The sequence below is a fragment of the Medicago truncatula genome, chromosome 4, assembly GCF_003473485.1.
Source record: "Medicago truncatula cultivar Jemalong A17 chromosome 4, MtrunA17r5.0-ANR, whole genome shotgun sequence".
In the NCBI taxonomy this organism is placed as follows: Eukaryota; Viridiplantae; Streptophyta; class Magnoliopsida; order Fabales; family Fabaceae; genus Medicago; species Medicago truncatula.
In genome coordinates, this window is record NC_053045.1 from 43,912,763 (window position 1) to 44,024,853 (window position 112,091).

General features: G+C 32.8%; 7 protein-coding genes and 2 long non-coding RNA genes across 20 annotated transcripts; 6 read left to right on the forward strand and 3 right to left on the reverse strand.

The window, feature by feature from the left end:
- Positions 1–4,925: 4,925 nt before the first annotated feature.
- LOC11423826 (calmodulin-binding protein 60 D) lies at positions 4,926–11,059 on the forward strand. Of its 2 annotated transcripts, XM_024781465.2 has the most exons (9): positions 4,926–5,315; positions 5,416–5,491; positions 6,138–6,196; positions 6,572–7,065; positions 7,143–7,303; positions 7,406–7,609; positions 8,160–8,394; positions 8,895–9,485; positions 10,543–11,059. In XM_024781465.2, the coding sequence occupies exons 1-8, from the start codon at positions 5,206–5,208 to the stop codon at positions 9,443–9,445; spliced, it is 1,890 nt and encodes a 629-aa protein (XP_024637233.1). In that variant the 5' UTR covers positions 4,926–5,205; the 3' UTR covers positions 9,446–9,485; positions 10,543–11,059. The 2 variants fall into 2 exon arrangements, with proteins under 2 accessions (XP_024637233.1, XP_003608224.1); XM_003608176.4 differs by lacking the exon at positions 10,543–11,059 and having other exon boundaries at positions 8,895–9,958.
- Positions 11,060–11,167: 108 nt separating this feature from the next.
- On the reverse strand, positions 11,168–23,120 carry LOC11421313 (anaphase-promoting complex subunit 4). Its single transcript, XM_003608179.4, has 19 exons — positions 22,839–23,120; positions 22,629–22,740; positions 21,935–22,026; positions 21,014–21,097; positions 20,498–20,737; positions 19,586–19,666; positions 18,077–18,228; positions 17,728–17,888; positions 17,249–17,349; positions 17,079–17,153; positions 16,267–16,446; positions 15,519–15,601; positions 15,341–15,439; positions 13,986–14,090; positions 13,351–13,492; positions 13,001–13,228; positions 12,744–12,896; positions 11,939–12,020; positions 11,168–11,471 (listed from the first exon to the last, which is right to left on the reverse strand). The coding sequence occupies exons 1-19, from the start codon at positions 22,905–22,907 to the stop codon at positions 11,377–11,379; spliced, it is 2,334 nt and encodes a 777-aa protein (XP_003608227.2). The 5' UTR covers positions 22,908–23,120; the 3' UTR covers positions 11,168–11,376.
- A 10,141-nt stretch (positions 23,121–33,261) lies between these two features.
- On the forward strand, positions 33,262–33,885 carry LOC11418783 (uncharacterized). Its single transcript, XR_003011334.2, has 2 exons — positions 33,262–33,448; positions 33,575–33,885. It is a non-coding gene; the product is annotated as an uncharacterized lncRNA (long non-coding RNA).
- Positions 33,886–39,529: 5,644 nt separating this feature from the next.
- On the forward strand, positions 39,530–72,766 carry LOC11421860 (bifunctional riboflavin kinase/FMN phosphatase). Of its 6 annotated transcripts, XM_039833283.1 has the most exons (11): positions 39,530–39,689; positions 39,800–39,904; positions 68,337–68,598; positions 69,714–69,844; positions 69,952–70,021; positions 70,127–70,192; positions 71,474–71,628; positions 71,729–71,824; positions 72,064–72,215; positions 72,299–72,382; positions 72,470–72,766. In XM_039833283.1, the coding sequence occupies exons 3-11, from the start codon at positions 68,345–68,347 to the stop codon at positions 72,596–72,598; spliced, it is 1,137 nt and encodes a 378-aa protein (XP_039689217.1). In that variant the 5' UTR covers positions 39,530–39,689; positions 39,800–39,904; positions 68,337–68,344; the 3' UTR covers positions 72,599–72,766. The 6 variants fall into 6 exon arrangements, with proteins under 6 accessions (XP_039689217.1, XP_039689218.1, XP_003608232.3 ...); XM_039833284.1 differs by lacking the exon at positions 39,800–39,904 and having other exon boundaries at positions 39,546–39,689; XM_003608184.4 differs by lacking the exons at positions 39,530–39,689; positions 39,800–39,904 and adding an exon at positions 66,895–67,249.
- Positions 41,432–44,932, reverse strand: LOC112421163 (uncharacterized). Of its 5 annotated transcripts, none has more exons than XR_005645770.1 (5): positions 44,798–44,932; positions 44,051–44,167; positions 43,281–43,315; positions 42,466–42,528; positions 41,432–42,356 (listed from the first exon to the last, which is right to left on the reverse strand). It is a non-coding gene; the product is annotated as an uncharacterized lncRNA (long non-coding RNA). The 5 variants fall into 5 exon arrangements; XR_005645768.1 differs by having other exon boundaries at positions 41,432–41,872; positions 42,030–42,528; XR_003011283.2 differs by having other exon boundaries at positions 41,432–42,528; positions 44,120–44,167.
- Positions 72,767–75,009: 2,243 nt separating the features above from the next.
- Positions 75,010–85,010, forward strand: LOC11425373 (telomerase Cajal body protein 1). Of its 2 annotated transcripts, none has more exons than XM_024782559.2 (13): positions 75,010–75,366; positions 75,468–75,514; positions 76,571–76,651; positions 76,747–76,820; positions 77,173–77,255; positions 81,567–81,673; positions 81,767–81,924; positions 82,006–82,053; positions 82,252–82,304; positions 82,761–82,845; positions 82,947–83,013; positions 83,906–84,016; positions 84,250–85,010. In XM_024782559.2, exons 1-13 carry the CDS (start codon positions 75,125–75,127, stop codon positions 84,357–84,359), a joined length of 1,266 nt encoding a protein of 421 aa, XP_024638327.1. In that variant the 5' UTR covers positions 75,010–75,124; the 3' UTR covers positions 84,360–85,010. The 2 variants fall into 2 exon arrangements, with proteins under 2 accessions (XP_024638327.1, XP_003608233.2); XM_003608185.4 differs by having other exon boundaries at positions 75,011–75,366; positions 81,782–81,924.
- A 5,760-nt stretch (positions 85,011–90,770) lies between these two features.
- LOC11430498 (F-box protein At1g61340) lies at positions 90,771–92,088 on the forward strand. Its single transcript, XM_003608187.4, has 3 exons — positions 90,771–91,205; positions 91,311–91,385; positions 91,540–92,088. The coding sequence occupies exons 1-3, from the start codon at positions 90,993–90,995 to the stop codon at positions 91,735–91,737; spliced, it is 486 nt and encodes a 161-aa protein (XP_003608235.1). The 5' UTR covers positions 90,771–90,992; the 3' UTR covers positions 91,738–92,088.
- Positions 92,089–94,345: 2,257 nt separating this feature from the next.
- LOC11428489 (glutamic acid-rich protein) lies at positions 94,346–97,835 on the reverse strand. Its single transcript, XM_039832774.1, has 4 exons — positions 97,736–97,835; positions 97,485–97,635; positions 94,687–94,807; positions 94,346–94,594 (listed from the first exon to the last, which is right to left on the reverse strand). The coding sequence occupies exons 1-4, from the start codon at positions 97,833–97,835 to the stop codon at positions 94,346–94,348; spliced, it is 621 nt and encodes a 206-aa protein (XP_039688708.1).
- Positions 97,836–106,636: 8,801 nt separating this feature from the next.
- Positions 106,637–108,265, forward strand: LOC11429520 (berberine bridge enzyme-like 10). The gene has a single exon (XM_003608190.3). The coding sequence runs from the start codon at positions 106,637–106,639 to the stop codon at positions 108,263–108,265; it is 1,629 nt and encodes a 542-aa protein (XP_003608238.1).
- Positions 108,266–112,091: the final 3,826 nt, after the last annotated feature.

Sequence of the window (112,091 nt, forward strand, 5' to 3'; positions counted from 1 at the left end):
AATTATGTGTCAATGCTTTGTTTTACAACATTTTAGAGAACTGCTAATATTGTTTTCTGTCCAATTTAGAGTGACTGACTAATATTTTCTGAAATTTATTCTGAAAAATGCAGACAGGTAGAGATAAAGAAGACACAACAACTATTATAGGGATGAATATAGTTTCCAGTATAGCACATTTGTGTATTAATGCTGAATAGATTATACATGTCATTGTAATATTTTGTACAGACAAATTGATCTCCGAAATCAATTTGAATCTCTAACTCCTTTCTTTCTCAATTATTTTCTTCTTTTTGTTCTTTTCAGATTATACATTTTGGATTATATAATTCGAACACATATTCAACGTATTCAGTTTATATAGTCTGAACTGTGTCAATATAATGACCATCAGTGTCGTTAAAAACTGATATGATGAGAGTTTGACACATTTTTTATCATAAAAATTGAAATGTTCAGTTTGTATTCATATTCTATGTGTCAAAAAGGTTACGAAAAAGGATTATAGAGCGATTTAATAACAAGGTATTTGGTTTTTAAGTTTTGAGAGGTTTAAGATTATATATTTTGAAATTTTATATAAACACTTCAGGTTTTTTTTTAGAGAAGAAAAAAAAACTTCGGTTTTGAGTCCAAACGAGGTTAAATTGGAAAAAATTAAGGGCCCAAAGAAGCAAATAGGTGCAAAAAGAAATTTTCAAATATCTAATACCACTTGGGCTTTTCTATTATATTGAGTCTATCTTAAGTCATTCGAGCCCAAAAACTTAATCTTCTTCAACCTCGGTGACCTAGGTTCAATACTTTGACTCACAACTCGACAGCGACAGGGAGAGCGACATCAGCGAGGTATTTTACATTCTCCAACTCAATTTCATTTTTCTATTTTTTCTCGTAAATCATTATCCTGCTTCATAATTCAATGTACTTTTTAGGTTTATTTCCCCAATCGTCTCCGCTTGAAATATGGCATTATAATTGCTCATTGCTACTTTCTCCGTAATAATACATTACATGATATAACTCCACTTTTCTTTCCTTTGTAAGCTTAACGGCCAGAAAAGATGAAGAAAAGAAGTCAATGTGAGAATGTAAATGAGGAAAACGACGGAAATGAAGACAGGCTAAGTGACTTACTGGAAGGAGTTCTCCTTCACATTTTGTCATTGTTCGATACAAAACAGGCCGTTCAAAGTTGTATTTTGTCCACAAGATGGAGACATCTCTGGAAACGTATTCCAAGTTCCAACTCTTAAGTTGTATGCTTCCAGCTTTTCCACTCGTAAGCAATTTGCCATATTCGTGTATAAGATTTTGACTCTTCGTGATACCTCAATTGCACTGCAAGCTATTGATATTAACCGTCATGGTAATATTCCAATTCTTAAGGTAACATTCCTCACATGCATTTTCATAAGATTGATTTTGCAGTAATAACTGACATTGTTACTTTCTCTGCCTTTAGGACAATAAATCATCCAATGAAGATAAGGTGGGGAAGCACCAACCTATCACCGACTCTCCACTTCTAGATAATGGGCAGTGAAGAGTTCTCATATTTCCTACAAGTTACAATGTCTTCTTTGCGAGCCTTTCTTTTAAGATATTAGATAAGTGACTGAAAAAAATCAATTTTCATGACTTTACTACATGTTTGATTTGCCAAGCATTTGGTCTATCGCATGATCTCTTCATTTGAGGTCCATGAGATTCATCTAGCTGATAGTCTCCAATTTTGAAGCCATATTGTGATATAATTAATTAGCGACCATCTCAGAGTATGTCTTGGATACTTAAACGCGTGCTCGTCATAGTATGAACGTATGAACATGTGTCTTTTGTTTTCTGTTAGCTTTCATGAATCCTTTAGTTTCTACCGGATCTTGTGCATCGACGAATTTTAATATTTGCTAAAAATTTGTTTTCTGATTCTGACAATTTAAGGTTTTTGCATTGATATAAGTTTGTTTTTGGCTTTAATATATAACTTTAACAGGGATGAATTTAGGAAGAAAAAATGATTCCCTCATTCCAGACCTAATCCCTGTATTTTCTACTTCGGAGTATTCTTGGAGCATTCTGAGAATTTCCCCCTTGGAAGCTCCATAGGATCTTTCATTTGTGTTTACATACATGAACAATGTTTAAGAAGGGTAAAAAATGATAATCCATTCTGATTCTAACAATGGAATACTTTATTTAATTTCATCGGAAATTCTCCAAACAATGGTATATAAGATTTCTTCTCCTCTCCATCCTACTTTGCTCATTTTAAATTATGAGGTTAAAGGTCGTATACTGAAACAATTTTACACTAACAAACAATTTTTTTTTTTGCTGACAAATACACTAACAAACAATTAAAATACACAAATTTGCCACAATATATTAATATTTTCTAGATAATTCAACTAAATTTAAATTAAGAAGGAAAAAAAGAACAAATTGTGACATGGTACTCATTCTTTGGTCATATTCATTGTCCAATATCAACACTATATTTTCTGAAATTTATTCTGAAAAATGCAGACAGGTAGAAATAAAGAAGACACAACAACTATCATAGGGATGAATATCGTTTCTAGTATAGCACATGCATGTATTAAAGCTGAAATAAAGTGATATTGATTTCTTTTTGAAAAGAGGGAAAACTGTATCTGACTATAGAAAATTCAGAAGTTAATTTTAAAACTCAGCGATAATGTTTTTTTTAATTAATTTAGATATTACTGATTTTCAAAAACACTATTTTAAACTTGTAGCCGGACACGCGAAACGGATGTATGTGAGTTTAAAATATGATATTGGTAATTGCGAGAGCAAACGCGATATTGGTAATTGCGAGAGCAAACGCGACCTTTAAATCAAATTTCTACTAAAAATAACTTTTCAAGCACAAATTGATTATCTTTCAAAGGAAGTTTTGAAGTTGTAAGGTTACACACGAAAGCGGTCGAATAGATTACAAAGTTAAAATTTGGAGTCGTATATGCGAAAGCAGGCGACCTCTTTAATTTAATCTTTTTTTTCGTGCAAAAATATTTTCCTATTATAATAATAAAATATAACTTAACATATATTCACGGTCAATGCGAATTATATTCTGGTCTCTCGTCCTCAAAAGTAATTAAAAACAACTTATGTTCCCAATTTTGCAACCAAATTAATTAGCATCGCCTTAGATAAACACTGTGGCAATAGATAACGGTACTTGACATTGATCTTTTGTGAAATTCGATATCTTTTATACTAAAACCAATATTTTCGTGCACTTGTGGACCTATCACATATGTAAAGAAAAAATTACACTCTCGATGTATATAAATTAAATCCAACACAAAATTTGGCCCGTTTCTAAAATTTTGTTGGTCTAAAATAAACATGCAATTTCGCCCTAACAAGTATAAAAAAAATTGAATTCTCAAAGTGTAAAAATAATTTGCTTGAAGATAATAATTTTTTATTTCTTTAAGAAATAATCACATAAAAATATCAAACTTCATAAAAAAAAAAACTTTGAATTTTTTTATTTAATATACAAATGTTCATACAAGATCATTTGCATCAACATCGAACACCTCTCTTTAAAATTTAAGTATATTTTTTTTTTATTTTGAACTTAATAAACCCCTAATTTTTTACTTATTTTAAGACTCAAATTTTAGACTTATTTTTTAAAGGCTACGACGGCCGTACTCTTCGTCGTGTCTGATATCTAACTCTCGACAAAATACACACTCTAACAAAATTACAGACAATGCTATCCTTTTTTTAATTTAGTTTGATGTACTATCATGTAACCCTTAAAACCTCAATGAGATAGCGTGTAATTAAATTTACGAACGCTTTTTGTAACCAAAGAAAATTAAGAACGCGTTTTAAGAAAGAAAAAAAAACTCTCTAGAAAAAACATGGCATGAATAATGGTCTTACTTACTATGTTTTTTTTTTTTTGTTTTTAGGGGAGAATGGTCTTATACTCGTATGAAACCTTTTGGTTTAGTAGTTTATTGGCTTAAGCTTACACATTAAAATGTGAAGAAATAAGATGTTTGAGGTTTGAACTGCAATCCCTGCATAAATTATACAATATCCCTACCAATTGAGTTAAACTCACGGGAACATAATTGTATAGAACAAAACAAGTATTTATACTTATTTAAAATTAAATAAAAATACTACCCAAAAAAGGTAAAAGAAGAAAAACAAAAAATCAGTAACATTTGAAATGTGTGCAAACATCGAGTGATTAAGTTAAAATGATTACTAACCTTAACTTAAAGATAATTATTAATAACTCTTGAGTTTGAGTCAGAAACAATTCTTAATTAAACTTTGTTTATTTTCTGACGAAATTTTAAATTACTACAAATATTAATACACAACATTCAATCATGTATCTCACTCTTTATTAATTAGCACACTTTCTTAAACCCTCACTCATTTAAACATTGGAGTATGTACAATATACTGCCTCAAATGGGGAATGACTCACATCAGACTGCAATTGACGATAAAGAGTCCAGCCTTTCTACACAACGAATATCAATCCAACGAACCATCTTCTTATATCTAAAAGAATCATTGCATAATAACATTTTTTGACACAATATATTCTAAACACTTAAGTTTTACTATTAAAATCCTTTTAACCAAGTACTATAAAAGAAACATAATGATATATTTTTTGACTTTGTCAAAAAAAGATATAATTGTTTTTAAATTTTTTTTTTAACAATATTAACATAGAGCAGTCTTTCAAAAAACAGCGTTGGTTGGTACATTTAAACGTGGGACCTGACTTAGGGAATCAAACCACGTGGTACAATGATAAAACTTTGGATAAAGAAAGAAAGATCCTAAATCCAACGATAAATATGTTTCGGTTTACTTTATGGGTGTGACAAAAAAGCGCGTTAGTCTTTGTTTGGGACCATAACAGAAAATTCAGTGACGCTTCTCCGAAACTTCCTCGATTCCGTATTATTTTCACCTTTTCCTTTTGCTCCTTCTACCTTTTCCTTCTATTTTCGTCACATCCTGTTTGGCTGCTTACAAAACCAACCAACAATCACACCAACTCAACTGTACTACATTTTTTCGCTTTTCATTACTATTATTTTTCAGTCAAATTTATAACTTAAAACCTACACACAACATTTTTGCTAGCTTTTGGAACCAAACAAACAAGGAATTAGCAGAATGCACGGAAGGTACGTTGATCATCATGTAGCTAGGGCGGAGAAGAGAAGTTTGGATTCCACTTCTGCTGAAGATGGTCAGCCTGATCGGAAACGACCTGCTTTGGCTAGGTTAATACCTATTAACTTTTGGTTAATTAATAATGTTAAGCATTTTGTTTGTCTTAAACTTGTTTATTGAATGCTTTTATTTTTATATATTTTTTTGCAGTGTGATTGTTGAAGCCTTGAAGGTGGATAGTATGCAGAAACTGTGTTCATCACTGGAGCCTATTCTACGCAGAGTTGTAAGAAAATTCACTTCATTGTGGTATTAATTCCTAATATCATAATTTATCTGTTTATTTTATTTTTGTTTAATTCATTTGTTCCACACTTTTATTGTTTTAATTGTGTTTGTTTCAGTTTTTTAAAAAATTCATTTTATTAAAAAAGCTATTTTTAACTTCAAAATGAAAAGCTATTTCTAGCAGCTTTTCATAAATATACTTTTTTTAAGACGAACTGAGCTTCAAATCTTAAAAAACTGATTTTTTATGATAGTAAACAAACGCACCCTTACTTTAAGCCTTAAGGTATCACTTGCATCTGCTTCTCACCCAAATGGCTCCTAAAACAACATCCTCTGGCTGATTGTCTGATTGCTAATTTTTTTTGTCTTTTAGCCTGGTAGGTCTTGGCTTGAACTGAGTGAGACTTAGATATATAATTGAATAGGAATTTAGTGACCACACATTCAAACAAAAAATGCTAAGGTTTTTTCCCCATGAGAGGCTTTCTGGAGTAAGTAGTCCTGTAGAGTCTGTGTCTCAGAGTGCTGTCAAATGTAAATTTATGAAGCATCTCTGTAATTGAAGTGAATCTATTTTACTTGGCATCATAGTGTTTTGCCATGTGTCATATTTCTTACTTTTCTTGCTTGCTGCATAACAGGTTAGTGAAGAAGTGGAGCGTGCTTTGGCAAAACTAGGTCCCACCAAGCTTAATGGGAGGTATAAACTTTGTTCCCTTAGCATGTTTAGTTATACAGGGGTGTCAAAATGAGTCAGGGTCGATAGGTTTGTCTTGCTGGCTTAGTCGGCAAAAAATTTGGGTTGGAATTAAAAGTCCAGGCCTAATCTTAATTTTGGCACAGCCTATTCCAAATTAAAAATGGGAAATTATCCACACCTCCCAACATTACTTTGGCTTGGCGCAATATCTCATCAGTCAACTTCTGTGAATTTGGACTGAAATGTGACAGTGCAATCTATTTTATTTGGTGATTGGGGTGTTCATTTCAGCTTATATTATCACAATTGTTTGTACTAGTTGTAGTAGTAGTAGTATCTAGACTTAGTTTTTCTAATACTCTAATTAAAATTCAGGTCTTCTCCAAAACGCATAGAAGGCCCTGATGACAATAATTTACAATTGCACTTCAAGACCAGACTATCCCTTCCCCTTTTTACTGGCGGGAAAGTAGAGGGTGAGCAAGGGGCAGCCATACATATTGTTTTGGTTGATGCAAACACAGGCCATATTGTCACGTCAGGCCCAGAGTCATGTGCCAAACTAGATGTATTTGTTCTTGAGGGGGATTTCAATAATGAGGACGATGAAAATTGGAGTGAAGAAGAGTTTGAGAGTCATATTGTGAAAGAACGTGAAGGAAAAAGGCCTCTTCTGTCTGGCGATCTGCAAGTCATATTAAAGGATGGTGTAGGAACACTGGGGGAGATCTCATTTACTGACAACTCTAGTTGGATAAGGAGTAGGAAGTTCAGATTGGGGCTGAAAGTTTCCTCAGGTTTTTGTGATGGAATGCGTATTCGTGAAGCCAAATCAGAAGCTTTCACTGTTAAGGATCATCGTGGAGAACGTAAGTTAATAACTTGTCTACATTTGTTATATCTTTCTATGAGACTTGTTTAACGAAATTTCCTTTGGACTATATAGTATACAAGAAACACTACCCACCGGCCTTGCATGATGAGGTTTGGAGACTGGAGAAGATTGGTAAGGATGGTTCCTTTCACAAAAGGCTAAATAAAGCAGGAGTATTTAATGTTGAAGACTTCCTAAGACTTGTTATCAGAGACCCTCAGAGATTGCGTAATGTAAGAATCTAAATTCTTACTCATTTAGGTTATTAATGTCGACTCTTCCCTCACATAGGAGGTGAGATGTTTGATCATAGGTTAACTATCTTTCTTATGCAGATTCTTGGGAGCGGCATGTCAAATAAGATGTGGGATATCCTTGTTGAGCATGCGAAGACTTGTGTTCTCAGTGGAAAACTTTATGTATATTATCCGGAGGATGCAAGAAACGTGGGTGTTGTTTTCAATCACATTTATGAATTGAGTGGCTTAATTGCCAACGACCAGTATCACACAGCTGATTCTCTCTCTGAGAGTCAAAAGGTAAGTGAACATGCTTAGAAAATTTTATATTTAGGCTTTAATTCGGATCATACTGGTGTCTTTCTTTCATAGCATGATTAACCTGACTTCTGAGACCATATGATGAAAGTTGGGTTCTGCTTTGAGATCTGGTTGTTGTTACAAGCACTTCATGATAATGAAACTGAAAGATATAAACATAATTGGCTTCACTATTTTGATACAACAATGTTCAGTGCTTGGCTACAATTATTTTGCCTAGTTTTATTTTTGGACTCTCTTGTGGTATGGAAGTGCTAATTAGCTAATTATTTTTACACTCCTAACCTGGCACAGGGTTTTATAGTTAACGTTTTATTTCTGGATCATTTGTGCATAGATAAGATAGGCAGTTGACTTGATACAAACTTATATAAATACAACTTATAATATGTGCTATGAAGAAATGGTGGGTAATCAATGGAAATTTAAAAAAAAAAATGAAAAAAAATAAAACTGTTAAAAGCCACAGTGAAATAAAAAGATGATATATATGTATATTTTTAAATAAAGCCAATGGTTTCTATTGTAGGTTTATGTAGACACGTTGGTGAAGAAAGCATATGATAATTGGATGCACGTTATTGAATATGATGGGAAGTCTCTGCTAAATTACAATCAGGATAAAAATTTGGAACCTGCTCATCCTCAGGCTCTCATGGGTTCCCATGAGTATTCAAACTTAATACAGCAGACTTCTATCCATAGTTTGCCACATCCGGTAAATACAGGCCAACCTTCAATGGATACAGGAGCAACAGTTGGAGGTATATATTTCCCTGTAAAACATTTTTGTATTAGCAACAAAAGTAAAAAGGTTCTTCAGTTGTTTTGGATTGCATTATTATCTACTGTTTTACTTCTGTTTTCCCCACCACTTTTCCTCCGATTTGTTCAATACACTCAGCACCAATAAAAGTTTTATTCAAAGTTCGATTTCACTAAAAGTGGACAGATTCTACCCCTGCCCCAGTTTACCTTGTTGTCATTAAAACTACTAAAGTTGGCAAATGGTATTTGGAACACTGGGCATAGTTTATTATGCATTCAATCAGTTTTTTATGTATCACATGATGAAATGTCAGCAGAAGAGAATAACTCACATGTTGAAATGTCAGCAGAAGTGAATAACAGTGTTACCGGGCAAATAGTGACCTGCTCGAAATCCATGTCAAACCATAGACTGTTTCAGTCAATAGATTTTTGCCTTTCAAAAATGGTGAGCTCACGAGACTTTTTCAATTGCTGATTACGTATATGTCTGCAGGTTATCATGATGGCACAACTACCAGCTTCTCCATGCAATCACAGAATACTAATCTTAATTCTTCTATCCAATTTGATGATAACGCATTTTCACTACAAAGCCAGCTGATGAGTGTTCCCCACCAAGCTCAACTTCAAAGAAGTGAAAATGGAATGATGCTTGGTATGCCACAAACAGTCACACACGGGTTCCAGACTGCCAGCATTTCGAATTCTACTTACAGAGTTGAAGATTTCTTCCCAGAGGAAGAAATACGTATTAGAAGTCATGAGATGCTAGAAAATGAAGATATGCAGCAGTTGCTCCGTATGTTTAACATGGGTAGCCATGCACATGCTTCTTTCAATGCCCACGAAGATGGGTACCCTAATCCATCTGCATACATGCCTGCAAATAACATGAGCTACAATTTTGACGACGAGCCAAAAAGTTCCTCAGGCAAAGCTGTTGTGGGCTGGCTCAAGCTTAAGGCAGCTTTGAGATGGGGTATTTTTGTTAGGAAGAAGGCTGCTGACAGACGGGCTCAACTCATTGAATTAGATGACTCTTAAAGATCCTAGAGGAATTGCTAATCTGTTATGATCTGTAACGGTAATTTTTCTGGTTATAGCATCCAAGGCTAATTTCTCAACATTAAGTGTTTCCATCTTGCTCAAACTTCGTAGCACGACTTTGAGCAAGGGCGTGAAACCTGGATTGGTTTATTTGGTGCTAGTGTAGCTTAAAAATTCCACTGTGCCGTAATTCTTAATCAGTTGTGCAGAGAGACCTGCCGGTGCAAGAATATGTTTTAAAGGCTTGAAATTGAAAGATCACATGTTTTGGACCGAAGGCAATTGTTGCTTGAAGTTGGCAAGGTCCTAAAGCGTGAAATCTCAGGAAACTGAGTTGAAATTTTAACTACTTTTGCTAGGTTGTATTTAATTCCGTTTTAAACTGACGTTAATTGCTTGATTGAATAGGTTAGATTTTCAACTAGATTTGTCTCTTGTACAGCTGCCGTGTGGCATAATATTTATGTTTTCAATTTGAATTGGTGTGGTGACTGCTTGATCTGCTGTTTACTGTTTTTGTGCTTTGTCTTTATACGAATTACGTCTCCACACGAGTCACACGATATTTTTCAGTTGGCTGAGACGTAGTCGGGTGAGACATATAATATTTTGTTAAGTAATTAGTGTTGATAGAGAAATAAGAAGAAAAAAATTAATGATAAAGATAACATAAACGAAACATTTGAATAGTTGTTATTAAATATTACTAAAACATTGATATTATGATTATTTCGATGGTTTATATTTTGGTGTGATTCCCATTTTAATCAATACAAAAACATTGATCTCCCAATTTATTTTCAAAATTCATGAGTAAAGGTTAGTGGATTTTCCACGAGCTTAATTTATACTAAGATTGAACAACTCAATACTAATCTTAGTTTCCCGTATACCTAAATTAGTGACAACTTGTTCCATTACGTACATCTAAATTAATGACAACTTGTTCCATATGCATCAAATGTACCTAAAGTTCAATATATTATTAGGGAACTTACTAACTTATGAAATCTTATGAAGTTCCCCAAATTCTTTGATAACTTGGTTTTGAGTACTACCACATCTACAATGAACCGTCTCTATTGCAATTGTAGGTTGAAAGATCAAGGAATACTTGGACTATCAAAGAACAGGAAATTTGAGGAGTAAGCAGTTCACTAAGCGAGTCATGGCAAATCAAGTCAGCGAATGGAAGGGAAAAGGGGTAAGCATCACCACTAAGCATTCCATGGCAAATCAAGTCAGCAAATGAAAGGAAAACAGGGCACGCTTATTCGTTAAACAAGCTATAAGTGAAGTCAAAGCGAAGCTATTATGAGAAAAGTTTATTTATTGGGAGAAAAGATTACTCCGTTTTTTGTCCATAACTCAAGAGAACCAGTTTGTTTATTTATGGTTATAAAAAGAAAATGAGTTTCCATACCAGTCTCCCAAATTATCCAATATCAGCCAAAATGCCCTCGCTGATTTTCTGCCTAACAGCTCTGTGGTGCAGATGTGTAAGTTAAGTGACATTGTAGTTTGTCTATGTGGATGCCACAGTAAAAATATATTTGAAACCGAATGGCTATATATTTTTAAGGATTTAGGAGGAAATTTGGGTGGTGCAATTTCTGTATTTGGGGTGACAATAAAATGTATTTATGCCTATATTTATTGTCGTAAATCTTTTTATTATGTTCTTTTTTTACTTGTAATAAATATTAGCCACACAAAATATTTCTCTGCATGTAATTCACCCGTGCATGGGTGAACATTATAGTTCAATTGTACGCTAATAAAGAATATGGACATGCTACAACGATATTTCAATAACTAAGGAAAATGGCAACTGATTATCCAACAGTATACCATTCCTTCTTCCAAAAAAATAAATAAATTACAAAACTAAATGCTACTAGCAAATAAAAAAGAAATCCGGAAGAGAATCATTCTGCATCCGATACCTCGTCTTCATCTTCCTCCAAAATATAGACCAGGGCACGCTTTCTAGCAGCAAATACACAGGCCACGCCTCTTGAAGCTGTTAGCAAGACATAAGTAACAATTGAGAAAGAGTTAACCAGCTGAATGGCTTATACTCAACTATACTGATACCAGCGTCAATTACAATTCTAATATGCGAAAACTTATTTATCTCCAAGTATTGACAAATTTAACGAAAATCTAGCTTTGTCCCTGAATTTTATTAACTTTTTCTTAAGCATTCTGAAATTGGACTAAGAGTTCTTGTATTCACTATGCATTGTATCCGCAATATGTATGTGTAGCACTAAGCTGAACCAAAAATAATGACTAACTTATGATATTAGTTCATAAACCAATACATTGCATTTAACAAAATTTGTGTGCAGATATTCTGTGGTTTAAGTATGATTACAATTAACAAGGTATAAATTCTTCATTCATTTGTAATTCCTGCGGAACATCAGCTAGGCAGATTGTTCTCATTAAATTTTTATGCATTTAAGCCAGAAAGAGAGTACTTACCACTAACTGCCAAAGGAGCAATTACACAATGTGGGATGGTACGAGTTTTCTCATCCCCTATATGCAGGCAAGCAGCAGAATCCTATGTAAACATAATTACAAAAATATATGAATAATGGAATACGTAATGGAAAAACATAAGTACTGACATTAGCACAACGTAGTTTCAAGCGGGAAAGGAAAAGGAATACTTTTTCAAAATAATCAAATGCAGTTCCTAAAATACCAATCAATCTGTTTGGTGAAATTCTATTATCATAGTGAAATATTTGAAAAATTGTATTATGCCAATCAATTCTATCACTAATTCCTCTCAGCAGACTAAATAGTGCAGTCTGCTAGGATGCCTATTATAAATTGATGAGCCGCATCTTACCTTACAAGGCTGCGGTTATCATTTACTATTTGACACTATCAAAGCAAATAAGGTGGTAAACAAGGTTGATGATGTGTTGTAATGAAAAGAATTATTTATGGGTCATAACAGTTTAAACTTACAGGACGCACAGACTCATGAAAGCCACAATTTAGGAAAATAATTACATGAGAAAGGGTCAAAATATTAGTTTCTCATTCACTTTTGCGGTTTCATTCTTTCCATTTGACCTTTCGATGAATAAAAGAATTATACAGAAGAGAAGTGTTGTTTTTCTTCTGGAACAATAGAGGTCTAAAGGGTGCTCAGTGCTTAAGCATAAGATATATTTTGAGTTTATAATTTTAACTTGATAATTTATGAGGAGCTAGCAACGTATATTCGGAATACGCCATAAACAATAAAAACAACGGACTTAGCATCACTTACCTTCAGTTCTTGTAACCTCCAGACATCTATATATGCAGATCTTGATATAGAGACATATGGGAGATCACTTGCTTGCAGAATTATCATGCAGCCATCTCCAGCACTTTCTGAAGTATTAGTAGCTTTGTTTAGTAGCAAAACAATTTGACTATCCTGTATCCAACAACACATTTTAAGAATAACAAATATCGAAACTGTGTCGGGTTGAAAATTGGGAGTAGAAATGTTTGGAATATTTATAACTTCCAAGATTTTACCTTGTACAATGACAGATCGATACATTGATAATCAACAGGAACACGTAATAGCACAGCTTCCAAAGAACTGTACCCCTTCTTTAGAGAGTCTGCGTCATGCATAAATCCTCTGACTATGCATATGCATTTTTCAATATCTGAGAAAGACTCGTCAGGTACTTGAAAAGATATGTAATCAATAACTTGATGTTGACCGGTGTAATGTGAGGAAGAAGCTCTGGAGGAATCCTACAGAAAGAATATAAAAATACAACACTTTTATAGAATTTGAACACACTGACATCAAACTCAAATAAGAATATAAATAATATATTAAAAATTAGCAAAAGTGATCATTCTGTGGTAAGTACCTCATAATATGATATTGAGGTACTAATTCTCGTCATTGATGACGCATTTGGCAAAGATGGAAGGGGAAACAGCGGTAATAAATCCTCGCAAAGTATCTTTCTAGAGATTGTCGTAAAAGGCATTTGAAAGGCCTCTTTAAAGCTGAAGCACAGTAAAGTCATAAGAAAAATATGGAAAAATAAAAAGATATAACTAGAACAATTTGAAAAAAGATATCTTTGGGATTCAGATGACCTGACTCTTGTCATCTTTTCTTCTGAGCGATAATTGGCAGATGTTTTAGGAAAATCAATTTCTAAACAGGAAAATAAACTTGTTTCATGGGTACTATTTTAAGATGGTATGCTTTCAAGCTCAGCATCTAAACAGGTAGGTTATAACATTATCTTCGCCAACCCTTTCCAGGCAAAAGAACTAAGAATAATTTTGTTTTCCTTTTCACTACGGAATAAGCCTTTCTAGACAGAATGAGAACATATAGTTTTGTCCATGAAATTTTCTCAAGATTCTTTGTAAATGATTCATAATAATTTATGTATTATCATCATTAACTTGGTTGATGAGCGCAATTAAAGGAAAAAACTAACAGCTAAAGCCTTATCTAACTAGAGAGGATGAAAGGAAACGGATATACCTCAACTCCAACTGTTGAAATTCTTTAGCCAAAGTTCTCCGGAGATATTCAGTGTCAGAAAATCCCCCGAACTGAACTAATTCTTTAATTCTTTCCGCTGTCTCCCTGTAGATTTCGACACAATCAAGTTTAAAATTAGAATAAAGTCAACAATCATACTACCAGAAACCTACTGGTGAAAAACACATCAATATATTTTTCAAGACCATCTACGCGACACTCCATCACTTACTGAAAATAGTCTCACGGTATACATCCTTCATGCGTTTGTTATTTTATACTTGGGAATGTGTATTTTAATTTTGTAAAAATTTGGGAGGATTTACAGGTTGGGAATCGTCCTTTTTATATTCTATACCCACTTTATGTCACAATCCTATTAGCCACTTCAATTCTCTCCAGAATATTATCATCTCCTGGAATTCCCGTTTTCCTTGAAATCCTGCTGATTGAGAATCGTCAAAACTAGACCCAACTATTGGTTGGCCAAACTTTGTGCATCATTCTTCTTCTACAGATAAAATGATTTGGATTTTAAACTCCTCCGTTTTCTTGTAAATACTAAACTTAGTTAATTGCTTATTCTCCAAAATCAGGAAAATACTTTTCCTGGTAATGCCCTCAGGAAGTTCAATGAATGCCTTGTTGTGCTGTTACCATGAGAATAAGTAAGTGGTCAAAGATTCAAGCAGAGGAATCAGCCTGTTGCACATGCAAAAGATAAGGATGCGTACAGTAGATCCACAACCCTAGAACCAGCTCCGGTGAGAGATTTATGGCACTGGGTGGCCTTTTTTACCCTTTGGAAGTTCAAGTCCTCGCCGGAGTGAAACTTTTCATTTGTGTAATAGAACTTCAAAGGATTGATATAAATAATCCCAATCAAGTTTTCAAAGCATCCAAAGCTTTCCCCTAATATTTGAATTATGAAATTTATTTATATTTACATTTTTCAGCAGCTAGATTCTCATGGCATAGACTGTCTTTGGTAATTCTGAGGAACGTCAACTGTCTAGAGAATGTAAGCATTTTCTATAACGTCATTTGTGATGTTCTGGGAATAGTAACAATAGGAAAGTCCTTTGGTGGTGGCCAGAATCTGAACATGAATTATTGCTTCTAACTATGGAATAAGGTAGTTTTTTAAGCTAATTTACAGTGCTCGGTGATGCCACTCAATTCATGTCTCATTTCCTAGAGTTATGTGTTAAGTGTCAATAACATCCTAATCTCTATAATAGTTGCACAGGCTATGGTTGAGCCAACACCACAACAAAGATATGACAAGAAAGTACAGTTCAAATTAACAACAAATTTGGATAAATCATCAACTGGGATTAGACAAAAAAACTTACAAATCAATTTCAACATCATAATCTGTTTCTGATATTTCTAGCAGTTGCTTAACAGGATCTTGTTCATACAGAAACTTCAGAAATATAATAACAAGTTCACTGCCAAAACCAAAAGTAAAATAAGAAAAATAGCATAACATCTTTTACAATCAAAACAATAAGGAATGGCTTGACAAACCTGTTATATGGTAAAAGCTGGTCGCTTGGTTCTGACATGAGTAATTTGATACACTTTAATAGCCAGTTGAAGAAATTTGAATACTGGTTGAGGATACGTGAGAAAGCAAACAAACAAAAATAAAATTATCAGACAGAACAGGCTTTTACAAATATGGAGACGTTGATATATTTTGAAATTATTTTGTTAAGAAATGATGCCAGAACATGTGTTCTTACAGTAAAGAGATAGTGCAAACTTTTCAAGACAAAAAGTTTTGTGGTTTCACCAGATACCCAAAGAGGCACTTGAAAGTTAAACATGTCTTGGTAAGTTTAGGAATCTTCAGGAAATTTTGGAAAGATATGAAACTCAAATTTAGATATGATGGCTAACCCAATGTTTAAGATGGTATCAGAGTTTATAAAAGATTCGTTGGACCATCTGCTATCAGGTTTCCGCTATGGGTTGAGTTAGGCCCAAACCAAAGTTTGAGAAAAACGTTGATATTTGATCGCATCTACCCTCTCTCTTGTCCATAATTTTTCTTGTGTTTTCTCCAAATTTCTCATCTTGATTATTTTTTTATTAGTCAATTACTATATTTTGGTTGCTGAACTATTTACATAACTTATATTTTATTTCAATTTCATAAGAATATATAGCTGAAAACAATTAAGAAATCGAGACTATGATAAATCTTATTAGTAACGAGCATACATTGGAAATAATAAAGTTAAACCTTGTAAGATCCATTTCAAAGGCACACCTGCTGCAAGACAGATGAAAGAACCCTCATAAATCTTTCAACTTGTACAAGTAGCATACCAGCCTTTTCTGTTGCATTGCTAATGAGTGGTTCATCCAAGCCAATGCCGTGATATCGTGCACGCCATCTTGAAAGCCCTCTTAATTCTCCCATTCTGAACCCAATAACTTCTACAGCAGGCTGACAAATTATTTAGAGTTTAATAAATAAGAGAGGAGTTTGTACAAATAGTTTGCATAAAAAGCAAATGAAGTTCTACTACCATGTCAAGAATGGAAGAACTGATCATCCTGAACTTTAATAAATTATTACACGAATGTATTAGATCTGTTAACAATTTATTCAATACACCCCCATGTGTCCTTTGATTTATTATCTCATGTTTGTACATTCCATCGACATTGTTAATAAAGGAGGCAAATATAAGAAAAAAATTATGTTGAGGCTTCTTTATGACCATGAAGCTGGAATTTAGCTTTCAAATTACAGTTTCAATTCCACTTCTTCTGCATTATATTGAGCAAAACAGCACCGAACCATTATGCTAGGTGCAGATCAGCAGACTTGCCCATCAGCCTACTTTATTAAGACAAGGCCTAAGTGAGACAGGGACCTAGCTCAAACCCTCTAATGTGGTTTAGAAAAAAAGTCAGAAAAAATAGACCTTGACACGGTCTGTGTTGGTCTTGTCAAAATCCTATGATATTCTGCAACAAGAAGTTATACTTTAAAAGTATATGATTTCAAACAGTAACACACATTTTACTCCTATTTAGTAAATATTGTGCACATGGCACCGTGCAATCTTGTACCTGGAGGTGCTCCAAGACAATACGTTGAAGTTCTTTGCCAGCACCGCATAGAACCTTCGAAATGCGCTTAACACCCTGTGAAGTAATAAAATTGTTGAATGAGAACTATATTCATAAGCTATTCGTGAATAAACAAACACAAGAGAAGCTAGATAAAGCTTTCTGTATACCACTTCACCAAGAGTGCTAACAAGAAATTGATGAACTGGTGGACTGGTCCTTGCACCACCCAAAAGGCCCAGAAACTCCTCTTGGGGAGAGGAATCAAGTCCTAGTAATAAATGATAGAAACAAATTAATTGAAGCATATGATAGCATGGTATAAAAAGCATGCAGACTTCTCTGGTATGACTACGAATACTTCCAGTGTATTAGAGTCATCAGGCATGTCTCTCAGATATCTGGATCATTAGTTCTGTTATGTTAGTTAATTTATTTAAGTTATCTATATTTCTAGAATAATCTGACTATTATATAAATATCTGGATCATCCGACTATAATATGAATAGCATGTATTAAATTGTTTGATTCAGTTAATACATAATCACATCTTCAGAATTTTGCAAATTCTCTCTTCAATTTCTCTCTTTTCTCAAATTCATTAGGATAAAACAAAAACAAAAATATCAATGAAGTTTTTTAAGTTACCGTGATCCGTAATCAGAGTAGACAAAGAGTTGAACTTTTCCTTGAATGTATGCATGGCATCAGACCACTGCCTAGACATGACTGATAATGATGCCCGAACAACCTCAGTCAAATCCTCGATGTTAGAAGCTTGCTGAGCTACCTGATGGAGCTCGTTTTTCCTGTACATAGATAGAGGGAACCAAATTGTAGAAATAAGAGGCAGAAGAAATGTCCATTATAAAGCATGATCAATCTATTTTCATTTGCATTGTCTCACAGGCATAAGGTTTTATATTTTGCAAAGAAATTAAAATGATGTGTCTTGTAAGAATACAATAGATCATCCCATTTCTCAAAGAATGATTACCTATTCCAAAATATAGCTGTGTTCAGGGCTAAGCAATGCAAGCCATTTGCATTATGCCCAGCCATGTGAATAACGCCCAGGTCATCAACAACTTCAACAAGGTCTCCTGAGCACATGACTATCAAACGACAAAGATCTTTTGATAAAGCAACCTAGTGACATGTGAAAGTATCAGTTTCAACAGATAAATTATTAGGGCATTGACATGTATGTTCATTCATCTATCAGCTAAAGCTTTCGAAAGAATTGATTTATAGCATGTTATGAGATGTTATATTATATGAGCAAGTGGTCTACAGTTGATATTTGTCACCCCCATTATTCTAATGAAATGTTCAGTTACAGCATAAGGTAAATGTGACAATGTATTTGCCACGCTTCAAGCCCAAAAGGTTCTTGCATGATGGGGCGTGTCACAAAGGTGATTAAAAGACATGTGCTTCACCCAATAGCTTAAGTTTTTATGTTAGTTCATGGCAGGTTAGAAACATGCTTGAGTGTAATTAAAGATGCAAGGTCTGAAAAGTGTACTCCAGGAGGATCAAATTGTAATTCAGAAATTGAAGTCAATTAGAACATGGGACAGCTGGTTTTATTGTGTGATATTGAGGAGCACTGGTTGTAAAGTCAGTCACAAATTGTAACAGCTGATATTAGAGGGCACTGTTTGCTAGTTAAATGCAAGGCTTTGGAATGTTGGAGAGGCAAGAAGCAAAGAAACAGAGTTGTCTGTTGTGATTGTAAAGGTAGTCCCCTTGTAAAGAGGAAGTTTCCTGGTTACTTTCACTAGGTAAGAGTATTTTCTCTTAAGTTTTCTATCTCTTCACTGAATTCCTATCATGACAGTTTTTAACTAACCTATGCAATTTGTCGTTTCAACTTTTTTTTATTCAATCATTCATATGTGCACCAAACAATATGAATTGAACTTGGAATCTCACTTCCATCCATCACCTTTTACCACTAAAAAAATTGTGTGGGTAGCGTTATGACAGAAATCGAAAGCCATTAAAAATTAAGAAAAAGAGAAAACTGTACGGAAAGAGACGTAAAGAGAGAAACCTCCAACGGGTTCTGGAACATGTGTAGTTAGTAATCTCATTCAGATTCCTAACTAAATTTAATGATTCTAGCTGCCTGTCATCTAGGCTGATAACATGGCAAGCTAAATTACATTACATAGCACAATAACAGTACAACAGATACTTCACCATTGAACTGAGTATTGTATTACCATAAACATTGGGTCCAATAGTTCATTAATCTTTTGGCAGAATTTTGAACAGAGTGGAATAGAATTTGTCATCCTTAAGGTAGTTCATTCTGCTGCTTTCTGTTTGCTCCTTTTCTTATATTTTCTATGTTGAAAATACTAATTCATAAGCTAATAAATCCTACTAGTTAATTTCAAACATCAAACTACTATTGTGTTTTTCTACTTTGGTCCCCAACTAAGGGGAAGGGGATCCTCAAATGAAGTTCGGTACTCGAAATAAAAAGAGAATCTACCTTGTGTATACAAGCATTCAAAAGTCTTTTGCTGCTTTTAGCGCCATCACTAGAAGTAGGAAAAGTGAGGTTGTGTATGTTCTGAAACACCAGCCAGCATAAGAATATTTTAATATTAAGTGAAAAGGAAATTAAGAAGCACATTAAACAAAAAGAAAATAAAGGAAATAAAGAAACAAATAAGGCCAATTTCATTATCATGTTCAGTGTTGATTATTTTACAAGCATTTGTAAGCAAAAAAGTTTCGCAGAACAATATCAATAATATCTATGAAATCTGTCAAGAGAGATATGTTTTTATTTTTACTTAATTAGGAAAATATTCTTTGTTAATTACATAGTAGCTTATACTATAGCCAAAGTAAAACACTATAGTTGTCGTTTACTGGTCGTGATTGTTAGTAAGTCAGAGTAATGTATCATACTTATATAGAATCCAAAAAATATGACTTCTATGGTCACCCCCTGCTTTTATATGTCTCATTTTTAGTCCAAACCCTAAAATTTCAACATGTTATCAGAAAGTGAAAACTAATGTAAGCTCACAGACCAATAAGGAAAAATATATGAGCAGGAAGGGTACGTTAAGGTTTAGATCTACAATAAATCAACGGCACCACAATAGTTACCCCATTTACTGCAGCAAACTATTTAAGAGAGTATCTTTAGTTACTATAGTTAGCCCACCAATCAAACATTAATTTTGGCTGCAAACTTAACCTCAATTAAATCTTAAACATATGTTGAAATACTATTCAGTTGGTCTACAGACTAAAATCAAATTGTTCAGAAGGAAAAAAAGTTATGTATCAACTATCAACTGATACAAAACCGAAGGTTAGGATGGTATTCCCACATCACACCTCAGCAATTTATTCATGAAAAATGCTACCCTCTATTACAATGACTTACAGTTTTCCCTATAGGGAAGATGCCAAATATACTAAAACATATATTCCCATCTTTGTCTCCGCTACATAAGACGTTAAATCGTTGGTGAGAAGAATTTGACAGTTCCTCAAATGAATCGTCACCATCATCCATGAAGCCATTATCCCCAGATACCAATCCAGGCATTCGAGGAATTTTTGGAGCAGGAGGAAAGAAACGGGAGGTTCTATCTTCATACTTTGAGGTGTGGTAATGGTCATCCTGTAAGGAAGGAAGGAAAGATCAGAATACTAGAAAGAAAACAACCATGTGCAGTGCATCCATAACACACCCCGTTCACATAAGAAGAATTTGATATCCATGGTCTAACACTTACTTAAGCATCATGTGTCATTTGGATTTTCCAAAATCAAAGCATATATTAAGATTGAAATCTTATTTTCGTAGATTGTAAGTATCTCTAAGACATTCCACTAAATCAAATTCTACCAATCAAACTAATTATGAAAAATAGAAACTGGGTGGGAAGAAGCATACAGTAATTAGGTGGCTGTCCTCCTCCCAATTGAGACATATGATGGCAGCACAGTGTGATTTTAAGCTTCTTAACAACTTCCCGTTCTGCCATATAAGAAATATCAGGAATTAGGTATGTCACAAGAAATCAAAGAAAAATCAACCATAAACCCTATCCACAAACTTGACCAAAAGAAAAAGCAACATTCAAAAGGAACAGTTCCATGTTTTCTATCAGGTAAATACGTTTCTAAGAGTCTAAGACTCTATCTAATCTTCCTAAGAAAATCTGGCAGCGCCTAGTGCTATGGAGTTCTTCCTATTGCGGGGTCCAAGGTCATCGGACCCGTTGCAGATTAATTGTAATTAATAAGCAAACTTGCATTGCATTTCCAAGAGACTGATTCCATGACTCAAACATGTGACCTCCCAGTCACACGGCAACAATTCAAACACTTGCATCAAGGCTCCCCTTAGATTGAAAAGCAAATTTGTTTCAAGTAACATTGTTGGACTTTGACTGATATTCCTTCCTAAGGTTGAAAAATATCACAAGGCTTATTTGTTACTTGTTAGGCTGGCAAATTTCAAATATCTTCTCATCATTGTAAAAACAACTGAACAAGTAGAATCTTTGGTGCACAGTTATGGCTAGTATCAAATTCCAATAATGTCATAATAGTAAAAGTACTGGTACACAACAATACAAAATCATATTTGAGACCAGACATGAGTTAACTTTGCTTGTTTACTCTGATGTTGTACCTTAGAACTAACAATCAGTATATGATCTCTTAAAAGCTCGAAAAACACTTGTTTCCCTTTAAATTTCTCAGGCACAGTATGAAATATATTTATAACACATAATTCAGACAACAAAAATGTTTATCAAGAACAAACGATTAGAAATATTCAATCTAGAAAAATAAAACTACTACCCACTTCAACATCATATAGTGACAGCGTTCCATCATCAAGCCCAACAGCAATTGCCTTACCATCAGGACGCCAACACAAGGACGTTACACATTTTCCTACATTAAAAGAGGCATCCATTCAACACTCGAGCACACAAATTAAGCAATATATATATCATTACTTCAAAATCCAAATGAAAAACCAGAACAATAAGGTGTTTATTGTTTCAAAGCAGTTCCAAATTCCAGCCATTTGATTTCACATAACATTAAAACATCGTACACTCAAATATAAACAATTTTTCTATCAAATTAAATAAATGAATAAAATAAATAATAAATAAATTGAAAGATTGTGTACGTTTGCTTCCACTATAGGCCGCGCCAAAATTGATTCTAGAGTTGTAGAATTGATTTTGACATATGAGGATGATTTCTAGTATAATTGATTTTACCTTCAGAACTGATTCTAACTTGAAGCTCGGATTGGTAGTTTTAGACTTCAAACTTAATTTTCACACTCAAATTATTGTTCAACTCATTTTTATAGATATGTATCCAAACATAAACAACTTTACGCTCAACTCACTTTAAACTAAAATCAATTGTATTAGTAAATAAAAAAAAATAACTAAAATCAGTTATACAAAATCAATTCATTCAAAATAGAGAGAGAGAGAGAGAGAGAGAGAGAGAGAGAGAGAGAGAGAGAGAGAGACCTGGAGTAATGGTCCACAAGCGTTGCCAATTGAAACGATGAAGCAAGATCTTAGAGTCATCAGAAACCATAGCAAGCAAATCCTTCTCAGGATTCCACTCCGCGATTTTCACCTGTTATACAAAATTCATTCACAAACAAACGGTAAAAACGACATGTTGAATCAAATCTAACAGTAAGACAGATTGAAACGCAAAATGCAGAAGAATACCTGAGAAGCAAGGGGTTTATCGAATTGAAGCTGAAATGGAAGCACTCGACATGCCTCATCCATTTCCATATTGAAAGCTAGAAAACACTGAGCTTGTACAGAAAATTGAAAATGGCGTGGGTGAAGCAAAACCCTAAGAACAGTGAAAGTGAAGAAGATGAGAATTAAGAATTGCGAAATGGATAGAGAAAAGAGTGAAACGAGGAGAGACTAGAGAGGAAGTGAATATTCACGTTTGAATGATAGGGAGGGAGGGAGGGAAATCAAAGTATGTGAATTTGAAGCTATAATTTGCGTTTCTAGTGTGTAGATTTTCGAAGAAAATTGATTTAAAAAAATTTAAAATTTAATATTAGTGAGTTTAAAATAGAGTGAACCATCAATTTAGTCTCTGGATTTTTATGGGTCGGTCAAATTCGTCCCTCAATTGTGCAAAATATCAATTTAATCCCTGAATTTATCAGACGTCCATCAAAAAGGTCCCTCCGTCCAAGTGCTCCGTTAGCCATGCTGACATGTCGCCATGCATGTTGTGTTGTCTTGTACACGTGGCAAGAAGGAAGCCACGTGTTCAAGGACTAATTTGATTGAATTGGAAAAAGATCACTTTTCACTTTTCAATTTATTGTTTTCCTGCTTTTTCCATTTTGCCCCTGCATTACATATTCCTCCTTCTTCACATTTCAGTCAGAAACATCAAAAACATATTTGACTCTTCTCCTTCCCGCTAAAACTTTCTCCAGTCTCACCCCTCCAAAATCATCATCATCTCCGCCGATTCTGACGTTTTTGAAGTTCCCGTGTTCGATTGTGATCAAAGGTAATGCCTTTCCTTTTGTTTATCAAGATTTTGTCTTCGTTTTGACCCTATTTTTGTCTGTTTTTTGGTTTTAAGTTTTGATCATTTTGTTTATTTTGTTTCTGTGATCGTTGATGCTTGCATTGTTCTTTATTTGTGTTTGTTGCGTTTTTTGAGACAGTTGGTTTGATTATGTTATGATTTTAGGGACTAATTTGATTGAATTTTCAATTTCAGAGTGTTGCACCAAGGAGGTATGGCTTTAGAGGATCGGTTCCTTCAGCTGATAGGCCTAAGCATACACCAACGAGGGCTCCTACACCAGCTCATCCAACACCTGTTGGCATGATTAGGGTTCCATATCCAACCTATGGTCCACCCGGTTCGACTCAACCTACTAAATTTATGGAGTTTATACCAACTCCCGGATTTCCAAAGAAGTGATGTTTCTTGGAGTTTAATAGATGTTTTGAATTTGTAATATTTAGGCTTATTTGAATTATGCCCCATAGTTGGGTTTCTTTTTGCTTAACTTGTCGTTTAAGACTTATGACTTGTTAATGCCCCAAATTGGGTTGCTTTTGCTTATGTAATTTCTCTGACTTATGACTTATTACCTATGACTTTTGCCTATGCAATATTTTAGTTTCAATTTGTGTGTTCTGTAATTTCAAGGATCAATATGATATATGATTAAAATATTCAGGGACTTATTTGATGGTTTTTAATATGACGTAGGGATGTATTTGAAGGTTACATTTATGAATCATCTTCGACCTCTTTTCATAACTATTAAACTTGCAGCTTGAAGATGAAGCTCGACTTTCTTAACAGTTTTTTCCCATATTCCCACCCCCCATCATTTCAGATTCAATTTCAATAGTTTTGCTTCAAGAAATTTTGTGGATTTTGGCTTTCAGATTCAATACGAAAAATTTAGGGTTTCAAGTTTTTTAAATTGGGGAAGAACTGGAACTGGACCACTTATTATTGGAGGAAATTTAGGTTATATTAGAATGTAGATTGCAGATTGTGTAATTAGGGTTCCAATTTTATACAATTGGGGAAGACAGAGCCGTTGGGGAAGAAAATAGCTCTTTGAGAAGAAACCAAATTTTTTTTTGCAAATCAATCAAGTTAGTCCTTTGAAATGTTTGTTATTATCGGCCAAATTAGTCCCTGCCTACGTGGCGTATGACATGTAAGAGGTTAACGACCACGTCAGCCCCGTTAATGCTCCGTTTGAACAGAAGGACTAAATTGATTGACAATTAACAAATTCAGGGATTAAATTGATATTTCTTATAATTGAGGAACGAATTTGGCCGACCCGTGAAAATTCAGGGACAAAGTTGATGATTCACTCGTTTAAAATAAATAAAAAATTAGGGAGAAGGACGAATTATTTTTTGATGAAGGGTGATTTTTTTTTTTGAAGGATAAAGTGTGAAATTTTATTAATCAAGTTTTCTTAGTAATATTAATCAAGTTTTATAAGAGTCCTTGTGAGTTTAGCTCAGTTGATATGGACAATGCATAATACTCCATCCATCACAGTTTAATTGAGTCATTTTCTGATTTCGCACAGATTAAGAAAAGTGTATAAATGAAAGCGAACGAAAAATAATTTTGAGTGTCTTTATCAAGTATTGGTACATTCTTCTTTATCATAAATGTAAAGTAAAATATATTGAATTGAGAGTGGTGAAAGTAGTATTAATTAGAGTTATAAAGGGAAAAATAATAATTAATATTGTATCGAAAAGTGAAATGACTCAATTATTTTGGATTTTTTTTTTGTTGAAAATGACTCCGTTATTATGGGACGGAGGGAGTATATGCAAAAGTCCACGATTCAAAACTCAAACACCGTAAAAAAAATAAAAATCAAGTCTTATAAGAGTCATTTTACAATGGTATCTAAAGAACTTGAAAACTCAGTAAATCGAGAGTTGAAGTATGAAATGTATTTTGATTTCAAAAACTCCAATTTTTAGTGTTTTGATAAAATATTCGCGCAACAGGGCCTCTGTTGTGCTATTAATTTGATGTAGATTAAAACGTAAGTCTCCAATTTTCGCAATTTCAGGAATTATGAAAGACAATGTGAGGGGATTATGTGAAGGACGAGCCCTTAAAACTCATTTAATTTAATAATATAATTTAAAAAATATGTAAGTAAATTTTATTGGTGAGTTCATCATGTCCATTATTTTCTTTGTCTCACAATTATGTCTTTTAACATTTTTTTTTTAAATAATTGTCAATTTACAATATCAATATAGCATTTATTATTCTTTTTCACTATTATATCTTTATTTATTGAATTCATCCAACTTAACTACTCCATCAACTACAATTAATAATGATATTTTAATAAATGTTACTAATTTTACTGTTAAAATCAACATAAATAATAATTTTTTTAATAATCGTACAAAAACATTAAACTATAATTGAGAGAGAGAGAGAGAGAGTATAATACGACTTATATTATTTTGAAATGTAATCGCAAACAACAAACACCATATAGTGCATCGAGGAGCAACCAATGCAAAAAAAATATTCAATTAATATATGTTGCCACTTGAGGATTAAAGTATATTAGCCGACTTTCTTCTTAAAATCCAATGCCATACCTCGGTACCAAATTGTCTCCATGCTTTATTCTTCCTATATATTATAAGTTCTTCATATTTACTAGTAGTATAAACAGTAAGATTAAGGTACCCCCAACCAATAACATTAATGACGAATAATTGAAAGGAAGTTGGAAGAGGAAGAATGACCAAGTCTAGTAGTAGCAGTTTTGCTCTGGTTTTATCATTTCTTCTCATTACGATGTTTAGTACAGCACCAACCGGTAAGCATGCAAATAACTTCTTTTTTTAAATCAACAATATATAGAAAGATATTAGGGTTTGTTTGTTTCAAGTTTACCAAATTTATTCTTAAGAATAACATTCCTTGGAATATAAAGATGGGAATTTTATTCCAAGGAATTTAGGAAAAATATGTTTGGTTAGCTTTATAATATTCCTAGGAACCATAAAAATAGGGATTATAATAGGTAAACTATTTATGAATTTATTCCCATCTCCATGGGAACTTTATTCCCACCCTTTTCCTTGGGAAATTTTTTCTATTCCCAGGAACATTTTATACCAAGGAATAAATTTTAGTAAACTTGTAACAAACATAGGCATATACATTTCTATCATTTTATTCCCGAGAATCAACAATTATAACTTGAAACAAACACACCCTTAGAGTTAGAGAGTTATGTTTGTCTTTCCAAACCTTAAATAATTTGATTCGTTTGTGAAAATGTCACTAACTTGATCATTATAACTACACTTTGTAACATAATCTTAATTGAAATTCTAGCTTATTTCAACTGCCTATACAAGAAACAAGATAAGAGAAATTACTTATAAGTTATATTATATGGGTTTTTCTATCATGTGCAAATTTGCACATGTTAAGAAGTTTAAAGTAGTAACTTTAACTTGTGTTTTTTATATTAAATATGTAGCTTTTAATCAATAATTGTTGGTTTTCAATAAAAAGTTACTACTTTTAGTTACCTTAACATGTACAATATTGCATATGTTAGATAAACTCATACTATATAACTAACTAAATGCTAGATAGCTTACACACTAATAGATATATATATATATATATATATATATATATATATATATATATATATATATATATATGGGCATATCGGGAGTATATCATATGAGAATGCTATTCTTATATGAGAATGATGAGAACAATTAATAGCCTTTAGATTTAAATGTATGGTTCAGATTAGAAGCTCTAATTGAATTACACATATGTCTTTTGCACACTCTATCCATCAGTTTTGTTAAATAGACATAATCATTCACGGTTGTTTCATCTTCTCCAACCCACCATTTTTTTTTCCACTCACTTCTCCAAAGCACCTTCATCAGATTGTTAATAAGTTTCTTAACATCAATTACCCCCTTTTTAATTTTCAAATTCGTTTTATCTGTATTCATTTTTCCAATCCAAAAAGAAAAGAAAGAATTTAAACTTCTAAAATTGGGTTGAAATCGTAAGAATCTCCATGTGAATCTATCAATTGGTAAACTTTGATTTCTAAACACTACTATTTCCCTTTGATGAGAGTATAATTCAAACACCATAAATTTCCCAGACGCTGTTTATGATTTCTAACAGTTGAAAAGAAAGTAAAATTAAAATAAAAAATCAGATCTCATGACTCCAATGTTTTTGATGGCAAGGATTATTCAGAAAGGTTTGAAAGTCTGAAAAAGTTATGCAGATGACGGTTGGATGGGAGAAGAAGAGAAGGGGAATGGTTCACAAGATTGGATAGAGTGTGGAGAGAAACATGTTATTTAAAATAAAACTTTTAATCTGAACCATACATTTAAATCTAAAGGCTATTAATTGTTCTCATCATTCTCATATAAGAATAACATTCTCATATGATATGCCCAGAGGGTGTTTCAAATAAGAGGAGTATCTATTGTGAGAGGTGAGAGGACTCTTTAATAGCCATTAAATTAAATTGTGTGGCTCAGATTAAAAGCTCCATTTTAAATTAATTACACATGATTTTCTTCCTTTCTTTTCGCGTCTCCAATTCTTCATCTTTTCAGTTACCCCTTCCTCCTTCTCTAATTAATTCAGATGCAATTCAGAGAAACAATTCTGATGCAATTCAAATTTGCAAGTACTTTTTCCTCCATAAACCAACTCTACTTGCTCTCTTTCTACAATTTTTTAGGTATATCGAACTCTTCTCCAATTCATATCTCTGCCTTGTTTATCCCTAATTTTGTTGGTGCCGTATTTCTCAAAATTAATTCAAAAGGTCATACAACGAATCCTACAATTATGTTCTTTTTAATCTAGAAACAAGAGATTTTCTAATTTATTAATTGTATATCGTTTGAAATTAGTAGAAACAAAATCCTCACATTACCATGGATGCATCATTTGAGCACAGAATCAATCACCGCCAACTGTGCATGAAATTAAAATTAGCACAACCCAATAAAACCTAACATATGAATCTAGAAGGCCATTGAAAAGATTTATTTTCATTAAACCGATTGAAGAAAAACTGTAAAAGGTTGAGCGATGGAGTTGAAGAGAAGAAAATTGAATTGGGTATAAGTTATACCAAATTATATTTTTTTCATTTATTATACGTATAACAAATTAAATCTAAAAGACCATTGTTACTGAGCAATGGAGTACGAGAGAGAGAATACATGAGAGAACTGATAGATAAGGAGGAAGAAGAAGGGGTAGTAAAGATGAATCTTGTGTAATTAATTTTAGATGGAACTTTTAATCTGAGCCACATAATTTAATCTAATGGCTATTAATGAGTCCTCTCACCTCTCACAATAAGATACTTCTCTCACTTGATACACCCCATATATATATATATATATATATATATATATATATATGCCGGGAAGTGATAATTGTTTAGAATAAATATGCATAGTTTGTAATTGCTCTTTTTTTGTGAGTTTGTAATTGTTGTCTATTGATTGATTAGGAGGAGTATAATAGTTTGAAAAAAGGTGTTGATTATAGATGTTTGCCTAAAAAATTATAAATGCTATATAGCTATGGATTCCATCATGCAACTTACATTTTTTATGTATGAAAAATGATAGTTAATTAGCCAATAAACCAATATCTTATATTTTATATAAACTCTGCAGCTGGATTTCCAATATGCAGCACAATTCATGGTGTGCAAGTAGGGGAAACTTGTTTTAGCATTATTCAAAAGTTTGCAATAGAACAGCCTCTGTTCTTGAGGTTAAATCCCAATATCAACTGTTCCGGCATCTTTGTGGGTCAATGGGTGTGTGTGAATGGCAGGTAATTTGTGAGATGTGCCAACAATCTAACAAAAATACAAATTCTAATGAAAAATTGTACAATTGAGAAAAATCCAAATTTTCTCCACAATTAATCACAAATTAAAGTGACAAGTACAGTGTAAGAAAGTAATGAAATAAATAAATGTTTTTTTCTTACAACAAATTAATAAATGGTTAATAGCTTTTACATCCATGTAATATTAGTTCAATCTGATGTAGGTCTCCACACACACACAAAAAAATTTGTCCTCACAATTTACATATCTCTACTTTTAATGATACGTAATTTTTAAAAGTGATATAAGTGATTTTGTCTTGCTTATATCTTGATAGCGGAGGTTTATAAACCTTTTAATTTACGAAGGTTTCAAAACCCCTTTATATTGTTGTGTCAACTGAAGATTTCCTCGGTTAACGGTTGTGGTATAAGAAAATTTGTTTAATAATTTATAGTAGTTGTAAAATATGTAAGTCATTTTTTTAAAAAGTTTTCACCCTAATTTTTAGTCAAACTTCGTCATTTCAACATTGTGTCTAATACTTATTACAACTTTAATTAAATTTATATATTATAGTTTATTTTAGTGGTTTACTCGAACTTTTTTTGGCTCCGCCGCTAAATGATGTCCATTCCAAGTTGACAATATACTCATCATTAAATCCTCAATAGACTTCAATGTTGAACATCTCCTTGGATTAGTTCCCACCAACACACCAAAATAAAAAACAAAAACAAAAAGTGGTGGAATGAACGCTTCAACACAAAAAAAATTATAAGTCACATCCAAAAAAAAAATAGTAAAGATCTACTTCATTTGTCAAAATAAATGAAGTATGCAATTTGGAGAGAGATAAATACAAAAAATAAATATTGGGTCATGTCATTAAGTGGGTTCTACCACTAAATGAGACCCATCATCATTAATTATTTTATAGTTTTTTAAAAAATTTATTTGTGTTTCTATCTTTCTAACTAAAAAAGTAAAGAAAATTATAAATGGAAAGGATGCTACTCCCAAAAATATATCTTCAAGATTGGTGTCATGAAGCTTGCTCTTGGAAGTTCAAAACTTCGCAACACCGTTTTGAAGCTTCATGAGTTATCCTAGTTTTTTTTTTTTGAAATTCAAACATTTTCATTAGATAGTTATCATACTTTATCCAACAAACAAAGAAAATTGTTGTATATACATGTTGTTTGGCTGAAAAACACATGTAAAAGACGAAAATACTCCTCGATAGTTAAGTGTCGAGAAAAAATAAAATCAACTGCAGTTAACTAGCGAGAAAAGCCTGCTGAGAAAATCTTTTTCTTTCTTTTTGAGGGTACCTGCCGAGAAAATCTTAAATTACACAAATCACAAAAACGTTTCAGTTTTTTTAATTAATGGTAAAATTAATTCAAAGATTGAATTGAAGATATAATTGGTTTAGGGTGGACTTTGGAGCATTTGCCTTTTTTGAAATTACTAATTTATTACTATTAAATCTTAGTTTTCTTTTTAAGGATTCTATTAATTCTTAGTTATTACTCGTTTTTTTAACAATTAGTTATTATAATTAGAAATTTGGGCTACTATTGACATAAATCATATCTTTTTCTTTTAATAATAATGATCGAGTGGTGATACATGTACCCCATGTGGCAATACATCTCTTACACTCAAACAAAATTCTGATATGTGGCAAGGAAAAGGGAGAGGAGATGAAAGAGAAAGTATGGTTGTGAGATAAATTTATCAAAATGTCCCTAATATATGGGGTGTATGATTAAAGGGTATTCATGTAACATTTTCCATAATGATTGGAAAAAATTAAAATCAATAAATATTAATAATGAAAATTTAAAGTTTTTGCAAAAAAAAAAAAAAAAAAAATCAGGGTTGATGTTTCCTCGACAGTTAACTACAGTCGGTTTATAAATTCCTCGACAGTTAACTGCCAAATGGCATTTTGGTCTTTTACATGTGTTTTTCAACCTTCTCATCAACAATTTTCACAAACAAATGTATCATCTACAAATTAAAATATTCAAATTGAGTCAACTCATTAATTCGATAAATTTTCTTCCAAAAAAAAAAAACTCGATAACTTGAATATCTACCAATCTCAACCGTCTTGCGCGCTAGCCCCTCTAATCCTTGAGTTGATATCAAAACTAGAAAATGAGATAATGAATCTGCTACCGCAATCTTTACCAACTTGAAAATCCTTGTAAGAATGTCATTAACCAACATTGACATGGAACTATTAAATATGCAGGCCTTCGTCCAACTAATCCATCTATTTGAAAATCCCACCCTCCAAATCATAATTTTCCAAAACCCTCATTTTACTATGTCACAAGCCTTCTCAAAATCGACATTTAGTAACATGCATTTATGATTCCTACGCTTTGCCAAATTGATAACTCTACTATCTTAGAAAATAAGAGTTATTTAATCTTCCCAGCTAAGTGCCGAAATGCAACATCTACTGCAGCACTAGACAAGTTGAGAAAATCCTAAGAAAACTAAGTGCTCCAAGGTCTTGTGGCTTGTGCAATGTTATAACATATGTGACCACCGTTATTATGTGTGGGTGTCAAAAGATGTATGTCATAAATGGACTGCCGCTATAGCCGAGATGAGCTAACCCTGGAAGAATTGATATAAGGACACTGCGCTAATGAACAAATTGCGTGGTCCCTTTGTTGTACCTGTACTTATTGCCTAGGAGGAAGAATATTTCTTATTCATTGGTCCCTTTTTGTCTTTATAGGATCATTATACGGTTGACCCATCTTTGTAAAACTTTTATTTCATTTATTTTCATCTTTATATTTTGGGAAATGGGAGCTGAAGGAAGGTGTTGTGTCACCTCCAGAAAAACTAGGTTGATTTTATTTCACCCCCTTCAATTGTAATGGATTTGTATCTTTGTTCCTTGTGTATGATTTCTGTCATGCTCGCTGCGAGCCAAAACACTTATGTTAAGTGACGTGTATGGATGTTTAGCATTTTCAGCCCTTGTATGTTTATGTTAAATGTTTATTCTAAAAACTGATCAACTTAGTTTAAACACCAGTTCATTAATAGACACATTAACCAACCTAGGTACTTAGGCATAACGCTTAGAGCCATATGGTGAATGAAATATAATAGAATCAATGAGTTTAGATATAACAGAATCTTAATATCCTTCTATTTATCAACACAACTGACAAAAGGTTCTCTTATACAAAAGATTCTCCATTTGGATTGACCTACCGATGTTAGATTGAGACATTAAATTGTGCTCTTCTCAAGGTCTCACGTTTGATTCCCACTTATGCTAATTTTGATGGGCTAAGTGACTAAGTTCATACAAATCTATATGCTCCGGTTAGTTGGGATGGACTCCTCGGATTAATTGTCTTTATACCGGATACCAAATTTAAAAAAAATATAGATACAAAAAGGTTCTCATAGTTGATTTCTTGTGCAATATATAGTCACAAGATATAGTACAAAGAGAGGAATGGAGAAGCATCATCGTATATGACATGACACATTGATATAGCATTAAGATAAGATGCGAGATGCGGCTACCAGTAAACATCATATAATATCATAATATAGTATCCAATCTAATGCCAAAAATGTGTCCAATATATGCTGCCCTTGAGCCGGCATTCTTCTTAAATCCAACGCCATAGTATCTCAAAAAACTAGTTTCTATAGTCATATTGGGTTCCTAGCTTCTATATAAACTGAAGTCTAAAAGTCTGAAAAACACAACTTACAACATTAAAACCATAATTAATTAAAAGGGTTTGGAAGAATTGAGAAGAATGGCCAAGTTTACTAAAATCAGCTTTGCTCTAATTTTTGCACTCATTCTCATTATGATGTTTATCGCTGAAAGTCGACCAACACCTACAGGTAATGCATGCTTTGAAAGAAAAAAATTAGGCTTTTGAATTGCATGGCCAAATGACTATAAATATATAATTAAATTTTATAATAGTAAATCACTATCTAACTCTAACATAAATTTTGTCGTTGCAGTCCCAAGATGTGACACAATTCATGCTGTGGCAGAAGCTGAAACTTGCTCCAGCATCTTTCAGAAGTTCAACCTACTTGAAGCACACTTCCTTGAGATCAATCCTAACATTAACTGCGTTGGCATATTTGTGGGCCAATGGGTGTGTGTTGAGGGTGAAGTGAATTGAGTTGTACCTGCTATCAAACTTAATTAGATATAAGTCTAATGGAATATATGTGCAATAAGGAGAGAAACCAACCTTTCTCCATACTTATCTATATGATATGTAATATGTTCTAATGAATGAATGTGAATGAAATTACGTACTCCACTTATCTTTGCTGATTGCAGTCGATTATGATTGTCCAAATCCCCTGTGTCATGGGTCGTAATCCCCTCTGTTTTCAATCTTATTGTCAATAGTTGAAAATCATCACTTTAAGTCGTTGGGATCACACTTTATTCATCTGGATCGTAATATTCGGAACCCTTACATTATGGTGAAAATTTCAATATATAGACTTAATTTTGCATTGTGCATGCGCGCCACATGTGCCACCTAAGTTGGCTTGGCATGTTTTGAACTATCAGTACGCGAACACATACACATGTATCACACACAAACTTCACACCTGAGGCGCGTGTGTCTCAAGCTTCTTCACTTGATGACTTCACTCTTTATGAAAAAATAACATTTCACATCTGAATGAGACTTGAGATAGAATTTCCTCAAGTTGTTTGGACTTCATCTCTTCACTTTGACTGGTCTTTATACCTCTGTAACATCCACAAGATATTTCATGATCAGATCAACCCACTAGTATGTTCCAAAAAGACTATGACATCTTATATGGTTGTGTGGTTAGGGAGATACAAGACATACAATGACTTAATTCAAAACCATACAGACTCTTTCACAAACTATTAGTAACTCACTAGAATACATAGGCTACATGCTAGTGTTTGGTAAAAATAGCGGATAGCTGATAGCTTTTAGCTGGTAAGCTAGCTGATAGTTTTTAGCTGATAAGCTAACTGAAGTGTTTGATAAAAATAGCGGTTCAACTAGCTGATAAATGTAAAATGACATAAAGGGTATTCTTAATTCATAATAAAAATTATATCATTAATTTAAGTATTTGTAATTTTGTAAACTAATTTTTCTTTAAAAAAATACTTTAAATTTATTAATTTAATATATCCTATGTATTATAAATTAAATTAAATTTTATTCACTAAAATTTTATCTTATATTTATTATCATTTAAGTGTTTCCACTTAGAAAATAACATTTACCTCAAAAATAAAAAAAAGGTAGCACTAATAGAGTAATACTAATAACAGAGAATAAAGAAAATAACACTTACCTCAAAAAAAAAAAAAAGTAACACTAATAGAATAATGGTATTTTGTTTCGTAAAAAAAAAACGAAGGTATATATTTTTTCAAAAAAAAAAAAAAAAGGACAGCTGATATATATACAAAAATTGGAATAAAGGGATAGTAGTCTTTATTACGTAGCTTATTATAAAAATTATAATGGATAAAAATACAATTTAAATGAAATAATAAGGGTAAAATTGGAAGAAAAAGTGAGAAGCTATAAGCTATAAACTCAAACGCTACTTGGAATAGCTTCTGAAAAACAGCTTATAAGCTATAAGCTCATGGTGAAAAAGTGTTACCAAACAGAGTTTTTTTTGTCAAACGAGCTTATAAGCTATAAGCTAAAAGCTCTTTTTTGGGGTTTCCCAAAGAGACCCTATAAAGACTTTTTAAAACATGAAAATACATGTTATGACAATGAGTCATAAAAATCCGTAATACCATTCTATTTATCAATAACATGGCGTCCCCGTGAGCATAGCTCAGTTGGCAGGGACAATGCATTGTTATATGCAGGGGCCGGGGTTCGAACCCCGAACACCCCACTTATTCACCTTATAAGGTGAATTCTAGCCACTAAGCTACCTCTGACAAAAAAAAAAAAACATGGCTGACAAGCATATGAAATTTTGTTCTACACTTAGACGTTGCAGCATCTCCAAACATCACTTGGTAACTTAAGCATATTAAAGGAGACATAATCAGATTTCAACATAGCACTTATTGAACTTGTTTTAATTTTGTTTTCTCTTATCGCATGAATCCCATTGTTACCATGTTCTTCTCACTAATTTAAATGTTTGATTTTGTTCTTCTCACTATTTTACTGTGAAAATTTGTCCACCGTTCTCAATTATGCATATCGTATTGAAGTATTTGTTATAATAATTAATATACAAAGGGTTATCATAGTCGATTCTTGTGCAATAGAGTCACAAGATATACAAGAATGATTGAATGAAGAAGCATTAGGGCATTCAAAAAAATAATAAAAATATGAATTATCGTATGTGACAAGACATATTGATATAGTAATATTTAGGCTTAAATATGTATTTGATCCTTGTAATTAGGGATCGTTTAAAAATTGGTCCCTGTATTCGCTAATCATTGCAAACTAGCCTTGCAATCATTAATCATTTAAAATTTAGTCCTTTGACCAACTTAATCACTACCACGTCACTAATTTGATGACGTGGCAATCACTGCCAAACATGAAATTCCAATTTTGCCCTTAAGAAGAGGACAAAATATTGAAGAAAGAATTGAAAAATCAGGGGTAAAATTGGAATTTCATGTGGCGTGGCAGTGATTAAGTGGGGAGAGGGACGAAATTTTAAATGATTAAACAATGCAGGGGTAAATTTCCAGGATTAACGATTACAGGGACCAATTTTTAAACGACCCCCTAATTACAAGGATCAAATACATATTTAAGCCTAATATTTATAAGATGCGTGTTGCGGCTAACATTAAACACCATATAAATTCATAATATATAATCTAATCTAATGAACAAAAATATATTCAATACATTATGTATATGCTGCTTAGAGACGGCATTTCTTAAAATCCAACGCCATATGATATTGAAAACTTTAGAGTCTATAGTCGTATTAGGTTCATAGATCCTATATAAACTGAAGCCCGAAAGTCTAAAAAACACAACTCACAACATTAGAACCATAATTAGTTAAAAAGGTTTGGAACAAGAAGAATGGCTAAGTCAACTAACATCTACTTTGCTCTAATTTTTTCACTTATTCTCGTTATGATGTTTATTGTTGAAAGTCGACCAACACCAACAGGTAAATCTAAGTTGAAATTCAAAACAAGCTAGAGATAATGCATATTTTTATTTTTATTTAAAAAAAAAAAAAAAAGGGCTTTGAATGGCCAAATGATGACTATAAATAATAGTAAACCCTATCTAACTTTAATTTAAATTTTGCAGTTGCAGTCCCAACATGTGACACAATTCATGCTGTGGCAGAAGCTGAAACTTGCTCCAGCATCGTTCAAAAGTTCAACCTACTTGAAGCACACTTCCTTGAGATCAATCCTAACATTAACTGCGTTGGCATCTTTGTGGGCCAATGGGTATGTGTTGAAGGTGAAGTGAATTGAGTTTACTCGCTATCAAAGTTAACTAGATACAAGTCTAATCGAAATAAATGTTCAATAAGGAGAAACCAACCTTTCTCCATGCTTGATATCATTGTTATATATCTATCAGATAGTGATATGTAAACTCTTGTTCTAATGAATGAATTGTAATGAGATTACGCCGCTCTGTTAGTTAAGTGTATTATGCATTGCCAATTTACCATGCATTTGACTTTGTTGAGTATCACTCATATATATAAGACACTAAAGAATGCAAGCCAAGCTACGAGCGCTAATATTGTGAACTGAATCGTAGAAGTAGTATTATATATATTGTTTGTAACATTGAAACTTTAATTTCATCGCATCTATAGTTACTCTATAGTTGCAGAGGCATGCATCGTTAATGACCGAACTGCGTTAACAAAGATCGATCGTGTCCATTATCTTTTATTTTTGTGTTCGTTTAATCTTCTGTTATTAGTTATTGTTCTAATAAAGTTCTTTGCAACTCATACTAAAAACCGTGTTCGAGCACTTCACTATGAATATATTTAGCCATAAATGGAAGTTTACATCCGATTCTTAATGATATTGTTTACACTAAAAAGAATTATGATGCTATACGAACTGAATTTGGGTCCAATTGTATATATTCCCCTAATCCAAAGAAGGTTATACTAGTGTATGTTAATTGAATATGAGATAGTTAAATCTTTGTCCACAAAGATCCATGAAGGTCGGAAGTGTGTTAGAATGAGTCAAAGTTTTGTAGAACTTGACAGATTGACATACCCGTGTTTCTTGTTTATAGCGCCACTAACCGGTGACTATTTGCACCGAGGCACGTTAGTAGGAGAAGATGCCCATGTGGATAAAGGACGCGTGGCATGTTATGATATACTTTCAAGAGGAGGACCACAATGTTGCTTGATCAACGACCAAAGAGAGAGCTAGTGATGTTGACAATGAAGCTCACGTGACCTGAACGATCAAGCTGAGTTAAGCAGGTGGAGTTCACGTGACCTAAACGATCAAGTTAAGCTGTACATGTTGAATAGTCAATGTATAAAAGGGTCCACGTGGTATGGTCCTCCATAACAGTCCAAATATATTTTTGTAATTCATTAATGCATTTATAATAATTAAACAAGCTGAAGTAAAAGTTGAAGTCCAACAACTTTACACTCATATGTTAATCTATTTCATTTTAATTTTGTTAAACACTCACAATCAGATATCGACTATTTTTTCTTTATTTTCTGTTCTCCAATCCTCCGGTCCTCCTCATTTTGCACATCATAACAAGTAGAAGTAATAAATCCCAATAGTTCACAACATAGTCAACGACGATTGTGGCCTTCTCCACCGTTGATGAAGTTGAATTATCTATTTATTTATTGAATTATTCTAATCACACTCAATATAATTCTAGTTACACATGTAAATGACAAAAATACCCTTAAAATAAAATTTAATTCCCAATTTCACCCAAAATCTTTGGGTCCGGGTCCACTCAATCCGGCTATTCTCTCAATACTCTCAACAATAAAATCCAAACATTGTATTAATCTACGGATGAAAAACTGATAGAACAAATTATTAAAACAAAACATGTTTCACATAATAGAACACAAGTGCACAAATCGCACGAAATCGTTGTCGCCGAAATTGTAGTGAACCGTTCTTTAGTTGTTTTTTATTGATTTCTTAAGAGTTATTGTGTCTGCAAATCCAAATTGTAATGCCACAAAGCAATTTCTCTTTCAACCGAATAGGCACAAGGCACCGACTATATTCTTGCGATATCACTAATTATTTGTAGGAATATACAATCATTTGAATTAAGAGGCCAAAAACATCACCCTCGACATGTAATTTAACGTTATAGCAAGAAAATAAATAAAAAATTGAGAACAAAGGGACTGGTTGTGGGCAAAAGTTATGGTGCATAAGTTATTTCCTTATGCACCGTGCATAAACACATCACAACCATCAGATTTCTTTTATTTTGAACAAAAATAGTTTTGGCTCACTTTAGGGGTGTAGGAAGCAATTATGTTGAGATTTATACACGGTGCATAAGGCATAACCACTCCCCTGGTCGTGTAGCAAAAACTTCCGGTAAAAACAACAACGAAAGTCAAAGTAAACTAATAACACTTTTTTTAAAATATTTTAAGTCTTTTGTTTCTCAACCACCGGATCAATCCAAGGGCCGTGAATCAGGGGCGGTTCTAAGGCCCGGCGACCCTGGGCACTCGTCGGGCTTCGGGCCAAATTTTTTGCAATTTTTTGTGTAAATCCCTATGAATTTCTTATATAAACCCCTATAAATTGGGCAATTTCTTTACATTTTTTATTATTTGCTTGCAATTTTTTATGTATGTCATATAAATGTGTTGCAAATTTTTTTTGCCCGGGCTTTAGAATATTCCTGCTCCGCCAATGCCGTGAATAGTGCAGGAGAGATTGAAGGAGAGAGCACAGCAGGAGAGGATCCGCTCGCAAAATCTTTGGAATCCTTCTCTCTTCTTCCAACCGAAACCCTTTCCTTCATTGTTATCTCTTCTTCCAAAAACAGTTCTCTCCGCATTTAACAGCAAGTTTGCAAGATTTCAAAGCAATTTTGAAACAAGCAAGGTTAGAAAATTGGGTTCTTGATTCATGATTTTGATTGTTTCTGTGTTTTGTACCATTAATGTGTGTTTCTGCCTTTTCCAATTTCTACATCGTTGGTTTTGTGAGTGCAGAGGCAAGCTTGAACTAATTTGACGTCAATTAAGAATTCAACATTTCAGATTATATTGAAGAGTTTTTAGAAAATTTATAAAGGAAAGGGCAATTTTGGTATCAAGGTAAAATTTTAAGTTAATTCTTACTCTTGTGTTTTTATACTAGTATTATTATTGAATTTGATTATTTCAAATGCAATTCAGACAACACATAAAGGTAAAAAAAATACCATAATTCAAGTTAATCTAATTGCCTAATCGTAGGATCAAATATATGGTGACTAATTCATGCCATCGCAAACGACATACACAAAAATATACAACAAAATCTTTACGCAAAATAAACGCATCCAAGTCGAAACATAACCGTAACAATATAGCAAAATAACACGCACGTTTGTTAAAATTTACAACCAAAACATGTCATCAAAGACAACAGACACCACCAAAATCAGTAATCTTACATACCCACCACAAGATGCCTAAACATAACAATAAGCACCATCAAAAAAAGGCGGGGTTTAGCATGGGAAAGAAAAGTTGTTTCCTACGGTGGGAAAGTTTTTTTAGACGGTTAGATTAAAGAAGAACACAAATTTTATGATGGTATGTCCAGACCATATCATCCATCAACATTCTCTCTCTTCCATTCCCCCCACTCATGCACTCAACCACCACCACCACACTATTCATCTTTCCTCTCAATCTTAGTTTTCAACACACAGAAGAACACAAATTCACTACTGAGTTGGAAAAACTGAGGTGTATTTAATCAAGAGACCATTTTTTTTTATCATTTCTATTATGTAAATTCGTCATCAGGTTCGACTTTGTCTTCCCCAATCATACCGGAAGTGATCGGAAACTCTCCCACGGTTGTCTGCCATGGCTCTCCGACGAAGGTTGTTTAAGGAAACTTTTTTCAAATCTGAGTTTTTTTTTTTTTTTACAAACAGACAGAGATGGAAAGGGAGGAGAGAGAGCAAAAGGTGGGGATGGTGGTTCCTTGATCTACTTATTTATTTGAAGAAAAAATTGCAGATCTTTTTTTTAACTGGATGTTAGTAAATAAGTAAGTAATTAGTTTGAATAAGTCTTATTTTAGGAACAATTGGGAGAGGAAAAATACTTGGTGTGAATTTGTGTTGTTTCTATGACTGTGAGCAGTGAAGAAAATGGGATTCATCCTTCCGTGATAGTGGATGTGGGTGAAATTCAATCTCATGAGGTTGAAGACTGTAAAAAAGATATGGTATGTGTGGTCTATGATTAAATCAGTGTTCCACTTTAATCTAACTGTTCAAAAAAACTTTCCCATGGTGGTAAACAACTTTCATTTCCCATGCTAAACTCCACCTCAAAAAAATGAGTCATAAAAAAAGACCAATCATACAAAAATTCAAAAACAGTCTAATCATTATATCACCTAAAGGTGCTAAAGGTACAAAAATAGCATTACAATCAACCCAAGTTCAAATAAATTTCACATAAAGGAACTAAAGTCATATCCTATGTATTCAATCTTTTATCATTACATCACCTCATAGTCAATTCAACACAATCTAATAAACAATGTTTATAAAAACTAAATTGAGTTCTTGACATCAGATTTAAAATATTCGTAGGACATGGCTTTATTGATGGAAAAAATACCTAAAAAAACTACTATAAAAAGTTGAAAGGAGTTGGAATAACCTTTACAAAGTTGAGGTCAAACTAAATGACAAAGCCAAAACATGTAGACCAAAAAATCATGTAGAATTAAATACCTAACAAACTACATCAATATATAAAGAAAGGTCAAGAAAAATTATGACCATTAAAATTCATGTCAAAGAAAGGTCAAGAGAAAAAAAAAAAACTTGTAGTCATTAGGCACTATAAAATCATACAATAAAACGAAACACTTATTTAGTCCCAAATTGACCCTTTAGTTAGCACCAATAAAAAAAATTCTTTAGGTTTCAGATTCTTCAAGTCCCTCTGGTGAGGCTTTGTTCTCCACTTCATGTGAATGGCATTATTTGAAGGATTTGAGGATGAAGATAACACTTTTATAGAACTCACATTGCATATTTGTCAACCTTTGCACTGCAAATGAAACCAAACAACATAAACAAATGTGTAATTTTAAACTCCCTTCTCACACTTACTGCGAAAGAAATAAGTATTATCGGTTAGAAATGAAATCAAATGTGGAAGGCAAAAGTGAATGAAAAAAGAAAAACATAGTAGAGCTTGATTCAACCTCATGTGCGAGACTGATATCAACTGAGAAAGGAAAAAAATTAGTGAAGTCCAGCATAAAAGTATTCCTTTGAAAACAGACAAAAATTAATGCTAAGAAAACTTTCAGATGTTGGAAGCAAAGAAATCCGTGGAACACCCATATATAATTTTTTTGCCTCAAAATATCCATCCTTATTCTTGTCTCACCCCTGTCAAAATAACAAATAGAGACGAAAGAGGTGAAAGATAGCCCCTCACGAAACAACATATTATTTATTATAAATTAGTAGTAATAGCACGAATGGTATAGAACTGCAAACCGCTTGCAAATGGCAATGGGGAAAAACTGAGAAAAAGATCAGAAGAGAGAATGTTGTATCAGTTTTGGCATGACGATGAAGATGTGAAAAAGACTAACTGAAAAAAGAAAAGATAAAGGAATCAAGATGTCGTACCAAAAACTAAGCGATTTGGAGAATCTGTATCCTTTGCTGTAATAAAATGATGATAGTTTCTAACTGCAAAAATGAAGAGGGTGATAGAAATTTGATGAATATCTTTGAAAATGTGAAAAGCAAAATTGAATAGGTGAAACAATTAACCAAGAAAAGAACAATAACAATAAAATTAAGAAATAAAGCTAACATTGGCAAAATTAAAAGTTCGTTTTAGGGGAGAAACTGTTAACTACATATTTAATCTTAAAGTTAATCATTAATTGTTTTAGTATGAAACATAGCGAAATAAGTATGTTGGATTGCCTCAAAAAGTTGCAGCCAGAATTTTCTAAACCATTCCTTTGTGAAACTCATTAGTATCCCTCATTGCAAAGGCAACTACATTTTTTTTTATAGTAATGGAAATATTGTTGTGATATATAGTGAATAATGTTCATGAGGAATAATGCTAGGATTGGTGTTTTGATCTACTTTTCTAATAATCGCTCAGCTGAAATGCATAAAAAACAAACACATGATCCCTTCATAGAAGTATTAGGTCAAGCCAAAGTAAAAGTTTCTTTGACTGATGTTAAGCTTTAAAACCTTGTATCATTTTCTGACTATCATTATTCTTTATGACATCCTCTAAAAAAATTATTCTTTATGATAGGCCTTGTAATGTAACTCTAAAATTTGTAAAAGTGAAACCGTAACAATTGGAAAAACAGAGAGAAAATAGGATTGAGAAGTCCAAAAGAATGCTTTGAACAAAAAAGGAAAACAATCGCGACAACAACCATGAAAGATAATGGTTATTAAGAAAAACAAACCTGATGTGGACAAATAGACATGGAATGAAGCACCTCTGCAACAAAAATAGGCCAAATAGAAAGAACATGTGAGTTAATTATACACAAAAAACAGAAAAAACAAAAAAAAAAAGTAAAAACAGAAACAATAAATCATACTCCCTCCATTCCTTTTCTTTTGATGTTTTAGAACTTCAACTATATTCCCTTTTGAGTATATCATAATAAATGAAGGGAGAAATTTCGGCAAGAACTTTATTTTTTTCCCTTTTCAAAATACTCTGTTAAATCCACACACATGACATGGTTTCTTAGTAAAATAAAGGGAAAAACAGCAACAAAATATATCCACATCTGATTCATCAAATTCTAAATTGCCAATTTCACTACATCTGTTTATCTAAAGAGAACTTGGACCAATCCAAATACCAATCTTGTCTTTATGGACCATTTTGACATTTTACGACCATCTTGCAATCAAAATAAATCTTAATTTTATTCCACTTCATCAGACATAGTACCTCAACACAACATCACTAATTCCATTATACATCTAAATCTCTCCCTCACATACTTAAGTGAATCTTTACCACTCAACATCACCAAATATTTAAAAAATTTGCTAGTGCCTGCATTTATATTATTAAAAGGGCATGCAAATTAAATATAATCCCCAATATAAGATAGTATACCTTATAATATGATTTGAAGCAATAAAAAAACAGAAGCATTAAAAAAACAGCATCAACATTAAAAACTGAGAAGACAAACCACAACTACATAACACTCACCATCAATTGAAAAATTGACATCTTACATCCACCTATAAAATAATAGCATGTCTCAAATTCGTATGTTACCTTCAAATTTGTTGATTTGCTAATAGGAAACCAAATACAACATCTGAACTGCAAATAGAAGAGGATTTAATCAGGTCATAACAAAAGAAAAGGGAAAAAAATAAATAGGAATAATGAATCATTAAAAAATATTGTAATTAAGTGGAGATGTTTGTGTTTTAAGAAGATGAGGGAGAAAAAAGAAGGTATTGTTGGAGAAGATAAGGGGAAAGGAAAAGAAAAACATAAACCCTTAAATTAAAACAAACTGGAAAGTCTATAGACACAACTTTTAAAAACAAAAAAGCAGGTATATTCAAGGTCATAATCACATCCACCCAATGACCAAAAACAAAATCTTGAAGAAAATGTTCCAAATTACAACACCAAATGACCAAACCATAAATCCAAATTCATATCTCATAAACTAACAATTTTTACATGAGCTCGATTCAAATTAATATGGCCAGAAACTAAAAAAGAAACAAAAACCATAAGAGTAAGAAGCCATAAAATTGAAATCAACCAGAAACAAAAACCATAGAATAATAAGTCCTAATCTGGCAAATCTATTGGCATGAATGATAACCCATTTAATGAATTCCCAAAACCAAATAATAGCGAATTAACAACCACATAACATTTAGGATGGAAGCAAATGAAAATCAAAATGTTGTAAGGAATGAAATAAAAACTCACTTATGTGGATTTGGAGATTACACAAAATGAGGAATCTACAAAAACGAATAAGATACAACATTAGCCACTCAAAAACAAAGCTTTGATTGCTACAATTTGAAGGTGAAAAACACAAGAAGGGGGGGTTGAATTGTGTTTTCTTTTTCTCTTAAAAAATGATTCTTCTTCTGATAAAACTTCAGAAGCAGTTTGATTGCTTCTGATGAAATGATCAGAGTCAGATTGCAGCGGAAAAGAACAGAGCAGAGAAAAGAAAGACAAAGACACAGGCAGTTATCCTGGTTCCTTCCACAACACGGAAGTAGTCCAGTCCCCCTTGCACTTCCAAGGAGATTTCACTATAATCACAAGATTACAACTGCTCAATACTTTCAAAGTATGAGACTTCACAAAACAATGCTCAAGCACACACGCAAGAGTCTTCCAATGCTCAAGCACTAAGCAAGAGACTTCTAATGCTCAAGCACGCAGGCAAGAGACTTCTAATCAAACAAAAATACAGAGAATTGAGTTTGAATTGAACACTTGATATACAATCAGTGGTGTTCACAATACAATACAGAAAAGACTCTAGACTTTGAATTTCTAAGATGTATCAAATCAGTGCAGAAATTCAGTGTGCTTTTTAGAATCAAATTGACAGAGTTTTGGCGCTTTTAAACTTATGTATCTCTCTCTAAAATCTTCAAGTCTTCATTCCTTTATATAGAGGTGTGAAAGAGACGTTGAGATAATCAGCACGTCTAAAGAGTCGTTTGAAATCCTTTGATTATCCACCAGTGATCCTTTGCCTGATTTGGGTGTAGTCCTTTGAAGAATAAACTTCAAATTCATTCCCATCTTGAGTGTACAAATTCTGCAGGCATGGCTGTTGTTTTGTCTTGTAGCGTAGACAGAAAACAGAGTAGTGGAGGTAGTGGTTGTACACTTGTACTTTGTCAACTCTATTAATGAGAGACAAGTGCTCAGTGCTATCCATATATCCGTTGATACCTCCCTTTCAATTCTTCGTTCTTCTTTGATAAGACTGAATTGAGAATCAGCTACTTTGAATCTTCAGTTTGATTAAAAGATCAAATGTAGCTTCTGGTGAAGATATTGCTTCTGATGAAAACTTTTGCTTCTGATGACTTTCTGCTTCTGATGACGTCATCTCTTCAGGAGCAGTTTAGCTTCAGGAGCAGTTTTCTTCAGATGCTCAGAATTTCTTTTTCTTTCCATTGTTCTTCCAAGACCTATTGAAATAACTTGAGTAGCCTTTGGTCCTGTACACTTGAACAATTATTAGTAATAACCAATTGACAATTTTTAATACCTTGTTATCATCAAAACTCAATAAGGTTCATTGTGAAACACATTTTGTTCCAACAATCTCCCCCTTTTTGATGATGACAAACAATAGTATTTAAAATGTTCAATTGTTGTTGATCTAATTAATAAGTTGACTACTGGGACAGAGGTTTGTAAGCTCCCCCTGAGTCTAATAGATCTTTAAGGTGAGGTTTGTAAGCTCCCCCTAAGTTCTATTCTTATTAATTAAATTTCAATAAAATACTTATAAAATCAAATCAGAAGTATTTAAAAGAAATTTAGAAGAGGTTATAGTAGGACTCAGTGCCTTAACAAATACTATACATTTACTCCCCCTTTTGTCATCAACAAAAAGAATAGAAACAAAAGAAAGAGTATCAGAGCAAGCAGCATTAAACAGTAAATATCATCAGAGTTAAAGCTTGTAAAACATATTGAAGGTGAAAAAGCACAAGATCCAGAAACAATGATAATATATATAAAGAAGATTAAGATACAAGGACACAGCTACGAAGAACAAAAGTAAAAAACAAGCTAGAGTTGGGTGTGCAACTAAGGTTGGGCTTGCTTATACAATTGTTCTAAGAGATACTTGATCTGATCATCCTTCTTCTGAAGTAGCTCATCCTTTTCCCTCATTCTTCGTTTATATCCAGCCTGAATTCTAGCAGCCCTAGTGATGTACTCTTCTTCTGGATAGAAAGGAGTGATGTCCAGCAGAGGCACAAAATTCAGCTCTTTCTCCTTAGCTGCTTCATGCATATCATCCAAAAGCTTCTTCAGCATAGCAGAGTGAGATGACACACATTTAGTTCTAAGCTGATCCAACAGCTCATCAAAGCTCTTCTGTAGATCCATCCACTGATCATAATAGTGAATAGGAGGTGCAGGAACTGTTCTGCGAAGAATCAGTGCCTGAATCTCATCACTAAGTCTGATCAGTTGTTCCTCTATATACTCAGACTCCAGGATATGGTCAGGGATGGGTGAAGGTTCAGTTTGAGTTGTATTTGATGTGGAAGGTTGGTCAGAGGTTAAGTCTATTATAGTGGGTGAATCTGGTTGTTGTTGTTGTTCTGTTGTTTGGTCAGAAGTTGTTTGGTCAGGAGCAACTTGTTCAGAAGCAGTTTGCTCCTGAACAGTTTGCTCAGGGATGGTTTGGATTTCTGTTTGGGTTTCCAAGACAGTCTTTTCAGAAACTGTCTTAGAGGCCTTAGTGGGTGTTGGTTGCATTTCACCACCTAGATGTTTTTCTAAGTTGTGAAGGGTTGAGGATTCTTGGTGTTGGGGGGTTTCTGAAGTAGTTGCATCTGAAGCTACTTCAGAGGCTTTTTGTGGAGATTGGTTATTTGGTGAGTTTGTTTGGGTAGGTTCAGGTTGTTGTATACTAACAGGTTCTGGAGTATCTGGATATAGTGGATGAGTAGTAGGCAAATTGAATTTCTCACAAAGTTTTATCCTATTTTTTGAAAATTCTATTTGAGTACTCTCATAGTCAAGTGTTCCATACTCTGTTAGTTTGGTAGGTTTGGTTTTTAGAAGCTTGTTTATATGTTGGCTAAGGGGTTGGTCATCTGATTCTGTGGATGATGAAGAGGGTGAAGAGGGTAGAGATAGAGACTGAGTATTAGTTGGAGCTTTAGATGGATTACCTGAGGACTGAGCTTCTGGATGAATTGCTTCTGGAGCTGTTGAAACTGGATCTGATGAAGTTGCTCCTGAAGCTTGCTTATTCTTCAAGGCTTGAGAAAGCAGAGTTGCTCCATACTGAACTGTTTCTAACTCAGACGCTAAAGCAGCAATGTCAGGAGTAGGCACATACCCTGCAGCCTTGAGACGCTCATCCCTTTCTTTCTCAAACACTTCCTTCAACCTTTTCTTTTCTGCTATCTTGGATGCAGAAACCTCTCTAGCGTACTGCCTCATTTCTTCAGTCATTTCAAAACTGGGCATGACTATGGGCTCAGAAGTTGCAGTCCTTTTTGCCTTCTTGGGGCTTGAGTCTTCATCCCAGTTCTCTTCCAGTTCTTTCAACATTTCTTCCCTTCTTCCTTCAGCTGTCTTCAGATTTCTTGTTAAATTAGACCTCTTCCTTTGGATGGTCTGAAGAGCAGCTTCTCTTTTATTTTTGGGACTTGAAGGCTTTTCAGAAGCAGCTTGATCAGAAGCAGCTTGTTCAGAACCAGCTTGTTCAGAAGCAGGCTGTTCTGTTGTTTCTTGAGTACTCCTTGTCCTTTTTCTGATAAGAGGGACATCATCCAAATCCTCCACTTCCTCAAGAATGGTGGACATAGCAGATTTTTCCTTCTTAGCTTTCTTATGCTTCTGAGCACCCACCTCAGTAGCATCTTCAGCAAGGTATTCTTCCTTGGTGATCTGCTTCTTTTTAGATTTTCTGCCTTTGGCCACAGGCAGATCACTACCATACATTTCTTCTGGGATATCTTTCAGGCTGATTTTCTTGTTGTAGCTCTTGTAGTAGTCCAAGATGTAGGCCCTCTGCACATCCAGGGGATCTTTCTTGCAGATAGGGATGTGATGAGTGACTAGATCAGATATGACATCAGATTCATGCATATCTGTATCTAGTTTCTTGCAAGTTGAAATCAGCCTCATCTTGACTAGAGTTGCCCCATTGATTATTTTTCCTGTGACTGCTCCCAGCTTCTGATTATCATAAATACCCACGTCTTTCAGGGCACTTAGGAGTCCTCCTTCTTGAAAGATTATGGAGAGCAGCCTTCCATAGGGAACAAACTTCCTGTTCTCCATCTGGCTCTTCTTGAGTTCCTTGATCATGTATTTAAACATATACTTGGGAACATTCATTGTTGTTTCCTGAGAGATGGTGTGATGCAGAAAGACTTTGTGACCAAGTGAAGGTTGATCATTTCCTCCACCTTTGGGAAAAATGTTTTCATTTTGGATCTTCAGCAGCATTTTCTTTTCCATGCTTAAGGTGCTGTAAGGCTTAGCATCCTTTGATCCGTAGATAGTGTTGTTTACTATCTCCTTCCATGGGCTTGTTCTGGGGTTAGGAATCTCTTCTCCATCGTATGTCCCAGAAGCATCCCTTCTCATGGCTTGAGCAATCACATGCTCATTGATTGTTACAGGAATCCCCATGACGTTTGATCTAATCTCAGTCCCAGTGAAGGCGAGTAGACCCATTTCTTCTCTGGTTTTTCCCTCCAAAGTAGGATCAACCAGAATCATCTGAGCTTCTTCCTGTTTAGCAGCAACTTTGTCAAACACTGAAGCTCTTACCCAGAATTGTCTGACAAACACTTCATAAGTAGGACCGTTGAGAAGACTGAAGTAACTCATCAGCTTCTGCTTTTTGTAGAATCTTACCAAGTCGCATCCATGATGAGTTAGAGAAGTGAAATCCACTGGATTTTCCGCTTGAATGATTAGATCCCATTCCTCAATCGACATAGTTCTTCCTTTGATTTCATAAGCAGGAGTATCTATATCCATATTCGATGAAGAACCACCGGCAGAACTTGAAGATGCCATTGATTTTAAGTAGAATTAGGGTTCTAAGGTGTTTTGAGAGGTTGAGAGAATGTGCTTACTTACACAGAGGGTTGAGAAGAAATTAGAAAGTGTTTGTTGTGAAGTGAGAAGTGTGTGAAATGACTTAGTGTTTTTTATTAAAACGTTTGTAATTCAGAAGGGACAAACAAACACAGCATTAATGACAAATTGGGGGCGCGTGTAAGTATGTTAAAAAGCGAATAAAACATCATTGCCCTTTTTGTTATACTCCAATACAAATAGACCACGTCAGAGACTCTTCAGAAAACTACTTTTTGGGTAATGGGACAGCTGTTTACATAAAGTAACTACCAACGTTCCCACTAACCAAGCTATTCAGAAGCAAAGAATAACACTTCTGAAGTTTTAGTGCTGACGTCATCTTCAGAAGCACATTTTCCTCAGAACCTCAGTTAAGAGCTTCTGATGAACCAAAATGCTCCTGAATAAACTTCAGAACCAAACTTCTTATTCAGAGGCAAGCAATTTTTCAATCAGACACAAAATGCATGTTCAAATTTTTCTTAATAAAATCAAATCTTTCAACAGACAAAGGTTTTGTAAATATATCAGCCCATTGATGTTCAGTATCAATGAATTGTATATCTAAAATTCCTTTTTGAACATAGTCTCTGATAAAATGGTGTTTGATTTCAATATGCTTGGCTCTTGAATGTAGAATTGGATTCTTTGACAAACAAATAGCAGCAGTATTATCACAATAAATGGGAATACTGTTAGCATTGATCTGATAGTCTTCCAACTGATGTTTCATCCAAAGTAGTTGTGTGCAACAACTTGCAGCTGAAATGTACTCTGCTTCTGCTGTAGACATAGCAATAGTTGCTTGTCTTTTGCTTGCCCAGGATATCAGATTCTCTCCCAGGAATTGACAATTTCCACTGGTTGATTTTCTTTCAATCCTATCACCAGCATAATCAGCATCACAGAATCCAATCAACTTATAATCTAGGGATTTCCTATACAGGAGTCCAAGATTAGTTGTTCCTTTCAGATACCTGAAGATTCTCTTAACTGCAGTTAAATGAGATTCTCTAGGATCTGATTGAAATCTTGCACACAAGCATACACTGAATAAAATATCAGGTCTAGATGCAGTGAGGTATAACAGAGAACCAATCATACCTCTGTATAGCTTCTGGTCTACTACTGTTCCAGTATCTTCTTTGCTTAAGGTGCAGGTTGGATGCATTGGAGTGTTCATCACTTTACAATCTTCTAGCTTGAACTTCTTCAGAAGCTCCTTTGTATATTTTGTTTGATGAACATATACTCCTTCTTTACTTTGGTTGATTTGAATTCCCAGAAAGAATTTCAATTCTCCCATCATACTCATTTCAAATTCATCCTGCATTAACTTAGAAAATTCTTTGCAAAGAGATGCATTAGTAGAACCAAATATTATATCATCAACATATATTTGCACAATCAAAATATCTTTCTTAAGAGTCCTTCTGAAGAGTGTTGTGTCAACTTGTCCTCTTTCAAAATCATTTTTAATTAAGAAATTACTTAGTCTATCATACCAAGCTCTGGGAGCTTGTTTCAAGCCATATAGTGATTTCTTAAGTTTATAAACATGGTCAGGATGCTTAAGATCCTCAAACCCAGGAGGTTGTTTAACATACACTTCTTCTTCAATGACACCATTAAGAAAAGCACTTTTGACATCCATTTGATATAATATTATGCCATGATTAATTGCGTAGGATAGAAGTAACCTGATTGCTTCCAATCTTGCAACTGGAGCAAATGTTTCAGTGTAATCAATGCCTTCTTGTTGACTGTAGCCTTGAGCAACAAGTCTGGCTTTGTTTCTGGTTACTTCTCCTTGTTCATTCAGCTTGTTTCTGAATACCCATTTTGTTCCAATAATGTTCTTCTGAGAAGGTTTGGGTACCAGATCCCACACATCATTCCTTTGGAATTGATTTAGCTCTTCTTGCATAGCTAATATCCATCCATCATCTGAGAGAGCTTCTTCAACAGTTTTAGGCTCAATTATTGAAAGCAGTCCTATTAAAGACTCTTCTTGTCTAAAATGTGATCTTGTTCTTCTAGGACTATCTTTGCTTCCAATGATTAACTCCTCAGGATGTGAAGATTTGTGCTTGAATTTAGGTTGAATAACCTGCTGAGTGTTATCTTGAAAGTCCTCAGAAGCACTTTCATTCTGTACTTTTGGGCTAGGTTCTGCTTCTGAATTAGACTCAGCTTCTGGAGTGATTTCAGCTTCTGGACAAGATTCAACTTCTGTATACTTTTCAGAATCAGAAGGTTGATCAGATTCTGATGCATCTTCAGAATCAGTTGTACCTGCATTACTTTCACTTTGCTCTGAAGTTTTACTTCCAGGCTCTCTATCATCAAATTTTACATGCATAGATTCTTCAACACATTGTGTTTCTGAATTATACACTCTGTATGCCTTTGACCTTTCAGAGTAACCTAAAAAGATTCCTCTTTGAGCCTTGGCATCAAATTTCTTCAGATAGTCTTTAGTGTTTAAGATGTAACAAGTACATCCAAACTGATGAAAGTAAGAGATATTGGGTCTTCTTCCTTTAAAGAGTTCATATGCTGTTTTCTCCAACATAGGTCTGATATAGATCCTATTTTGAATATAACATGAAGTATTGACTGCTTCTGCCCAAAAATGTTTAGCTAAGTTGTTTTCATGGATCATGGTTCTGGCCATTTCTTGTAAGGTTCTGTTCTTTCTTTCTACAACCCCATTTTGTTGTGGAGTTCTAGGAGAAGAAAACTCATGGAGAATCCCATGTTTTTCACAAAAAAGTTCAAATGGCTCATTTTCAAATTCTCCACCATGATCACTTCTGACTTTCAAAATTTTCAATTCTTTTTCAGATTGTATTTGAGTGCAGAAGCTGCTAAACACTTCACATGCATAGTCTTTACTTTTAATGAATTTTACCCAAGTCCATCTGCTGTAATCATCAACAATGACTAATCCGTATTTACTTCCATATAAAGATGCAGTGTTAACTGGACCAAAAAGATCAATATGGAGTAATTCTAAGGGTCTGGAGGTTGATACAATGTCTTTAGATTTGAAAGAACTTTTCACAATTTTCCCTTTCTGACATGCACCACAAAGTGCATCTGAATGATAATCAATGTTAGGCAATCCTTTGACCAGTTGTAACTTGCTAATTTTAGAAATTAATCTCCAATTAGCATGTCCCAACCTTTTATGCCATACCCATTTTTTATCATTCATTGACAGAAGGCAAACTACCTTCTGATCAGCCAGATCAGAGAAATTTATTTTATAGACATTCTCAACTCTCTTTCCCTTGAATGTAATGGATTTGTCATCCTTGTTGACTAGTGTGCAGTTGGTCTTACTGAACGTTACATCATACCCATTGTCACAAAATTGACTAATGCTCAATAGGTTATGCTTCAGACCATCTACTAGCCACACATTATTAATTGAGATGGAGGAATTACCAATAGTACCTGTACCAATGATCTTTCCAGTTTGGTTGCCACCAAACTTCACTTCTCCTCCATCTTTCATTGTAAGGGTAAGGAACAAAGCTTTCTCTCCAGTCATGTGCCTTGAACATCCGCTGTCTAGGTACCATGACCTTTGTTTCTCTCTTGCCCTTAAGCACACCTGCATTTTTGGCCAATTCAGATTTAGGTACTCATATCTTCATGGGTCCTTTTGGGTTAGTTTTGGAGGTTTTACTTTTCCTCCCTTGTACCTTAGGGTGAATGCTGAGTGGCTTCTGATCATTCAATACTTTAGGTTTGACACCTTTTGGTATTGTTTTCTCAGAAGCAGTAGCTGCTTTGTTCTTCTGATCCTTTTGTTTTGGAATTTTAGATTCTGGTTTAATCAGATTCTGATGAACAGGTTCTGATCTTTTCAGAATTTTAATCTTTTGACTCTTAGGATCAGATTTTGTCATTACCTTGATCTTAAGATTCTCTGGCTTTGATGTGATCTTAGCCTGTGAACCTGAAGCTTCAGGTTTTGACTGAACAGCAGTTATAGCATTTGTACCTTCAGGCACAAAGGTGGATTTCAATCCATCCTTGATACAATCACAGTAGCTCTTGAGACTGTATTCTTTGGATTTCTCCTCAGAATATCCAATCCCTTTGCCTTTGTTCTTGTATGTGCTGTAGATCATAGAAGCAACTTTGCTTCTGTCTATTCCAGCCATAATAAAATCATCCAAGGCAATCTCATGTTTATTGCCTGAACCTTTATCACATTTTTCTTGTAGCTTCTGACAAAGACTCTTGAGTCTATCTTCATATGTTGTTGATATGAGGTTAAACCCTTTGAGTTCTTCTTCAGAAGCTTTCAGTTCCAATAGAGTTGATTTTTGTTGTTTCATCAAATCAACATATTTTTCTTTTAAATCTGTCAACTCATTGGTTCTGTGTTCAAACAGTGATAAAAGTTCTTTTAGAGAATCAACAAGTTCTTGTCTAGGGATTTTGGAATATACCTCATTTTCATCTTCTGAATCTGATTCAGCTTCTGATACTGCTTCTGATGATACTGTTGCCACTAACCCAACGGCTGCCTTAGCATCATCATCAGCTTCTTCTTTATCAGAACCAGATTCACTATCCAAATCTTCCCAGGTCGCCATCAAGCTCTTTTTGATTTGCTTTCTGAATTTACTGGAGTTGAAGCTTGATTTCTTGGATTTGCCTTTAAACTTCTCCTTCTGAAGATCAGGGCAATCAGCAATGAAATGACCAGGCTTCTTACAATTGAAGCATCCCTTCTGATCTTCTTTCTTGAAGTTCTTGTAGCTACCTCTCTTGCTCAAAAATTTCTTCTGCTTCCTTGCCAGATACTCAAGCTTGTTGGACAGCATAGCCATCTTTACAGATTGATCTTCATCAGAATCTCCATCAGGTGATTCTTCTTCAGATTCACTGGCTTTGTAGGCTTTGGAAGACTTTGAGGTCTTTCCTTTAGATGGTAAAGCAATGGATTTACTCTTCTTAGAGGTTTCATGCTCATTTAAACTCATTTCATGCACTTTGAGTGAGCTAACAAGATCTTCAACACTTAAAGTATTTAGATCCTTAGCTTCCTCAATAGCAGTTACTTTGGGTCTCCATCTTGAAGGTAAGCTTCTCAAAATCTTACTAACATGATCAGAAGCAACATAGCTTTTCTTCAGTATCTGCAATCCAGAAACTAAAGTTTGAAATCTTGAGTACATTTCTTCTATACTCTCATCATCCTTCATTCTGAAAAGTTCATACTGATGAACTAGCATCAAAGCTTTAGCCTCTTTTACTTTCTTGCTGCCTTCAAAGTTTGCACATAGAGAAGCAAACATAGCCTTCGCAGTAGATTTGTCACTCATTTTCATGTATTCGGTGCGAGGTATAGAAGCCACAATGATTCCTCTTATCTTGTGATGTTTCTTATAAAGCTTCTTCTGAGCAGGAGTATGTATTCTTCTGTCTATAGCAGCTCCTTCTTCATCCAAATCCAGATCATCAACTCCATCTTCCAGTATATCCCATAGCTCTTCATCCAATCCCATGATAAAGCTGTACATATTAGTTTTCCACCATGAAAACTCTTCTGGATCTCCATTAAACTTTGGAGCTTTTCCAGAGTCTGTTTTCTTGTCAGCAGTATCATAGTCATGCTTGACACTTGTGTATTTTGTAGTAACTGATTCCTCATCTCCAGACATGTTTTTCTAATAGATCTTGAACTGTAACACGGTTAAGTGCTGTGATAACAGAGCAAGCTCTGATACCAATTGAAGGTGAAAAACACAAGAAGGGGGGGTTGAATTGTGTTTTCTTTTTCTCTTAAAAAAGGATTCTTCTTCTGATAAAACTTCAGAAGCAGTTTGATTGCTTCTGATGAAATGATCAGAGTCAGATTGCAGCGGAAAAGAACAGAGCAGAGAAAAGAAAGACAAAGACACAGGCAGTTATCCTGGTTCCTTCCACAACACGGAAGTAGTCCAGTCCCCCTTGCACTTCCAAGGAGATTTCACTATAATCACAAGATTACAACTGCTCAATACTTTCAAAGTATGAGACTTCACAAAACAATGCTCAAGCACACACGCAAGAGTCTTCCAATGCTCAAGCACTAAGCAAGAGACTTCTAATGCTCAAGCACGCAGGCAAGAGACTTCTAATCAAACAAAAATACAGAGAATTGAGTTTGAATTGAACACTTGATATACAATCAGTGGTGTTCACAATACAATACAGAAAAGACTCTAGACTTTGAATTTCTAAGATGTATCAAATCAGTGCAGAAATTCAGTGTGCTTTTTAGAATCAAATTGACAGAGTTTTGGCGCTTTTAAACTTATGTATCTCTCTCTAAAATCTTCAAGTCTTCATTCCTTTATATAGAGGTGTGAAAGAGACGTTGAGATAATCAGCACGTCTAAAGAGTCGTTTGAAATCCTTTGATTATCCACCAGTGATCCTTTGCCTGATTTGGGTGTAGTCCTTTGAAGAATAAACTTCAAATTCATTCCCATCTTGAGTGTACAAATTCTGCAGGCATGGCTGTTGTTTTGTCTTGTAGCGTAGACAGAAAACAGAGTAGTGGAGGTAGTGGTTGTACACTTGTACTTTGTCAACTCTATTAATGAGAGACAAGTGCTCAGTGCTATCCATATATCCGTTGATACCTCCCTTTCAATTCTTCGTTCTTCTTTGATAAGACTGAATTGAGAATCAGCTACTTTGAATCTTCAGTTTGATTAAAAGATCAAATGTAGCTTCTGGTGAAGATATTGCTTCTGATGAAAACTTTTGCTTCTGATGACTTTCTGCTTCTGATGACTTTCTGCTTCTGATGACGTCATCTCTTCAGGAGCAGTTTAGCTTCAGGAGCAGTTTTCTTCAGATGCTCAGAATTTCTTTTTCTTTCCATTGTTCTTCCAAGACCTATTGAAATAACTTGAGTAGCCTTTGGTCCTGTACACTTGAACAATTATTAGTAATAACCAATTGACAATTTTTAATACCTTGTTATCATCAAAACTCAATAAGGTTCATTGTGAAACACATTTTGTTCCAACACAATTTTCCAAAATAAAAAAGTGAATAGAATAAAATATTTCTCTGACAAATACTCCTCAAAATATAAAGATTACCCATGAGAGTGTTTTTGTCTACTTGTGGATTCAACTTCACTCATTCATCTATAATTTCTTTCTACTTCCTGCACATGACAATAGTATCTTCAATAATCGGAGAACATCATTGGATAATGTTTACTCAGCTGATTTATGTTCCTCCCTATGTCAGTTTATTGCACGAATTAAAAACAAATTATCATCAAAGCAAAAATAGCAATTGACACAAACATTTCAAAGTTGAAAATAACCATTTCAATATCCACCAGATTTTGCAGCAGCTCCAACAAAAATCTTCAACCTGAAAATTAAATTAAGAAATTATCTTAAGCAAGGTTCTTATTTCATTTCTAATAATTTAGTACTAATACTAATAACAAACATTAAAAACTAAACCTGTCAAGGATATCTTCTCATCTTCATCCTCATCATTTCCTTGAGACTGTAGTGTTGGAGGATAGGAACTTCCATGGCGCTGCCAATCTCAGTGCTCCCATTCGAAGGTGATGCCGTATCAGAAGTTTATTGCAACGAAGAGGAAGATAAAATAAAACTCTTTGTAGATCTGAAACTTTAATGTAAATGGAGGGAAGGAGAAGACAAAGAATGGTTGGAAGAGAGATATGTGTGGAGAGTGAACTAATTTTGCAGATCCTTTTTTGTACTTTGTTACCCAATCTGTTTCAGCAACCATGCATCAAAGTAAAGAGAGAATGAAGATGAGTAGATCCGCAGAGAATGAGGGGAGGAGAAGAGAAACAATGGTTTGGAAAGAGAGAGATGTGTGAAGTCTTTCTATTCTCTCTGAAAAGCTGATCTATGGGGTTTTGAAAATCCAAATAAACCCCTATGGTTTGTATAGAGTATAGACGCTCCTCCCTCCCTTCAACCAGAAATCAGCCATTGTCAGATCGAATAAATTTTTTACCTGAGAAAAACTGAAACCCTGACACAAAGGGGAAATTTTCCACATCTCTGAGCAAAAGGGGCAAAAGAACACAGCGAATTGGAAAAAATCGCAGCTGCGCACAGCCTATAACAACTGATGAGTTACTGGTAGACCAACGCAGACGTAAAAAAAGCTGTAAACACCGAATCAAATAGGACAAAGTGAAAATCTCACAAACCAGGGTAAAAAAAGCAGAGCGTTTGTAATCCACGAAGGGCTGAGAAGGCAGGAATCAGCTTGTAGTTGATAGAACAGGGAAAATTTGCGCTTCTGCTTTAGAAGTATAGATTTCAGCCGTCCGATGAATCCAACGCCGGGACAAAAATAAAGAAAGAAGAAAAGTTAGGTACAATTCCTTACGTGCTTTTCGTATGTTTCTTAACTAAATTCACCTCAAATCCATAATTTTCTCAAAGTTTGTTATATAAAAAAAAATATGTATTCATCTAGTCCAAAAAGAAATCCTTGAAAATTACGAACCAAAACTTCATACGAAATGCAGCTAAGGAATTGTACCTAATTTTCTCCATAAAGAAATACTACCTCCGTCTCTATATAAGACCCTTTTGCTATTAAGAAAGTGAATATTTAATATTAAAGTTGTTTGTAAGTACCGTTGTTTTTACAAGTTTATCCTTAAGAGAGAGAGTTAGTTTATGTTTTCCATATGCTACTAGTAACATACTCGTGCTGACGCACGGGTACAGTAACCATTTGTTGTTTAAAAGAGTCTGATTTTCTTTTTAATGGTTGTTATATATTATTATTTAAAAATTTGATGTAATATTTTATTTTAGGTTTTGAAAATGTTAATATAACTTCTTTACATGTGATGGGCAGTTATTTCTCTATAATGATTGTTACATTTTGCAGAATATGATAATGCACATTAAAATATAATACAATTTTTACATAACATAAGTTTATTTAAATTTGTTAAACTTGAAACGTAAACAGTGTTATAATATTTGAATATAATGGAAAATGAGATATTGTGTGTATATTTTAAGTCTTTATAGATATTAAAAATAATATCCAACAGTTTATTATAATATTACAACTTTTGCTCAAAAAAAAAAATTACAACTTGTCATGTAATATTATAAATAGTTTAACATCATTTTATAATTGAATTGAGGTGATGATATTATAAACAGTTTAAATGTTTTAGCATGAACAATTTTTATAAAGGACAACTTGTTGTGTAAATCAAAGTTAGTTTAGTCAATGATAATATATCTTGTGTATTTTATTTTATTTTTCTGAAAGATTAGTCAATGTTCATTTATCCCGTGGATTTTAGTTTATGAGGGTTCAATATCATTATAGAATTGAAGTGAGGTGACATGAAACATTTTAGCAAAACCAATTTTTTATAAATATCGTTTATCAAAGTTAGTTTAGTTAGCGACAACTTGTCTCGTGCATTTATGTTACTTTTGAAATTTTAGTCAATGACCACTTATCCGATGCATTTCAGTTATCTATGAAATTTTATTCAATCTCTGTTTATCTTGAGCATTTTAGTTGATAAGTGTTCAATATCGTTGTAGAATTGAATTGAGGTGATGATGTTATAAATAGTTTAAATGTTTTAGCAGGAACAGTTTTTATAAAGGACAACCTATTGTGTAAATCAAGGTTAGTTTAGTCATTGATAATTTATCCCTTGTATTTTATTTTATTTTTCTCAAAGTTTAGTCAATGTTCATTTATCCCGTGCATTTTAGTTTATGAGGGGTCAATATCATTATAGAATCAAAGTGAGGTGACATTATAAACAACAGGAACATTTTAGCAAGACCAATTTTTTATAAATATCGGTTATCATAGTTTGTTTAGTTAGCGACAGCTTATCTCGTGCATTTATGTTACTTTTGAAATTTTAGTCAATGACCACTTATCTGATGCATTTCAGTTATCTACGAAATTTTATTCAATCTCTGTTTATCCTGTGCATTTAAGTTGATAAGTGTGCAATATCGTTGTAGAATCGAATTGAGGTGGTGATGTTATAAATAGTTTAAACATTTTAACAGAACAATTTTTATACAGGACAACTTGTCGTGTAAATAAAGGTTAGCTTAGTCAATGATAATTTATCCCGTGTATTTTATTTTTTTCTGAAAGTTTAGTCAATGTTCGTTTCTCCCGTGCATTTTAGTTTATGAGGGTTCAATATCATTATAGAATTAAAGTGAGGTGGCATCATAAACAACATGAACATTTTAGCAAAACCAATTTTTTCTAAATATTGTTTATCAAAGTTAGTTTAGTTAGCGACAACTTCTCTCGTGCATTTATGTTACTTTTGAAATTTTAGTTAATGACCACTTATCCGATGCATTTCAGTTTTCTGCGAAATTTTATTCAATCTCTGTTTATCCTGTGCATTTTAGTTGATCAGTGTTCAATATCGTTGTAGAATTGAATTGAGGTGATGATGTTATAAATAATTTAAATATTTTAGCATGAACAGTTTTTATAAAGGACAACTTATTGTGTAAATCAAGGTTAGTTTAGTCAATGATAATTTATCCCGTGTATTTTATTTTATTTTCTGAAAGTTTAGTCAATGTTTATTTATCCCGTGCATATTAGTTTATGAGGGTTCAATATCATTATAGATTTGAAGTGAGGTGATGTTATAAATAGCATGAACGTTTTAGCAAGACCAGTCTTTTATAAATAACAATTGGTTATGTGTATAAAAGTTAGTTAATCAACGACAACTTATTCTGTACATTTATTAATTAATTGTAAATTTCTTTTTATGATAGTTTTTAAAATTTCCGCCACACCACACGCACTACTACCACACTTCAACTCTATACACATTATCACTCTCTTTCTATTATTCAAATTCCGAAATCCTCACACGTCTCACATATCAATGACATTTTGACTATATATATTATGACTTGTACTGTGCATAATAATAATTTTTTATTTTTACCATGGACAATTCTACCTATGTATAATATTTATTTAAAAATTTGTATCCCTGACGACTTGTCCTATATATAACAGTTAGTTTAAAATTTATATAATTGTTGACTTGTATTGTACGTTATAATTATTCTAATTTTATGTTATTGACAACATCTCATGTGTATAATAATAGATTTTTAAATTTTCAACAGTGACATTGTCTATAATCCTTAAAAAAAAACTTATATCGTCTATAACAATTATGCTAAAAAATTTATCAGTGTCGATTTGACCTGTGTCAAATAATTATTAAATTTGAACATTGAACACTTATCAAGTGTGAAATAAAGATTTTAAAATTTATATCAACGTCGATTTGTCTTTTGTGTTATAACTATTTTATTTTATTTTATCAAAAACAACCTGACTCATGTATAATAATTATTTTATAATATGTAGCTTAATATTTATTTTGGACATTTAATCAATACAATCCCGTGTATGTGTTTAACGGTGATGATAATTATTTCTATATTTTTATTTGTGACGACTTGTCTATTATATAATAATTATTTTAAATTTTCAACAATGACAACTTCTTCTATATATAATATTTGTTTTGAAAATTTGTGAGACTCACGACTTGTCCAATGTATAATAATCATTTTAAAATTATATTATTGGTGAATAGTCACATGTATGACCGTAGTTTTAAATTTTTTATCAATAACTAATATGAGCAAAAATATTGGTGAATAGTCACATGTATAACCATAGTTTTAATATTTATTTTTTTTTGAGAAAAATAATTTTGAAATTTAAATAGTTAAATATATTATTTTTATAATTTTAATATTTTTAAATAGTTAAATATATAATAAAAATTAATTGAGTGGTATTAATTTTGAAAGAGAAGATAACGACTTCTCTCTCTCCCGTATACCGTATATTTGAAAGGGAATTTTTATTTATTTTTTTGTCAAAATTTTAAAAGGAACTTTAAAAAAAAATATTGAGATAAAAAAGTTTTGTTTTTAAATGAGTTAAAAGAAAATAAGAGGAATCTTGAAAATTAGTAATTTTGAGATCTGTGTTGTCTAACACTTTCGTTGTTTCTTTGTAAATTTTTACCACGTTTGACCCCATCACTCCATACAAAACTCAAATGTTTAGGATGCTTTAGAGTTCAGACCATGTTTTTGACTGCCTATTAACTGAAATTGTCACTATAGCACCTAAATATATACACAATACTTCTTCTTTTGCATCTACTACATCAATGGAGTGCAATTTTTTCTCAAACTTCATACATACAACAACAACAACAAAAACAACATAAGAGACACTAAAAGATAAGTATCAGATCTGTGTAATTTCTTCTCAACTTTATGCATGCAACAAGAAAAACAACACCATAAGTGACTATATGTATCAGATCTGGTTTGGATTTGAGATTTTTTTAATAAATAAGTTTCACAAGTATTGAAACTGTAGATCAATCATTTATAATCGAAGTCCTTCAAAAGTAGATATTAGTGACAACTTTCGCCCATGTATAATAATAATTTTTAAAGTTAACAATGACAACTTATTTCGTGTATAATAAATATTTTACAATATAATCCCTCAAAAAAATATTTTATAATATATATAAGTGATTTTCTTCAAAAAAAAAATATATATAAGTGATGACATGTCACATGGTTAATAATTATTTTGAAATTTATATGAGTGACGACTTGTTTATTATGTTCTAATTTTTTTTAAAAAAATTAATTACAGATAATGGTCATGTATAACTAATTTCCACTAATAACTGTAGACTAATTTATTTATTTTGCTGGACTTCGTTTTTTAGATATTGTTAGAAGATTTAGATGTTAGTAGATTTGTATCAGTGACAATTTCGCCATAATAATAATAATTATTTTTTTTTTTAAGTTAACAATAACAACTTGTTTCATGTATAATAAATATTTTATAATATATATATATCAGTGATGACATGTCATATGGTTAATAATTATCTTAAAATTCATATCGGCTAAAACTTGTGTGTTATAATTATTTTGAATTTGTACTCAATGATAACAAATGTTGTGTATAATTATATTATTTTTTTAAGTTAGTTTTTCACTTACATTATGGTTTGAAAAAAAAAAGAGAATAATGTTTTTTTGAAGGAAGGAGAATAATGTTTAATAATATATATCAGTGTATCTCTTGTCTCGTGTATAATAATTATTTTATAATATATATCAGTGATGACAAATCATATGTTCAATACTTATGTCCTCGTGAGCTTAGCTCAGTTAGTTTGGATAATGCATAATATATCCAAGGTCCGGGGTTCAAACTCCGACCGCGACCAAAATATGTTCAATACTTATTTTAAAATTTATATCAGCATGTCTTTATAATAATTTTTTAAAATTTTTGCGAAGTGACAACTTGTCTCGTTTAAAACAATTATTTTAAAATTATGAAGTGATGAGTTGACCCTTGTATGATATATTTTGTCAATCTTTTTTAAAACTTGTCTCTTAAACTAATTTATACATCGTTTGTTACTGTAACACCCCGTTACCCAAAAGTGATTAAATAACAATTATTCATCAGGGTTAAGCACCAAACGGGCATGCTACATTGCAAATTCAAAATTCCTTAAATAGAAAATAAAACTATTTAAATCGACATCATTCATAACCTCAAAAATTATGCAGCGGAAAGTTTGCATTTAATAAACATCAACAGTTTAAGTTTCCAACAACATCTTGGCATTAAGCCTAATCATCATTAAGTCAACCGACAAGGGCCACATCAACAAGTTCCAAAAATTGATACATGGAAAGGAAAAACAACAATAATTATAGATAATGATTCTCATCCCACGTATCAGAGCCCTAGACACGACATTGAGCCACCACCAACTACTCAGGGTCACCTGCAAGTTACCCATAGGAAGGGCAACATTTTCAAACAGAAGGGGTGAGATTCACAATCAATAATAATAATATATAATTCATCAAATGCATCTAACAACTTAAACTCCATCAATTAGTAATAATAATTCGTTTAACGACTCCTAAACCATATCATGTACTCATCATATCAACAGTTATAACTCGATATCATAAACAACATCATTTAACTTCATAATCAACATCTTAATCATAATCATATAACATCATACTTATAATTCGTATACAACATGACAACTTCATAATCAATGACATAAACAACGTAACAACATCATATTCATAGTTCATATACAACATAACAACATCATTAATTCGTATTAACATTCTCCACCAAGCACCTTATTAACAACTCATGAATAGAGGACAACTTAGCAACTATCCGTAACATCATCATTTCATAATAATAATTATTCATGAAACATTCCATTAGCAATTCATGAATAAAAGACAACTTATCAACTTAACATAACCATCATCAAGTACATTTAACAACTCATAGATAACATCTCATAATCATCATCACAACATTCATAATCATCATCATGTAACATCATCACAATCTCATATTCAACACCATAAACAGTCATCATAACATCGTAATCAATATCATAAACATCTTCTCATAATAATATAAACGACACGACATAATCATCACATCATAGCAATATAAACAACTACATATATTTAACAATAATGTTCTTACCTCTTTAACTTTAGTAACACTTACTAATTCAACCAACAACGACGATAACTACAATTATCCAATATATGTATATATTTCATAATCAACAATATCATCAATAAAAGATATCTAACTCATCAATTAAATCTATCACCCTGTCATAATAATAATTCATCAATATATAAGTATATCATCATTAACAACATCAACCAAATGATAATTAAAACCAACGACTCATGCAACAACTCGACACCACCGCTAAGACTCATGCAAGACATGACAACTCCACTAAGACTCCTCTACAAATGCAACTATGCATGCGGTACCAACCAGGACCGAAGTCCTCACCGCTTTTGAATGGTTAAAGCATTCATCAGGACCGAAGCCCTCACCGCTGTGAACAACTAATGTTCCAGGACATGAGTCCTCTCCGCTGTTTATGCATATGCAATGGACCTACTTGTGTATATCTACATACAACTTGACCATGCATACATACTCCATATGACTCCACTTTTACAACATGTATGGTTAAATAATAAATCATACATCACAGCCATCAGCAACATTCGACAATTCAGCAATCCAACCATTCAGGATAATGCATAATTTAATATAACTATACTTAAGACAACAACCTCAATAGCTTAATCAACAACATAAACAACGTTACCTAAATATTAACCAACTTTAATTAAACATTAACCCACTTTAATTAAATATTAACCAACTTATTAACCAACATTACCCACAACATTAGCCAATATATTAACCAACATATGCAGCTTAATCAATAATAAACAGCGACATGGCAGCACACAAACAATCTCAAGATATAACAACATCAAATGGTAATCAACATCTTAAAACATCATATATACATATAACACTTCATCAATCATTGACAATATCGTATTCACAAATATATACATACATATCTTAATTCATCAATCATAAACAATTCTTCACTGTGACCTACGTGCAGTAATTTGACCATAACTCAAGTTCTATAAATCCTTTTGAAGTCAAACCAACGGTATTAGAAAGCTAACATCCATACCTACAACTTTCGTGTTTACACCTAAGGCCAATTCTGTACCAATCAATACCAGTTTTCATTTCAAATTCTGACAAAGTTGTGCTGAAATTCATAAAAATTCACTAAGACCTCCTTTGAGTATTTTTATCATATCTCATAAACCAAAAATCATTTTCGAGTCAAATTAAAGCCATTGGAAAGCTAACAAAATTATCTACAACTTTCATGTTTACACCAAAGACCAATTCAAAACAGAAACATGTGAAAAAGACGCAAGAACGCGAAACAGGTGATGCTGTCTCTGTGCATCTCGCGAGGCGAGTAAGTTTACTCGCTATGGCGAGTTGCGACGAACAACCCTACGGGAACAGACCAGTTTTCAGCCAAAAACCCAATTTTTCATCCACCCAAACCCCAAATTTGATAGGAAACTCAACCTATGTTTATTCTACAATCTGAACATCGATTCTTAACACAATTGCCATCGTTTCTACACTTTTCAATCCAAGAATCATACTCCAAAAACCTAACCCCCAATTCCCAATTTCAACTAGAACTATGCTAAACCAAAATCAGAATTATATAACCATTACCATTGAGAGATAGTCTCACCCTTACCTGAATTCAATTGCACAAACAAAGCTACAGCAAAATCGATCCCCTCTTGCTCTTGTTCTCCCCTTGGCTTGGTTTTCTCTGTTTTCCTCCCAAGTTTTAATTGTAGGTACAGACAGTTTTCTGTCTTTCTAACTCTTAACTTAACTTCCTTTCTATTTTCTTAACTCCCTATAACTCCCTTTAATTACACCTTATTCCCACTAAATTCAATTAAATTCTAATTAACTCCCAAATTTTCAAAATAATATTAATTCTCACATTATTTTAATAATTATCATAATAAATCATATAATAAAATATAGCACACCAAAAATCAACACCAATCAACATAATTCATATTAAAATCATACAAAAGACTCTAAAATAAATTAAAAAAATAATTAATAACAACTAGGGCGTTACAGTTACTGCCTCACTTCAAATCTATACACATTACTATTTTTCTACTACTCTCTTTGGTATGTTGTACGTATCAAACGATCTATGTTTTACCGTTATTTTTATGTAACAATGAAGTATATTTACCTTATGTTTTTATGAATATAAAAAAAAAAATTAAATTTTAATATTCATTAATTAATGTAACAACACGTCTTTAGATCTTGTAAAAAAACACGTCGTTAGATATATATATATATATGTGTGTAAAATAACATTTATTAAATTATATTTTTAGAGGTTAAATAAACTACTACTATTTTTTTATTATTTGATAAAGAAATTATTATTATTATTATTTTTTATATATTTTTTAAAGAATTTATTTATTTTTATTTTTATTATGTTACATTAATTTTGCAATAAAAAAAGTCGATACTCCTTTACCCCTTTCTATCTCGTACAAACCTAGAGTATTTTTTATAATTTTCTTTTTATTTTATTTTTTGTCATTTAACTTTATTCCACACACCATATTTATTTCAAAGTTAATTTTCTCTCTCTTCACCAAAGAAATCTGGAAAACTCTCTCATTCTTAAACAAACCCTAGCCGCCGCCTCCTCCCTCATTCAGTGTGTCTCCGGCGGTCGTTACATTGCTCCACCATCTTCATTTTTGAAAACCCATCACCATAAAATGAGTCCCCTCCATCTTCTCTACAAATTCCATTTAAAAATATCAGGAACGGACAACCTTCGCCGGTGACCACCACGCCGGAGCTTGCAACCACCGCGCCGGGAAAGAGCTTACGTGTTTTCCAGATCTGGGTCAGAATTTTTACACAAACACTTAAACCTGGGCTGTTGTCTTCATCAAGGTCAAGTTCTTTACATATTTTGTTTCCATTACATGCAACAACAACAATACAAATATGAAATTGGATGTGATTTTGTTTTATTTCTAGAGATGTAAATTTTTTTTTGTAGATGTAAAATTTGCTTTTTTGTTGTTGATATAATTTTAAAATTGTGTTAGGACTGTTTTTGTTAAATATACATGATATGAAGGTCAACAACAAATGAAATAATTAATGATATTAGGAAAATGAATTCTTATACCTGCCGTGTTCTTCTTGTTGTCAAAGAGAGAAGAGGAAAAGGAAAATGAGAGAGGAGAGACAGTTGAGAGAATGAGAGAGAGATTTTTTATTTTTTTTTTGAAAGAGAGAGAATGAGAGAGTATTAAATTATGAAAGAGTAGTGAATGACAATATAAGAGTATTTGAAATTTGAAATTGAAAATTTGCCTCCAATTGATTCTAGATCTGACATTAGATTATATCTTTTTTGTACAAAAGAAAACTTTTTTCGTTTTCCGTGTCAACCAAAATCGGATTTATTTAGTTGGCATCAAATGGAAATGACTTTATGAAGAGCAAATGAACTAAACTAGTTATTTGTAGTTACATGACATCATCTTAGTTAATTGTGGTAATTTGGTTGAATAAAGTAAGTTAAAGACAGATTTTACCCTTACTTTGGTGATTTGTCAATTAACCAGGCTGGGGCATTAATAGGATTTCCACAACATCTTCTCTTCTTATATTAAGAGAGATTTATTGCTGATTCAAGAAAAAGATGTATAATAAATAGGGGTATATATGTAAAGAAATAATTAATGTAGTTGAAAATAGCAAAGGAATCTTATAAAAAGGGACAAAAAAAAATTCTTAAAAGGGTCTTATAAACTCACTCTACTCTACCTGGTAATTGAAAATTACTTACCAAAACTCAACTCTACTCTACCTACCAATACCATCCATCTAGTCCAAATTCACAATTGGTTAAATACTTCATCATCTTTACCCTGTCTGTGAAACAACTCCAAAGGTTGAACGAACACTCTTCACGGTTCCTCCCTCTTACTTCAATTCCACCAACAATTATCTAAATTTTTCATTGCAGATTAGAAAATGTCTGTTGCAAGAAGATTGATTAAATGCGTTATCCTTGATTTGGATGGCACGTTGCTCAACACAGATGGCATAGTTTGCAACGTTTTAAAGGTTTCGTTGGGAAAGTATGGGAAAGAATGGGATGGAAGAGAAACACTTAAAATTGTAGGGAAAACACCGTTGGAAGCTGCTTCTGCTGTTGTTGAAGATTATGGACTTCCTTGCTCCCCAATTGAATTTGTTTCCGAGCTTTCACCGCAATTCTCCGATCAGTAATTACTATCTCTTAACTCTTATATTACTTTCTTAATCCTTTTTTTAAATGTTGACTTTCAGTAGAGATGGATGGTTGAAACTTGAAACCCTCTGGGTGCATAGGCTTGTGACTATGAAGCACAGGCACGTCCAATAATATAAATATTTGAGGAAATATTATAATTCAATGTAATCATATATGTCAGTGTTCAACACGCATCAAGGACTGTATGTGCTTCATTGCTTGTGTCATTCTTGGAGCTTGTTTTGTAATACTATGCTGCTAATATCTTAGGGGTCTAGGCCTCTAGGGGGAGGTTTACACTAGATTCACCATTGCAAGACTTAAAAGAAAAAATGCGAGGAATTATTATCATAGTCATTGATTAAAAAAACAGATTTCAAATATAAATAACTTCGTAGTCTGTCATTGTTTTCGTAGGATGATATTCTGTTACCTTGTTTTTTAATTTTTGAGTTGGTTAGCTCTTGTGATCTTAGTTTAATAGGCTATTCATTGGGGCATTTCAGGGCAGTATGCACTTTGCAGAAAGGATTTTTTATGTTTTATTTGAATAGAGGATACTTCCTTTTTAGACGTATAACTCTGGGTGATTGATGAGTATTGGGTTTTCTAGACTAATATTGTTGTAAACCACATACTTAACTTTTTATCCATTACTCCGATTGCAATAAATTGTTATTTCTAAACAACATTGCTGAATGTTGAGTCAAAGTTCATAATAGTTACACAGTTATACACGAGAATATGATTACAATCTCAATCGTTGATGTTTTTAAGTACTGGCTATAACTACTCGCTTCTTCATATAAAGTGAATCCCTCATTTATAGGAACCATATCCAATCCTCTTTAGCTTTGGAAATTTATTAACCAATATGTATTCAACATCTGGAAAATTTGTCCCCAATCAATTAGTTTATGGTCCGATACGATCTTTGTTCAATTGGAAACCTTTGTGTATCATATGTTTCATATTGGATATGCAAGTAAATTCCTTTGTTTTATAAAGCTCCTGTAAACACAGTTACTTGGTTGGTTAATCCAATTGAACTTGTACTTCAAAGTTATGAGGGAATTTTTCTAAGTTTTTGCTTGATTCTCATGTTAGGTGGTGCAATATTAAAGCACTTCCTGGTGCCAATCGGTTGATTAAACATTTGAAGAGCAATGGAGTTCCAATGGCCTTGGCATCAAATTCTCCAAGGGAAAGCATTGATGCCAAAATATCCTTTCATGATGGTATCAATTTATTTCAGAAACCTTGCGCTTCTTGGACTCCTTTTGTCATTGTTTGTGATAATGAAAGTATGAGCTATTTTCTTAATTCATATTCTTTTCCCATGCAGGATGGAAAGATTCTTTCTCTGTTATAATTGGGGGTGATGAAGTTCGAACAGGGAAACCTTCCCCTGACATGTGAGATGCAAAATACGTTTTGTTTAGCCTTGATTATTGAGGGTTACTTGTTTACTATACAAGTAAGATAATTTTCTTCTGAAAAACTGTGATTTATGGCATCAGATTCTTTGAAGCTGCTAGGAGGTTAAAGATTGAGCCTTCCAGCTGTCTTGTCATCGAAGACTCTCTGTGAGTGTCCTTCTATTCTAACTCTGATTTATGTGCCGGCTTCAAGTCTTCTTTGATGGTTAAACCTTCTGTTGAAAATTTAATCCTATCGTTACACTTCAAAAAGAAAGTTCTTTAAACTTGTTGAATTTTCCCTTAATTATATTTGTAATATGGGATAGGGTCAAATGACACTAGATTATTAAAGTTAGCTTTTAAGACCAAATCACGCATGCTTATTTGTGCTTATTCTGGTGGCTTACAGGGTAGCTTATTTTTGTTGAATTGGCATAGGGGTACCAAGAAAGAGATAGTGAGAGACTCTGAAGGAGAGACATAGTAGGTCACATGCTATTTGATTAAATTGGTTATAGCCTTTAGATTAAAGAAAATGGAGGGATAGAATTTGGTGTCAGAAAATTTGAAACCTGATTTCAATTGATCCCACCCTTGTAATTATTACATAGACATCTTTTCTTTCTTTTGCCTCTTCATTTAAAAAGAAAATATTCTAAATATTATTGGACAACCGTTAAACATCCCACACCCCCTCCAGTGATTCTGTCTAGACTTTTTCAGCGATCCCATTTAAGTTTTGTAATTTGATGTTCAGCTATGAAATAAATCTAATGGCGGAGGACTATTGTTATGTTGATAGCTTGGGCAGACAGAACTACTCATTTTTAACTTGTAAGGATGATGGCTTGTTTTTGAGGAAGGAAACATATTAAATTACATCTTTTGTATTTGATGAGTGCTCATTCAGGTGCAGTTTATGTGTGATTGATTAACAGAGAAAGCGGGTGATTTGGGTGCATTGAGACTTGTAATTGAAGTTTGAGAGAATCCATATGATACTTTTTAAGGAAAATCTTTCATAACATTTAGTGTATGTGTGCTCAGGTTGAATGCTCTCTCTGTTATTATGATTTAAACTTCGTTTTGTGACGTCTTCATGGTTTCCAATTAATTTAGGTCTTGTCCTGTTACAACTATCTGTGAAAGAACTGTACTTCTGTATCCCATGAATCTACCCTTTGATACTTCGAACATGGTTTATGGAATTTGATTAAATTTCTTACTTAATTTAAAAGAATTTTTCTAGCATTCTCAAGTTGTGTATATATCCTTATAACTTAACAGACAAAATAGTCTCTGTTCAATCTGCATTATTTTTTTGCTGAATCCTCCCTTTCTGTTATGGTCTACACTCAACAGTGATTTCTATGTTGAAAATATGTTAGACTACCTATTTGCGACATAGTTTTTTCTTTCTAATAATTATCTACTTGGCTACTTCAGACCCGGTGTTACTGCAGGTAAGGCTGCTGAGATGGAAGTGGTTGCTGTACCATCACTCCCAAAACAGTCTCATCTCTTTACTGCAGCAGATGAGGTGATAAATTCCCTACTTGATTTGCAACTTGAAAAGTGGGGTCTACCACCATTTGCAGATTGTAAATCCTGAATACCTTAAGATAACATTTTGTGTTTGTGAATTTCCTTTATTGGTATATACGGTATTTATATTTGAACTAGTATTATAATTTATTGCAGGGGTGGAGAGAACTTTGCCTGTAGATCCTTGGTATATTGGTGGTCCTGTCATCAAGGGATTTGGTCGAGGCTCGAAAGTTCTCGGGATTCCTACAGGTTTGTTTTCAGCTTTCATTTATTTCTTGTGGTGGTATGAAGCTGAAACGTAGAGAGAAGCAAAATATGGGTAATTCATAATAATGCCCTGAGGTTATCCCAATTCTATTTAGTGGTTGCTTGTTTTATAAGCTTGAGATCCTGATTTTGGAATTTTCCCCCAAATATATGAGAATTATGCAATCTTAAACAGTTTTAGGCCTATTTATATACTAAGGTTCGGTGCACTATTTTTTCAGCTAATTTGTCAACAAAGGACTATTCAGATCTCCTTGCAGAGCATCCTGCAGGAGTTTATTTTGGTTGGGCTGGATTATCAGGAAGAGGTATTTTTAAAATGGTGATGAGCATTGGTTGGAATCCATATTTCAACAACAAAGAAAAGACTATAGTAAGTTGTTTATTTTAAATCGCTGGCTATAACTATTTTACCTCAGAATTTTCGTATAATCTATATTTCTTTTCTCTCTGTAGGAACCATGGTTGCTTCATGAATTCACTGAGGATTTCTATGGGGAAGAACTGAAGCTGGTTATAGTTGGTTACATACGTCCTGAGGTATGGCTGCAGCCTACATTATTTCTAAATCATGGTTGTCATGTTCTTCATCTTTTGAGTTTCTCTAAAATTGGGCACTCTGCATAGCAGGTCAATTTTCCAACCCTTGAAAGCTTGATTGCTAAGATTCATGAAGACCGTAGAGTTGCGGAGAGCGCTCTTGAGCTTCCTATGTATTCAAGTCATAAGGATGATTCATATTTGAGAAGCTCATAGTACTGATTTTATTAGGTTCTTTTAAAGAAACCTCAGCATTTGTACTAGTGCCAAAAACAGCTTTCTTGTATTATACCCTGTGGTTCTTAATCACCACTCACCATAACACAATTTGATGTGTAACATGCATAGATAGTAATGAAAAAGGCCATTATTTCACTTTTAATATTTGACTGCCTGCTGGCAATTCGGACCCTTTCTATCATAAAATTGCAATGTTATGTTATAGAATCCAAATCCTTAATTATTCTATCGATTTGGTTTTCATATTAAACTCTTATGATTTTCATCTGGTTTTAGCAGAATTTTCTTTCTTTATTATGACATGAATTTTTTTGACCGAATATGACATGAAATTATGTCCCAGTGAGCATAGCTCAATTGACAGGGACATGCATTGTTATATGCAGGGGTTGAGATTCGAACTCCGGACACCTCACTTAGTCATATTGAAAAAGGTGAATTCTGGCCATCAGACTACATGACCAAATAATAATAATAATAATGTTATTTGCACACCTAAGTTGATGCCTTTGGCTCATTTCACACTTATTAAGAAAAAGTGTATAAGAGAAAAAGAATTATGCTCTTCACTCAGCACATTTCGCTCGCACCTTGCAGCCATGCCCAAAATGCCACCGCGCTAGTTAACTAGCGCAAGTGTAAACTTGTGCGCAAATTAAGCAGCGTTGCGTATGTTAAGTGGCGCAAGTGTAAACTAGTGCGAACGTTAAGTGGCGCAAAGTGCCTACTTTTTTTTTATTCATTCAATATGATCATTAAATACAAAATTAGAAAATAAAATCGATTTTATTTATTCAATATTCATTTATTCAATACATAAGCATAAACAAAAAATAAATGCGAAAATAAATACAAATAAAAAACAAAAGTAATAAAAATAACTCTCATTTTATTAATATGATTCAAACATTACATTATATAATACATATATTTTACCCTCTTCGGTATATGCAAATAACTCTTGGGGAAAATAATGATCCGTCCTGTTTGAAAAAACGACATCAAGACCCCTTGAGTTAAACTTAAATTTGGTTCCTTTTATACCCCCATATTGATTCTTTTTACCCACGGTAAAAAGATTTTGGGAGTAAAAGGAAACAAACCTAATTTTATCTCAAGGGATGATGTCTTTTTCTTCAACTTAACGGACCACTATTTCACCCAAAAGCCACCGGTATTTACCTAAAGGGTATAAAGACCCTCGAGACTATAGAAACAAAGAAGAAGAAGAAGAAGAAGAAGAAGAAGAAGAGAAAGAGTGGGAGAGAGTGGGAGGAGAAAATGTGAGGAAAAGAGGAAGTATGTGAGAGTTTTTATAGGTGGTATAAGGTATATGACACTTAATGAGGTCCAAAAACATGTGAAAAACTTAAGTAAAACGTGTAAAATCCAATCAAAACCATTGACTACTGTCCAAGAAACGTTTGTGTTTCAGTTTTTACCACCGACCAACTTGCGCATAGGCTCAGTGGTGCGCGACTTAAGTCACGCAAAGCTTGTGAGGTGTACATGTTAAGTCTCGCTGCGTTACTTAACTCACGCAGGGTTATATTCGAAAAAAGTGCAGGGCGCAAGCAAAATGTGCAGGGTGAAGAGCAGAATTCAGAGAAAAATGGGTATGAGTGCTCTTATCAACTATTAGTGCATTCTTCTTTATCATAAATGCAAAGTAGAATATATTGAATTGAGAGTGGTGAAAGTAATATTAATTAATGTTATAGTTGGAAAAAAAGTAATTAATATTGTATTGAAAAGTGAAATGAGTCAATTTTTCTGAGACAATATTTTTCTTGCAAATGACTCAGTTATTATGGGACGGAGAGAGAGTACATCTTAGTCTTTTATTTCATGAAATTATTAGAATTGTTTTTATTAACAATGTTAAAATAAATTATACTCCACACACACTTCATTGATTAATCCCATGAGTAATGGTATACATTGTCAATCTAAAAGAGTTGCAATCAATCGTAATGTACAAAATGAATATAATTAGCAATATGAATTCATTAGTAAATGATTGAACATTTTATTTGCTTTTTGCCTCATAAAACGAATAAATGTACTTGTACAAAACGAATAAATGTACTTATGATGGTTTAAAATATAGCGAATTTTATATTTAAAATGTCTTCAACTTATGTTCGACTCATGTATATCTATTATATTTATATTATTTTTTTATTATATTGTTATCATATGTAAGAAATGTCAAAAAAAATGTTAAAATTATGTTCAATAAGAACCAAAAGTGAAATAATATATTTTTTTTAAGATGAAAACATTCATTTTTATTTGTAAGGATTAAAATCAAACGAAAAACTTATTTATTTCACACTTTTTATCAATTGAAAAAAAAAAAAAAAAAAGTCTTACGAGATTTATTTAAAATGGTCAGAGAAGTCGAGTTTCCAGCTGAGAGAGGAACACTGAGTTTTGGCGCTTACAGTTGAAGTCGAGTTTCCAGCTGCAACATAGTGGGTTGGAGGAGGAGGAATAACAATGGGAGAAGAAGCAGAAGAGGTAATTGAACTCCAACCCGACGCATCTATCCCCAACGAAATCGAAGAGTATTCCTGGCCCGTCCTTCGTTTCGATGTCTCTCCTCATAGAACCTACCATTTCCATCAACAGTTCACTTCTCCCACTAACCCTAACAATTTTCTCAAAGCTGTTAAATGGTCACCGGATGGCTCTTCTTTCCTCACCTCTTCCGACGACAACACTCTCCGCCTCTTCACTCTGTATGTATACTTTCTCTTTACAACCTTCTTCACCGTCTGTTTTTTAATTTTAACTATTCCATGCACCATTCAATTAATTCACTTCGCTTCACGATTTTCAGACCGGGCGCTGATAGTGACATTCCTCTTGATACTTCCGACTACCAAGGCAAGCTCACTCGCCACAAATAAGACACCGTTTCAATAAGCATTTTAATTAAGTGCTTATAGCATAAATGCTTATCATGTATGTCATAAGTGCTTATGTATATAAGCTATTTCTGTAACAGAAATCAAATAATGCAACTGTTTTCATATAAGCTATAAGCTATTTTCAAAAGCTATCTTAGAGAGCTTATGGAAATAAGCTGACAATAGCTTATTGACTTTTCATAAACTTTATTCATACATTCTTCAAGTAATTGCGCTAGCTTGCATTATTGCGTTGGCTTGCTGTGAATAGGGTACTGTTTGAAAAACATCTTAAGTGCTTATGACTTAAATGTTTATCTTATAAGTCATAAGTGCTTATTATAAGCTATTTCTATAACAAAAGATAAATTAAAGTCAATCCGTTTCTGTTGGATTAATTATTTAATTAATCAATTATGGTTTGACAATAATCAATTATTATAAGTTAATTTCATAATATAAATTATGGTCTTTTGTGTTAAACACTAATTAGATGATGAATATGTGTGATTGGGCTATTCTTTCTAAATGGACCGTGATGGGTTGGACCATTTAGCTAAGCCCAATGAGAGGTCTCTGCCCTCAGCCGTTTAGCTATTTAAACGTCATCCCATCATACGATTAATTATTCTGAACACTACTCTGAAAACCTAACGCTAAACGGAATGAAGGTAGTTATTCCTCTCATAACTTGATGGCGATCCTTCATGAACCTAAACATACAAGGTACACAATTTCTTCTCTCTTTGTTGTTGATAATATGTTATAACTTGTATCTAGTAATCCATGGCTAAACTCTAAAACTTTTATCAGTTTCCATATAATTTATGAGTTGTTTTCATAAGCGGTGTTCAACTATTTATGCATAAGCTGTTTCCATAAGCTCTTCTAATGAGTATCATGAGTGTTTATGTCAGTAGATAAGCTCAAATTAGAAAATCCATACAGGCCCTAAGTCTTTACATTCGAGTGATTGCATTTGCTTGCATTATCAGTTCCTATTTTTATTATCGTTGTCGTTAATTGGCTGCAGATTCTTATGCTGCAAGTTTAGTCATGAGTGAAGGAGAGTCTATACATGATTTCTGTTGGTATCCTTACATGTCTGCCTCAGGTCTTTCTTTTATCCCATAATAGTATTTGTATCATTTTCTTTGTTGGATGGAGGAGAGAGGCTTATTGTATTGTATTCTTTGATGAATGTTTCAGATCCGGTGACCAATGTTTTTGCGACTACTACTCGTGACCATCCCATACATCTATGGGATGCTACATCAGGCCAGGTATTTCTTTATTATGCCTTTCCGGTTATGTGCTTAAATTATTTGACGTATAGATAACTGGAAATTCCAAATAATCAATATCAGTATTGCCTGGAAATATTTTAAAAAGCGTTAAAAGTCTGAAATTCAATATTTTCTATACCAAAACTGAAAGTATGAGAGCATTTTGAGGTGTTAGATTTATATATGGTGGCAGTTTCATCACAGGTTGATCAGGGATATAGTTTCTCTCCTTAAAGTGTTTGTTCTTTTATGGTTGAGTACTGATGTTATTATTAGCAGCTTTGTAGTCACATTGTGGTTTCCGTATTGATAGTGTTTTCTGACCTTTGAATTACGATGAAACTTGCAGTTACGCTGCACATATCGGGCATATGATGCTATGGATGAAATTACTGCTGCTTTTTCTGTTGCTTTTAATCCTTCTGGAACAAAGTAAGCAACTTGTTTCTTTTCACGGACCAGAAGTTGGCATATTCTATATACATATTACATAGTGCAGTATTTCTTTGATAACATTTACTTCATGCTCACAAATCCCAAGTGTTTCCTCCTTCAAGCATTCATAAAATTTCTTTTGAACACCTAAATAGTTGAATATACGCTAAAATATGGTTTTGGTCCCCGCAAATATGTCTCGTTTTGGTTTTAGTCCCTGTAATTTTGTTTTTGTTTTTGGTCCCTGCAAATATGCCTCGTTTTGGTTTTGGTCCCTGGCCCCACTTTTGTGATGATTTGCACACGTGGCATATGATGACTGAACCCATTTATTAGAAAAATAGTCCCTGCAAAATCTCTATTTTCAAAAACAAGATATTTTGCAGGGACCAAAATGATAGGATATTTAGAATAATGAGTACTAATGTGGTGACTCCCCTAGTTCTAGAAGGTAGTATGACTCATCTTAATCTAGAAAGGATCTTTTAGGCATATTCTATTAGTTAGTTACTAAGCAATGCTATTGCGTAGCCGTTGTAGTTAGCTTACTATGTGTATGCACAAGTCTATATAAACATTGTATGCCTTATTATGAGGGAAATGAAAAATATAATGAATTTCTTTTCTTTTATCTCTAGTTTTCTCTTTTAATTTTTGGAGTGTGATCCCTACTCGAATTGGGTCGTATCATTTGGTGCTTTCATTTTGTTCTCATTCCCGCTAATTGAAATTGATAATGGAGTTTTCTATTTTTGATGGAGAAGATGACGCATATTGGTGGATTCTCTGTACTGAAAAATACTTCAGGGCAAGAGGAACATCGGATGCGACGAAGATGATAGTGGCTGCATTAGCTATGCGTGGTGGTGCTCTCAGATGGTGGTTGTGGTGGTCTCGCCGTCATCCGCAGTCAAATTGGGACACCTTTACCACTGATCTCTTATGGCGCTTTAAGCCTGAATGGCGGCATCTCTTGCCTGTGTTAGATGAAGAAACGGAGGAAGCATGTGAATCCTCAAAGTTGGAGGTGAAGCAGCCTTCCCGAGTTTCCGATTGTGTTGTTGATCTCGTACTAGACATACCAGGTGAACACAATCAAGATCTTCCACCATGCTCAAAGCTTGTTGAGAAGCCCTCCATCACTCACGATTATGTTGATTCCATAGCTTTCATTACGGGTGAACAGGATCTGGATTCCCCACTAAAATCGGAAGTTCAGGTTGTTCAACTGGAAATTGCAGATTCCATTGATGGCGTACAACAGAGGAGCGTCATCGTCATGACGGGAGACAAGAAATTTAGCAATCCTGCTCTCGGTCCACAATCTCCAAAACCGCTAGACACTGCCTTGGCTCCACCGTTGCCGCCGCCGAAACCGCCGGATGGAAGTGTTGCTGCAGGTATCGATCCATTATATGCTCCTGTTACTTTACACAAATACTCACCACCCATGAAATTGTCATCAGGTACCGCAGAAAACTTAACAAACCTGATCTCCATTGTTGACCTTCAACCACCGCACCCCACTAAAATCATAGGTTCTGTATCAATCACAACTTCAGGGGTCGTGTCTTATCCCAAGGACACCGGTTTTGACGATGATACGGATATCTCAATTCTGGGGAAAATCCACCACCCTGCAGCTCTTGCAAAATGTACAAACCTATCTGATTTCCATCTTACCTCTGAAGCAACTAACACCCACCTCGTAGGTGGCTTCGCCGTTCCCCCACCGCCTCCACCAAAGCCGCCAGATAATGACCCATCTAAGAGTAACCCTGTGCTGTTATTGGCAGAGTCAACAAAATCCAGCATTGTTATGTTTGCATCAATCACTGACACTGAACCATATGACCCAGGTCCATCGAAACATCCATTCCCAGCCACTGTAGTCACTTTTATCAGTACGACGAACTTGTTTGATAAATTTCCCAAGAGGGACTGTGCTTTTCATTTTTGTTCCAGAGAAGTTATTACTATCACCGTCGCGAGGAACATGTTCGATAAACTGCCCACGAGGGATCATGCTTTTCCCAGAGAGGTTATTACTACAAATGATAGTTTGCAACATATTAACCATGCTCTTGCAAAAGTTCACTTCTTAAATGCAACTATCACCACACTGTTTGGGATAAAAAAACTTCTAGAGGCACTTATCATTATGTTTAAGTTGGGTGAAGCTAGTGCAGTGTATAAACTTTCTCAGACAGGTTTGATCACAATTACTGATTATATTAATGTCATTGTTCTGCTGATTGTTTGTTCAACATATGTGTCGCACCATAAAGCTATTGAACTACCATCACAACTATGCCATGATCAGCCTGACATGTTAAGGGCCACTATTGCAATGATATCTTCATGTATCTCTTCAATTGCTATTCTAATGTGTAGTAATGATAAGGCAAACCAATTATTTTTGGAAAATTCTAGCGTGGAAGGTAGACTCCTTTCTCTACTTGGCTATGTATTTAAAGAAGCTTCTTTTGTTGCCATGATTACACATAGGTTCTCAACATTTGTAAATGTCCTTATGCATGCTGATGGGTTCTTTGGAATTTGTGGGTCTGTTCCCTTGTATTGGGATGATGTTTTGCATGATTTGAACCTCCTTTTGATTTATGCTATACATTGTCGGAGCGAATTTTGTTACCCAAGGTTATTTGATTCAACAAAAGGGACAGGGGAGGTTGTTGATTGGGGCATAAACATATTTTGCTTAATGGTTGCAGCTCCATTTTGTTCCTTACTATCCTTACATAATCCGCATCACATTGATGATATTTTCTCTTACAAGACAACTTCAAATTCCAAGCAACATTTATCTAACAAGGTAGAGTTTGATTCAGTTGTTGCAGTCATGGAGGTGATGCTTTATAAGGGAAAATTCCTTAATATTTTGATATCTCACCCTCATGCCTCTAGTAGTTCATATTTAAACCTGAACGAGATTCCCAACAAATCACTACGGATTCAAGATGGTCTATATACATGTGCATATTTTGTTGGCTTACTTCTACAATGGCTGGATAAATTTAAACTATTAAACTCACTATGTGGCACTGTTTTTGAGGTCAATCAAGGAGAGGTGACAACATTTCATTCTTATGCAATAAAAACTCTTGCTACTTTTCTTCATATAGTCACTAATGTTGCAATCAGAAGTGGAATTTCTAAATTTTGTGTTGGTCCATCAGCTCTCAGTGAGTTAACATACAATGTAGTTGGCATTAGGTTGAATTTTGCTAATGGTTATGATATAGCATTGCATGGAATTGCTTCACTTTTTAAAACTCATCATGGTTTTATCAAGCATTGTGGCTTAATTGGTGGTGTGTCAAGTATGTTGCTAGTTGCCAATATAGGCCTTTGTGGTTATGTTCAAGAGGTTTTGGTTAGATTAAATTCAACACTTGATATGTTGCTTCAATCAGATGTTGTCAAGTATGAGTTTTTTGGGCTGATGTGTGACCTTGAAGGAATGGAAATAGTCTACAGCCAAGAGGTCGATTGCTCCTTGCACTTCACTTTTGAACAATGGGATCCTGATGGCCATTTGGATTTGAAGTTCAAACAGTGGGATCCAGGGAAGTTTAGCGTAGAAGCAGGATTCTACAACCTTGAGGACAAGGTTGATCTTGAAGGGGTCGGTAATGATAGGATATTTAGAATAATGAGTACTAATGTGGTGACTCCCCTAGTTCTAGAAGGTAGTATGACTCATCTTAATCTAGAAAGGATCTTTTAGGCATATTCTATTAGTTAGTTACTAAGCAATGCTATTGCGTAGCCGTTGTAGTTAGCTTACTATGTGTATGCACAAGTCTATATAAACATTGTATGCCTTATTATGAGGGAAATGAAAAATATAATGAATTTCTTTTCTTTTATCTCTAGTTTTCTCTTTTAATTTTTGGAGTGTGATCCCTACTCGAATTGGGTCGTATCACAAAAACAATAATTTTTTTTTACAGGGACTAAAACCAAAATGAGGCATATTTGCAGGGACCAAAACCGTATTTTAGCCTTGAATATACTATCATCCCTTGTGCTGTTGTGTTCAAACTGCTAATGACAAGTAAATAGACATTTCTTTGGTTAGCTGACATTGTTAAGGTTTTGGAAGATATGTCAAAGGACAACCTTGAGATTCCTGTTGTGATTGTCCGAGTTGATATCTGATTCTTGTTTTTCATAATGTGGTATTATTTTTGGTTTACTTTGATTGTATTGATGATTGTATCAACTTAAATTGCGCAAGTCGCTAACAGTTGATGAAGAACCTTAAGATCTTGCATTTTCTTGCAGGATATTTGCCGGATACAACAAATGTATTAGGATGTTTGATTTACATCGCCCTGGTAGAGATTTTAAATTGCATTCAACAGTAAAAGATAAAAAAGAAGGCCAAACAGGTAGTTTTCTGATAGGTCTACTAAATTGTTATTATAATGGCTGTAAAAAAATGGCAGAAAATTCTGTAACACAAACAGACTCAAATAATTCAGTCTATATTAATGCAGGTATTATATCTGCATTGGCTTTTTCTCCATCTCATACTGGGATGCTAGCTTTGGGTTCTTATAGCCAAACTACTGCTATTTATACGGAAGATAACATGGAGCTTTTGTATGTTTTGCATGGTCAAGAAGGCGGAGTTACACATGTAAGTCTGGTTACTTGTAATTTGTACAAGATTGATTCTCATTATAAAACCTAGCACAGACTAAAATTTTCCCTTCTTCAGGTCCAGTTTTCCAGAGATGGTAATTATTTATATACCGGAGGTCGGAAGGTAAAACTTTCACATTTCCTTTTCTTGATCTCGAATACAGACAGCTCTATACATCACACTCTTATTATTGTTTACTTCAAGTTCAACCATAATATTAATATCGTTGATGCCCCCCTTCTTTTTTTCATGGTTGTCTTTTAACAGAGTTTTGCATCATATATGATTTTAAACAATCTCTAACATTCAAATTTCTTATAGGACCCTTATATACTGTGCTGGGATGTGCGCAAAGCTGTTGATTGTGTCTACAAGTACCATTCTCTCGCCTCATTTGACTCTGGTTTTTTGTCTGAATTTTTTATGTCAATCTAAGGAAAGTATGAAGTCTTCTTTAATGTACAAAACTGACTCAAAATTATATTTCAAGATAAAGACAAAAGTACGACCTACTCTACAGTAATGCCCTGAAAATAAAGGATTGGATTCCCTTACGGTAGCCACTACTTAGTAGAGTATATGGATGTAAAGCTAAATTCCCATATTAATTACTGACTGCTGATGTGCGTGTCAAAGTCATTCTAAAGACCCATGTTTTTGCATGTTTAAGTTGATGTTTGCTATGATATGGTTTTGTACAATAATTCTATTGTTATGAAACCTTACTGGCTCCAACTATGTTAATTCACTTGAGTTATATATTTCTGCAAGGTATATACTCTTTATTCCATAAGTTAGCTGAGATGATTGCATGTGTGCGTTGTTATTAGGTTGTACAGATCTGCGGAAAACACCAATCAGCGGATACTGTTTGATATTGACCCTTCTGGGCAGCATCTTGGTACAGGCGGCCAGGTATCTCTTTCCTTAATTTTTATTGTCTAGCAATGCCAATGATGCTCAATCAATATTCATTTTATGTTTCTAAACCGCTGTGTTTGCAATTTTGGTTTCAGGATGGTTCAGTGCATATATACGATCTTCAAACTGGGCAGTGGGTGTCAAGTTTCGAGGCTGCACAAGGTACTGAAGTTCTGCACTCTTTGCAATGCCTGTGGTTATATTTCATCTCAATCTTGGCTTTAATATGAAATATTTTGAATGTCACCCTTATCTGATCTATATTAGTTTCTTAAAGTATTCTGTTTCATTTAGAACATCTCCAATATATTTATTCTGTGTATATTTCCTTCATAATTTTTACTCCATTTTCCATTCTTCCACTACTGCTCAAGTCAAACTATCTAAATTTTGACAGTGCTGCACTCATATCTGTAAATCCATCTCAATTGCCTATCCATTGGGTTTCTTTCAACTTAGCTTGTTCCACCATTTTGATAATCTCCTCAGTTTGACAGTCTTCAGTATGCCTCTACTCTAGTTCACATTCCGAATTCCGATTTTCTTCCTTAATATGCTTGTGTTACAAGCCTCATGTTTTGACATTGTAGTGATACATGCATCAAACAGTGGCCAACCTTATGGCAGTAAAATGAATTTTCTGTTAAATGAGATGGTCACGGACACGGTACTTTACCTGCACGATCTGATGTTCCGTGCTTAGCCCATTTATGCTAATTCTATGGACCGTTTCCTGTTAATTGCGGATGTGCATCCTACATTCTTTTTCCTCTTCCTCTTCCTCTATATTTTAAGATCATCTGCTAAATGTAAGTCCCACCTAATGTAAAGAGGCAAGATTTTGGCACGGTTATCTATATTTACCATGTACTCTTTTACATATTGGACAGACATTGACAGAGGGAAGTGTGAGACCTTTTTCTCATGAAGTTTCTCTCGTATTGAAACTAATTTTTCCCATATGCTATAATGAGTTATCGACTGTAGATTTTGTGTACATATTTTCCAATTTCGTAAATATAATTGGCTTTCTTTTGTTCTGTTTGTTGTGCAGATACGGTTAACAGCTTCTCTTTCCATCCATTTCTGCCCCATGCTGTGTCATCCTCAGGCCATCGTAGATTTGTAATACCAGATGAGAACGATGAAGATTTGTGTTTGAGTGGTATATTTGATCTTGAAGCATATATATTTCTTTTTTGGGGGGTTTTCTGCAGTTTTAGTGTTTATGTTCAACATTAGCATGATATCACCCTTGTTTAACAGCCGTAGCCTAATTTCTTATTATCTTTAAACAACATGTAGATTTCAGGAAGTTCTGAAAAGCATTATATATTCTGTGGTATTTGTGGGACATGTTTACTGGAATTTATTGATAAAATTGGTTGTTTGATGTAGGTCGTGAAAATTGTGTCTCAGTTTGGAGTTTCTGTTATGATTCAAAGATGGAGGACTTCAAGGGCGATGACAGTTTCAATAATCAGTCTGGAAGTGGATCCTTTGACTAAAATTCCGGCAAAACAATGATTTTTAAATGTTGGCAATGATCAAAACGGGTCATTTCCTAATTGTTCATTATTTGACAATTAGCTGATCTAAATTTTGAATATATAATTTATACTTGTAAATTGCCAACTTCGTAGAGAGAGGACTGTGAAGTTCAGCTTGTCATTTTGTTGGGTGATATTTGCCGCTGCTCTTTATTCAGAAGCCTAAGTTTCAAGGATTTGGATTGCATGCAATCAACATTATGTGCATTCATGTAGTCAGTTGGTGGTTGTTGGATCAAGATTTACATGCCTAAGTTTCAAGGATTTGGATTGCATGCAATCAACATTCATGTAGTCAGTTGGCGGTTGTTGATCAAGATCAGAAAACATTCTAATTTTGATTTTTTTAATATGAAATACCAAGCTTAAACTTGTATAGTCCGATTTTGATCAAACAGCCATATGACATGATTGTATAAATGATCCAAATCTAAGTTTTGATCCTCACTTGAGGAGCAAAATTCTCTATATTATTAATACAGCAAAGACCACTGATGGACATAGCTATAGGGAAAAACATGGCAGCGAATTTGAAACTTTATCCTGAGAAAGTTTTTGACATACAGTTTGATCAATTATTCCCTTATCGCCAAATGAGTTTTTGGACCATGAGGTTGCCGGTGATAAAGGTTTATTTTTCGATTATTTTGTTAAATCAATAAGGATCAAGTGTTAAATGCATAAAGAAAAGAAGAATCCAAGTGCTGTGTGTTTTGGTTTTGGTTTTTTAGGTGTTGGCTTGCTGTGTGTTTTTTCAGTAGCTTTCCAGTAAAGGTTTTTTTGCTTTTAGGTGGTTTGTGTTTTGACTCCCACGCATGTGTGGTGGGTTTTACACTTTTCCATCCTCTCTTTGTAGCTCTTGCAGCCTTTAGCACTTCTTGTGCAAGGTCTCTTAATGAAATTATGCTGTTTCAAACCATAAAAATAATGACGTCGATTGTCATCAATTTAAATGGTTACAATGGTCGTGAATCCATCTGATAACAAAAGACACTTCTCCACCTTAGCAATTGGGGAATGATTATTTGTTCATAAATGAATATGTTAGTGCCTTTAGATTGTGAACAATTTTCTTCTTACAACAAAGGGGTACTTTCTCAAGTCTCAGATATATGAAGATTTTTTTTTTTTTTTTTAAGAGAAATGATATTTGTTCAACTATTTTATGATAATTTTTTGATAACTTTCCTCCTACATACTTATATTATATTATTATTCTCTCTTTTCTTTTTTCTTTCTCTCTATTGTTTTTGACCAATAAAAAGAGAGAGAAGCGATAGAAAGAGAGAGAAACGAAGTTGTTTCAAATGGTTTTTCAAATAACACTACTCAAAGCTTTGATGATCGAAAATAAAAGTACTTTTTAATTTTTACTTTATTTTATGATATCATTTCAAAAAAAAAATTGGTGTAAAACATGTGTCCTTTGCACGCGAAACTGTGAAAACTAATCTCTAAGACTGGATTTGAATCAAAAACATTAATTAAGGTAGAAGAGACTCGTTTTATCTTTTAGGTATCATTTCAAAAATATTCTTCAACAAATATTAGAATTTAAAAAAGTTATATCATATTAGTTTTTTTTTTTTTAGGGAAGCAAATCTTTCTTATTAACGGGTGTCAGTCAACTATTAATGTTTATCGTAGATATTAACCTTTAAAAGATATAATTATGCACTCACACTTTACAAGTTTTTTTTGTCATATTTTATATTACTAATAATTATCGATCTTTTGTTATATTTTATATGAGAAGTCCTCGTGAACTTAGCTCAGTTGGTATGAACAATGCATAAAATACATAAAGTCCAGATTCAAATCCCACCCACCATAAAAAAAAAATTCTATATGAGAAATGCTGATCTTATTGGTGAAGCTCAAATGTAAACACCGTCTTATACTTTCTTTAATATTTCCTGTTACACACGTTAAGCGTCTATCCAACACGTCAACCGAGTTTTCTATTCGCGTTAAGTAACTATCCTCCCTCCACCAAATGAAACCTATATATACACATTTTTCCTTCTTTACTTTACAGTTTACAATCACATAACTTCCAATTTCATCATATATACTCTTTGATCGTTCACCTCTTCGATAATAGTAACTTCATCATCAGTTCAATATCATGAGTCAATTAAACAACAATCAGCAAAAAGCCCCATCAGTATCATATCCACCACCTGGTGAGGCCTATTCTACACCTCAATATGTAACTGCCCCACCACCTATGGGTTATCCTTCCAAGGATGGCTCTGCAGGGTACCCCCAACAAAGGATTCCAGACCAAACCACTAGCAGGGGTGATGGTTTCTGGAAAGGATGTTGTGCTGCTCTATGTTGCTGTTGTGCCCTTGATATCTGCTTTTAAGTTCTGATTGAGGTGTTATAGCATAGATTGTGATTATTGTCATCACAATTTTTTAACTCTGTTGTTTTCTTTTGTATTCTTTGTAGTTGTAGAAGAATAAGGATATTTATCTTTTTGGACATTTTGTATTCATTTATTCATTTGGTAGAAGTTATTTCTTTCTTTGTATCTACAAAATACTTAAACACTCAAGACAGTGAGAGCTCCAAAAGTTTAAAGGTTTTTTCATAGAATGTATTGTGTACATTTTCATAGTAGAGAGACTCCTTATATATGTAGTTGGTATTGCCACCTGGATATAAGATATCAAGTCTATACATAATAATATAATGGATAAATTATTTTGTATGTAGCTTGATGACCACATCTCACACGTCAAGAATATGAGTTATCAAGTTTATACATATACATAAATATTATGAGTAAAATTTATACTAGAGTCACACACCATAAGAATGGTACATAACATGTTCTAAAGATATTATAAGTTATTCTTGTAATGAAAATGTTGTACTTAAACCTTAAACCACTATGATTAATAAACGTGGGCTCACATGTTTTATGGTCATTTAAATGTTGTCTGTAACATGGTAACTATAACGTTAGTTAATAGATACTTGATAAATCATGTTGAAATATTGACCTAAAAGTAATTTGCTCCTTCTCCATAACAGGAGAAATATCATTTAAGCTTCTTGATATATTTTGGATTCAAATAAAAGCAAATATATGAGTTTGAAATTGTTTCAGAAAAATCTATTAAATAAAATCAAATAAATGGTTTTGAAGTTGTTTCAAGATATATATTTTATTTAAAAAAATGTAAGAGGTGCAAATAAACGAGTCTATAAATAGAACGCATATGATGTTGAATATCATATCATTTCTCAAAAGCCCTAACAAAAAAGAAACCATAGTTTATCTGAAGCTTTGATTGACTTCGCTAACATTGATCACCTAAAAAAATATATTCGTGTGGACGAGTAGAGACATTCTTATAACTGATTTATGACTGATTATAGTACATTACATTTTATGGTCTCTTCAATTATAGTCATTCATTATCTCTTACCATTTATTTTTCTCTCTGAAAATAAACATTTAAGACAAAAACAATAGTTAATGTTCTTCAAACTTTGAACATGACAAGTAAATCAAAATGATTTTTCCTTTCTTTTGTAAACACAAAAATTAAAAAATACTACACAAAGAGAGCACTATTTATTGTGCAAATAGACCAACATTAAATTAGTTTAAATGATAAAAAAAAATTGGTAAGCAAGTGGTCATGGTTCAATTCATCAATTTTATTACGGAAAATTCACTTGAAAAGGAAGAAACTACACTCTATGTCCTTCGGATTCTAAGAAAAGATTAGGCGTAATTGCAGTTTTGGTTCTCCTATTTTCACCATTTTGTAGAAAGGTCCCCTATTTTAAAATTCGACAGTTTTGGTCCCTCCATCATATTTTTGAACTATAAAAATGTGATGCGATAAATTTTAAATGTCGTGGAATATGATCTGAAGATGGAAAAAGATCAACATCAATAAAATTGCAACAAAATTCCTTTAAAATTTTTATTTAAAACATATCATATCACAATATTTTAGATAAATTTTTTGATAGAGGAACCAAAATTGTCCAATTTTAAAATAGGGGGACCAATTTCGTAAAATAATGAAAAGAGGGGAACCAGAACTGCAATTAAGCCAAAAGATTAATATTGTTAAACGTTTGTGCAAACTTAGTTATTATTAGTCCTTGTGAGCTTAGCTCAGTTGGTTGAGACAATGCATAAAATATGCAAAGTCCGGAATTCAAACGCCAGCCACAACAAAAAAAAAAAAACTTAGTTATTAATTAGTACATGGTACCCCAACAAATTCATTGTGCAAATATACACAAGAATAATGAGTTAAAATGATGAATGCGTAATAATCGTTAGGCACAATTTAGTAATAATGTGTAGGCAATTAAGAGCAACAAAAATTGAGACGTACTCCATATTACATTGTGTGATTGTCTGGCTATATCATCCCCAAATTTAGTGGTCATTAGAGTACTAGAATGGCATGTCTTTCTTTATTAAGAAACTATACTTATTCTATGTAATTACATTTATTTTGTTGTGTGTGTATGGCAAGTGAATCCGGCATACAAAATTTGACCAAACCCTGTTCCTGTTGGTCCTTTGTATATTGTGATTATTGTCAACATTAATTCCACATTTAATTTGCTTGGTAGTAAGGAGCCAGCCTTGTTTCTTTGTAGGATTCAATGGCTTCTATTTTTCATCAACCAGCCACCTAGTAGAAAACAAAATGTCTAAAAGACAAAAATATCCTCACATTAGTGTAAAACCCAACAGAAAACACGACAGCCGTCAGCCGCCTACTTGGAAATCTCCGTCAAACCACGAAGACTTGTAGGCCCCACTCCCATGTTTCTTGGCCCACTTTCCACCGTCAATGAAGTCATCCCACACGTTTTTGCCCCAACATAGATTTATCATAAAAAAAAAATAAAAAACATATGTATCCAATATATTGAAAATTTAAATATTTACATTTTTTTAATAAATACTAATGGTTTTTTATTTTAAAACTTTAAACGAGTGCCCAAAAAAAATTAAAGTAACCATTAACCAACATAGAGATCCTCTTTGTTGTGATCTAATGCAGCGACAGTCCACGATACGCACACGTCTACATACACAGAACGTGTTCCAGAAGTAACCGACATTGCCGACCAAGCTCCACGTCATCATCAACTTGCACATTCATCTTCTCCTATACTGCCACGTGTTCCATTGTAACGGCTAGTTTTTTGATTCTCTCTCCACTCCCAATTTTAACCGCCATTTTGGAGTATGATTTTTGTTTGGAAGGTTCCCGTAATTTCCTCATTCTTCACGCGGTTTTGTTTGCTGTCTCCACTTTCTACAACTTTTTTCATTCAATTAAAATTTTAATTCTCAATACTAACCATAGCTGAACATGTATTTTCTAATACTCATTTAATAACGTATTCAATTTTCATAAAGTCCGAAAAATTCATAATCAATTTTTTCCTGAGTCATATAATAGGAATTTAATGTTTTTTACGATACATTTTCATGATAATTCTATTCATGCGTTGAAGCACCAAATACTCTCTCAATCGTGATTCAAACCTTAATTTAATACGTTGCTTTTAATCTATTAAAAAAGTATTTTTTAATTCTTGTAAAAAATTTCATCAACATTATGTTATCCTTAAAAAGGGCAACGAAAAATGTTACAAGAATTAAAACATATAATTTTTTTAGAGATTAGATGAAATTCTGAATATTTATAAGGTCCATTTACTTGATTAACTCAATTCAATATTATAATTTTACCTTGTAAATAAATAAAAATATATTAATAATCAATTAAGTAAAAAAAGCTAAATACATATTTTGGTCCTTTAAGATTGGTAAAAATACCGGGTTAATTTTTTTAAGTTTCAAATATGTTTTTAAGTTTTGTTAGTCTCAAATAAGCTCTTTTGAGTTTTTAAGTTTCAAACAGGTCCTTAAACGAGTAATAGAGAATTAAATTAACAATTTAAAAAAACCTAAATTTTTTGAAGCGCTAACTAGTAATTTTTTTCAAACTTTTAAGACCGTAAAAAGTATTTAGCCTAAAAACAATTATGAATATATATTATATATTATTATTTTAATCCTTGTAGGTTTTTTTTAAAAAGTTTTATTGATTTTGAAGTGGAGGGATTTTAATCCTTAAACTTTTCAATTTAAAATTTCATTGATTTTAATGTGGAGGGATTTTAGTCCTTAAACTTTTCAATTTAAAATTTCATTGATTTTAAAGTGGAGGGACTTTTTTTCTTAAACTTTTGAAATGAAAATTTCATTGATTTTAAAGTAGAGGGAGTTAAAAACTTAAAAAATTTTAATCAAAATTCAAAACTTAATTGAGTGGGTTTTCCATTTCTATATAAATGACCTTAGATTCCCCCAATTCGAGCCTCAATCAAATATCGAGTCTTACTTTAAATCCTCTCATTTAACTAACGCCTTCACAAATAGTAACCATTCTCATTCTCCGATCTCCTTCATCTCTGTTTTTCTGTCTCCAATTTTCCCATCATAATCTCTGTTTAATCTTTTCATTATTTTCATAATCTCTGTTTATTAAGTAAGTTAATTAAACTATAAAGTTTTTAATTGCGTCAATGATGTTGAGAAGAACGGTTTCAGATATGACGCTAGGGTTTGATACTTATAGTTATGGTCGTGCTCTTGGAAGAAAAAGGGTTGTTGTTTCAAACAACGATGAAGCTTTTGAATCCAATCCTGTAACGGTTCCATTGAAGAGAATGTGCAGTGGAAGATTCGATACCATTTCTGAAAAATCTCGCCTTGAAGCCCTTCCTCAAGATCTCCTTGTAAGTTTTGCAATCAATTTCACCGTTTAATTCACCATTTTTCATTTCAGATTCTCTATTTAATTTTGCTGAATTTTTTATTTTATTTTTTTAATTTTTTTGCAGGTTAGGGTTTTATGTGGTGTGGATCATGATGATTTGGAACAGCTTTTTAATGTATCTACAACGATTAAAGAAGCAGTAAGTGTTATTCTATATAAATCAATTTAAAAAAAAATCATTTTTGATTCAATTTGTGTTTTTTTTTCCCTTTCCATTTTTGATTTTTTTTTTTTTTCAATTGATTTGATTGTGCTAGTTTTTGTAACTATTTTTGGGGGTTTTGATTTTGCAGGGTGAAATTGCTAAGCAGATGCATTTTGAGTTCAGTACTCCAAAGAAAAGCAGTGTTGCTGTTAGATCACCATTTGATATTGAAAATGGGTTTGATGATGAAATTGAAGCTCCAAATGCACCTTTGATGTCGAAGAAATCGAAGCCAAGGTTGAGTGCTAACAAACTTGCTGGTATTTCTGTTTCATTGTTTGCTTAATTTGAGCAAAAAATCAAGGAGGAATAGTTGGTGTTGTTTCTCTTGTTGAGTAAATAGATTGCTCCTGTTGTTCTTGTATATTGAACTATACATTAGAAGGGCTTTTTAGAGGGATCAAGATCTTCAAATCATTCATTGAAGATTGATTTTGCTTGGTTGTAATCTTTTCTGTACATCTATAGGCAGATAGAATGGGACAGAGAGTCTAGTGATTTTGTTTGGAGGGATAACATAGGCCCTTCTAGTCTGATAAATTTGAGTATGTACAGATAGAAATTGCATACTCTTTATGCTTCTACAATAAAAATGATGATTAATGTTTCACCTTTTATGATTAAATTTGTTCCTTGATGTTATTATTGTTATGTTTTCTTTCATTTCAAATCTTTGTATTAGATTCATTTTCCTTGGTGGTGGTGGTCCTTGAAATATACACAGAATGTTCATAACTCTGGTGAATTTTTCTATTTTTGATTGTAAAATTGTCATTGGTAGCGAGTGACTTCTTTCAAAAAAAAAAAAAACGCTAGTGCCTAATAGTGCCCAACTGTAAAGTGGAAATAAACAATCTGATACATCATCATCAATCATGGTCCACAGAAATTCGAGGGAAACTTAGATTGTGATACTTGTACTTGACTTAGTTTGAATGAACATCTTTATCTTTAGACTTGAAGACTGTAAAGCTATCATTTTCTTTCTTTTAGTTTAGTACTAGAGGTTAATATAAATCTATATACTAGTATCATTCTTTAGCCATATGTGCGGGCCTTTGGAAAACTCAAATTCATGTGTACTTATGAGTCTAAGTGTCTAACAATCATTGGTTCCATCTATGTCTTAAGAATTTTTGACAACCATGAAACCATAAAAGACTCAAAAACCCCTTAGTTTTTAGATATTTGATATGAAGGTGATTTTCAGTCTTTCAGACAACATTATTTTCAATGCCTAAACTGAGTTGAAACCAGCTCTTATATAGGCTCAAAACTTTGCTTCTCTCCAATGAAACTAGCTTGAAATTGGTACTGCTACAATTTAATAGGATATTGATAATATATCATCTAATTAACATAAGAACATCAATAATGCTGTTGCTTTACAAAGTACAAACACTATTGTGCGTGTACTAATAATCATTGTTTCCAACTAATGAAACCCCTTTTCAAAATTATAGTGCATATTCACAAATAATAATACTTCTTGATCATGAGTAATTACCTGATTTATGATTATTTATTAGAAAATATGAATCTTCACCCTGTTTTAATTCCTTCCTTTTACATGTCAACCTATAGCTATTCTATATGGACAACTAGTTTCTATTAATTAGGGAATACGCTGACACCGCCCAAGGAAACCATATGATGTAGGACTTCAACAAAAGAATAATGGAACAAATGAAATAAATTTAGCTAACTAAATGCTTACCTAAATTTTTGGTAATATATAATAATATTACTTGCCAGTTGCCATGTGTCATTTATCCCAAGTATATCTATCTAGATGTACAAACTTAATCAATCACTTAACTTCCAAAGGGAGTAGACAACTAGACATCAAATCTAGATTCAAAGAAAAATGGATTTGGAATATAGCTAGTAGTAGTTAATTTATTTAGAATATTCACATTCTCTTTAAGAGTGGTACTTCCTGCCCTGTGTAGCTAAAAAGATCGCTGTTATCCGACATACAACATGATCACTATCACAAAAGAACATAATAAGAATAACACACAAAAGAACTTCATAATAAAAGGAAAAAACATATATAAAAAAACAGGCATTAAGCTAATGCTTTTTACTACTAATTTTTAACAGGGTGAAGCTCGTCATATTATAATGTTCCATCTAAGGCCGGTCTAAGAGTAAGACTATTAAGACCTTTGCTTTAGACCTCCAACAAAAAATCATTTTTCATTAGATTTTATAAACAAAACAGCCTCATATACAAACAGATTAAAATTTGTTTTAAACCTTGCATACAGATTAAGCCTCATTTGATTCCTCTTTCTTTTAATTTTTCCTTTCTACCATTTCCACATTCTTTTTGTGGAGTTCTCAAAGAAGATAAGAATGTGCCAATCGCTTTCTCATCATTGTTTTCATCTTCTCCTAAGTTTTAATGAATGACTCTCCATAACTTATTTGATGATTTAATCCCACCAATAAATAATCTTTTAAATCATGGTCCAACCTGCACTTCTTGAACATTAGTATAGGTTTTACAAGCAAAAATTGTTTAATTTTTGTCTTCCTTACAAGCTTTCTTGGTATCCATCTTTAAGCGTGGAATTCAATCCACTTTTTATTTCAACAAAAACAAACCAAACAAAGGGGAACTTGGGTTGGGAAGCACATATGTAATGAGTCTCTCATGCTCCAAACAAAATAAAAATACGCATAACAATAAAATAAATTTAAGTGTTTGGCATAATTCATACAAAGTCTTGACCACACATTTTATGACAATTTAAATCAAGTAAAACAAAGCAAATGGGCATCATGCCATGCACCCAAATCTCATTATATATTCTTAAAACTAATTTTCAACTCTTGAAAGTTGGGTTTAAAGTGTCCCTTAAAGGTTCATATATATCATTGGGGCACTATGTTGAGTTGCTACTATCATCATCACTATTATCCTCTTCAACAACAAGTTCATCAGCAACATCATTATCATCATCGACAACAGGTTCTTCATTATACAAACGCGGATTAGCAGGTAGAGCCAATATATAGCTTCGAGCAACAAAATCTTCTTCAACAAAATATTCTTCTTCTTCTTCTTCTTCTTCTTCCTCCTCACAATCAACAACTTCCAACTGGGGAAACTCTTCTTTAAGCAAAGTCAATTCCTATGCCATGCCGAACATAACCTTATTGATTAGATTTTCATTAAGATAAAATATTTTGTTTATGTAAAATGAAATATATGTGTATATCTTACCTCTTTCTCAAACTTGTCAATATCCGGACAGAGCAAAGCAATCAATGCATCATAATTTGGATCATCTCTCAGTGAGAGTTGGTCAGGACAATGTGTGCGACAAACAGGACATTCATTTTTTCTGCAATTGATGACAAGAAAATATATTACAACTAAATAATCAACACAGTTCAAACTAAAAATATGTAAAATATTGATAAGTAAATATGGTGGAAGTTCAAGGAAAAACCCAAAGCGCATGCACTTGTTTATGCACTCTTCGCAGAAACGATGCAGACATTCTCTTATAGTTTTTGTTTTCCGAATGATTCCTACACATATAATGAAATCAACCACCACCTTTTAGTATAGCATCCAATCATTATTATTACGAAAGATTTATACAAACTACTTAAGATGTTAGTGTATCTGACATATATATATTCTACAATGCAATAAATATTTCATATGTGCATTTGAACATTTATATAGAATAAGTACCCTATTGTATCTTTACTTCGAACTAATTATTTTTTTAGAAAGACTTTCTTTCTCAAAGATAAATATCATGAAGCTAACTTAAAACAAAAGTTGTGAATGAGATACACAACTTCCATTAAAGACAAGTGCATTAATCTTTATGCAAAGTTATGTCCAACATTATTTCATATGTATAATGTAAATATTGCCGTAGATTTTCTCATCAACTAATATTAAATTGGTTTGTTCAACATTTTGACCATTTCATTTGATCAACTATTGTTACATTTTCTCATTAGAACAAAATTTTCATAAAATTACCCATATTTGCAGTAATAAATAAGGAAATCTAGCATTAATAATAAATTACATACCAAAGCAAATAGGGCACTCAATCTCATACATGCTTGACAAATCTATGCTCGCATACCTGAAAATAAACCAATAGGGGAATCCACAAACGTTAGAATGTTGGATCCGTTACATTATAAAAAATTTAGAATTGTTTCAAAACATTATATATGATCATATATATTTGATTTATATATTCTTTTTTTATTTGTTGAAATGAAAATAAAAATAAATTGGAAGTAACCATGCCTTAATATTTTAGAGAGGTGGGTCACTTAATTGCTGAATTCCCACCCTTTTACATTTGTTTTTGAAAAGACAAAGAGATTACTAGATATTAGCCAAGGACAAAACATACTCAGTCCATATACAAAGCATACACAAGAAAATAAAAGTACCTTTGAATTTAGAAAAGAGTTACACTCTTAAGAGGTATTTCATAGGATCTACACATCACTCGTAGAGTTATAGTCTAGACACTAAGATAGAATTAACTCTTAAAACATATTGTGACCATTTTAATATATTTAATTCACTAAAATAAAGTCATCATCCTAGAATGAAAATGGAGATGCTAAAAATTGCATTTTCAAAGGATTTCTTGAATCATAATAATGTGTGTGTGAGACATGTATTTGTGTCAAGTGTGAGTTATAAGTTTCACATTGTAGAGAAAAGTAAATATTGAGCATCATATAAGTGAGAAAAAACATAAACCTAATTTCTTAATATTTTGACTTAAGATGTGGTGTCCAACCGACTAGTGTGGGTTGTCTTAACCCCATATAATAATCCCAATGCTTCTCTCATTAACCAACAATGTTATGAAAGTCGATGGTTACTTAAGAGACTTAGTCCTGATCTCAAAAGTCTCTCCGACAATGATGGTCAGGAAGTGTGCCCTCACCAAAAACAATGCTCCTGTTGATGAAATGTTGGTTGTTGAGGTATTGTTATAGATTTGATTCAAACTTGTAAATAGTTGTGCTACTTAACATTTGGAGTCGCCATCAACTTAATTCAATTCAAGAAATAAGAACTTCCTTCGCATGCCATCTAAGCACAATAATTTATTTTATTTTTGAATGGAATCTAAGAACAATAATTTGATTAACAATTAATCAAATATATATTTTATTGTAATAAATTGCAGAGCTAAAAGTGAGTATCTATGGTATACATATATGATTAGGTTTAATTAGGGTCGATTCATAGGTAAGGCCTTCAGGACATTGCCTTAGGCCTCTAAAATATACTACAAATTTTACTTGATAAACAAATCCCATACTTGACTATTTGTAAGATTAGAATTAATAAAAATTATTCAGATTTAACATTGTCTCAACAAAGATCAAATTAATTGATTTTATTATCAACCGGAAAAGAAATATCAAACAAAATTGATTACATTAGTTTAATAAATGATTTTGTATTATAAGTGCAAGTAAAAAATTAAACCAAAACTTAGTAATTTTACTAAAATACTGATCATTCATTTTTCAAAGAAATGACTAATCTGTATTAACAAACAAACCTTAAAGGACTAAATTGACTCATCTTAAAGTTATGAGATCAAATTGAACTTAAAAAATGTGTTAAGGACCAAATGATATTTAATCCAAGATAAAATCAAACTAAAGACCTATATAAGAATATATCTAGAAAGATTTGCAAATAATTCATATAAAATACATGTTGATGCCTTGGACCTTGCTATGAAGTAATTATAATCTAATTAAGCAAAAGACCACGCAGAAAAAAAGAAAATTAAGCATACAAAGATACACATACATCCTTATATCTTAAGTATGGCAATGTATTTGATCCAAATTTAGGCCAAATATATGTATTTTTTTGCTTATATTTATAATGAGATGGAGTAATTAAAATCCACATAAAAATTTAAAGGGGGGAAATAAATGATAGAAGAATAAAACAATAAAAATATATAGCATATGAGAAAATATACGAGGAATCGGTTTACATACTCTTCTTTTTCAGTTTTATCTTGTTCTTCAGCTTCATCGTCTGCTTCCTCTTCTTTCTCTTCTCCATCATCATCACCATCGTCGCCATCATCATCCTTTTCACCATTTTCTTCTACTTCTTCATTATTAGAAGAATGCATTTGATCCGATCCTAATGCAAACAAATTAACAAGATAATAAATATATATAAGAAAATACAAGAAGCAGCCACATTATTGAGATAAGATTAAGAAAGAAGAAAAAACACTTACCAACTTCATATTTGGGTTGCTCCTGCAAGTTGTTTATCTCTTTCTTGGTCTCCTCATTCTCTTTGAGAGACTCTTCATGAGAGGACATATTTCCTGACATTGTGATCAACTGGATAGATTTAGTTCTTCCTTAGTTGCTTTTGTACTTCCTTGTGTATATATAGGCAAATGCTAATGATATAAGTTTACAGACAATTTTGTAATTTAAAAGGTATATGCTCTTCAAACGTGCTATATTTATTGATATTTATTCTTCTTTTTTTGTTTATAATTTTTTCCCATTGGCAGTACCCAATTGAATTAATGGAAATATTTATTAACTTATAAAAATAATATTATACCAAAAAATACATTTGACCAACTTAATGATATATAACTTTTTATATATTATTACTATTAAATTTCAAATATTTAATATAACAAATTAGGAAAATAATTTTCACAATTTAATACTCCGTCTAATTCCAATTCTATATAAAAAATTTAACTTATTTTGATTGTAAGTTTTTTAAGTAGTACCAAACTGAAGTAATGAAAGTCCTTGTGAGTTTAGGTCAGTTGGTAAGGACAATGCATAATATATGTAAGGTTCGGGGTTCGAACGCCGGGCACCACAAAAAAAACTGAAGTAATGAAAATATTAACCATTAATTATTATAGAAAAACAGATGACATGTTATATTGATAGAAATATTAAATGTAAAGTTTTAAATATAAAAACCATTGAATAATAGAAATAAATATTAAATAATACCAAAAAAATAAATAATAAATTCCAGTCAAAAAATGTGAACAACATATGCTTTTAAATATTAAAAATTAGTCCTTTAAAAAATAAAAAAATTATACTTACCAAAAATAAAAAAATTAGTTCTTTTAGGTAAATGGTGTAAATAGTGTTGACTATAAAATATAAATACATGTATATAGTATATATTTAGATATTTTTCTTGCTTTTTTTTGTTGCATAAGATTCATTTATAATCAAAGTTCTCTAAAAATATATTTTCAATTGAATTAATCAAAGAAAATTAAAAAGAAATATATCTATATAGTACTAACTATCAAGTAAAAATAATAATTTTAGTGCCCCTAGAAAAATGGTAACCTGGACTGCCGCCCCTCCCGCCCACCCTTTGGGCCACCCTAGGAAATACCTCCCGTGAGATATAGCATCCCTCTTTTTATATGGAACCCGTAATCAAATGAGATGCTTATTTGAGAGCCCTACAAATTGCCCAAACCTATGGTGTACCACCAACGTCCACATGCTAGGATGATTCAGATTATATATGCCAAAAACCTCAGACAAATTTTAATTATATAATTTTAACTGGGCTTTCACCCTACAAAGTATGAGTTTTAACAAATGTAATTTAATTTCAACGACATACAATAAATATAACCAACTCAAGTACATCAAACGACTTAATCCAGAACGTAAAATACATAATAAAACAAAACATAACAGATGATAGATCAGTTAACCTAACTTATTCATCTGGTTCCTCCATCGGAGCCTTGATTTATTCATAGTTCATGGGCCTTTCGTTATAGTTCTTGGTCTAGATCAAACTTTTTTGAATATATTCGAATGACTTGACCAATAAAGTGTCCAACTCAATCATACCTTTAGTATTGTATGGACCAAATATCGAAAACATGGTTCTCGCATCGTCGTCGTTCTTGAGTTTCATATGACTGAGCTGCACTCTTCCGACCGAGTTGATCGATGGACGTTGATACTCAACACTTTCCATCCTCCCTGTGTTTTTATGGTTGAGTGGACAGTTGATTTGATTCAGTTGATCCTTCAATACGAAGAGAGTGACATCATTTCGAACCCTAAACATATATGAGTTTTTCCCCGTTGTTGTAAACTGTTGTTAGTTTGGTGTTCAAATCAACGACTGAAGTGTAATGGTGTTTTGGTGTGGTTTACAGTAATCAAACACACTATTTTATACACCCTCCGGTCACTATTATAAGCAAAATTTTGCATTTTAGATTCATTCAATTTATGATGTATATGGTCTTTATTATAGACTACATACATCATTTAATGAATGAATTTAAAATGCAAAGTTTTACTTATAATAGTGACTGGAAGATGTATATGTTTTTGTGCATCGGCGACCATAGAATTTTTCAGTGCAATGTGGACAAAAAAAACTTGTATTAAATAGGTTCAATATTTATATTCCAAAGATTTGGCACCATTAGATTTGGGATTTGATGGAATTTACAAAGTAAAGAGGTGGAGGAGAAATTAGTAATGTGCAAGCATCGTGATGTTGTCGTGATAAATTTTTTCGCTGAAAGCAGCAATTCCCTTGATTATCTTACGAGCAATGCTATATATCAAGAAAGATTTTATCAAGAAAATTTCAAGAATGACATGGCAGAATAACCACCCTTAGATTTTATCAAGAAATAGTCCTGAAATTAATGTTAACCAATAAAATCTCAGTCTGGCCGGAAATCATGGGGTGGTGGGTGTTATGTATCTTTTTTTTTTTTATGAAAGATTAATAAATGAGACTGAAATCTAAAGGTGGTTATTGTGCCATGTCATTCTTGAATTTTTCTTATAAAATCATTTTTGATATCTAGCATTTTCCTTATCTTACACATTGTATTGGATAACTTTCAAATGGAAAATGCTAGATACTAAAAATGATTTTATCAAGAAAGATTTAAGAATGATATGCCAGAATAATTACTCTTAGATTTCAGTCTTATTTATTAAGAGGAATGCTATATATCAAGAAAGATTTTTTCAAGAAAATTTCAAGAATGACATGGCAGAATAATCACCCTTAAATTTTATCAAGAAATATTCATGAAATTAATGTTAACCAATAAAATCTCAGCCTGACCGGAAATCATGGGGTGGTGGGTGTTATGTATCTTTTTTTATGAAAGATTAATAAATGAGACTGAAATCTAAAGGTGATTATTGTGCCATGTCATTCTTGAATTTTTCTTATAAAATCATTCTTGATATCTAGCATTTTCCATTTATTAACCTTTCATTAAAAAAAAAAAGACATAACACGCACCACCCCATGATTTCCGGCCAAACTGAGATTTTATTGGCTAATATTAATTTTAGGACAATTTCTTCATAAAATCTAAAAGTGATTATTTTGTCATGTCATTCTTAAATCTTTCTTCATAAAATCTTTCTTGATAAAATCTTTCAAATTATTTTTATTCGGAAACAATGCATTCTTTGACATAGAATATTAATGACCACTCAACCACGTATGAAACTTTGCACCTATAATAACATCATTCCATTCTAACAGAAACAAAAAAAATTTAAAATTGTACGTTTGCCTTTTTTATATTTGGATGTCCCTATTAGAGCTATCAAAACAGACTATCCAGTTCGTTTAGGACTGACTTTAACGGGCTTTAAATTTTATTGGACTGGGCTAAAAAATCCGGTTGAAATACGAGCTTGAAAAATAATACCCAAGTTCGGCCCTACACAGGCCTCGGGCTAAATGGGTCGGCCGTGTAAAAATTTACTTTTTAAAAATAAAAATAAAAAGTACTATAAAATACTCCTATAAAATTTCTTATAAATAATATTTTTAATATGCTTAAATAATGCCTAGCACAAAAAAATTGTAAACATTTTCGTACAAATGTTATAAACTAAACGGAGAAGAAAATAATTTTAAATAAATTACGTACGTTATGGTTATAAATATTTTATATATTCGATATTTAAAATTATAAATAACGAAACGAGTAAATATAATTTTATATTACATTTATATATATGTGTTAATTTATTGAATTTTCACTTTTATTTTTTTACTTTGATAATCAACTAAGTAAAGAATCATTTTAAAACTATATGTAATATATAGGATTTTTTTTGTTATGCGGGTACCCGCAGCCCGTTCGGGTTAGCCCTAATGGGTACCAGGTTAAAAAGCCCTATACAAATCCGAAAATTGCTTTTCTGACATTAAAAGTCTCATAAAAACGTAAATAATGAATGATTAAATAGTAGGTTTAAATTTTTTTTCTTGGGTTTTATTAATGAATGATGAATTTAGATGAAGATGAGGGAAGAAGAAGAGGAAATTAAATAAATTAGGTGTTGGTGATACACTATAAAATATGATAGACCTTCGTAATCCAACGATCTTTTTTTATGAGATTAAAAATATAAAAAATTAGACCAAATTGAATAAAAAAAATAAGTTAAGGAACGTGCTTGAGAAGAGTTAAAATTTATGGGACTAAATTGAATAAAATAAATAAGATAAGGGGTCGGCAAATTAATTAAGCTTTTTTTTATTATGTTTACTTTACTCTCTCCTATGTTCTCTCTCTTCATCCTGTTTTTCAACCATCACAATTCACAACCTAACCACTATTTGTTTCAACCAACATCAAGATTTGTAATTATCCATCAAATTCCATTTTTTTTTATCGTTTTAAATTTCATAAGCACCCAATTTTAGAGAAGAAAAGGGGGAGGAAAATGCAGTGTTGATTTTAGAGAGAGAAAGAGGTACTGGTTACTTTGGTTGTAGAGAGATAAAGTGACAAAATAATTATCTGAATTTGTTACATTCATCCTTCTGGATTCATGTTGTTGGTTAGTGGATTGATGATGATGCTTCAATAAGAACAAAATAATTGAATAAGTAGAGAGAAATTTAAATCTGAGTGTCTCAAAAGATGAAACATCTACAGATATGGAGAAATAGAAAAACTCCATTGAAGCTTCAATAAAAACAAAACGAATTCATTTAAAATATGTATAAAAAAAAAAAAATCCAATGTTTAAAGCATGCATCATCCAATAAAGCTTCATCTTCATGAAATATGAATTAGTGGTGATTTTTGGAGAGATCGATGACAAAGAATCTTCATGTGTACCAATACCGACCTCTTGATTCTGGTTGGTTTTGCAATAAAAATTACAGAACATAATTGATGGCTTAGGCATCATTAGATCTCGTTAAATTAACCTACAATTAATAAAGCATTTCAAAAGCATGCTAGTGGCAATAAAGATTTTTTAAGATCGTTGTTTGAGAGAATAGAAGAAGACCAACTTGTGCAATCCATTAAAGAAAGAAATTTCTAAGCGATAGTTAACTATCACTACCACTGAGTTTAGCGGTAGTTAATTTTTAGCGGCTTGGTAAACGGTTGTTAAATGTTATTGAGAACATTTGATATTTTACTTGTGTCAATGTGAACTTATCAATGTCAGAAAAGTAATTTTTTAAAAATCCAGATTTCAATATTTAAGGCCCAAACCCTATAATTAATCGGGCTGAACGGACTGACCCATTCGAACTAGCCTGTTTTGGATTGTCATTTTGGATTGTAACTTATCATTGGATTATCATTTTGGATTGTAACTTATCAACATCTTTTGGCAACTTGTTTGTCATTTTGATTGATTTATCTTTACTTGATCCTTTAAGTATTTCTCACTATTTTATTGAGTTTGGCTATTTAACATGGGATTCAAAGGCTGGACGATATATTATGTCTCTAATTTGGTTTTCTTGTGTTTAGGTGATATGGAAATAGCAGAATAATAAAATATTTAGGCAAAAAGAAGACTTTATTCATCTTTTATTCGATAAAGTCAAGTTTCTATCCTACCGGCGGCTAAAGATAAAATACGTTAATTTAGCTTTTGATTATCATGATTGTGGCTTAACCCGTTCTCTTGTTTGGGTATTGACTAACATCTCTAGCTAGAGATCTCCTTCCTTTTGTTTTTTTGGTTGGTTTGATTACCATTTGTAAGACTTTGATGTTTCTCTCTAGTATATGTTGTGTTAGGAGGAATGCTTATTATTGTTAATATATTGAAAATGTTAACAAGTACCCCATGTAATTTTTTTTTTATTGTTGAGACTATTGGAGGAATGCTTATAATTGAGTAAATACTCAATTTCCCCCTTGAAATTGTAGGTTTCGTCAATTACCCCCCTGAAATTAACAAAACTTCAATTACCCCCCTGAAATTGCATAACGTTAATCAATTTACCCCCTCCGTCAAATTTTTCTGTTAACTGTTTACGGTTATGATCAAATACCCCCCTGAAATTTTGCACTTATGTGCAAAATGCCCCCTAAACTTAAAAATTTATATTTTCTTTATCCTTGACTCAAAATATATTAAAGGCAAACAATTAACAATTATTGATCATATAAATCTTTATGGAATGTATGTTTATGCAGCTATTGGTCATATAAATCTTTATGGAAAGTATGTTACTCTCATGTATTTTAAATATATACATATATAGAAGACTTTTTTTTTACACAATTTGGTAATTATGTTAGAGTATGCAGTCATAAAGTACACAAGTCTTTGATAATTGTGTCCATAAAGAAAATTCATAGGTTAATATCTGCATAAGGAAGAAGAAACAATGCTTAGGTTTGTGAATTTGCAACTTAATTAATGATATTCATTCATTTTCTTGTGAATATAATTTTTATGACAATAGGTACAATATACTACTTGAAGAACTAAATGTATGATTTTTGGTAAGAAAAAAAATCTAAATTTTTAAGTTTAGGGGGCATTTTGCACATAAGTGCAAAATTTCAGGGGGGGTATTTGATCATAACCGTAAACAGTTAACAGAAAAATTTGACGGAGGGGTAAATTGATTAACATTATGTAATTTCAGGGGGGTAATTGAAGTTTTGTTAATTTCAGGGGGGTAATTGACGAAACTTACAATTTCAGGGGGGAAATTGACTATTTACTCGCTTATGGAGTAATTGTTAATAAAAATTCACTTTTTTTTTTTTTAGGGAATTCACTTTTATTATTGTTGATCTTCGAAAAAAATTGAATTTTGCTTTATAATTGAGTCCAGAGAAAGTATTCATTAATAAGCAAATCCATGTAGGGGTGTTCGCGGTGCGGTTTGGTTCGGTTTCAAGCATAATAATCATTCAAACCGCGAGAGAAAAAAGTATGCGGTTTGGTTTGGTTCGGTTGATTTTTAAAAAGTCATCCAAACCAAACCAATACGGTTTGGATTGGTTCAGTTGATGCGGTTAATCGCGAGATAAATAAAAAAATTACATTAACTCTAATATTGCCAACTAGTACCAAGCAATTTTAATTATTCAAAAAAAGAACTTGAAGTTCCAAAAAAGCATTACAATACCAATAAAAGTTATTTATCTAAAATAACATTACAGTACCAAAATAATATTTAAGAACCAAAAAAGAACAACTTGAAGTTCCAAAGTAACACATTATCATGGCTCCAAAATAAGAACACATCGCCTCGATGCCTCCATCTCCGTGACTCCATCTGCATATCATAATTGATTAGTTTGTTGGTCAGATCAATTGATTCAAAAACAAATATAAAAATTTAAAAAGAATAAACAATTGAACATACCATTTAATTTTTTTCAAGCACGTCTATTAATCAGATTCAATATCAGAAATCCCCTTATTCAATTGTGGGATCGGAGCCAATTCTAAGAATGTATCAAATTATATATAACAAAAGTTAGACATAATAAATAATTAAAATTGAATAAAATAAAATCATGAACAAATATACATATATACCTTCTTCGAGCTTCTCTAAGTCTTCCAACTGCTCCTCGATATCAACTGACAAAGGTGATGATCTTAACCAATTTTGTGCACATATTAAAGCTTCAACAGTGTGGGTTGTAAGAGAGCTCCTATAACAACTAAGAACTCTACCCCCAGTGCTAAAAGCAGACTCCGAAGCAACAGTTGATATTGGCATAGCCAATATATCTCTAGATATTAGACCATGAGTAGGGTATTTGGTGGAATTCACCTTCCACCAATTCAAGATGTCAAAATCAGGATTTTTCTTCTCCCTAGACTCTGAGAGATAGATATCCACTTCAGTTTGACTCAAATTCGGATCTTGATCCATATCCTTCTCAAATTGATCATCAACATCTTCTGTAACAAATTATGAACCTTCTATTTCTTGTGAAACACTTTCTGCTTGGCCTTTATTTGAGAAACGACTATAGCTTTCAAACATTTTGTTTAAAGCTTCCTTTACCTTATAGTATTTTTGCGGTTTGGTTTGGTTTGGTTCGGTTGCTGAGATGCAAACTGCAAACTGAACCGAACCGCGCGGTTCAGTCTAAAAGTCATCCGAACTCATCCGAACCAAGTGCGGTTTTTTGCGATTTCGGTTTGAGTTGGTTCGGTTTGCGGTTTTTCTATTGGGTTGGTTCGGTTTTGAATACCCCTAAATCCATGTATAAAAAACGGTCAACATGCATAATAACTCCTGACATATCTTTTGGAATAAATTTGTCAAAAAATCTCTATTTTTGAATAAAAAAATTGTCAAGGTAAAACAATCAAATCAATTCCAAGTACTATATAAACTTTTGATTTTTTTTTAGGGAATAAACTTTGTAACCTATAATGACGTCATGCTAAGTCAAAGAAAATAGTTTAATATGGTTATTGTTTAAATTTAATTCCAAGTACTATATAAACTTTGGAAACTTATTTTTTTTAGGAACAAACTATGTAACCTATAATGACATCATGCTAAGTCAAAGAAAATAGTTTAATATGGTTATTGTTTAATGAGTCAACATGAATAACTATTGTAATAGTAGCCAACATGCATAATAACTCATGACATCTTCTTTTTGAATAATCTGTCAAAAAAAAAAAAAAAAAATCTTCTTTTTGAATAAAATAACGGTATAACATTAAAGTTTAGATTCTTTATATCAAGCTAATTATGTCCATAACTAATTAGAAATTTCTGTTTAGATTCTTTATGTTGTTCAAGCCTAGATAAATCCACCATATAGTATTCTTAATGTAACACATTGACCATCATCAAACTCTCCACCAACGCTACGATGGATACTATCACAAAATTGTCCTTTCTCCTCTCAACTCTAACATTTTCTCTTTCTGTTCTTGGAACAACTTCATATTCTTCTTCATCATCATCATCATCACCCCTTGAGAACTTTTTCCAATGTCTTTCAAACCATTCTCCACCTTCATATCCTGCATCCAACGCCATTTACACTCCAAAAAACTCCTCATTCTTATCCATCTTACACATGCACACATACAACAACAGATTTTCATCACGAACAGCACCAAAACCTCTTGCAATTGTAACATCCCTGCATGTGTCACACGTGCAAGGAACAATTATATGTGCAAAAAAATATGATCTTCAAATTAGAATCCGAAGCGGTGGCCATGATTGTGAAGGCCTTTCATATGTATCAGATGTTCCTTTTATTATACTTGACATGTTTCATCATGATTCAGTTGATATTGACGTTGAAAACGGAACAGCATGGGTTGAAGCAGGTGCAACACTTGGTAAGGTTTATTATTACATTGCAAAGAAGAGTCAAGTTCATGCTTTTCCAGCTGGGGTGTGTCCTACAGTAGCTACTGGTGGTCATTTTTCAGGTGGTGGTTATGGTAATTTAATGAGAAAATTTGGTCTATCTGTTGATAATATAATTGACGCAAAAATTGTTGATGTTAATGGTAGTATTCTTGATAGAAAATCAATGGGAGAAGATTTATTTTGGGCTATAAGGGGTGGTGGTGGTGCAAGTTTTGGTGTCATTCTTAAATGGAAGATTAAACTTGTTTCTGTGACTCCTAAAGTGACAGTTTTCAAAGTGCAAAAGAGTGTAGAAGAAGGTGCAGCCAAGGTTGTTTACAAATGGCAACAAGTTGCATCCGAATTGGATGAAAATCTTTTCATAAGAGCTACGTTTGATATAGTCAATGGTACTCAAACTGGTAAAAAGACAGTAAATGTTACTTTTATTGGAATGTTTTTAGGGCTAACTGATAAATTATTACCTTATTTGAATGATAGTTTCTCTGAATTGGATTTGAAGAAAAGTGATTGTATTGAAATACCATGGGTCAATTCAACTCTTTATTGGTACAATTACCCAATTGGAACCCCTATTGAAGCTTTGCTTGATGTGCCCAAAGAGCCTCTTTATTCCAATTTTAAAACCATGTCAGATTATGTGAAGAAGCCCATTTCAGAGGGTGATTTAGGGTCAATTTTGGAGTTTATGATGATTAAAAGTGATCGTATGCGGATGGAATGGAATCCTTATGGTGGGAAGATGCATAAGATTTCAGCATCAGAAACTCCATTTCCTCATAGGAAAGGAAATTTGTTCTTGATTGAATATTTGACATCTTGGGATGAAGATGGAATTGAGGCTAAAAATCTTTACCTGAACATGGCAAAGACATTCTATGATTTTATGACACCTTGGGTTTCCAATTCGCCTAGGAAGGCATTTCTTAATTATAGAGATCTTAATATAGGTGCAAATTATCCTAGTAATGCAACAACCAAAGTTGACATTGCACGAAGTTATGGGATCAAATATTTTCAGGGTAACTTTCATAGATTAGTGCATGTTAAATCCAAGGTTGATCCTCACAATTTCTTTAGATATGAGCAGAGTATACCACCTCTTTTCCATTAGTTATAGAATTCTAGCTAATTTATTTAAGTGGAAAGTTGTGGACCATTTGAAAAAACAGGAGAAATTGTTGGGATTTTTTATATCAAAGTGAAGTTCATCAATAATAAAATATTCAATACGAATATAATATTATCACTTATTGCTAGATATGTATGTGGCTACTATTGTTTTTTTTTTTCTTTTCTAGAGAACTCAACATGAGAGTTTTTGAAATGAAAATCGAGTAAAACTCTACAATCTTTTGAAATAGTGCCAAACTCATAAAAAATGGATGAAAAATGAAAACCATATCTACAACAAATTTGACATCCAACTCAAAAATACAAGTTAGATACAACAAAATAACTTCTCATTCATGAATAGTTAACGCTAAAATAAAAATTGTGTTTTTGGCGGCCAAAAGTTCTCACAAACTTGCAAAAACGACAAAAATCACATGTTTGTGGCATATTTGAGAATTTTTGAAAAAATTCTCACATTTGAACGAGTGACAAGCAAATGTGAGTGTCTCACTCTCACTACCACAAATGTCTATTTAAAAAATAATTGATGGATATTTTTTTAGGGTCCATCATATAATTTTTTCTTAAAAAGTGTCATTTTGTGGCAGTGAGACACTCACATTTTTTCAAAAAAGTAAACCGCTACAGATTACCAATTTTTTAATGAGAAATGATATTCGTATAGCCATTTTGCTACAACTTTTGGACAACTTTCTCTCTCATACTCACATTATATTCTTATTCTCTTTCTTCGTTTTTTTTTCTCTCTCTCTCTCTCTATTGTTTTTGACCAATGAGAGAAGAGAATAATAAGGTTGTCCCAAAAGTTGTTTAAAAAGGGTTGTACAAGTATCATTACTCTTTTTTAATAAAGAAAACAATTTTAAAAAGGTAAAAACTTAGATAAAAATTAAAATTATATAAAGAAAACAATTTTTAAAGGTAAAAAACTTCAATAACAAAAACATAAAAAGATATTTTAAAATGAAAACAATTTAAATTTATTTTAAAATTTTCAAACTTAAAAATTTAAAAACAAAACTAGGAAAAATTATTTTAAATTTAAAATAGTAGGGAGAAGGAGAGAATAATAACATAATAGTATTGAGAATATTGAGAAAAAGTTGAGAGAAAATAAAAGTTAGAAATGAACGGAAGAAACGAGACGTTTAATTTTTTAGAGAGAAGGTAGAGAAAAAATTGAGGAGAAGATAGAAGTGGGAAATGAAAAAAGATGAGAAGAATGAAATGTATAAAAAATGATATAGGAATTTGTGATGGACTAAACCCTTAAAAATTTGTGGTGGCCTGAACTATCACAAATTTACTTCATAAATAAATTTGTGGTGCCCCTAAAAAACTAAATTTTTGGCGGCATAACTGATACATAAAATCCAACAAACTTTGTGGAAGAAAAAAAATCTCACAAAGTTTTTAGGGTTTTTTGGTACGGTAATAATAATATACACCTTCTGGTTATTATTAAAAGTAGAATTCACTTTTTAAAATATTCATTAAATAAATGATGTATGTAATCTATAATATAAACCACATACATAACGTATTCAATGAATCTAAAAAGTATTATTTATTTTTTTATAACAATGATATTTGAATTTTAGAATTTGTGATGATTTTTATCGCCGGTAATTTGTGAGGATCTTTTTACAGCTACAAATCTTTTTAAAATTTGCTTAGTCAAGTGTTTTTATCGAGTGTAAATGGGGGTGAGGAACAAAGAGGTTTGACACCTATGAAAACCTCACGTTTCTCAATAAATTTTGTATAGATAGAAAGATAAACGTCGGAAAATCAATAGGCTTCCATTAGTGTGAATCATCTCCCAGACTCCAACCTTTTACCAAGATTTGAGGACACTCCAAAAAGATATGTCAAGTTGTTTCTTTCTCATCTCTTCGTAAAATATAATGATAAGGACATGTCACACTTCCTTACGTTGTAGATTCATGCGAGCTGAGAGTACATCACAAGATATACCCTCTAAAGAAACATCTAACTAGGAGAGTCTTATAAGTTGCCATCCTCTTGATGATCCCAAATAAATCGTTCTTTAAGGACCAAAGGAAGAGAGGAAGATTGATCACTTTACCAACAACAAAATGATTAAAAGTTCGATATAAAAGTCTAAGTACTTCTGAGGCTCCCACTCATTCGTATCAATAGCAAGCAGGAAGACATCCTTATATGGTCATCTCGTGGAAAAACCAACAATAATTCCACACCCTTGTAATATCCTTCCCTCAACCAATACTTCAATGATAACTAGCCCTTAAAAGAGCTTTGGCGGTTCAAATGCTACGCTACACTAACTGGGATTGCTTCCAATCATAGTATCCATGAAATAACAATTTTTAAAGTTAGAAACTCTCGATTTTCCTCCGGAATTTCCTGCAGGAAACAAGGATTTTGCCAAGGATTAAGGTTCCCAGGTAATACCTTCGTGGGTAATTGTTTCCTGAGGATTTTAGGAACCGCAGGAAACTCACCTGCGGAAATTTCCTAAGGAAATTGGACAATAATCCGCAGGAAATATTCGGTCAGTGTTTGAGGAGTTTTCCTTGCCCGAACATACTCGCAGGAATTTCCGCAGGAAACGTGTATAGAGAACAATATACCGCAGGAAATGGTTTGATATAAATAAAAATAATAATACACCTTAATGCATTCCAGAACGATATAAATATAAATTATAGAAGATACAATTTTTAAACATTTAAGCAATTTGAACAAAAGAACAATTGCACTTATCAAACAACATACTAAGATTAAAAGAACCACACATGTCTCTTTATAGTTGAACCTCCAATTACCCAATTGCTAATGTCTCATAACTCTGAAAGTCTGTTCCAGTATCATAGTTTGCTCCATGTTTCGACAAGTAGAACTAAAAGTAAAAAATCATGAATTTGCAACTAAAAGTATATCCTATTGACAAAAGAGACACGGCTATAAGAGGAAAACTGTCATAGAAGCTCAAAGCCGAGAGGAAATCAATCACACAACTTGGTAGTTTTCTGTTACCAATTGTGTTCTCTTAGCATATTTAGGAGGATTACCACCCTCAACTGGTATGATATTCCTAACCTGCAAAGAGAAGCAAGGTATTTGGTTAAGATCCCATTACATCATTATTCATCAAAATCATTAACCATACAAACATCTCAGGGTCAATAAATGTGTCAGTTTCAAGTTTTTATCATATCATCATGACACGTCATTCCAAATTTCAAACTTCAACCTGCAAATCTAGTCAGATAATTCAAGATTGCATGTACACATGTAACATATATTATTTCCAACACAAAACCACCGGTTTATTTACTGCAAACTTCAACCTGAAACGCAAAAATCAAGGTTGTCCCTAGCCCTTATTCAAAGAAAGAAAACAAAGGTAATGAAATAGAGAGTTTCTGGTAGTGCACTACAAGAAAGTCTCTGGCTCTAGATCTGGATCACAATAGAGAGTGCATGGGTCTTGTTTTATCATATGTAATCAAGGCAGTAAGTTGCAGACTGCATCTAGGCTGCAATGGTCGCTACAATCACATCATGTATTCATGCCTTGATTGCGAACCACAATGACAGTTATCCAGCCCCACCAACTAAAACCCCTAATAGCCACAATACAAACATGACAGCAACTGTAACTTAAAACACTATATCTATATCTAATTATCAACAACATGATTCATCTGATCAATTGCCAGAACCCCTCAACCTATACTAGGCAAATTTGATCCTTTCTTACCAAGAAATTAGAAACCGCAGAATGATTCTTTTGATGCCAAATATGATACACTTAA

Bases quoted from the DNA above. Each gene is read 5' to 3' on its own strand.
- LOC11423826 (XM_024781465.2), top strand. From the start codon at position 5,206: ATGCACGGAAGGTACGTTGATCATCATGTAGCTAGGGCGGAGAAGAGA. The intron at 5,316-5,415 runs GTTAATACCTAT...ATTTTTTTGCAG, and splicing joins AAACGACCTGCTTTGGCTAG to TGTGATTGTTGAAGCCTTGA. The intron at 7,066-7,142 runs GTAAGTTAATAA...TGGACTATATAG, and splicing joins TAAGGATCATCGTGGAGAAC to TATACAAGAAACACTACCCA.
- LOC11421313 (XM_003608179.4), bottom strand. From the start codon at position 22,907: ATGGAAATGGATGAGGCATGTCGAGTGCTTCCATTTCAGCTTCAATTC. The intron at 21,098-21,934 runs GTGGGTAGTAGT...CTTATATGGCAG, and splicing joins TGTCACTATATGATGTTGAA to AACGGGAAGTTGTTAAGAAG. The intron at 13,229-13,350 runs GTACTTACCACA...TTCTTTCTGTAG, and splicing joins CCTCAATATCATATTATGAG to GATTCCTCCAGAGCTTCTTC.
- LOC11421860 (XM_039833283.1), top strand. From the start codon at position 68,345: ATGTCTGTTGCAAGAAGATTGATTAAATGCGTTATCCTTGATTTGGAT. The intron at 71,825-72,063 runs GTTTGTTTTCAG...CTATTTTTTCAG, and splicing joins AGTTCTCGGGATTCCTACAG to CTAATTTGTCAACAAAGGAC. The intron at 72,383-72,469 runs GTATGGCTGCAG...CACTCTGCATAG, and splicing joins TTGGTTACATACGTCCTGAG to CAGGTCAATTTTCCAACCCT.
- LOC11425373 (XM_024782559.2), top strand. From the start codon at position 75,125: ATGGGAGAAGAAGCAGAAGAGGTAATTGAACTCCAACCCGACGCATCT. The intron at 75,515-76,570 runs GCAAGCTCACTC...AATTGGCTGCAG, and splicing joins TGATACTTCCGACTACCAAG to ATTCTTATGCTGCAAGTTTA. The intron at 77,256-81,566 runs GTAAGCAACTTG...ATTTTCTTGCAG, and splicing joins TTTAATCCTTCTGGAACAAA to GATATTTGCCGGATACAACA.
- LOC11430498 (XM_003608187.4), top strand. From the start codon at position 90,993: ATGATGTTGAGAAGAACGGTTTCAGATATGACGCTAGGGTTTGATACT. The intron at 91,206-91,310 runs GTAAGTTTTGCA...ATTTTTTTGCAG, and splicing joins CCCTTCCTCAAGATCTCCTT to GTTAGGGTTTTATGTGGTGT. The intron at 91,386-91,539 runs GTAAGTGTTATT...TTGATTTTGCAG, and splicing joins CTACAACGATTAAAGAAGCA to GGTGAAATTGCTAAGCAGAT.
- LOC11428489 (XM_039832774.1), bottom strand. From the start codon at position 97,835: ATGTCAGGAAATATGTCCTCTCATGAAGAGTCTCTCAAAGAGAATGAG. The intron at 94,808-97,484 runs GTATGTAAACCG...CATCAATTGCAG, and splicing joins GATAAAACTGAAAAAGAAGA to AAAAAATGAATGTCCTGTTT. The intron at 94,595-94,686 runs GTAAGATATACA...GGCATGGCATAG, and splicing joins TTGACAAGTTTGAGAAAGAG to GAATTGACTTTGCTTAAAGA.
- LOC11429520 (XM_003608190.3), top strand. From the start codon at position 106,637: ATGGATACTATCACAAAATTGTCCTTTCTCCTCTCAACTCTAACATTT.